The 138,914-nt window shown below is 53.6% G+C and overlaps 3 protein-coding genes across 6 annotated transcripts; 2 read left to right on the top strand and 1 right to left on the bottom strand.

Annotated features, from left to right (window-relative positions):
• Positions 1 to 28,425: 28,425 nt before the first annotated feature.
• SH3TC2 (SH3 domain and tetratricopeptide repeats 2) lies at positions 28,426 to 44,881 on the bottom strand. The gene is given in 21 exon segments (XM_064162247.1): positions 28,426 to 29,102; positions 29,465 to 29,661; positions 30,253 to 30,403; positions 30,947 to 31,069; positions 31,658 to 31,808; positions 33,133 to 33,313; positions 33,428 to 35,131; positions 35,235 to 35,276; positions 36,184 to 36,320; positions 37,340 to 37,535; positions 38,238 to 38,308; positions 38,958 to 39,156; positions 39,283 to 39,426; positions 39,772 to 39,877; positions 40,810 to 40,937; positions 41,192 to 41,296; positions 42,407 to 42,526; positions 43,466 to 43,571; positions 43,574 to 43,654; positions 43,656 to 43,704; positions 44,859 to 44,881. Coding segments are annotated over 21 exon segments (4,188 nt in total). The 3' UTR covers positions 28,426 to 28,928.
• Positions 44,882 to 60,216: 15,335 nt separating this feature from the next.
• Positions 60,217 to 113,704, top strand: ABLIM3 (actin binding LIM protein family member 3). Of its 3 annotated transcripts, XM_064161815.1 has the most exons (23): positions 60,223 to 60,621; positions 91,609 to 91,749; positions 93,591 to 93,774; positions 94,171 to 94,283; positions 96,175 to 96,301; positions 96,456 to 96,549; positions 101,102 to 101,189; positions 102,563 to 102,621; positions 103,110 to 103,181; positions 103,534 to 103,689; positions 104,798 to 104,827; positions 105,373 to 105,502; positions 106,392 to 106,490; positions 107,907 to 107,957; positions 109,664 to 109,798; positions 110,026 to 110,090; positions 110,413 to 110,560; positions 111,233 to 111,262; positions 111,682 to 111,740; positions 112,230 to 112,290; positions 112,516 to 112,523; positions 113,023 to 113,103; positions 113,540 to 113,704. In XM_064161815.1, the coding sequence occupies exons 1-23, from the start codon at positions 60,609 to 60,611 to the stop codon at positions 113,651 to 113,653; spliced, it is 2,058 nt and encodes a 685-aa protein (XP_064017885.1). In that variant the 5' UTR covers positions 60,223 to 60,608; the 3' UTR covers positions 113,654 to 113,704. The 3 variants fall into 3 exon arrangements, with proteins under 3 accessions (XP_064017883.1, XP_064017884.1, XP_064017885.1); XM_064161813.1 differs by lacking the exons at positions 111,233 to 111,262; positions 111,682 to 111,740; positions 112,230 to 112,290; ... (1 more) ...; positions 113,023 to 113,103; positions 113,540 to 113,704 and adding an exon at positions 106,896 to 106,978 and having other exon boundaries at positions 60,217 to 60,621; positions 110,413 to 110,528; XM_064161814.1 differs by lacking the exons at positions 111,233 to 111,262; positions 111,682 to 111,740; positions 112,230 to 112,290; ... (1 more) ...; positions 113,023 to 113,103; positions 113,540 to 113,704 and adding an exon at positions 106,896 to 106,978 and having other exon boundaries at positions 60,219 to 60,621; positions 109,679 to 109,798; positions 110,413 to 110,528.
• A 2,482-nt stretch (positions 113,705 to 116,186) lies between these two features.
• AFAP1L1 (actin filament associated protein 1 like 1) lies at positions 116,187 to 138,278 on the top strand. Of its 2 annotated transcripts, none has more exons than XM_064161812.1 (19): positions 116,187 to 116,261; positions 129,934 to 130,062; positions 130,604 to 130,678; positions 131,028 to 131,128; positions 131,286 to 131,397; positions 131,763 to 131,861; positions 132,496 to 132,707; positions 133,041 to 133,220; positions 133,931 to 134,017; positions 134,270 to 134,363; positions 134,510 to 134,662; positions 135,095 to 135,306; positions 135,712 to 135,857; positions 136,206 to 136,284; positions 136,399 to 136,513; positions 136,725 to 136,889; positions 137,112 to 137,290; positions 137,541 to 137,669; positions 138,064 to 138,278. In XM_064161812.1, exons 1-19 carry the CDS (start codon positions 116,246 to 116,248, stop codon positions 138,085 to 138,087), a joined length of 2,307 nt encoding a protein of 768 aa, XP_064017882.1. In that variant the 5' UTR covers positions 116,187 to 116,245; the 3' UTR covers positions 138,088 to 138,278. The 2 variants fall into 2 exon arrangements, with proteins under 2 accessions (XP_064017882.1, XP_064017881.1); XM_064161811.1 differs by having other exon boundaries at positions 137,109 to 137,290.
• Positions 138,279 to 138,914: the final 636 nt, after the last annotated feature.

The following is a 138,914-nucleotide window of genomic DNA, read 5'->3' as shown; positions in this document are numbered from 1 at the left end:
GTTTAGCTCCTGGTTGCTCAGCTTATGCCCTGTTCATCATCTGAATCACAAGATTTGGTGCTCTATTACAACTTGGCATGATGAGCTTCCTCTTTCTGACCTGGGCTGCCAGCTGCAGTGTGAAAATGAGAGGAGAGGAGAGGAGAGGAGAGGAGAGGAGAGGAGAGGAGAGGAGAGGAGAGGAGAGGAGAGGAGAGGAGAGGAGAGGAGAGGAGAGGAGAGGAGAGGAGAGGAGAGGAGAGGAGAGGAGAGGAGAGGAGAGGAGAGGAGAGGAGAGGAGAGGAGAGGAGAGGAGAGGAGAGGAGAGGAGAGGAGAGGAGAGGAGAGGAGAGGAGAGGAGAGGAGAGGAGAGGAGAGGAGAGGAGAGGAGAGGAGAGGAGAGGAGAGGAGAGGAGAGGAGAGGAGAGGAGAGGAGAGGAGAGGAGAGGAGAGGAGAGGAGAGGAGAGGAGAGGAGAGGAGAGGAGAGGAGAGGAGAGGAGAGGAGAGGAGAGGAGAGGAGAGGAGAGGAGAGGAGAGGAGAGGAGAGGAGAGGAGAGGAGAGGAGAGGAGAGGAGAGGAGAGGAGAGGAGAGGAGAGGAGAGGATCTCTGGAGAAGGAGAGAAAGAAGAGAATTTACACTCTTGGTTACAGAACTGCTCCTACAGCTGAGGGATGTCTAGGACAGCAGGGAGGTGGGACAACAAGGACTTGAGAAGAAAGACTTGCAAGGAGTCCTGGACTTGGAGACGAAACACTAAATAGAGTATTCTTGCTACGTAAAATGCCTGCTGCTGCAGGAACCCAGGCTGCTAATTGGATTGAAAATCCCTTTGATCTTAGATATATGTCTCCTGTCTGATTCATGCTGAGACATCCTTCTGACCTTTTGAATATTCAGCTTTTTGAGGAGAAGCAAACGGGAAGCAGCTTTCTTTTGACAGACTGAGCAATGAGGCAGTCGCTGTAGCAGTCCTCCTCATTTTCTTCAGCATGATGTGTCAATATCTGACTAATGAATGTAGTCAATAGCTTAGTAACTTCACTTGCAAAGACTCTGACCTTACCACCAAGAGCTGGTCCCCCACGGACAGTGCTGCCAATCAGACTAGAGAGCAGGAGCAGGCCTGATGAGAAAAGTGGCAGCTGTTGTTCCAGATTGTCACCAAAGGCAACTCCATAGAGTGGGTGTTGAGATTAGCTCAACTCAAAGCTGGGCACTGTCCATAGCAGCGAGTTGAATAACAAGGTGAGGAGAAGGCAAAAGTGCCAGCATCAGCCCAGACTTGTGGTGCCTCCTGTGGACTCAAAGCCCTGGGTAGAGCATGGCTGCTGTCTCCAGCCCTCTTCCTCATACTGAGAGGTGCATGGCAAGCCATAGCACCTCAGGGGAGAAGTTCTCCTGTACATCCCCTATGTAGATTGATCTCTCAATGGCTTTGTCACATTGTCCCCTGGCATGGCATTTGCAGCATGAAGCACTCTCTCCTGTCTCTAGGAGAGGACCAGGGCACTGGCAGATTTGTCTCTCCTCTCAGCATGTTGCAAAATTATGTTTGTCATAGGAGCTTCTAATGAGCTTCATTAATGTTCCCCTGGGAGAGACTGAGACTAAAGTCTTTAGTAGATAAGTAGAGCTTCTGCCAGGCAGAAGGGATTTTTGCTTGCAGCAGCTATTTTTCCCTCACAGATTTCCCAACTATTATTGCCTAGCTGCTCTTCTTCTGTAGCAAGGAAAGTCTGATGTGGGGACTTCTGCAGCAGCCCCATGGGCTGGAAGCATGCCCCTTTCTAGGAGGCTGTACCCACACACATGTGCTGTCCACTGCCACATCCACACTAGAGCTCACCACATACACACAAGTGTAAATCCAACACCACTCAACACAGCCTCACGTAACCCAGTCCCAAGCTCCTGGAGACCCTTCTCAGGGTGGTATTATCAGAGGGGAGAAAAAGGAGCCTGACTCACCAGATCCTGTACCTGCAGCTGAATTTCCCTCCCTACTCAATAGTATGGAATACAGGTTTGTGTCAGGGCTGGTTTTCCATCCCCTTTTTGGGCTTAATCTCTCCAGGGCAGTGCCTGCTGGAGGAGGCTCCCAGGCTGTCCTGCTGCAGGCAAATGTCTGTCTGAAGTGCCCTTCATGCCTGCCTGTAACCTTCATCTGTCACAACCTGGTCCCTCTTGTACCTGGGACAGGTAGCAGAGGGTTACAGCCCAGAGAGGAGCAGAAGCAGCAGCCTGAGCAAAGGTGCTTAGCCCTTCCTTCCCACCCACCCACAGCTTGTGTGGTGCACACAAAGGGTCAGGAGTCAGTGAAGAGCCCTGCTGCTTTCTGCCAGCAACTGATGGGCAAAGATCAAGCTTCACCCATACAGATCTCCCTGTTGTCTTCCATTTCCTTTCACCTTCAAAAGTTGCAAAACAAAGCAAGGAGAAGCAACAGGATTTCCAAGTGGGAAAGGTCCTCCTATTCCTGGATGCAGAAGGCTGAGAAGTATCTGTATTACCTCTCAGCTACAGGGACAAACTTCAGTGAAAGACAATTTCTCTCTTTAGTGATCAGCACAACTGTCAGCCACATAAAATGCTTCTGCTGGTGCCACAGGATTTATAAGCAAAAGGATCATTTACTACATTAGGAGCTGGACCACAGGTCTTTCAGCTCTCCTCATAACTAAATTGGATTGATGTAAGTGGTCATTCCCCCCACTGACAGGGGCTCCCTGAGGGCTCCTCCACAGCAGCTGAGATGGGGACAGACATCTCAAAGTAGGAATCCCAGGAGGGATTCATTTCTGAAGCCACACCAACCACAAAGATACTCCAATAATTAGGTTGGCATGTGAAGCCAGGAGAAGGGCTCTGCAGCGGGACCTTGACCGCCTGGACAGATGGGCAGAGGCCAATGGGATGGGGTTCAATAGCTCCAAGTGCAGGGTGCTGCACTTTGGCCACAGCAACCCCATGCAGAGATACAGGCTGGGGTCGGAGTGGCTGGAGAGCAGCCAGACAGAGAGGGATCTGGGGGTGCTGATTGATACCTGCCTGAACATGAGCCAGCAGTGTGCCCAGGTGGCCAAGAGAGCCAGTGGCATCCTTGCATCAGGAATGGTGTGGTCAGCAGGAGCAGGGAGGTCATTCTGCCCCTGTACTCTGCACTGGTTAGACCACACCTTGAGTCCTGTGTTCAGTTCTGGGCCCCCCAGTTTAGGAGGGACATTGAGATGCCTGAGCTTGTCCAGAGAAGGGCAACGAGGCTGGGGAGAGGTCTTGAGCACAGGCCTATGAGGAGAGGCTGAGGGAGCTGGGATTGGTTAGCCTGGAGAAGAGGAGGCTCAGGGGAGACCTTATTGCTGTCTACAACTACCTGAGGGGTGGTTGTGGCCAGGAGGAGGTTGCTGTCTTCTCTCAGGTGGCCAGCACCAGAACGAGAGGACACAGCCTCAGGCTGCACCAGGGGAGATTTAGGCTGGAGGTGAGGAGAAAGTTCTTCCCTGAGAGAGTCATTGGACACTGGAATGGGCTGCCTGGGGAGGTGGTGGAGTCACCGTCCCTGGGGCTGTTCAAGGCAGGATTGGACGTGGCACTTGGTGCCATGGTCTAGCCTTGAGCTCTGTGGTAAAGGGTTGGACTTGATGATCTGTGAGGTCTCTTCCAACCCTGATGATACTGTGATACTGTGAGAAGGGGCAGAGGAGAGCCAGCACCTCCAGCTTGGCTGTGTAATTTGCAGAATGGAGTGAGCATCCTAACTCCTGCCTTCAGCCAACCAGCTAGAGAGCATCTCTCCAAGAGCACAAGAGGAGCACGTGGGTGGGTCATCAGGAGAGCCTAGCAGAGAGACAGGCATGAATAGCTCTGACAGAAGATAGAGCAGAACAAACTTCCTCAGCTCACATCAGCCAAGCTGCACTAGAAGCAAACCAAGACCTCACACTTGGGCAGCCAGTGCTGCCAACCCCTCCATTCATGCAGCAGCCACTTGTGCACAGATGAATCTTTGATTTCTCCACAGCTGGGCTGGATCTACAGCTCTAAGTGTCGTGGGTATGTCGTGAGGGAAAGGGGAGCTGGGGCTCTGTTTGCTGAAGTAGCTCTGCAGGTAAGTAAAATAGAAATACTAAAAGGAGAGCTCCTAAATCTGACTCAGAGGCAGAGATAGACTGTTGCAGGTACAGGAAGAACAAAGGCTTTTTGTGTGTTTGGATAAGGGGTAGTATGTGGGTGCATCTACCACTGGTGTTTCGTGGAGCTCATGCTGGCTGTGATGGTTGTTCTGGCATCCCTCGGTCCTTCAGAGGAGGTAAGCTCGGAGAAGGGAGTGACAATAAGGTGGAAGGAAGCCCAAGCAGCTAACTCTTATATTAGCACCAGTAAAGAGAAAAGAAAGAGGTAATTTTGGCCCCGTTGGGAATGTGATGATAGGCAGTGTGTCAGGAGGCTGTATGCTGGCAGTAAGGGGCCTCTTGTTAGGAGCCAGAAGGGTTTTCTAGGTGATTTCATTATCTGTTCTACTCCAGATGCCTTCAGTGAGCCAAAAACCAGGCTCAGTAACACCATGGTGGCTGAAGGTGTGCTTGCTGGCAGGTGGAATGCTATTGGAGCCCTCACCCACTAAGCTGTCTCTGGGAGCAGCTTTGTTCTTGAATCATCAATGCATAACTAGCTACAGACTTGAGTTCCCTATCCAAAAGCACTTGTGGTTCTGAAATCCCCCACTCCTTGGCATACCAAGCTCCCTGGGACATCTTGCCTGTACCTAGTCTGAGAGAAGGAATAAAAGCAACTTGCAATGACGATGATGGAGGCTGAGAGCAAAGAGCAGATGATGTATCCACACCCAGCTCATGGCAGAGTGCTCTGGGTCAGCTGAGCTGGTCAGGCAGCTCCTAAATGAAGCACTAAGTCCTTTCTTTGACCATTTCTTACTTGGCCTCAGTTTCTTCTCTTACCATCTTCGGGTTTGAAGGCTAAGAAAGGAAATGTACCTGGTGGTGTGATGGCCAGGAGGAGCCTTTTCTTCCAGAACTTGTTGCTAGGGAAGCTGGCAGTGTGGTGGTGACTTCTCCTTTGCTGAAAAACAGGATTTTGAGTTCAAAGCCTTGGGGGAGATAATGGGACAAGAACAAAAAAGAGGCTCTGACATTAAATCATTAATTGCAACATAATCATGAGAAGTGTGTTCTTGGCTGCCTGATTCATTGCTCTGATGAGAAACTGTAATCCTACCTTCCTCCAAGAGTTTTTCACACAGTGATCACAGCAGGATCTTTCTTCAGCTGGAAAGATCCCTCCTGCATTTTCCATACAAAGCACTGAACGTGTTTGCCTTGTCTCTGTTTTAAGACACTCTCTATTCCCCTCTTCCATGTCTTCCCCCTGTTATTCTGAGCAGGCAAAGCCTCATCTGCACTGCTTCCAAATGCCACTCTCTTTGCATGGACAGGCTGTGCTGGACCCAAAGCCCAGCTGCCCATGTCAAGGTGTCTGTGGTCAGTTCAGCTCATGCTACTCCAAACGAGGAGAATGGTAATCTATGGCAGCAGTTAAGAAGATACCAAGTAATGTAGCTCCTGAAATAGCTCTCAAGGAAGTTCAGCCCCAGTCATCACTGTCTTTATCCTGGTGTGATGGGTCAGAGCTAGGCTAGACCCCCCCCTAGGCTTAGGGGTTTCAGCCTCTTGGCAGGCTTGAGATCAAGATCCACACCTGAAACTCAAAGTATTGTGCTTTGGCAGGCCAGAACTCAGGTGCTTTGCCTGTTTGTATGTGACCAACACATAAGCTGTTTCACTGCATGTAGGAAAGTCTCCATGTGTAGCCACAACTTGGTTCCCTTCTCCCCCTGGCTGGGTCTCTGTGGGAGAACAGCTCAGCATTGCAAGACAGCTCTCCGGGAGGAACCCTAACCCCACCTCTGTCCCTGGGGATGGGCAAACCTTGAAGTGTGCAACTGGATCCAAAACCTGCAGGTGAAAGTTGCACGGAGGGTGCCAAAAATAAACCCAAAGTCCAGGCTGGAGCTGTGTGTGATGAGGGCTCAGAAAGCCACTTTCTTATCCAGGTTTTCCACTAAATCCACAACTTTCCATGTGCCCTGCTTCAGCAGACCTCATTTGACATGCTGGGAGCTCAGAGGAGAGGGAGGCACCAAGCAAGAGGACTCTGTTTCCTAAAATAGCCCTGACAGGTGCCCTTAATATCCTGGCATGAGTGTGACACTGCCAAGTGAGGGCCATTAGAAATCCCAAAATGGACTTCATCTTGTCGAGTCTAACCCTGGACCTTTGGGTCACTTTCATTTGTCCATCTTTTACCAGGCACAGAGAGCTGAGAGCAGCAATATGCCCACGCTCACATATACACAGCAATCATCTCTCTGCTAATGCAGGTAGCTGTGGGCTGAGGGTCGTGTGCTGTACATCGCCACCCCCCGGCACATTGCCAGGCCCTCCTGATCAGGCAGCCTCAGGAAATGCTGGTCCCTGTGATGATCTTGCTGAGTCACAATCTCTCTTCCCTCTGCTGCTCCTCATGGGGTTTTCATGCTTTGTTAGGTCAGAGATACTCTTCCTGAGTCTCTGATTTCATCTCTTCTTTTTAAACTGTCACTAGCAGCAACTCAGCAATTTCACTGTCGTGTTCTCTCCTTGTTTTTCTCTCCTTTCTCACAAGTTTAAACTTGTGTAGCCAAGCCCTTGTGTGGTCTCACTTAAGATGAGAAATAAATGCAGTGAAGGCTCTGAGTACAGCTACGGCCCAGCTCATCTCTAGCTGTTGCCCAGATCTGTGCAGGAATTGCATCCTGCTGGTCCTGTGTGGCCAGATGTAGACTTTTCCTATGGAGGCTGGGACGCTGTGATGAATGGGCAGCATGTGGATGGACAGACTCCTGACACACTACTGTAAGGCAAAACTGCACAGTGCACAGCGTTTTCCTCCTAGCACTGCCAAGAGGATGTTGGAAACTAAACCACCTTATTCTGCACTTTGTCTTCTGACTTCCTCTATAAACACAAAAAGCTCTCTCCAGGACAAGCAGCAGGTTTTGTAATGATTATTCTGCCTGTCTGGCAGAGCCTTAGGGATGCCATCCACAGATTCCACTTTGGAATAATCTCCCTTTAGCGAGACCCATTCTGGCCCCTGTCCTCCAGCCTGAGGTTTCTAAGCATGGTCAGGTTAGCTTGCAGGAGCTGCTTGGTGTGTGATGGCTCTGGAGGTGATGGTGGGGCATGAAACATACGTGTTCTAATTAAGCAGGAGTATGTGAATCCCCCAGAGACAAAAGTTTGTTGTTTGCTTGGTTTTTATTAAAAGGCAAGAGGGCAAGTCCTCATTTGCAAGCTGACAGAGTGTTCCACAAGGCAAAAAATGACTGAAGAAAAATAGCAGCAATGTTAACTGAACACAGCCCACCCGACCTCAAAACAGTCAATCCAATCAAGCTTTCCTGTGAAATGCAGGCTTTGAAGAACATTGTATTTAATCATTAACAGCCCTGGATCGATAGGAATAATCTGAGGTGAGTCGGAGCAGCAGGGGCAGTTTATGTTTACAAAGAGATGAATATTGATGAAGCCTCTGCAAGGGCAGCCACTCTTGCAGAAGAGGAGGCTCAGGGAAGACCTCATTGCTGTCTACATCTAACTAAAGGGAGGTTGTAGCCAGGTGGAGTTGGTCTCTTCTGCCAGGCAACCAGCAACAGAACAAGGGGACACAGTCTCAAGTTGTGCCAGGGGAGGTATAGACTGGATGTTAGGAGGAAGTTCTTCCCAGAGAGAGTGATTGGCATTGGAATGGGCTGCCCAGGGAGGTGGTGGAGTCATTGTCCCTGGAGGTGTTCAGGAAAAGCCTGGATGAGGCACTTAGTGCCATGGTCTAGTTGATTGGCTAGGGCTGGGTGCTAGGTCAGCTTGGATGATCTTGGAGGTCTCTTCCAAGCTGGTTGATTCTATGGTTCTAGTCTATGAATCTATGATTCTACCATGGCCTGTGCATAGAGGTGGTGGCAGATGACACAGGCCACTGGACAAGGGTCCCCATAACCTACCAGCTGAATGAAGGGAGAAAAAGTGCATTGAACATATGTAGGAGGCTCTTCTCTGCTGAATGCAGACCCAGCCTGTGCTGCTGTGTAGGAAAGCCCTACATGGGTTGTTTCCTCTTCCTGCTGCTGCTGTAGCTGGTAACAGACACCACATTTACACCACCATCCAAAGTCAGACAATGCTTTCCCTATCCTGCTGCAGGTTCAGCTCCTGAAAATCAGGCAGTTGCCTCAACTGCACATGCTGCTCAACCCATGCTGGCAAGGAGATAAGGCTGACTTTGTCACAGTGGAACTGTGCAATGAGCAAGATAACAAGTTTACTAGTGCAATTTAATTAGCAATTGTAGGTTTTGAGCATCCCAGCTACCTTCAGCCTTATCTTTTCAGTGCCAAAATGAAAGTCTCAGGGCGTTAGAGTGATGCTGCCTTGAATCATTTGGTGGGTGGATGTTGGTGTGTGAATCACAGACCTTGTAATTGCAGCCCCCGCTCACCAGGCAGCTGCTGAAGTTTGTTGTTCAGTTCAGTTTGCTGTCCTCTTTGCCTGGCCATTTGGCAGTGGTTAGTCATTAAAGTGGTTTTCATCTGGGCACTTTGAGAGGCCTGTTGCCTTTGGCTCTGGGATGCCAGTAATTTCTTAATGAATTCTCCTGAATTTCCCCTGAGTGGGAAATGAACAAAAGAGTTGTGAGGAGAGAGGATGATTTCCAGATTCTGGGAACGCTTTACAAGCAACTCAGATGATTAAAAAGGCAAGGATGCTCTTTTAGTAGCAGGGTTTGTCAGGATTCAGGCAATTAATTTCAAAGAAAAAGGAGCCATTTAGTTACCTCTCCCCTGAGCAGCTTCTCTTCAGCTTCGCTATACCTTACAGCTTCAAAAGGTTAACACTTATGGGGCTAGTGGAGGGAGCAGAAGAGCCCTCCAATTCCACACAGGCTTTGTGGGGCAACAGCTGTTGTTCCTGCCATGCCACAGCCTGCTGGCTCCTCCTTCCCATGAGGCAGCCTTTGTGAAGGGTTTTTGGGAATGCCTCAACAGAGAGCAGATGTAATGGTCCAGATGAAGAGCTCCCCTTGGTGCTACTGGAAGAAAAGTGTGGCTCAGCACTCCCAGGTGGCAGCCACCACCTGAGCCATGACCACACTGGCACACCACAAGTATTACAATCTTCATCTGGGACAAAGATGCATTTCCACCATCCGAGGGGAGGTGATTGCACCTGCAAAATGTGGTGCTAGCACCATGGCTACATTGGGTAGCATGTGAGCACTTCAGTGCCACTGATGACTTGCAAGAGTTTTCCAGTACAGCTGCCAGATCTCTTCCCTCTCTAGTATCATAGAACCATAGAATCAAGCAGGTTGGAAGAGACCTCCAAGCTCAGCCAGTCCAACCTAGCACCCAGCCCTGTCCAACCAACCAGACCATGGCACTAAGTGCCTCAGCCAGGCTTTGCTTCAACACCTCCAGGGATGGCAACTCCACCACCCCCCTGGGCAGTCCATTCCAATGCCAATCACTCTCTCTGGCAGGAACTTCCTCCTAACATCCAGACTAGACCTCCCCCAGCACAACTTGAGACTCTGTCCCCTTGTTCTATTGCTGGCTGCCTGGCAGAAGAGACCAACCCCACCTGGCTACAGCCTCCCTTCAGGTAGTTGTAGACAGCAATGAGGTCTGCCCTGAGCTTCCTCTTCTTCAGGCTGCACACCCCCAGCTCTGCCAGCCTCTCATCACAGGGCTGTGCTCCAGGCCCCTCACCAGCTTCATTGCCCTTCTCTGGACACGTTCCAGTATCTCAACATCTCTCTTGAATTGAGGAGCCCAGAACTGGACACAGCACTCAAGGTGTGGCCTGAGCAGTGCTGAATACAGGGGAAGAATAACCTCCTTTGTCCTACTGGCCACACTGTTCCTGATGCAGGCCAGGATGCCATTGGCTTTTTTGGCCACCTGGGCACACTGCTGGCTCATGTTCAGCTACTCTCTACCAGCACCCCCAGGTCCCTCTCCAGCCACTTTGTCCCCAGCCTGTAGCACTGCTTGAGGTTGTTGTGGCCAAAGTGCAAAACTCTGCACTTGGCCTTGTTAAATCTCATCCCATTGGCCTCTGCCCACCCATCCAGCCTGTAGTACAGTGCATGGCTGTGGGGTTGCCCTGCTGCCTCACACAGGGACCAGAACCAACTGCTTTCTCTCCTGACTCCTGTGATTTCTTTGATTTCCTTTTCTCTGCACAGTTCCTTCCCCTCAATATTTCAGACATGGGGATGGGAGGGAAACAAAATACAACCCAAAACCCCTATTCCCTGATGAAAAGAGTAAAACAAACAAATAAATAAACAACTTCTACTCAACATCATTAACTTGGCACAGCTTGGGCAATTTAGTTCTCCCACACAGACATCTCCCATCCAGCCACTGTCAGTGATGAGGCTGAAGATAGATTTGCCACCAAAAAAAAGAAAAAAAGAAACCAAAACACAGTTCAGAAAACTTGTTGGGTTATACCTGAGGATTGGAATGGGCTCCCTTTTTAATACTGCTTTTCAAATTCTTTATCCCTAATTTCCCAAATGCCTTGCCACTCCTCATTGGGATGAGATTTAACAAGGCCAAGTGCAGGGTTCTGCACTTTGGCCACAACAACCCCAAGCAGCACTATAGGCTGGGGACTGAGTGGCTGGAGAGCAGCCAGGAGGAAAGGGACCTGGGGGAACTGGTAGATAGTAAGCTGAAGATGAAACAGCAGTGTGCCCAGGTGGCCAAGAGAGCCAATGGCATCCTGGCCTGCATCAGGAACAGTGTGGCCAGTAGGACAAGGGAGGTTATTCTGCCCCTGTACTCAGCACTGCTCAGGCCACACCTTGAGTGCTGTGTCCGGTTCTGGGCCCCTCAATTCAAGAGAGATGTTGAGGTGCTGGAATGTGTCCAGAGAAGGGCAGCAAAGCTGGTGAGGGGCCTGGAGCACAAATCCTATGAGGAGAGGCTGAGGGAGCTGGGCCTGTTTAGCCTGGAGAAGAGGAGGCTCAGGGGTGATCTTATTACTGTCTACAACTACCTGAAGGGACATTGTAGCCAGGTGGGGGTTGGCCTCTTCTCCCAGGCAACCAGCAATAGAACAAGGGGACACAGTCTCAAGTTGTGCCAGGGTAGGTATGGGCTGGATATTAGGAGGAAGTTCTTCACAGAGAGAGTGATTGGCATTGGAATGGGCTGCCCAGGGAGGTGGTGGAGGCACTGTCCCTGGGGGTCTTCAAGAAAAGCCTGGATGAGGCACTTAGTGCCATGGTCTAGTTGATTGGATAGGGCTGGGTGCTAGGTTGGACTGGATGATCTTGGAGGTCTCTTCGAACCTGGTTGATTCTATGTGGATTCTATGTGGATTAACTGGCATGTTACAACACAAGAAGTCAGCTTTGAGTTTAGCACTTCCTGGTGTTTCTGTTCCTGAGAAAAGGTATCAGAAGGCAACCAGCAACAGAACAAGGGGACACAGGCTCAAGTTGTGCCAGGGGAGATATAGGAGGAAGTTCTTCACAGAGAGAGTGACTGGCATTGGAATGGGCTGCCCAGGGAGGTGGTGGAGTTGCTGTCCCTGGAGGTATTCAAGCAAAGCCTGGATGAGGCACTTAGTGCCATGGTCTGGTTGACTGTACAGGGCTGGGTGATAGATTGGACTGGATGATCTTGGAGGTCTCTTCCAACCTGGTTGATTCTATGATTCTATGATTACCATAACAATGCTTGGTGACTTGGAGCTAGTAGTCTAATCATACATCTCCTGTGAAAACAGAATACTTTGATGTCTTTCCTCCAATCTGAAACAGCTAAGAGCAGTATTGATCTGGGAAGACAAAAAACTAACAAAAGCCTAAATGACAATTGACAGCTACTTCCTAGCTCTCTTATCTCACAATCTGCAATCATACAAGCAAGCTTCATTAACTGAGGGGGAAAAAGAAATAGAACAACCATCTTCAAAGAGAGAGTTAATAGAGTAATCAAAGTGGGTGCCTCTGTACTGGTCTCTGGGTTTGTAAAATAGAGGAAAAGGCAAAAGGAGAACATTTACCAAAACTGCGTTTTGCTGCTTTTGGAGAGGTGCTAAAGACTCCTTTTACAGACACAAAAGGAGGTCCTAGCTATTCAGCACAGCAAAAACAATCTTACAGAGGTGGCTTCCATTGCTTGTAGTTATACATTGTGCAACCTTCCCTTTCCTCTGCCTACCTCACTGCATGGGCCCAGTGCAGTCCCACCTGTCAGGGCATTTCCCCACATGCTCTTTATCTTCACAGCTGTCAATGTGGTGTCTCCTGGCCCTCAGTGCCAGGATGCTCTCCTGATTTTTCTGGGGGTGCTGCTCATTCAGGCTCTACATAGCTTCTCAAATGGCTTTAAAGGTTATTTGGATATGGTACTTGGGATATGGTTTAGGGGTGAACCTTGTAGTGTAGGGTTACTAGTTGGACTTGGTGATCCCAAGGGTCTTTTCCAACCTGAATATTTCTGATTCTGTGATGTATCCTCAGCAAGGCAGGCAGCAAAACCTGATGCTTTCCTTGCACGTTCCTCTGCCTGGACAGTGCAGAAGATAAATGTGTGTGAATGATATCTTCAGTGCTAAAAGCCTCTAAATGGTTGTCCACCACATGAAGATGGTTGGCACACCAGGGTGGTCTTCTCTTGCTTGATCTCTCTGGCCATGCTGGCAGTGGTGCCTGGAGTCTCAATACACAGCCAGTGAGGCTGGTAAGAAATCAGAAGAAAGTAATGGAAAGGATGAGAATGGAGAGTAGGAACACACACAGTGAGGAGTAGGGAGCCTGGGTGACATCCCAGAGATAAGGAAATGAGTTTTAGCTTGGTTTCTCTTGGTTCCTGATCAACCACCCACTCTTGCCCCCTCCAGCATTTTGCAGAACCTAGAGAAGTGCCAGGCTGGGAAACAAAAGGGCATCTTGGGCAGTGCCTACCCAGGGAGCTGGAGGTGCCCAGTGAGCAGACAAGCAAGATGCTGCATTCAGTAGGTCCCACCTGAAGATAACACTGGAGGTTAGTTTGCACTGTAATCTGCACCTCCTTTAGAGGCTCTCAGCAGACTGCTGGTCCAACCACCCCCTTCCTGCTGCCCTCCCCTTGCTAGACTTGTTGGTTAAATACATGTCTATTTTTGTGCTCAGCTTCTGCCAGTTCACCAAGTCCTCACAGGGAAATGAAGAGCTGTGTTTATACCAAATGGGTTTATTGGAGTATCAGAAAGCACAAATCAATTTACAAATGAAATTATATGGTACCCCAGGAATCAAACCTGACAAACACAGAGATTTGCTGTTAAATTAATAGCAAGCCAAGATAAAAGGCAATGCAGACCATAAAATCAGTCAGGTACAGAGTACTCCCTAAAATTGAGAGCTCAAAGGGACACTGCTCAACTCCACAACTAAATCCTGGGCTGCACCAGGAGAAGTGTGGCCAGCAGGGCAAGGGAGGTGATTCTCCCCCTCTACTCTGCTCTGGTGAGACACCACCTGGACCACTGCATCCAGTTCTGGAGCCACTATTACAAGGGGGATGTGGAGATGCTGGAGTGTGTCCAGAGAAGGGCCACGAGCATGCTCAGAGGGCTGCAGCAGCTCTGCTATGAGGACAGACTGAAGGAGTTGGGGCTGTTCAGTCTGCAGAAGAGGAAGCTCTGAGGTGACCTTCTTGTGGCCTTCCAGTATCTGAAGGGGCCTTACAAAAAAGCTGGGGAGGGACTTTTTAGGCTCTCAGGGAGTGACAGGACTAGGGGGAATGGAGCAAAGCTGGAGGTGGGGAGATTCAGCCTGGCTGTGAGTAGGAAGTTGTTGAGCATGAGAGTGGTGAGAGGCTGGAATGGGTTGCCCAGAGAGGTGGTTGACGCCCCATCCCTGGAGGTGTTTAAGGCCAGGCTGGCTGAGGCTGTGGGCAGCCTGCTCTAGGGTAGGGTGTCCCTGGCCATGGCAGGGGAGTTGGAAATTGATGATCCTTGTGGTCCCTTCCAACCCTGACTGATTCTGTGAGTCTATGAAATAACCAACAGAGAGCTTTAAAAATCAGCATGGCAGGCCACATGGCAAAGCAGATTCCAGAAAGCTCTGGATGCATTTTGCAGTAGAGGATTTATTCCTGCCTTCCCTTGTCCCTCATGAGCCAGGGACAGCACTGATGCACACAATGGCCATGGCATGGGCTGCAGGAGGAGAGCACAGTTACTTGCACAGTAACTTCTTTTGCTTCTGAAATAGGTCTTGAAAGTGGCAAATTCAGCATTACTTGCTTTGCCTCTTGGACCTCCTCATGTCCTCTGCCACCACCAAGTGACACCAAAAGCTGCTGCTTTGCTGGCTGGTTGTGGTACAGGGCTGAGAGTGTGCAGCAGTTCAGAGCTGGGAAATGCCATTTGTTTGTTAAATAAATTAATGGACCAGGCAGGCCCAGGAGCAGAGTAGTCATCACCCACTGCATGACTAAGAGGCATCTCGGCTTCCTCAGGGCTGGGTAACCCAGCTCCAGTGCTGTAAGGATGATGTAATGCTGGAAATCAGTCTCGAAGGCTGGAGGATAGACCTGGGCAGCCAGGGCGTGCCAGCACAGGACACTCTCTGGAGATGCTCCCTTCACCCTGCTCTGCAGTGAAATAGGTCTTTGCTGAGAGCTGAGGCCATGGCACACTGCTCATGGGCACTCTTGGGCAGGAGGTGCCCTCTGGACACCATGCAGCAGCAAGGCACAGTAATAAGTGGGGTTTTTTTCCTACTAATAGAGCTGTCCCAGCATGGCACAAGCATCCTCCTGTGCTCCCTGTTCATCCTGAATGACAGGAACAAGATGGCCCAAGTGTGACTTTCGTAAAGGGCAGCACCTTGGGCTTTGTTTTCTGAGCTCATCTGACATTTTCAGCACATGTTTTGCAGGGCTTCTCTGACTTCTGCCACTCACTTTGCTGTCCCCTAATTAAATAACACAAGAGACGATGAAGCTGTGACACGCACAGGCAATGACAGGGCCACCGAGTGCTACGTCCCCCTCGGGCACACTGCAAAGCAGCAGGCGTGGAGTGAGCTTTCCAAAATGATGTTGTTATAAGTACCAGGCATAAACTTGCGTTCATGCAAGTTAAGGCTTTAATAGAGTGGCAGGAATCAAGCAATGCACAGGCCTGGGGGCGCAGGGAGGCTCTGCTCTGCCCTGTCACACACCTTTTGTTTTCAGTGTTCCCTTTTTATACTCTATTCTATTACAGATTCATTACTAATTCTAAGAAAAGGTTGGGGTTTGCTTATCAGTTCTAAGAATGGGAGGTGTCTCTTCCACGCATGTCTCTTTTTACTCGGTGGTCCCTCTGGTGGTCTTCAGGGATGAAGTAAGGGGTCTTCAGGGATGAAGTAAGGAGTCTTCTTCAAGTGTGTGCTCCGTGAACTCCAAACTGGTCCTCTGTTTGCTCATGCCAAAGGCTGTCTCTTCCACCTGCCTCACTCCTCCACCAAGCTTTCTAGCTTCTAATTATTTATTGCTGTTATCTTAAGCCAAGTGTATGCTTTTGTGATGGTTGTGCAAGGAGGAGTGCAGCTCCATTCAAACCCCCCCTTCCTCCCTGTCCTGGGCCTCCTGCCACTAATTGATCAGATCAAATATATATTTCTCACAATGTGCTGAAATATGAATACACTGAAATATGAGCACTTTTAAAAGTGAGAACAATGCATTCCTTGGAAGAGATGCAAGGCTCTTTCCCTTGGGGTGCCCCTGCCTCCCCAAGAACCTGGCATGGCTCTGGGAGGGCTGGGAGAAGGCCACTGGCTTCCCTAGGTGTCTGTCTCTATTCAAGGCAGTGTAACATACTTGTATTTTTAAGCCAGCATGGAGTTATGGTGAGCACTTGTATCTCAAGGATGTGAGCTAAAACTCTCCTGGAATGTTCCAGGGTCTGAGCTAATAAAGGTATTAAAAACAAATTAAGTTATAGGTATCTAATGTTAATCTCTTTGGCTTTCATTGCTTTTTGTTTATGAAACTAAATACAGTGATGCATAATGATAATTAAGGATTGGCTGGGTGAGCAGGAAATCAATCCATGTCTCCTGGGCAGTCACTGAATATCAGTCATTCAAAAAAAAACCCTGTTGTTTTTTACCAACATGCAATTATTGTCCTACTAAAACTGAGTTAACAAACTCAGCTGATGTTTGCTGTACGTAAAGCAGCTCTGCTGGGTGGTGGTGGCAGTTTCTGGTGGTGCCCAGGCTGGAAGAGGCCCAGGGCATCCCATCACAGCCCTGCTTGAAGCAGACAGTGCTGCTTGCCATGGTAAGCCCTGTTCTGCCTGGCCATGTGCAGCCTTTCCACCTGCCAGCCCCAGCTCATGTTTTGACCAGGCAGACTCTGAGTTTTAGACACCACCTCTCACAAACCCACCCTCTAGGCCAACACACTGGATGCAGACCAAACTTCCCAGCTTGGGTTTAAAATCTATTTCATGATTTCTTTGGTGGGCTCAAACTGCTGAGAGCTGATGACTCTGCAGGGGTGGGAATTACAGCCACAGCCAGGCTTGTGCACAGCTCACAGAGCAACGGTAATGAGTTTGTGGCCGCTTGGAGCACATCCCTGGTGGCTGTGACTGCAGCCCTACCATCCTGGAGCAGCTGATCTGTCACAGAACAGAAGCAAGAAACTCGTTCATGTCCTGTCTTTCAACCTCCAAACTCATCCCCGTGCACATCCTCAGCAGCAATTCTCTCTCCATATTCTGTTCCTCCTCTGCTGCCATCCTTTGTGCTCCTAGCCTGGCATCCTCAGCCAGCTCTTCCCAGCACACTCAGTAGCACTCCCAACTATAAAGAGCAGCTGAAGGAGGTGCTGGGTTTCTGCCCCAAGAGAGACCCAGGCTGGTTCCTGGTGCTGGGACACAAGCAGCCACACGCTCAGGTTCACCCACTGTGCCCAGACCTGTGTTCCTCCTTGGCTGAATGTGCCTGTGGCTGATGCTTCCCTCCTGTCAGTGCTTATTTCTGTTCTAAAGATGAGAAGTGGCTTTAGCCACGCTTGTAAGCATGAAGCAGATATTTGTACCCAGGTGTTCCTCTTGTCGCTTCCCCTGGTGCTTTTCCATCTGCCCTTGTAAATGGCTTCCCCTGTTGTGCCTTGTCTTAATGAGATTGTAAAAGCTCCAGGACAAGGGCTGAATTTTGCAGGATAAACACATCATCTTGCCTAGCAGTCAGACAAGGGCTGACACACAAGGGTGATGTGTATTCAGCAGTGCCTAAACCTTTCCTAGTGTATGGGGGCAGTAGCAAAACTGGAGAGTGAAATGCCAATCTGAACTGCAAAATCCATCTGGTTTTGGAGAGAAGTTGTCTGTCCTCCCCCCTAAAATGCTCCCTCAACACGTGTATGGCACTGACATTTCTTGCTGAGGTGTACTCTAGGTTGCCAGACCCTTGTCATTGTCTTATGTATAGACTTGTGGTGGCAGGTCAAAGAAACTCAATCTATTATCTTTGAACAAGAAGAGTCAGATGGGTAACTTGATTATAGACTATAAATGCCAGCTCACAAAGAGCTTTGTGATGATAAGGTCTTCAGCTGAGCAGCAGAAGACACAGGCAGACCCAGAGCCTGGAAACTGAAATCAGACACATTTGGAATAGGAAGTAGGATAAGAAATAGCAGAGCAGTATGCACAGGGATGGAGTGATTCACTAGTGCTGGCAGGCTTTGAGAATCACAACTGGATGTCTTTCTAAAAGGCTAAACTAGGAGGGGATCTTAGGAAGAAGCTCTTCAGTATGAGTGTGGTGAGACTCTGGAATGGGTTGCCCAGGGAAGTTGTGGATGCCTCCTCCCTGGAGGTGTTCAAGGCCAGGTTGGATAAGGCCTTGAGCAGCCAAGTCTAGCTGAGAGGTGTCCCTGCCCATGGTGGGGAGGTTGGAGTAGATGAACCCTAAGGTCCCTTCTAACCTAAGCCATTCTGTGATTCTAGGGCCAATAGGGAAACATGAGTTACTGTCCTGGGGAGCTCAGAATGGTAACTTTCATAGCATCATGTTGATTAAAATATTGAATAACAATGAAATATTTGGGATTGTCAAGGGTGGGATAGGGGAAATAGCTGAGGCTGTCACCCAGAGGTTGTTGCAGCATTCCAAGACCACTGAAATCTCCTCCCTGCAGCAAGGAAATGCCATGGATCAGCCACAGTGTGATGGGTTAGTCTGCATGTGCCATACCCACAGCAGATTGGAGCTTGCCAGCCTGAAGGACATCTCCTGAAGCACTGTGTGTTGTTTGTCTGACCCTGCCACTTTCAAGTCCATAACAGAGCTCACCTCTATCAGTATTAGCACACAAATAAGGATAGATCACAGCATGCATCTCAGCACACACTGCAGTCCATCAAGGCTGGCCCTTGCTCGTAGGGTGAAGCTATGAGATGCTTAGCACCTTGAAGGTGCACCCACTGGGAGTGTGGGCAGAGTCCCTCCAACCAGCCCCCTGCCATCAGTCACTGCCAGCTGCTCTCCAGAGAAAGGACATGAATTTCTGGGTTCAGAGGGAGCAGAGGAGCTCCCCAGGCCTCTTTGGATGAGCCTTTTGAGGTCTGGAAGGGTACTGTAAGAGTTTTTGCACTCTTGGTGTCAGAACTTGATAATGATTATAATTTACTGCATTACAATTGTACAAGAACAACCCCTAAACAGTTAGCCCAGACATGTCTTGACTCGAGGTGTCCCTTAGCAGAGTAAATCCAGCTTAATTAATGCTTCTTAGAAGAGAATAGGACAAGGCTGGCTGCATGCCTTGTTCCCAAGTGTTCCCAAGTGAGATGAGTGTTAGCTCATCTCCACATCTACAGGTGTCTGGGGACTGAGATCAGCTAACTCATCCCACTTCAAGAAGCCCAGGGTGATGAGGTAGTCACCTACAGCTCCGTGTCGTGTCCTTCACCATGTCTGCCTCTCCTAGACACCCAGACACAGGGTGTCACTGAGGGCAGCTACCTGCAGCTTTCTGGAAGTGACCTGTTCTGCACCTTCTCTTTGCTGAAGCACCACTGCAGAGCTGACCAAGGGTTCCTCCACCCTAAAGAAGAGCTGCAAAACACCTTCCCACTAAGGATGTTTTACTTTGCTTACACTTGTTTTCAGGGCAGCAGCTCTTCCTCTGCACCTTCTCCTATTCCACTGCTTGTGAGCAAGGTGGGACAGAGCAGGAACATTATCTGCTCCAAAGCCCAGCACAAGCAGGCTGCCAGTGAGCTGCTCAGCTCAGCGTACACTCCCTGGGCAGCTCCCCACAACGACAGGTACAGATGGGCTTGGAAAAGGGATGTCCAGGAAGGGCTGTGGTGGCAGGTGGATGGATGCCAGAGCAATCCTTCCAAATGCCACAGCTCCCAGGAGTGAAGATTGACGCCAGTTCCCCTTCCCTGCTGCTTTCACCCTCTTCCCCTGACACAGATACTACACTTCTCTGCATCAGCCCAGCTGCCAGCTGTTTGGAAAGTGTCACCCAAAGCAAGGCAGGGAAGCCAGAGGCAGGGAGAAGAGCAGGGCTGCCGGGGAAAGGCTGGTGTCAGGGGAGGGAAGGAAAGGCAGCGTTTACAATAGCAGCTGGCCCCGCAGCTCGCCTGTCCCGATCGTGCTTCGTGTTTACTCTTTCGCACCAGCCAAGGCCTCTCTGCCTTGCTCGAAAGGAAGGGAAAGGAAAGGGCTTGTTTCCCTCAGTTACAGGGGAACGGCAGCTGTGGTTTGGCCAGGGATGGGTTCAGGATGCCTGCGAGAGTGGAGCTGTGTCTGTGAGGCTGCTGGAGGTAATGGCCTTAGCCTGGGGAGCGGGAAGTATTAAGGAGCTGTTAATTATTCCTGGCCTTCTCTCTCCATCACATCCATCTTCTGCATGCTCACAGGCACAGGTTTGCTCGAGAGGGTGTTGGCAACAGCTCAGACATCCAAAAAGGTGCAGGTCTTTCTGCTGTTTTCTCTCTCATCTGTGGTCCAAACCTGCCAGACCCATCTCCTGTTGTTTGCCAGATATTCAGCTGCCATCTGAGCATCTTCATCTCCTTGTCCTTTTCAGAGCAGCTACGAATGCTTCCCTTTCCTGGTAGTTCAGATGGTGCAATTGCCTTGGAGAAACACAATGTCCGAGGAATAGGTATTCACAGAGTGTCCTTTGCTGTGGACACCTGTTCCAGAATGCCAGGAGGCTGGTAAGGAATCAGAGCAGCGCTGCCCAAGCCAGGCAGTACTTCAGCCTGTTCTCAGCTGCTGGTATCCAGCCCTGCAGACTCTGAGCCTCCTGTAATCTTGTGAAAAGCCAGACACTAGCCATTTTGGATTGCCAAATCAAGCAGACCCAGACAAGGAGTGAAACATGGATTTGTGCCGTGTGCTGGACCAGGACAAGCTTTCTGTGGCAAGCATCAGACACAGACAGAGACTGTCTTAGCCCAGCAGCCACGACCAAGCAAATAGCTCCTGCCTCTCAGCAGGGCTTAGCAAGTGGGTCAGGAGCCACATGCATGTAGTCATGCCATCCTGAGAGCAGAGCTAGCTAAAAGCATGGAATGGCCACACTCATGGCATGCCACTTTCCTGCTTCTTAGGCTGAAAAACTAACAGGGTTCAGAGACAAGCTGAATCCCACAGGCGTGGGCAGTCAGAGCCAAGAAATCCAGCAAGGCAAACAGAAAACAAACCAGTGGCACCCAGAAAACAATGTGCACAGCAGCACAGCAGCCTCCAGGCCCCAAGGCTTTTGACACAAGAAGGGAAATGTTTAGCAATTGGGCATCCTTCAGAGCACAATGGGGCAGCAGCCAAACTGCAGCAGGGTTGGCTGGGACCAGGAGGGGAAGCCAGAGTAGCAGCGTTTCCTGCAAGCAGCAAGGGGCTAAGGGTGCATGTGCATATATTGCTAGTGGCTCTGGAAGATCTCTTGACATCCCACCTGCAGAAGAAGTAGGTAGACATGGGAAAGGCTTTGTGTCTCCTAGAAAGCAGCATCTGTGAGTGGCATCAACTGTTGTGAACTGGGAAAACAACACCCAGTTGTGAGTCTGGAAAAGAACAGCTTTGTTTATGGCTGAAGCTTACAAAGCATCTGACCTGCAAGATACTTCAGCTTGCAGAGCTATGGGTTTTCCACTACAGAATGGAAAGAGGGAGATTGCCTGAGAAAGGGCACCCAGGCCAGACTTGCTGGGTAACTGAAGCAGGCTCAGCAATATTCCACAGTCCAGCAAAGGAAATGAGAGAAGAAAGTAAAATGCATGCAAGAGAATACACAGAGATAAAAAGCAGAAGAGACAAATAACTGCAAAGAAAGGTCTGTGGGGGGTGCTGAGAAAAACATGACAATGGAAAGTGATGTACATATGGTTCCTGTACACCACAGCAAGAAAAATGGTTATCCCAAAGCTTCCAGAGCAGAAAAAGCAAGGGAAGGAGCCACCCTGACAAAGCCATGACTGAAAGTTTGTGTTAGGCTCATTGGTGGCACTGCAGGCACTGCAAACCTGAAGAGAATTGAGTGCTCAGACAAGCTCAGTCAAAGCAAGGCAGCTACATGCAGATCAAAGTCAAACACAGTGTCAAAAAGGCCCAGGACGTCAGGGGATTTGTGAGTGGATAGAAACCTCTTCATCACTCTGGAAGAGGAGACGGCACAGCACAAACAGGCAAAGCCACACTGCCTTTGGTTAGTGTACTCAGTTCACAAACCCAGCGCCACCAAACCTCAGAGAAGTCATCGTGCAGAGGCAAAACACCAGAAAGCCCCAAAGGAAAGTGACATGCCATGGCTTGCCTCTACTAACACAGAGTGAGGCACCCAGGATGGATTTCCAGCAGGAGGAGCCTTACAGAAGTGATGCCAATAAAAAGAAAGGAACGATTCATGCAGTGCAGGATCTGCCCAGGGAAGATGTGCTGCACTGGAAGTAAAAATAAGAGGGAGAAGAAAGTAAGCTGGATGAGAAGGCCCTACACCAATAAGACAGAACCCATCACCCATCCTCAGTCTTTCATTTGACATTTTCCTTCTCCATCAGCCAGATGCAGACAGACACAAACCTGAGTTAAAATGCAAATGGAAGAACAAGACTGCCAGGAGCATGCCAGGCTGGCAGGACGATACCACAGCAGATGATATTCTGGAGTAAGGCACTGAAACCCTGCACATCACAGTCCTGGCTTAGGTCTTCAAGGAGAAGCAGGAGGCTGTTTCATCTTGGACAAAGGCAAGACGAAATTTTCAACAACCATGGCACCATAGAAGGGACACCTGCTGACATCCCAAGGCAACAGCTTTCCTGCCAAAAAACCCAAATGCAAATCACCAGATGTCATTTCAGAGACTATTAGGATGTGTGAAGTATCTAGCAGACAATCTTGCCTGAGTGCCTCTTTATTCGTTGTATTCTTCCCATGAAAAGACATCAGGAGACAGCCAATCTGAGATGAATACTGAGAGCACAGAGGGACATGGCATCAAAAGGTAGTTATGTGCTAGTTTTCAAGGCAAGTCTGGAAAGCACATGAGAACAAACCATGCTGCCAGTGTCCAGCTCTGCTAGTTTATGAACACAGCATCAAGGAGATTTCAGAAGAAAAAAAAGTCAATCTAGGTTAAGCTGTTCAGAACAGTGAAGGAATGGACTGACAGAAGCCAGAACAGCTTCACAAATCCCTCTCCACAGAAGCAGCCAGGTGCAAAGCAGGCCCTATCATCCCCAAAGACTGGACTTTCTGGAGCAGCAGATAGCTTCTAAAATGCACACAACATGATGCAGGCGCAGAGGACAGAGAAATGGCTCAGAAGGCAATGATGTTGCAGCTGAGTCTGGCTGCCTGGGGATACACAGCATCCCTGCAGGTACCCTGCACCTCAGAGGTGCTCCAGTGTAGCCTGTCCCAGATGTAGCCATCACCACAGCACAGAGTCCATTATTCTGTCAGATCATAAGATGGACAAGATGGGAAAGCCCAGCTGATGGATTAGGTACATCTGGAATAGACTTCAGAAGAACACAAGCCTCATACACGAGAGTCATATTGGAACTTCTGCAAATCCTTCCCAAAACACTGGAGCAAGATGGGGTTTTTTTGAGACAGTTAGTATGGTACTGATGCTGTGGGACCAAGCTTGACTTAAATCGTGGACAGCAGTGAGAAGATGTCATGCTGCAATTTCAAAAGCCAGATGCAAGAAGCTGAAGTGTCCCAGGCAGAACCGAAGCTTACAGTCAGGACAAATGCCACAGCCATTGCTCCCTACACAGTGAGGTACATTTACGTGTTCTTGTGTGGCCCCAACACCACTGCCACAGCAGGTGCAAAAGAAAGGGACAGTAACCAAACCAAAACAGAAAAACAAACCCACCACCCCAGCACCAGAGCACAAAAGGGGATTTGGTTATGTAAGAATTCATTCTTCCTTTCTCAAAAGCCGTCTGGTGCTCAGAGGCTCATTTCTTTGTATTCATCCAAATTCCTGGACTGCATCCCAACAGCCTTCATGGCAGCCAAATACAGAGCCTTTTTTAATCCCCCCCCTCCCCGCGGTGTGACAGGATCTGTTGGCTCTGGTACTGTTTCCTACACTTGTCTCCAGTGCTGCGGGAGCCTCTTGCTGCCAGGTTTCCTGCCTGTGTTTCCAGCTCAGAAGAGCTGTAGCTGTTGGGACAGCATGCAGGAGCTCAGGAGCTCTAAATGGCTTAACTGAGACCCTCAGTGCACCCTGGCACCTTCGTGTTTGTCTTCAGAGCCAAGACAAGACAGGAACATGAAACTCTTTGCCCATCAGCTGGTACCCAGGAGAGCCTGTTGCCCTTCCATGTGTTCCTGCTCCTCACCCTCGTGGTTTCTACCAGCTGTATGCTTGGAAGGGATAATGGGGTTTATGCTTGGAAGGGATAATGGGGTTTGTGGCATGTTTACCAGCTCACTCTCTGCCCTTTCCAGCTCCAGAGAGATATTTTTCCTGGCAAAACCCAGCACAGCATTCAGCACTGGTCTCTCCAGTCCTGCGAAGTGACCACGGGAGAATGAAGTGACTCTGGAGGGTAAATCCTTGGGTGGCTGACCCCTGCCTGATGCTGTCTTGTCTCAGCACAAATGAAATATTTAACCTCAGTTGGGGTTTTGGTTTTGCATCTGGCTCACTATTCCTTGTCCACAAGCCACTTCCCAGCTGCCCTGTCCTTCCTCTCTTGGTTTTGCTTCTCTCCTCCCTGAGTGACACGGCAAACCCTTGGGGCAGGGACAGCAGCAGTGCAGACATGCCCCCACCTCAGCCCAGGGACAGGCTGCACTGCACTGCTGCCTGCCTTAGGGTAGCACAGGGAAGGTTAATTTCAGCACATGCAGTTGCAGCTAGTGACTCTTGGCTGGCTGCTCAGCCTTCCAGCATCACCCTCCGATACGCCTTCTGGCTTACATGTTTATGATCCAAATTATCACTGAACAAAAACCCAGGGTGCTGTGAAAATAAATGGGTTTTAATCTAAATTGCCCAGTTTACAAACTTCACCCACCTCTGCTTAGCAGAACAGCTGGTGTTTACCAACTTCTCATTATTGTGCCAAGCAACATAAGATGCTGGCTGGAGAGGACCAGCCACCTCTGAGAGAAGATGAGCTCAGGTTTATCTCTGCCTGAGGCTCTCTGCTCTTCCACATCACTGATGAGCCTCCAGCAGAGGCAGGCTGGAGGCCAGTCTCTGCCAAAGGCCAAGGCTGATAGAGCTGAATAAATGATGCTACACCCATGGACTCCCAACTACAAAACCTGGGCACTCAACTTCAGAACAGCTCTGTGCAGCCACGGTGTCCTTTTAGCAGGGAGATTAAAGCAGCTGTGGTTGAAACTCTCTGGTGAAGGCTCCCACTCACACCCTGGGTCTGTGGAGCGCACCACGGAAATTCAGGCTCTCCTCCCAGGCAGCAGGCACTTCTTCTTACCCAAGTGCCAGGCTTTGACTCTACTCAGAGAGAGTTTCTCCCCCTCATTTATGTGATAGGTTGTGAGGTATGCAGCAGAAGAAGGCTGGGTTTGGACTGGATGTTACATATGGGAATAGAAAGGTTTCTCTCCAGCTTCCATCCAGCCCCCAGTGAAAATCTGCAATATTGTACAGTGAAGAAGTGATGAAAGATGTCTGCTGATAATAATTATCATTGCTGAGTGCAGCACTTCTGCAGGAAAGAGTAGTTTCCATGCAAACCCAAAGGGATCTGGCTACCTTTACACTCCTGTCCATGTCTGCATTTACAGTTATCAGTGCTTCCTTTTTGCTTATGCCTCTGGAGGTTCATACCACAGCTACGCTGATCCAACAATTATTCTTGTCATGGCATTTCCACTCTCCAAGGATGAGCGTATGTTAAAGAAATCCAGTCCCTCTTTATTCCAGACCTTAAGTGGCTCCCTGAGGCATTAAACAAAACCGGAGTCAGTGTGTCAGTGTTAGCCCTCAGGTGGGCTTATGCCAGGACTGGCAGTGCTGGTGCCTGGAGGGTTGCACTGGTGAAAGATGGGTGTGAGACAGGTCGGCACAAGGTCCAGACACCATCATGCAGAAGCACTGAAGCTGAAGCAAGGATGTTTGTACAGCAGCCTTTTTCCTTTGGAAGCACTTTAAATGAAGGTGCTGCTTTGAGCAGCCATATGAAGGAATGAGCTGCTGCACGTGGTTCCCACCAGTCCTATTTCCAGCTTGGCTGGCTGAGGACTGAGGGAAGGAAAACTCCTGAGCCTGGGCATGGAGCAGATGGTCACATGCAGCTCAGAAATAAGTCACAAGCCACAGCAAGGTAACAACTGGTGCAAGAGATTTGATCCATCCTTTCCCTTTCCTCTATTTTTTCCTCCATCTGCTTGGGCTGGCATTAGTGGACTGAACACTGGTGGACAGTGCCTACCATAGGATAAACACCCTTGATGTTTCCACAGTCCTGCTCTTCCAATTCTCTCTTGGAGCAGTATGAGAGCTCTGGCCGTACTCTGTGCCCTGTAGCACCTTGGGTGAGTACCACTTACATGGTCCCTGTGCTCCTTCCCTGCATATACACCCAGGTGCTCCTTGCTGGATCTAAAAGACACACAGCTCCCAGACACCATGCCCTGGGAATGATGGACAATATCACCCCCACCAAGGAAGGAGTGAAGGACAATTGTCCCCAGCCTGGCTACCCCAGGACCTGAGTCATCACCTGATGACATCCTCTGGCACAAAGTCCCCAGAGCATCTCTGCCCATTAAATTGTGCTGGTGGCTAAAGTGATCCAACATCCTCACTCTGGTACACGACTGACCACTCAAAGTTTCACTTTCTTTCCAGAGATCTCTTCCAACCTCTACCATTCTGTGGTTTTGTATTATTATGGAGCTTAATTAGCCCTAGCCACCCTGAGCTCTTATGCTGCCAGGAAAACAGCCCAGCTTTGTCACAGAGGATAGAGGCAGGCTGGTGGATAAGAGGGAAACAAGATGTTTTATGGAACACTCACAAGGAGAAAGTCTTCCCCCCACTTCCCTGCTGCCCCAGGCACCACAAATTTGTTTGCTGTGATTTAAAGAGGACACATTTGCTTAAAACCATGAGCCAGATCCTCAGTCCCTGCAAATCAGAACATCACTGTTTGACTTCGTGGAGCTTAGCTGATTTAGACCAGCTGAGACACTGACCCTCTGTGTTTAAACAAAGCCCATTTTTTTCTCACTGGTGCTAGGCAGAACAGCCTCGGGTTTGGCTCTGAACAGATATTTTAGTGAGGATACTCTCTGCATGATTCATCCTCCACTGAGGCACAACAGCCACTGGCCACTGGTCCCCAAATGCAGATCCCAGCCAGCCACTACAACCAATGGTATGAAGAACCCTGCTGGGATGCCTGAACCAGCCTCAGCGTGGTCTTGGGCCTCATCTCATAGACCCAAAGCAGGGTCCTCTGCTGAGGATCAGACAGTCTGAGTGCAGCAGCTATGGTTAGGCTGGGCAACATCCCTAAGTAAGGTGCAGAGGATGGCAGGAGAGAAGGCAGGGCAGAGAATTTCTGCACTCTGCAGACCATTAAGTCTTCCAGAGCCATCAAAGCTTCCCTCTATCTCCTCTCTTGATGGCCTTGAAGTCCAGTTGTCAACCTGCCTTCTGGTGTGAAGATGTGGGACTGGTATGAAAATAACAAGAGGAACTGACCTGAGAACTGCTGTAAAGATCCTGCACTAGTGAAGTGAGCACCAGACACCTGGTCTGGGAACAGGCAGCCCCACGGTGTGAGGCAGGAAGGTTTTGGGGAGCGGTTCTCCCTGAGCTTGCTGTACTTCAAACTGGGCAAAGATCTGCCTCCTCTGAGCTTAGGGCTGAGGGTCCCCTGATGGCATTGCAGGAATGCTTGGTACACAAGCAGTAAATTGCTCACCGCCCCCATGATGGAGGCTAGAGAGAGTCTGCAAAGAGTGGCAAGGACAGAAATGTTCCACATTTAGCATTTCCAAGCAGAAAAGTGCATCTAGGAGGTGGAAGAACTTGAAACAGGGTCTCCCTGTGACGCCCCAGCTGGGTCTCTACCACTGACTGTCAAAGAGGTGAGCTGGAAAACCTGTTTATTCCTCGCTCTGAAACAGTCCAGCCTGAGAATGGAGGTCTGCATTAGCTGGGAAGCAGCACTCTCTTGCATGAGACTGCAAACGTGGGCATTTATTGCTCTCTGGTGGTGAGATAGGCTGTGGAGGAGAGCTGTGTCCTGCTCCTGCTGCTGGGAAGCAGCTCACTGGAGAAACTTCCTTGGTACCTCTGCTGCCCCTGCTCAGGAGTATTTGCTTCTCCTCCAGCCATGCAGCTCAGGGCACCAGCAGCTTGCTGCCTGCACAGTGGGCAGCTTCTCCCTACCAAAAGACCCCCTGCACCCTGCCAGCACCACTGCCCATGGGTCTGGCTACATGCTGCAGTGCAGGCCCATGCTCCCAGTCTCAGCAGCCATTCCTCCCCAGCTCTGCAGCCTGGAGAAGAGAAGCTGGACAGGGTGCAGGGCTGCAGAGCCTGGGACAAGTGAGAACTGATGGGTCTTTTCCTGTGCAGGACCCTCAGCATACCCATGCTTTAGATGGTGACAGGATACATAGGCTGTGGGGCAGGAGAGGCCACCCTGGCTCCCATCCAGTGTGAGAACTAAGGCAGGGCTGGGGTTCCTAGCTGCCCCAAGCCTACCTGCACAGGGGCTCATCCCCAGGAGGGGCTTGACCAGCTCCCTTTCATTTCTCTTCCTTTCCCCAGCTCTTCTTCTCAACCAACAAGAGCTTTGGTGGTGCTTTGTACCAAAGAGACCCAAGACTCTCTGGTCAGGAGGTGAGTCACAGACCTCTACAGAGCAGACAGGACAGATGCCAGATAGGAATAAATAAAGAAGTTGCTATTCAAATTAAAACACATTTGGGTGGGGCTGAGTTGCCCAATGGGACCTGAGGTGTGTGTGGCAGCTGGGGGAAGACAGGCAGACTGCAGCACTTTCCTATCCCTCTCCCAGGCTGGTTAGCCACACTCCTGAAATGTCACCTGTCTCTCAGCCTCACTGCTCCACACACTTTGGCACCACTGCCAGTGTCTTGTCTTGCCCAGATGCCCAGCCTCGATGTGCCACCTGGGCTGTGGTGCACAGCCCTGCCCCCAGAAAATGAGGGCAGGGTCCTAGGTGCTTGGTCCCTTGCTTGTCTGGACAAGAAGACCAAATGCTGCCAGCTCCTTAGGATGCAGTGCAGGACCTCCTGGGCCAGTTCTTCCAGAGAGCACAGACCCAGGCCAGCAGCACAGCACATTGCTTGATGGCTTGCACTGTTGCTGCCAGGGTGGCAGGGCAGTCAGACAACGTGGCCACCTTCGCTCAGCCACCTGGGTCGGTATGTGGCACAGCCCGGTGGGGCACCAGGGATGTCACCCAGCTTGGCACGAATGAGTCCTTGCAGCTTCTGGTCTCCCAGCTCAGTTGCTGCGGCAAGGGCCAGGAGGAAGTAGGCTGCAGCATCCTGTTCATCCTAACAGTAAAGAACAGGGCAGGCATTAGGAAGTGGTTTAATTGAAGGTCACAGGGTAGAAGAGAGCTGGAACAGAGCCTGGTGGTTCCAGGCAGAACCCAGTGACACCTGACTTCATTGGAATGGTCTCTATATAGTCAGAGCTAAATGCCAGCACTCCTTTCCAAACTGCCTTTCCTCCTTCAAAGCCTGGTTGTGCCAGCATTGTGTGCATTTATCTGCTGAAGCTGCAGATACGATGGAGAGTCACAGGATGCAGCCACCTACACGTGGGGCTGCTCTGCCAGCAGATGTGATGCTCCACCTCCAGCTCTCCATCAAGACCAGAGTAGCTGACACAGCACCATGGAAAGGTTTCCTACCTTCAGTTTGTGCAGGGTCATGTTGCCGAGGTGGCAGTACACCTTGCAGTAGTACAAGGCCTCTCCAGAGCACTGCAGCAAGGGAGGACGCAAGGCAAGCGTCTTGAGGTAGCAATCTTCTGCCATCTCATACATATGCAGGCAGTAGTAGACTGTAGCCAAGCGGTGGAATGCAACCAGCTCTTGCAGTTGATCTCCTGGAGAAGAGTGGCTGATATGGTCAGCTTGCAGCGTGCTCACAACACCCTCCCAGCCTGACATGCTGAGCTGCTTGGGATGCATTTGCTCAACAGCCTGGAGGCACAGATATCTTCATAGGGAGACAATGAGTCCGAAGACAGCTCAGAGAAAACAGCCACGGGCAGGGGTGCTAATAGCAAGGCTGAACAGAATGCCCAAGGAGCATATCATTCAACCAGAAGACTCCTTGCTTGCCAGAAAGGGCTGTTACAAGACCAGTTCCACCCCAAACACCTATGCTGGCATTTTGGCCATTCAACCTATTTCTGTAACGGGAAGGGATGAGTTTATCACAAGAGGCAAGGGTGGAGAGGAACTGTTCAGACCTGTGCCTCCATCAGACTTCCCATGCTCTGTTGGGTAGCAACAGAGGGCTCCTCTGTGGCTGTCGTGCAGTTTAAAAAGGGAAGTGGCCTTAAAAAGAAGTTACCACTTAGGATAAAAATAGGTGCAGCAGTCTTATGAAAGCAGGAGATTCCCCCTGCATGTGCACATTCTTCTCATCCAGAAAGGCAGCTGCCCATACCCTACAGGCATGCATCACTCACCAACCCTGATGCTCAGCCTTGCTGCCAGCGTGGCAAACTCCAGAGCCTTCTCGTAGCCCTGCAGCCCAATCTGCAGCTCTGCCAGCTTACTGAACAGCCGTAGCTCTGTCTTTGTGGCCTTTAGCTTCCTGGCCAAGGGCACAGCACCTCCCTGAGGAGAGAGAACAGAGCACCCCAGCCGTTACTGGAAGTATCGATACAGCACTGCCCATAGAGAGGTGATAAAGCAGCAGGTGATGGACTAAGCACTTGGCATGGCAGGCAGATAATGGGTGGCTGAGCGGTGCAGGTATAGGTTCTAGCTCCACATTTCTCTTGAAAATGAGGTTCATAGCTCAGAGCATGGTTCTCAAAACTTGAGCCTCATGCCTCTGCCTTTCTTTGGAGCCTGAAATTCTGTGAACATGTCTGCAGCAGCAGCAGCAGCAGCCAGCTCACTCCTAACACTGCCAGGATTTGTAATGTAAGGACCCTGTTCCCACCTCCCACATGACCCCTGGAGTGAGCTGCAGCCACTGCAAAATAAGTCTGTGCCCCAGGCTTGCCCGCTGCAGCAATGTTTGCATTCTGGCACACTCATAACCACCCCATCCATCTCCACTGGCCTGGCCATGCAGCCAGCCCTGCAGCAAAGCTCCCCACAGCCATCACCCAGCAGGGGCACAAGGACAGAAATGCTCGGAGGGAACAGTACCCTATAAAACTCCACCGCTCGACCTCTGTTTCGACTGCCATTAAAAAAGGTATCACCTGCTTTTTCATAAAGATCCATGGCCAAGGAGAGGTTCTCCCATTTCTGAGCAGTCTGAATGGCTGCCTAGAAGGAAGCAGAACTAGAGTGAGACTCAGATAGAGACGTTTGCACAATTGGTTTCAGCAAACAAAACCAGCCTCCGCTGCTTACCCTGGGCACGTGAAAGGATCTCCTATCAGTAGAAACTGTTCCCTGAATGAGGGAGCCCTAAGGTTTTTACAAGCTGCTCTTCTGCTTTGTGGCTTAGATGATTTAATAATGCTAGAGATGGAAAGAAACTTCTACTCCATGAAGTCTTTAAGCACTTCCTTGGTACCTCACCCCTTATCTACAATGGAACTGGTCACCTGGCACATCCAGCTTCCTTTGGCACTCCCACATCACTTTCTTATTCAATAAATTCACTTACATTCACCCAAAAAGCCACTAAGCCCAGTGTATGAAAGAGGTAATTTAGTGCCAGATAGTACATGAATGTAAGGCAACAGCTCCTCCTTCCAGCAGCAGGCTTACACTGGTCATAAGAACTTTTCCTTCTAGATTTTCCAGCACCAAAAGGCTGGAAGGATTTTCAGCACCTACCGAGCAGCTGTGATGGGAATGCAGCTAGCCAGTGTGGGAATGGGATGGTTTGAGCCACCTCCTCCATACCTGAAAGTACATTTCCACCAACTCATCTTCCTGCATTAGATAGTAGAGCTTTCCTGCCTGCAGCCAGGCCTCTGCTGCTTTCACAGTCTCCTCAAGGTCAATGAAGATCCTTAGACTCTGTTTGGTGCAGTCCAGGGACTGTCTCAAAGCCCTGTGATGGTAACAGGCAAAAAGCCACTGCAGAGCAATCACAGGACTGGGGGTAGCAATCATCTGCAAAGCTACCACACCATCTCCCCACTGGCATTTCTGTCTTTTCCTCCTACAGTTGCCAAAGGCTAGAGACAAATGGACAGCCACAAGTCTGAGCAATGTGTCCTGGTAAAATTGTGGAAGTCTCCACATGTGGATCATCTGGCAACCTTAGACCAGCCTGGAACCCCAGTGCTCAGCACAGCCCCAAGCTAACCTGCTCCCAAAGGAACTGTTCCCCATCCCTGCTTGCTTCACCTGATTAAGGGAGTTTTGCCTAGGTCATCTGCAAGCCCCATTTGCTCCCTCTACACTAAGCCCCAGAGTCACACACATGGGAGCATGAGCAGGAAGTGCTTGCACCTTCAGCTTCCAGATAACATCTGGCACCCAAACCCACATCTCTGCCCACTGTTTGGCCCTTGGTGTGGCCAAAAAAGGCTACATGTGCAAGACCTTATAAGCCCCTCTTTAAGCCCCTGGTCTCTAGAGGACAAAGGGATGGACAGCAGGATGAGCCAGCAGGCTGAACAAACTGCCCACAGAAGGCAGCTGTGGCAAAAGGAGCAGCGGGCAGTGCCCAGGGCATGTTTGTTTGCTTGGTGTCTCTCCTGCTGGCAACTGGGCTCCAGCTGTCCTTCGAGTTGAGGGAATGGGGTGTTTTGTGATCTTAAATAGCACCATTCACATGACAGGCATCTGCTTCCTAAATACCTTCCCTCTGAACTCACTGTGACCTTGCATGGGAAGGTTAACATCCAAGTTAATGACAGCCTCTGCTCATTTGTCCTTCTGGGACATGGCAGCCAGCTCTCCACTGTTTGATACATTTGCCTTCCAAGACTGGGGAAAGTCTGTGGTCTGCCCAGGTCTCTTTCTCTCCCCTCTTGCCTGATTTCATGTCACCTGCATGTGTCAAGCAGGATGAGCTGCTACAGGGTCTTAAGTATCTCCCTGGGGAAAATATTCCAGCAGAGATAGGAAGGGCAGACTCAGGAGCTGGAGGCTGAAGCCAGACTTATTCAAGCAACAGATAAAGAACCTATTTTTACTGGTGAGTGGTGATTAATCACTTCAAAGGAAGTGATGAATTCCCTGTCGCTGGGTCCCCTCTGGTCAAGGCTGGATGTCTCTCTGGTAAACTGTTTGGCCAGATCCCAGCTCTGCCCCAGCTAACAGGTCCCCACCTCTGCCCACGGACACCCCAGGAAAGTCACTGCTCTTGCTTTAGGTAAACAGAGACCCCACTCTAACAGCATCTGACAGGCACAGATAGGACTTACTCAGATGTGCCCAAAACCTGGTATAGCTGGCTGAGGGTCTGCTGAACATTGCCCTCCATCTCTCTGTCATGCAGCTGCTGTGCCAGAGACACCCAGTGCTCATGATAGGTGATGCAGGCCTGCAGGCTGGGGGACACTTTGCTGTAGAAACGGCAGAGACACTCAGTGATGTGAAGCTGACCTGCATGGTACAGGGAAGGGAAAAGGACAGGTCAGGGGACTGCATTAGGGACCTGACAGAGTGCTGCATGGAGCCGAACGCCGCCCTGGCTTCCACCAGCAAAGCTGTACTCACTCCTCACGTTATGCCACTTCAGGGCAAAAACCAATGCCAGTTCATAGCAGAGTTTGCTATCTTCGATCCTCTGCCTGTTCACCATGGCCTGTGCTAGCCACAGTAGCACCCACACAAGCTCCATCTCCATGTCTTCAGTGCCCTGGAGCTCTGCATAGAGTTGAGTTGATTGGAGCAGGTAGAGCTCAGACAGCTGGTTCGCCCCACGTGAGAGGCTCAGGTGACCCAGGTTAGCCAGGGCAATAGCCTGGTTCCTCTTGTTCCCAGTCTCCTTGGCTTTGTGCAGAGCCCGCAGGTAGTTCTCTGCAGCCTTTTGCACCTGCCCTTCTCCTTTGAGGGCAATGGCCAGGAGGTTGTGCACAGCTCCGCCCTGAGTCACACTGTCTGTCCTGTGCAGAGAGTGCAGGAGCTGCCACAGGATGTCTGCAGCCAGGCCAGGCTGGCTGTGCAGAAGGTACATCCAGCCCAAAGAGAGGGAAGACTCAAAAGCCTCCTCCTCACCCATCAGTCTGCCAAGGGTTACGGCCGTGGCTGCATAGCAGACTGCCCCGTCCAACACTCCGTGCTGGAGGTACAGCTTAGACAAGATGGCACACAGCGTCCTCTGCATGGGCACAGCTCTGCTCTTGCAGGAGAAGTGAAGTGCTTGCTTGAGATAGAAACAAGCCAGTGCTGGGATGCTGCTCCTCTCCAGATGGCTTCCCAGGAGTTTGGAAGTATTTTGGAGGATGAAGCCAGCTCTCCAAATGGGCGTCGGTGTCCCCTTGACACCAGTGGGGACAAACAACCTGGCAGAGGCCAGTGCAATATTTGGCAAGTACTTCTTGTCATACAGGTAGCTCAAGATGGGCGTGGCATCCAGTGAGACAGAACTAGTGTGTGGGCTTACTAAAGAGGTGGTGAGACATTGAAGATGCTCAGTAAAGGGCAGCACTTCATCGTTTCTGCCCAGCTGTAGGAAGAGCTTGACGATAAGGAAGCAGACCCGTGCCTCCAAGGGAGCATTACCCACAGCAATGGCTTCCCTCAGGATGTACATCATGACTTCTAGCTCATTCTCAGAGCTGAAAGAGTGGCCAGGCAAGCAGACAAGCAAGGCCACCATTTTTCCCAGCAGGGATGAGAACTTGTGCTTCATGTTCTGTTTCAAGTAGATGGAGGCAAGGTTCACGTGCAGTGCAGCCAGCAGAGGCAGGTCCCCAAAACCCCTATGCAGATTGCTCATGGCTTCCTCAAAGTAGACTCGAGCCTGGGAGAACTTGACCTTTTTGATGCAGAGCTTACCCAAGAGGAAACAGAGCCTGACATGAGCCCAAGTTGAATGAGTCCTCTTGGCCCAGTTTCTGGATGTCTCAAGGTACAAGACCAGCTCATCTTCATCAGAGAAACCATAAAAAGTGGAGTTGAGGAAGGAAAAACTGAGATCATAGAGGCTTTGATAACTGGGCACATAACTGTCTTGGTTAAGGAAGGTCAATATGGGATCAAAGACATCAGCATCTTCCATATGTCCAGCATTCAAGTCAATAAAGAACTTGGGATCATCAAAGTCATCCAGCTTCTCCAGGAGAACATCTTCCAGTGTAGCAGAGGCTGACTGACTCCCTGGGCTAGACATCTCGGAGGTGCTAGTTGTAGCCAAGTCATTTATTTCCTCCCAGGACTGGAGCAGCTGAATGTCCTTACAGCCACTGAGAACAGCTTCTGGAAGTGACAGAAAAAACATGGTGGGATGTTTCCCCATGTGAACATTCACCCTCAGAAGTCATCATAGAAGCATCTCATTATGTCCCTTCCACATACTTACCTGATGGCACTTTCAGGAACCTGGCCGTGGGTTCAAACCCATCTACACAAGGACAAAAGGAAAAGGCCAAAAGAGTGTTAATGCACAGAGCAGGGTGCTCAGACCTGCTGCTCAGCTATATCCCCAGACCCCTATGTGGGAGGACAATCTTACTTCTGGCTGCAGACACTACATGGAGCTACAGTTTCAACCCCCTCGTCTGCTGGGGTTTGTCTCTGTGTGAGACCATGGAGAGCAGCAGTGCTGAAGTGGGCATCACTAACATTAGAGTTACCTGGAAACAAGCAGGTCTTATCTTTCACAGATAGAGTTTTATCACCTGTAAGAAGTCTATTGAGATGTCTATTGAGAGATTTGAGGTATGCATCTCTGACAGATCCTACCCTTGGCCCACTGCACATGAGCTGAGCGGTCTGGGGCATCCCATAAACCCCAGGAGACCCCAAGCTCAGTCCTGCATGGATACTTTGTGCTTATAGGTAGTGAAAAAACAAGAAACAAGACAGAAAAATTATCTGTGGTCCAAAAGCCACACACCAAGCACAGAGAAACTGAGAAGGACACCCAGGACCCCCAACCTCCTGGCTCCTGCAATAGGCATGGAGATGGTGTCACTTTAGCTGTGCACCGCCCTCAGTATATACCCAAAGGTCAGCCAGCAGCAGACTGCTGCAGGCAGGAACCTACAGCCATGATCAGCTGAGAGCAGCACCTGCCAGGGTGAACCACAGCTAACAAACTGCCCTGGAAGCAGAGAAGTTACCTTCAACCCGTTGGGTGGCAGAGCCCAACTCTTGAGGGTATCTACAGCCTCCACAACCAAGCTAAGCAGAGGGCCAGAGGTTGTCTGCCCTGTGAAGTCCTGAGCAGGGAGCTCTCTAGGCACTGCCCAGCATTGCTGTCCATGGGGACCCACAGGGCTGGGCACATAAGGAGAGGAGGAACTCACCCAGGCGGTACACAGAGGTGATGTCAGTGTGAGCCAGGTCTCGCAGGAGGGAGCTGAAGTGCTGCTCGCCACCACTGCAGGGGATACGCAGGAGTGAGGACTCTTCCTCTTCGCTCAGAAACACCAAGCCCTTTCCCCTGAGTTGAGGCAGACATGAGGGGCAAACAGTCAGTGTTCCTTAACATTACTGCTGTCCTCTGGGGTGGGGTGGGATGGGATGGGCTTTCCCCTCCCTCCTCTTCCTCTCAACAGAAAAATTCTGCTGCAGATGAATACAGCCCTGGCAGGACTTTCAGATCCAGGTTCTCCACAGGGGAACCAATGGATACCAGAGGGAGGAACCTACTTGTTCTTCCCCCTTCAGAAGCCCTTCTGCAGTCAGGGCATCTTCTGATCTCCTCTTTGTTCTCTGTAGTGGAAGAGCAAAGTGTCTAAGACTTATATTGAGTGAGCCTGATCCAGAAAAGCCCAAGAGACTTAGCAACAGGTTAAGACCTTGTCCTCCCACACACACTGCTGGAGGAGAAGACTGTTAGTTATGGGTATTAAATCAGAGGTATGTTTTTAAACCAGCAGCAAAGACAATTGCCAGGGTCATTAAAGTGGGGTTCTGTCACCCTCCCTTCCCAGATAACTCCTGTCTGTGTCCTCAGGAGAGTGTTTAATTCTGCTCAGTGTGGAACTGTGCCAGTGGGTTGTTCTGCTTTGGCATCCCATGGAAAGCAAAGGGGCAGAAGGAAGCAGAGCAGAGAGCGATTTCTCTCCTCACCCTTGCCAGACTCACAGCCCCTCACAAAAAAGCTACAAAGACAAGAACATTCCTAGGTGGAACTGTGCAGCCAGCTTGTCTGGTGCACAGATGTCCTGGGCTGCCCTAGTATAAAGCCAGGTTTTGCCTAGGGCCAGATGTGTTCCTCTCCAAGAATCACCTGAGACAAGAGAAATATGATTGCTTTCTCTGGGCAGAGACTCCTGAAGCCTGTTGGCAGCAAAGCCTGGCCAAGGACCCTGGCCAGACCTCAAATGGACTCTCTCTTAGGGCCTTGCAAAGAAATTACCTGCCCTGGGCTCTCTCATAGCCCTAAGTTAGGATTTGGAGTCTTCCCTTAATTTTCTCCTGAGCTTATTTTGATCTAGACAGCAGCTCTAGACTTACAGAGGCTCAGAAGCCTGGGGACGTATGCCTCGGGCTGGGACAAAGCCAATGTTGCCACTGCTGAGGGATTTGCCCACAAGCCACGGCAGTCCTGGCATGAAGAAGCCGATGACTTCTATGCTCTCTCCTTTGGAGAAACTCAGTTCATCCCATGCTGCTGCTCTGTGGTCCTCTGTGGCTGTGCATCTACCTTTGACTGGGAAACCAAGGCAAAGAAGAGCATTTCAGTGTTAGCTCTCTCTGTGCCCTGAGATTTACTGTGCTCTTGGGCTCAGATCTATGCTGTTTCTTCTTGAGAAGAGGATTACAGTGACATGAAGGCATGGATAAACACCACACAGTCAAAGACTGAACGCCCTGAGAACTGCAGTGTGGAAGGTGGCTGGAAACATAGAGCTTCACAGAGACTGCACTGTCTTCACTCTGTGCCAGGAGTGAAATCTTTAACAGTGCTATGTCCATCATACTACACACCAGATTTACACCTGCAGTGACCTCCCATGTCCAGAGTGCTCTGAAGAGTGTCCAAGACAGAGCAGAAATGGCCTAAGGCTAATTGGGTGAGTGGGAGGCACAGGTTTCATATACACACAGGTGGAAGCCTGTTTAAAACTCCAGCCCTTAAGAAATTAAAGGGAAGGTCCAGCTGCAGCAGAAAACAAATATCCAGGGGCAGAAGGATGCCACCACCACTGTACTCTGTGTTACTCAGATCATCCTTCTAAGTACCTGCAACATGCAAGCTCTGCTCTCCATTCAAAAGAGTCCAAAGAAGCAATAGTATTTCCTTGGAGCACCTTGCAATGGAGAGAAGAGATGGGCCCTTTGTATCTGTACCCAAACCCAGATTTACAGCAGCCATGTCTCTTCCTAGGAAGTGCAGCTGTGTTACACTCACCAACTGGCTGAGATGTCCCACTAATCTCATGAGAGATGCCAAAATTCATAGCATAGTTCTTCAGGAACCACCTGTAAGATAAAGGTGAACCACACTGGTCCTCCCCGAGCAGTGCTGTCCTGAGGGCAGCACCAAGGGTGGTCTCACACAAACAGGACACATGTTCTGTCCTCTGGGAATGGCAGAAGTGCTATGGAGCCAGCACAGCCAGTCTGGAAATTCCTTGTAATGCTGTCAGTGGGCATGGAGGGCAGTTTGCACCTCACAGCTGCAGCCTCAGACCAAACAGCAAAAGCAAGCTAAATCTGCCAGGCTGCAAGGAGGATGCCACCCTGTGAGTACAAGAGGAGCTGTGGGTGTCTTAGAGGCTCAGTCAGGTGTCCAACGTGAGGCCCCACTTTGACTGGCATTACCTAACTCTTGAGCTATGCTTTTTCTTCCAGTTTGTCACCTTTAGATAACAAATAATCTCATGTAAGACCTAAATCAACATGATACAAGAAAGACAGATGAAGTATGTCATTGCTCCGTCCCATTAGCAGGACCTGAATTGGCTGCAGTGGCTACCTTTATGCATAATGCATATCCTCACAAAACTGCACAGCTCTTGCCCATTGCTAGCGGCAAGAACAGCTTCTCACCCAGGCTAGGTGCCAGCTCATGCATCAGGACCAGGAAAGAATCGTGGCTTGAGTCCTATTAATTGGTCAATCTACTTACTGGTAAAATGGGTGAGGTATTGGCTCTAGAGCTGTCACAGGCACCAGGCCTCGTTGACCTGTCAGTAAGGACACCCCTTCCCACTTGGACTCTCCAACTTTCTTCATGTGGATCAGCTCATTCTTGCAGAGCTGAAGGCCTTCCTTTCCCTCCTGCTCCAGCTGCCAGACACCAGGCACTGCTCTGGAAAAAAAGTTACCTGCAGAGAGAAAGAGTCACACTCAAGTCAGTGACACCCATGCAATGCATAGCCCAGCAAAGGGCTACAGCAGAACTCTGCTGAGATGCTTTTAAGGAAGTCCTTACACAGGCAGCTCTTTCTCACCTTCTTGGAGTAGCAGACCCATATATATGGTGGCCAAGCTATCTTCATCCACAGTAACTCTGATCTCAGTGTCCTCCATCAGAGCACAGTTTAGCCAGTACTCCTGGTCAAAGAGAAGCTGCTCCAGGCAGCTGCCCACGTACCCTGAGAAACCAAGAGGGAAAGCCAGGTTAGCACCCTCTTTCACTGGGCAGGATGAAGAGCTCTCTGGATGTCTCCCAGTCTGCCATCCCAGTCTGCAATGACACAGGAAACAGCTTCTAATTCTGTCTCCATCCCCAAAATATAATCAAGGGACTACCCAAAAGGCATCTTCCTGAATGACTTTCACTGCCCCAGACAGTGGCTTCATAAATCTGTAGATGGACACAGAGGTTCTCATATTCTTCACCTATCCTCCCTGTTATGTTACTGGTTTTTGGTGCTGAAGAATACCTTCTCTACTTCCCACACTCAGTGTTTAGATCTCCCACACCTTGCAAACATTACCTAAAGCCAGATATGTGGAAAACTTCCAGACTTCTTCTAAGGTTTTGAAGGTGAGGAGGAATCGATCCTCCTGTGCTTGCATACAGACCAGCCTGGCTGACAGCTCCTGCACATGGAAAACAAAGCAAGATAAAGAGACAATCCCGAGAATCTGCCTCCTGTGTCAATGTGGGAATATTAGACTTTGGAATGAGGCTAGGTGCTCATTTATTAGCACAGTTGAGATTGAAGCTGGGTGAGTTGATTGCCTGGGATTAAGGAGGATGCTCAGCTAGTTGAGTCCCTCATGCAGGAGGGATGGAGTACCCACAGTAACAGCTCCAATGGTGCAGCAGTGGGAGGGCAAAGGAGCTTCACCTCTTCCTCCAAATCCTTTCCCCTGTGATGCACACCAGAGCCACTGTGCTTTTGAAACCCAAACAACTGAACCATTCCACACATGGGTTAATGTTCAGCCATTCCAGTTGTTCAGGCACAGATTCCAAACTGCAGCTTGGAGGCTGAAAGCAGTAACTCTGCCTTGAGGGAGAAGCTCTTCTTTCACTATGCTGCCACTAATATGCCTACACTGTTCCAGGTCTTCCAGGAAGCAAGACAGGCCAAGGCCTTAGCAACCAGCAGGGAAGGAAAGTCCAGTTCAGGAAACATCTCTATAGCTGTAGTGATTTTTCTCTATGAAGCCCAATACTCTGAGAACCTCTCCACACGTCCAGAGGTGCCACCTGCATGAGGGACCTGAGTCAGGCAGATAGGTGATCCCAGCCCTGTGAAACGTTGGCTATGTGAACTCCCCCCAGGGCTAACTGCATGAACTCTCAGGCAGCTCAGAGCCTCCAATATGAAGCTCCTGCCTTTGTCACTCATTTGTTACCAGTTTCTTTCCACCACCATTCCAGCCTCCTACAGAGTTTCCACGTGCAACACATCCTGCAGTAGCCTTGGAAGCCTTTCTCAGCTGGATTTTGCATCCTGTCACATATTCCACCACACCAAAGGCCTGCCATTACAGGCTTTCCTCTGCCTGTCTGGGGCTCCTACCTTGAAGAGGGCACAGACATCTCTGTCATCACTCTCCAGGGCCCACATTTTCTTTCTGGCTGCTTCCTGGAGCTGGGAATTGAGGCAGCAAGAGGAACGGCTCTCAACAGAGAAGAAGAGTGAAATCTCTGGGAATGGAAACGTGCAGGGTTAAGGGGAAGAAAGAGCTCCATGCTACACAGAGGTGCCTCTGTCACACTGCTTCTCTGAAGCCTGCCACTGCAGTGCCTCCAGCCCTCGCCTGCCTGTGATGCTCAAACACCACAAACCCAGCCCAAAGATGAGAAACTCAAAGAGATGACAGAGGTCAGTTAGCTGCGGTGCCAGGGCTCGCTAGCTTCAATCACTGCAAAGCTAGCTGATGACAAAGGCAGCATCTTACCTGCTGGAAAGCTCTCCTCAGCAGCCAGCAGCACCAAGGAGCTGTCTGGTGAGCCTTCTGCTGCCTCAGTAGTGGGGCTGCTTGGCACTGACACCCCAGCCTTACCTAGCAAAGAGGGGGGACATAAAAAAGCTGCTGTCAAATCTTGTGTCAGAGGTCATGGGTATTCTGCCTGGCCACACCACCTGAAAGCAAAGCCTGCAGCTGCAGACTCTATGAACCAGGTATCATCCTAAAATCAGTCCCAAGGTTGGAGGACAGACTTCTCTCTGGTGGCTTTGAAGTGAGGAGACTTTACATCTTTGCTCCTGGGACAGACCCTCACTAAGCAGATCTGGTAAAAGGATGACCCCATGACACAAAGATTTTGGGGGGGAGGGATACCTCAGAGCAAGAGCACTTCCCCAGCGCAGGAGAGCCAAAGGCTTTTGAGACTCTTTCCTTATCAAACTGACAGACAAAATGATACTTTCTCCTCTGCCTACTCTGGTCAGTATCTGAAACTCAAGCTGCATTCTCTCTGCTTCACACATCATCAGCTATTGCCATAAAAGATTTGGGAACTGAAACTTCAGCTGGTAATTCTGTTAATGAAGACTGAGGCACACTAGAATCCAGCTTGCTCTTCCACAGCTGTATTGGCTGTGGAGGAATAACAAGATTAAACCCCAATTTTTGTCAGTAATCTGATTGGACTTGTAAAACAAACACATACCCAGAGGTCTGGAACTGGAACGTGCAGCAGCTTTTGTAAGTCACTTCTGTGACCATAACTGTACTCCACAGTCCTTTTTGTTAAGCCAGCTTTGCTAGTCAGTCAAACAAACTGTTATTTGCATGCAGAATTATAATCCTTATTTAGAGCTGGCAGTAGAAAAGAATGGCCCAAGGCTGGGCATGTAAAGAATGAGCTTTTCTTTGACAGGAAAGGCTCTACATTTCTCAACAGCTGATCTGAGCACACTTAACGAAAGACTTCATGCAGCAACTCTGTCCCCTTTCTCACATGGGGGAAATGGACATGGGGAAGCAAACTCAGCCAGCGGCAGAGCTAAACCCAAGTTGGCTCTTGCCTGGGCTGAGCTTGCAGCTGGTGGCTTCACTGCTCTCTCCCTTCCTCTCCTCCCTGCATCCCAGCAGACCCCAGTGGGCTCCACTGGGTTTTGCAGGGCCCAGTGGGCAGGGGCTGGGCTCTCCTACCCCATGAACAGGTACCTGATGCCATGGTCTTCTCCTGCCACCATTTTCCCTGGTGCACTGCTGTGGGGTGCTGCAGGTGGTCCCAGCGGGGCAGGAGCACAAGTGAGCGGCGGCAGCAGGAGTCACACTCTTCACCTGGGGAAGAGTGGTGGTGAGGAGAGGTGTTTGGATCCCCAGCAGGACGCTTCCCATCCAAGAGGTCTCCATATGATGTGCCAAAGGAGGTGGGAGGTTGGACACTGGTCATGCCACGTCTGCTGGTGGGTCTCCACAGGGCCAGGCAGAGGCCAGATCTCACTGAGGTGAGAGGAAGAATGGACTTGCTCCCCACAGCACTTGCAAATTCAGTGTTTATTGTAGTTTGGGCCCAGCTCAGAAAGGGAACTGGCAGCTTTTTCAAGAGCCCAATTGAAACTGCTGCCGTGGAGTCATTCCCAGTTACGCCAGTGACTCATTTACCTCTCTGGTGCTGAAGTACTTTGTAAGAGCCCCAACCCAGAGCCAAGCACAGATGCCAATGCTCGGAGCTGCACATCTGGCAGCCAGTGCTGAGGCACTCGTGGCACCCGCTGGCACTGGCTCTCCTGGGGGACATGTGGCCACAGCTGCTGGCCCTGAGCCACCTCCCTCCTCCCTCCTTATAGCACAGCCTGTTAGATATGAGCCTGTTCACTCAGTTGGGAACGTCAGTATGGGAATCACAGATCTAATTCTAGCAGCACCCCCTTGGCTCCACAGGCTTTGCAGTGCTTGAGGTGCTCCTGAGCAGCAGTGGCAGCAGGGCAAGGGTGGCAAGAAGGCTCCTGAAAAGCCAACATCATGCAAGTAAATCAACGCCCCCCTGAGTCACCCTCTCCCATCTCTGTTCCCCATGCACCCAAATCTAGTGACACAGCAAGTGCCCAGCAAGAGCAGGGGACAGCAGTGGCCATCTTGGGAAAGGGAGACAAGCAGCCCAAGGGAGCCAACGCTCAGTGCAGTCTCCTCAGCAGTCTCATCAACAGGGTGAGCTCTGCAGGTCTTGCAGCCCATCTCAGGCAGAGCAGGCCCGTGGCACCCCCATGGGCAGCTTACCTGTACACCCCAGGGACAGGTCCTGGTGCCAGGGGATCCCCAAGCAGCAACCCATGTGTCCAGCAGCAGCGGCAGCCCCGAGCTGTGGGGCTGCTGCTGCAGTGGCAGCGGCAGGGGTGAGTGCGCTGCTCGCTGCCCAGCGGCACCGCGGCTCGGCCCGGGCCACAATGCACAATGTGCCTTTTGACCGGGCACCGTCTGCCAGCGAGGCGGGGGCGATGGGCACGCTCAGAGCACGGCTGGGGTTAGAATCATAGAATCAGGGCACCACTTAGGGCAGAAAAGGCCTTTAAAATCATCAGGTCCAACTGTAAACCTAACACTGCCAAAGTCAGCCACTAACCCATGCTCGTCGGCACCACATCTACACACCTTTGAAACGCTCCCAGGGATGGTGACTCCATCCCTTCTCTGGGGAGTCTTTTCCAGTGCTTGACAACCATTTTGCTGAAGAAATATTTCCTAGTGTCCAACCTAAGCCTCCTTTGGCACAACTTGGGTCGAGTTTCTCTCATCCTTTGGCTTGTCACTTGGGAGAAGAGACTGATCCCTATCTCACTTTAACCTCCTTTCAAGTAGTTGTAGTGAGAGAGGAAGGCCCCCTCGCTGCCACCTTCTTGACTGTTTCCTCCCTGCTGTATTGCATTTTCAGCAGACATTTGGTAAGCTGAAGTCTCCCAAGGAACCTTTCAAGACTTTGTTCCAGCCCCCATGCTGCAGGTAGAAATGTCTTCCACTAGACCAGGTTACTCAATGCAGTGTCCAACCTGACCTTGAACACTTCCAGGGCTGGGATATCCACAGCTTCTCTGGATAACTTCCTCCAAGGTCTCACCACTCCCATAGTAAAAAATGACTTCCTTTTCTTTTATCTTAATCTACTCTCTTTAAGACCAGTGCCCCTTGTCCCATCACTACAAGCCCTAGTAAACAAAAACTCTCACCATTCTTATAAGCACCCTTTAGGGTTGGTGTTGCAATAAGGTCTTCCTAGAGCTCTTTCTTCTCAGCTTTTCTTCCTAGGAGAGGGGTTCCAGCCATCCAATAATTTTCATGGCCCTCCTCTGGATGCTCTCATGGAGGTCTATGCCTTTCTCTGCAGAGGCAGATGCAGCACTCGGGGAGCTCTCACCCGGCTGGCATTGCTGCCTTGCGCTGGTCCTCTTGTTACCCTAGGCACCGCTCTCGCCCCTGTCTTTGGAAGCATGTTGCTCAGCCCACATGGCACATTCCTCTCATTCCTCCCTCCGGCAACAGTACAGGCAGCCCCACGGTCTGCAGAACCCTTCTGAGCTTCTAGCTGGCCCATTCAGAGAGCTTTCAACACTGATCACCTCACACCTCCAACGATGGCCCATTTCCTGACATTGCTGCAAGCAGTGACTCACCTCACTTGTGGGGATGCCACACTGGCATACTCCGTCCAGGGCTGGCTGTGCCACTATTCCTTCCTGGAGCACCTTCCTGCCAGGCCACTGATGTTCTCCCTATCTCACTGTGAGGGCAGCTGGCAGCACTGCTTGCACCACACCAATCTCAGTGGAGCAGAGCCACAGATGAGTTCTCTGCTCACACACACTGTTAGCTCCTGTGAGGAGATCAGACCTATCTGAACCCCAGATGCAAACACCAGGAGGGACCGATTTGGCTGCTGTGGGGGATGTCTTGGGCAGCCCAGGATGGAGTGTCATTCCCTCTTTGCTCACATGCTCTCACCTTCCCAAGGCTCCAGGGCAAGGACTCAGGACTGGCTGTGTGGTCTCACTGCACTAGGGATGGCAGATGTCTGCAGAGCATCTCTGGGTAAGAGCAAGATAAACCCCAAAAGCTTTAGGGAGAGAAGTCACAAATGAAGAAGTCTTTTAGGAATAGACTTTTACTACAGTCACCTGCCACTACCAGTGTCACTGCAGCTGCGATGTTTGCTATGGTGTGCTCCAGGAGCTCTGCTAGCTCTCCCAGACAGCTAAGCTGCATCCCAGTGCATGGCAAGGCCTTGAGCATCTCCTGAGTAGTAAGTAATTGCTCCAGTGAGTAACTTTTCACCAAACAGATTTCTGTGTCATGGCAGGGGAATGCCTAGCACTACTGCAGTATCCCTAAAGCAAAGCATGAGGAGTACATAGCTGTGGGACAAGCTGTGGCAGGATTGAGTCCCTGCTCATGGAGCTGTCTGGGAAACCTCTAACAAAAGTGTAGTCAAATCAAAAGGCTTTGCAGGGAGGCTTGCACCAAGTGATACTCCTGTGCAGTTCTGGCTGGGAACCAGCTTGCAGGTCCAGAAAAAGGCTGGAAGAATTGGGATTTATAGTCTTCCATCAGGAGAAACCAGATGCCAAAATGCTGGGGTTGCCTGGAAAAGGAACCATCCTCCTCATCCTCTTCACTGCAGCATACCACCCTTCTGAGCTCCAGACACTGGGGTGCTAAGGGCTGCAGTTCCCTCCCGGTGTGCTCAAGTCAAGCAGATGTTTCTCATGCAAAGCTATGTGGCTGTGGAGACCTTCATGAAAGTGAGCTGCTGGGACAGGCTGGCACCACTCTCCCTGCAGCAAGGACACTGTCTGTTCGTGTTGCACACTGGCCCTGGAAAAGCTCCACATTTAGAAAACTCCTCAAGTTGACCTAGGAAGTCCCTGAAGGAGCAGGAACCAGGGGAGGAATTCCAATCCAGGCATGGGTTTGAGCCTGCCTGTCCTCAGGACATGTAGCCCAAGTTTCTGTGATGGAGTGGCATGAAAGGTGTTACTGTTGTGGGTCCATGTTGTCAAACCCATCAGTGCTCAAACAGGGCAGGTGTTCTCAGAAAAAGCTTTTTGCTTCACTCAAAATGCTGTTGATTTTAGCAACACTTGCTCACCAATGAGTGTAAAATTCTTCAACCCAGGAGAAAATAGTATTTTTTAATCACCACAATGTTGTTTCACTTTCTGAACAAAAATGTCTGTCTTTGTTTGAAAGTGCAGTTTTATCTGCACAGCTTAGTGACCATACCCACCTCTCTACAAGCAAAGGTATCAGCCTCCTGTTTGACTTGAAATGGAATTTCCCTTTTGGCCAATAACCCAAACCCCTCCTGTTCTACTCCTTACCCCCCTGGATCAGCCTTGATGGCTGCTGCTGAAGCCCTCACCTTGGCCTTCCTGATAAAGCCAAGTCCTAATAAGTAAATAAGCCATTTCTCAGAGGTCTCAGCCCATGCTGGCTGGGGGTCTCTGCCTGTGACAGCTGTCCAGGGTCTCTGCTCCTTTTGTGAAGCTGGTGTGTCATGCCAGCTGAGCAGCCTCTACAGGCAGAGTGCCAACCAGCCATGCTTCCCTCCCCAGGGCACAAGAGAGGAGCCAGCGTGACTGTCCAGGCACCCCCTTGTCTGAATGGCATCGCTGCTGCAGGCAGTGTCACTCTCCAGTGCTGTCACACAGCAGCACCCTTCCCTGGGACCAAATTCACCTTCTCCCATCCAGTATGTCTTCCCTGATTTCTCCTGCCCTTCTCCTATCAGCTGCTGTGTACAAAGGACTCAAACCAAACCTGTCCTTCCCCGGTGCTCTCATCACCACCGTATCTGAACCTCAAATTCAGCCAGGAGCAAAAATGCAAGTTCACTGCCCCAGGCTGTCTTCACGCAGCCGTGTCCCTGCACCGGACTGCTCCAGCCACCTGCAGCCGCCACGTCCCGGCTCCGTTTGCATGTCACCGGCAGGCAGTGAGAGACCCGGCACGGCGGCCGCAAGGGCAGAGCGGTGCCAGCGGCTGTACTGACCTGCTGCTCCGCCAGCACCTGCACGGGGCCCCTGGCTCTGCTCTCCAGCACCGCTTTCCTCCGGAGGAGCTCTTGGCCATGAAGCTCCGACCTCTCCAAGCCAGGTCCCCCAAGGGAACGCTGCCGGCGCCGGGACGCGGTACGCGCCCGTGTGTGTGCCGAGGGCTGTGTACGTGTTTGCGAGGCGGGCGAGCGTGCCCAGCACCGCCACTCCCTCGCACAAGGAAAGGAATTTCTTCCGAGAGTGCCTTATCATCTTGGGAACCTCCGCTTCCCAGCAGAGCCGCCGGCGCGGAGGTCAGTGAGTTCCCCAGAGCCATGCTATAAACAGCGCGGCAGAGCGGCTCCCGACGGCAAGAGTGGGCTGCCAGGCGCTGCCTTCGCCCCGGCGCTGCGGTGAACAGGGGCGCCCAGGCTGCCCGCGGGCTCAGCTCAGCCCCAGCCTGGCCGCCCTGGACGTGCCTCACTCCCGTTGCGAGCGGCTGCTTTGCATAAGCAGCCTCACTCGGACTCACCTGTCCCTTGCTCCTGCCTCCAGTGCTGTGTCCTTGGGGGTCAGGACCTCCTGTCCTCGCTGAGCACTGGCTGTCTTTGCAACAGTAAGGCCCCAGGGAGAGGTTCTACCTGTGCCCAGGGAGGTGACACAGGGACTCGGCTCTGAACCCCTTTCTTCTCTGGCAAAATGCAAATACAGACACATAGAACAAGAGATCTGTGGACCCAGCAGTATTTGTGCACCCCGGCTAAACTCCACAAACACAACTAGCAGGGGAAAACACAGGCTATTTTTTTTTTCTCTTTGAAACAATGAACGAGCTAGTAGCAAGCTTTCCTAATATTCCTGTTTCCTCCTCAGAAGCTGACTGTTCCTTGGCAGGTTCAAAACCAACCTCATTGCTTTTCACTTTGTTCTTTAAAAATGAACCTAAAAGAAAAAAGGAAGTCAACCTAAACCTGACTTCGGTTGGGGGAAAACGCAAACAAACAAGATGAAACATTTTGTTTCAGGTCAAACGAGCTCCTCTTTCATGGATTGGGTCGTTTGATATGCATGGGGGACTTGTTTTGGCATTAGGCGGGGCGCTGCTTTCCTTTCCTCTTCCCCTGAAAGCCCACCCAGTCCAAGCACTGATTTTAGCAGAAGGAGTCATGGGACACTGGCAGGAGCAAGCAGGGTCAGCAGGGCCATTTCCTCATTCTTGCACATTCTGCTTTTGCTTTCACCCTCTGCAACTGGGCACAGAGTGCTGATAAGCACCTGCCTGTGCCATGCTGTCTCTGCAATCCTAAACCCTTCCGGCTACACACCAGTGCCTGCCTGTTTGAGTGGGGAGCAGGAGCATGAGCGAGAGGAGCCAGCACACCATAAACTTCCACTCCTCCCTTTGCATGCCCGAGACTGAGTGGCATTGGGACAGCATCTTTCCTGGTGCGCCGGCAGCCAGGGGCAGCAGGGAAAGGAGACAGTTCCTGCAGGGCTGCAGAAAACGGGAAGTGAAAGGGTTTTGCAACAAAATGAGGGTGGCAGGTCACTGAACTGCAGCCAGAGAGGGCTGGCTTTAATACACTTCTTTTCACTGATGACCCTCACGTAAGTCTTTTCTTCCACTTCCAAGACCATTATTAGTCTCCCTGTCCTGTGGAGCACACAGCGATCCCAAGCTGCTGCCTGCAGTGGGAAGTCTGCTCCATCCGGCACCTAAAGGGTTAAGCAGGCTCCGCTGCTGAACTAAGCTGAACTCAGCGCTTCGTTTTCAGAAATGCTGAGGCCTGCTCCTCTCCATTGTTTTCAGCCAGGGCTGGAGGAAGTAAGTGCTCTTGGAAAACACACCGTGTGTGTCAGCCGTGCCTGGGTGGGTCGGGAGGCTGGGACCACCCTTTGGCACATACCACGGCTGCCCCTCTGCAGGGAGCATCACAGGCTGCTGCTTCGAGGTCTCCTCCCTGGCACTGGGGTGTGAACTCTGAGTATCCTCCCTGCTCCTGCCTGCAGCTCTCCAAACATGACTGCTGAACACGACCACTGAACATGACGTTCAAAGGCGGCGGCGCCCAAGGGAGCCTCCAGACTGTGTGGAGACAGAGCCAGGGAAGCGGAGGCCACAGATAAGGTGTGGGAAGGAAGAAGGAAGAACCAGAGCCAGCCAGCAGAGCTTCAGAGTCTGAAGATTGCTGGAGCTCTTGACTAGCATTGTGTTGCTGAGAGGAGCCTTCTACTTTAGCCCTGTTCAAACATCTTGTTTTTTTTCCTGTTAGGCTTGCAGGAAGGTTTGGAGGTGTCAGGCAAAGCCCCACTGTAATATTCTATCTGCAGGTGTCTCAGAGATTTTGCTCCAGAGAGCTTAATGGTAGAAAAGCAGCAAGGAATAGCAGTTGCAAATGGACAGCCTCACGGTGGTGCCTCTCAAAGTTTGTTTGAGGTTTTTGATGATTGCATCCCTTCCTCAGCCATCCTGCCTGCAGTGGTCCTTGCTCCAGCGCACTTACCTCACTCAGACACCATCACCCAGGCACAGGGAGAGCTTCAGCACCTTGCAGCACCACCACTGCTTTGGCAGTGGTTGCAGAGAGGACAGAAGGAGCATCACAGCAGTTTTGAGACACAAGGGCTGCCAGGGAAAGCCCCTTTCAGCCTCTAGAACAGCTTCTTCCAAGGTTGCAGAGGCAGCCCAGACATTGCATCCTCTGCTAGATCTGAAGTAACAGCTCATGAAACTGCTGCACACCCTCAGGATACTCCTCCCAGCTCCCTCTGACTCCTGTCAGGTCTCTCCTGCTTGCACTAGGACAAGGTTCCAGGGATGAGGGGTGGAGTGCCAGGCTGTCTGCCCCACAGCAATTTCATCCTGCACAAGGACACCTGCACCCCAGCAGAGCGCACAAGGACACCCAAGGAAATATATCATCAGCTTCTGATGCTCCCACCTTGTCCTGTGTCCCCAGGCAGCCCAGCTGCAGGCCTATGACTCTCCCAGGATGGAACAGGGGTTGCTCCCCACATCACTTACAGCAGAGGAGACTTTCCCACCACCTTCTAACCATTGCCTTCCCTCAAGCTGTTGTGCTCCCTCTCCTCATCTCTCTCACTGCCATGAAGCCTAGCCCCACGCTGTATCTAGCCAGGATGGCCACCTACCCCAGCAATCAGCCCCCCAAGGGTGAACTCACAGCTAGTGGACAGATCCACCCAGTCTTCACAGCACTACCCCAGCAATCAGCCCCCCAAGGATGAACTCACAGCTAGTGGACAGATCCACCCAGTCTTCACAGCACTACCCCAGCAATCAGCCCCCCAAGGATGCACTCACAGCTAGTGGACAGATCCACCCAGTCTTCACAGCAGAAAAGGGTCCTCAGGTGATAGAAATGACTCATAGCCACCTGACCTCTCTTGGCCGATGGAAGCACTGCTGCAAAGAGGTCCCCCAAGCTCTACCCTTCCTGCCTCCCTTCCAGTCACTGCTTCTCTCTTTGGCCTCATCCCTACTCTTCTCCCAGTCTGGAAGTATCTCTGTCCAGCACTGGCTAGAACATTAAATGGCCTTAACCTTATCAATAATGCAGGAGGATTGATGGCAGGTAGCTTGTAGGCAGCTGCCAGCCTCTGAGGGGCACTGAGACCTCCCTGAGTATGGCCATGCAGGACCTAGGGTATGGATAAACACTTGCAGCCCACATTGGAATAGTGAGTTTGGGCAGGATCTGACTAGGAGCCCTCCTACCTTGCTGACCTCTCTGGACCTGGAGTGATTTGAAGGAGATCCTCTCTGCTGGCCTTCATGAGGTGGCTCCTCTCCAGAGAGAGGGGCACAGGGAGAGCACTGGCTGGACAAGGCTATGTACATGTGGCTGTCTCAGCCTGTGCCCTATGGCCTTGTATGTGCTGGAAAGGTTTTCCCACAGCCCTAGGTAACCCTCAGCTATCAGGCTGTGCTGGAGACAACAAAGGAAGGTCTCTGATGTGCCTCCTATGTTCTGGGGAGCTGTTGCTGAGCCCAGAGACTGCTGTTCCTGTCCAGTAAACTGAAAAGAGGTGGCACTGTGCCTTTCTTCACATTGCACCAGGGCTGCAAGACCAAGAGGAGTAACTGTGTGCTGGCTTCTTACAAGCTGCAGATTGGTCTAAGAGCCACATGGAGGATGTGCAGGGCCCATATTGGGACACCACAGCTGGCACTGGGCCACCCTTGTAGGCAGAGTGGAGATGTATGAGTGCATTAAGGTTATTCCATCTGGGAACTGGGGATACTCACATGGGAGGCTGGGGTGTGCCCCACAGGGACATGAAGCTCTGGGCACAGGGAGGGTTAGGAGCATAACCCTGCTCTGGGCTTGCTGCATTGACCAGCCATTAGGGCAACCTTCTGAGGGGTGCTCTGGTCTGCTGAGAAACTTCCATCACATCTCCAAAGCTGAGTTTGAGATGCAAATAAATCTTCAGCATGTAAATCTCGCTGCTCCTATAAGTATGCAGGCAGCAGGGTGTGATGGTGCATTCAGCTTCCCCTAGGAAGGGCAGAACTGCTGGGACTAGCAAGCCTCTGATGATCTTGTCCTGTGCCCAGTGTCACCTTGAGGGACGTCGTGCTGCTTTTCAGGCTCAGAGCATCCCCAGCAGCCCGAGAGCCTCACGGAAGAGCTCATTAGCTGAGAGCTACCAAGCCATCAGTGCACAGTGCAGCCAGGCTCTCTCCTCCTGCATATTAATTGCCAGAGCCATTAGATGGCAGCAACCACCACGCCACCAGCGTCCCGCTGCCCAGGCAAACCAGTGTTGATGATGGGGACTGGTGTGACAGGACGAAGAGTAATGACATTAAACTGAAAAACGGCAGATTTACAGTAGATAATAAGGAAGGAAATGTTTACATTGAGGGTGGTGAAACACTGGACCAGAGAAGGGATAATGTTCAAGGTCAGGTTGGAGAGGGCTCTGAGCAACCTGCTATAGTTAAAGATGCCTCTGGTCACTGCAGGGGGATTGGAAGAGATGGCCTTTGAAAATACCTTTCCAATCAAAAATATTCTGTGATGCTATAAACGTTGCAAAAATAGCCTTGAAGCCAAGCCCTAGCCTTGCTGCCTGCAGCACTGGGGCACCAGTAGCCTGCACCTCATCCGCAGGGTAGATCCTGGGATAGGGAAACAAACCTGGGATGAGGTGAGTGCTGTGGGACTGCAGAACTAGAACTGGGCTTGCAAAGAAAAGTGAGAGAAGGCTCCAAAACCAGGGGCTTGGCACCCCAAGCAGCAGTGACAGGCTCAGTGGGAACACAAGTGTGCCCTACCAGGTCTGGACATCTTCAGGAAAGATGACTCCTGCAAATCCATCTGCAGGGGACTGCTGTGAGCACACAGCTGGGAGCTACTCACTGGTTGCTGAGTTGCAAAAGCCAGCTTCCATGCACTGTGCTAATAAGCAGTCAGTGAAGCCACACTCATTTCCTGTGGTGCTTTCATTGTCTCTGCGTTAAAGACACCATGGGTCAGGTAACATGCGGGAAAGCCTGCGTGGGATGTGCAGCCAAGGTTCGTTCCGGTGCTGCACTGGCCAGAGCTGACTGAAAATCTGAAGGAAAAACTGCTCACAAACTGCTCCCCTTGGAGAGGTTTCCCCAGGAAATGTGTTTTATTTGGAAATATCTGGAGAAAATCAAACTTTCAAAATATTTCACCTTAACTTGTCAATTTCCCTGCATTCTTCCCTTCTAGTTTCTATTCCTTTATTACTTTCCCCTGCCTCTGCTTTTACCCTGCTCCTATTTTGCCATTGAAACAGAAATAAACAGGATGAGGAAGGAGAAAGAAAAATGACAAAGTGAGCACAACCTCTCAGATCTCCAATTTTTCATTTTTCAATTTCACTCAGAGCAGGAAAATGGCCACAAAACCACATTTCATTCATCTTTGGACTGCAAAGGTATAAAATCCCAACCGTGTATTACTTTTGCTTCTTGATAGGAGCTGCAAAGGGCTGAATAGCCATTTCCATCACCTAGAGCACCAAAAAGCCAATCCAGTGCTCCTTGCCCACTGCCCACCCAGCAGGTGTTGTTATGAACAGTGCCAACTGTGGAGCCTGAGCAAGGTCATGGTTCTATGAACCATCTAATTCACACAGCTCAAGCTCAAGCTTAACCATACAGTAAAGGAAATTAAAGAATCCTGCACCTAGGTCAAGGCAGTGCCAAGCACCAATCCAGGCTGGGCTGGAGAGAATCCCTGAGGAGAGAGACTTGGGGGTGCTGGCGGATGAGAAGCTCAACATGAGCCAGCAGTGTGCACTTGCAGCCCAGAAAGCCAACCAGAGCCTGGGCTGCATCAGGAGAAGTGTGTCCAGCAGGTCAAGGGAGGTGATTCTGCCCCTCTACTCTGCTCTGGTGAGACCCCACCTGCAGTACTGCATTCAGTTCTGGAGCTCCCATTACAAGAGGGATGTGGAGATGCTGGAGTGTGTCCAGAGAAGGGCCACGAGGATGCTCAGAGGGCTGCAGCAGCTCTGCTATGAGGACAGACTGAAGGAGTTGGGGCTGTTCAGTCTGCAGAAGAGGAGGCTCTGAGGTGACCTTCTTGTGGCCTTCCAGTATCTGAAGGGGCCTTACAAAAAAGCTGGGGAGGGACTTTTTAGGCTCTCAGGGAGTGACAGGACTAGGGGGAATGGAGCAAAACTGGAGGTGGGGAGATTCAGCCTGGCTGTGAGGAGGAAGTTGTTCAGCATGAAGTGGTGAGAGCCTGGAATGGGCTGCCCAGGGAGGTGGTTGAGCCCCCATGGCTGGAGGTGTTTAAGGCCAGGCTGGCTGAGGCTGTGGGCAGCCTGCTCTAGGGTAGGGTGTCCCTGGGCATGGCAGGGAGTTTGGAAGTGGCTGATCCTTGTGGTCCTTTCCAACCCTGACTGATTCTATGATTCTATATTTAAAGAAACCTTTTGATAATCTGGGGGGAAATCCACATTTTTAGCCTTTCTCTGAGAGAAAAAGAGAAAAATCTATTAAGATATTAATTGGTTTTGCTTATCTACATGGTTTCTTTGAAGCTCTTAATGATCCAAGCTGCTTGTAAAGGTGTTGGTCTTGATGCCATTTTCTTTTAGAAAGCAACAAAGCAGCTCAGGGAGGCTAAGCATCTCGTTTTGATATTTTCAGGGTGGAACATTCTGATTTTTTTCAACTTGCAAAGCTTTGCTGCTTTAATTTTTTGTACATGAAGCAGAGGCTGAAATCAGAATGAAAGCTTTCAGTTTAAGCTAATTAATCCAAACACTTTGATTCAGATCCCGTTGTGTTTTCTCAATTTTGTTCTCTGGGAATTTAAGTGTCTGCATTCCATTTTTAGATCAGGGACAAAACAAATCAAAAGCAAGAAACAACCAAATGAGATTTCCAAGAAAAACCATAACCTGCTGCTTACCCAGGGCTAGCCATTCTGTGGTGGTTTGTGTGCTTAGAAGTGTGAAAAAAAAGGAGAAGAAATTATCATTTCTTAATTACATCATTCAGTCTTCTTCTGACCTGCACAGGCAGCATGGTCCAGAGACTTGGCAGGAACTTTGCCACCAGCCCCTGGAGCATGGAGTGCCATGCTCTGGTCCAAAGGTCCCCCTCAGATTTTCCTGGGCTCACCTTGATGCTCAGTTTCCCCATTGAACAATAGCAGGTAATAAAACAAAGCCAAAGAAAACCAACAAAACCCAAGTTGTTGCGACGATGCCACTGCAGCAGTGAGAAAGCAGCAGCATTTGCCAAGGTGAAATAGCTCTTTCTGAGCAAGTGGTGCTGCCTGAGCAGCTCTGGGAAGACAGGAGGTGTGCCATCCAGTTCCCTTGAGCAGTGAGGTCCAAGGGCTGGGCTCCTGACAGGCAGTTTATGATGGGCAAGGCCATCCATTAATAACATCTAGGGATCCCTGACCTAATGGCTGATGGGAGGGAGGATGTTTCTTCCTTCCATCAGTCCTCACTGCTTCAGGGCAACTTAAAAGGGAAAACTAAAAATAAACCCAACTTCCGATGACCTTTAACGGGTTGAAACGTAGTTGGCAATGGGAAAGCAGGTCAGGGACCTCAGGGGCCAGAGCTGCAGCTGGTATATATCTCCCTCTGCATCACTTTGCTGGTGCTGCTCAGCAAGAGCTGCCAGCTGGCCTTTTTGGGGTGACTGTCCCCAGTGGGTCTCCACTTGCCCTGCAGCAGGGTTGGGAGAAGGAGCTGCACCCGTGTGGTGTGCAGAGACTCAGCCGCATGTGCAGAGGGGGAAATGAAGCAGCCCCATGCCTCAGGCAGTAGGTCTTGGTATTGCCCAGAAGCCTCAGCCTTGCTGCATGCCACAACAGTGCTCCTTGGCTTTTCTGGCACGCTGCTGCTGCAGAGGTCTGTGCAGGGACCTCAGCTCTCCTAAAGGGCTGGAGCATAAAAGACTTAGTTTTTAGGACAAAACCTGGATTCTAATGCCCTAGACCCTTTGCCATAGCTGACCCTTCCCTTAGATAGATCATCTTCTCCTGATGTCCTGATCTTTCAGGAGGGCAGGTGAAGGCCCAGCACTCCCAAATGCAGGGCAAGCTCTAGAGCTTCTGTTTTCATTCATCTGCTTTTCATTTGGGAACATTTGTTGCACCTGACCTAGGGAGTCAGTGCCTGCAATGGTAAGATGGATAATGTCAGAGGACCTGTAGCTCCTCCTGTGCACCGCATAGGCATCCCTTCCTGGCTTTCCAGGATGGCTGTGGTGCACACCAGCATTTCCTGGAGCAGATCCAGCTCACAACCATTCTCAACTGTCTGGGTATATTCGTTTCATCAAAACTATTTGCACAGCACTAAAATTAATGGCTGAAAATGTGTGTTTGCTTGGAAGTAATCTATCATTTGATTATCACTTTAATGCAGGCAGCCTGGGGAACATCTGCCTCTGCCCGTCTGCATCTCCTCCTGCCGACGTGGGGGATTGCTGGGAAGGGCTGTTGTGCTGCTCTGTAAACTGGAAGAAAGCCAAACCACTGGCAAATGACTTGGTGGTTGCTGTGACTGAGGAAGGGGAGTGAGGTCCTGTGCTGGATGGGGCACCAACTGTGCTGTCAGGTCCCACCACAGTCGTAGAGGCCCCTCTTAAAGCACCCACTGTTCAGTTTGCTGCCACTGATCCCAGCTGCTGTGTTTCCAAGGGACCCTGGAAAGTACTTCTGTCATCACTAGAAGAGTAAATATGGCTTTGCACTGGGGCACCAGGCAGCAGCATCTGATTGCTCCTGTCTTTGCCTCTGCCAGATCCCACCTTGCAAAGGGAGGCAGGGGACAAGAAAAATGGGTGGGGAACTGCCCAGCGAGGCAGAATTTCCTCCATCCCATGACAGCCCATGGGCTGTCTCCAGACCCCTTCGGCTCCTCTGCTGCCTCTTGGGAAGATTCTAGCCCTGAACTTACAGGCTTTTTTTGGAAAATGTCACCAGCTTCTGAGTCAGAGTCCTGCCTCTCTGCAGCCTGCCCAGCGCTTCATGCGAGGCATCGGGCTCTGCCGGGCTGGGGTCCCCACAGGCATCTCACTGCTCTTGCTTGGACTTAATCTTCTTGCTGAGAAAGGAGAGCTTTTTGGTGCCAGCACACATGCAAGGGGTCTGCCAGGAGCTGAGGCTGTCAGGGAAGTGTTCTGCCAGCTGATGCCTGTGGGACAGGCAAACACATTTGTGTTACAGCACCCCGGAGCAAGGGCTGCAGCTGGGATCTCTAGCCAAGGCACTTCCATTTTACCTGCAGCTGTGATTCACAGAGCCCAGTAGTGAAGGTTGTTCACCAGGATGACTACCAGTTGAAAGGGAAACAAAGTGGGTGGAAAGCCTGGGGCTCCTACACAGAGACCTCTGAGAGCTGTTCCATGTGGAATTCTACGCGTGTGTGCTTCAATCACATACGTATGTGTCTGTACCTAGGTGTGCTGGAATGGATGCCAGAGCTTGAAGTAAGCCAGAAATGCCAGAGCTGGGGCTGTTGATGAATCATCCACCCATACACTTTGGGGACAGAGATGCTAACAAAATCTGCTACCTCCCTGACTTCTCCTAAACCTGTCTCTCCTAGTCTTGAGATCTGCTCTTTGATATTTCCTTTGCATTCTCTTTGCTATTCTTCACATGGTGCTCAAGTCACGCAGGAGGAAAGAGGAATCCCCTTCCCTGGGCTTTTATCCAGGCATCCCACTCTACAGCAGTGGGATGGGGACTACTTTTCTGGCTGTAGGGGCCAACATCCCCTACTAGGGACAGTGATTGCTCACAGCATCATATGGAAACACGAAGCGGGGTGGCTTCCCGTGCCACCCATGGGAGAAGTGGTGAGCCTGATTTATTCTGGTTCCTGGTATTTGTATAGCTCAAGATACCTTCTGAGCCCAGCTCCTGATGATTCCACATGCAGCCACCAACGTCCCTCTCTTCTAGTAATCAGCCAGCCTGTGTTCAAGCCAAGCACTGGCAAAAAAAGAAACACAATTATCAACTGGGTGTAGGAAGTTTGGTTCAGCTGACTCTCTTTGGCATCTTATAAGGGCGCGGAGGCAGGAATAAGAAACCCATTGTCCAGGGAAGTAGTCAGTAAAACTCAGTGAATTTACCCCCACATCCCTTTTCCCTGAGTGATGCAGGGTCCTGCAGGCAGCAGCTTCCTCTGCACAGCCTGAGCTCCGTGGTGGTGCCGGGTACTGAAAGAAGCAGGCGCCTTATGGGAAATACACGCATCTAATAATTGCTGTGAAAGCCTGTGTTGCACTGCACAGATACAAAGGGATGAAAGCAGGCTGTGTGAACATCCTGACATTGCCTCGTTTCTGACTTCTTGTCTCAGGCATCACCCACACCCCTTTATGGCAGCTTTTTCATCCAGTTTCCTCAGCCAGTGGAAAGGAAATGGGATTTCCCAAACACCCTGGGACAGTGCTGATGGTGAGGGGCTCCAAACAGTGCCCTGCACCACGGGCCAGAAGCCAGGTATCAGCGTGGGAGCCACTGGCCAAGGTAGATGAATGCCAGGAATTTGCATAATTTGCTGTCAGCTCACAAGTGCTGAAACACCAAAATCCACGGCAGGGGCACCTAGTGCCCTGCCTACCTACCTTGCTGGCAGTGCCTGCTGCATCTGGCACAGCTCTGTGGTGCTGGGACCGTCTGTCTGAGAGAGAATGAAGGCGAAGACTTTCTGTGCTGGTGCCCTATGAGCTCCACCAAAGCAGCCCATCCTTCTCCACAGCCCTCTGCAATGCCAGCCTGTCTCCACTGGAAATTTCAAGTTGTTCTGAAGGCAGCAAGTTAACAACATTTGGAAACCAGGTCAGCGGAAGAAGCTTAATTAGCTCTCTGAACCGTGGGGACCAGCTCAGATGGTGTCTGCTTTATTGACTCCTTGAATGGGTGATATTGATACGAGAGACATGAGCTCTTGCCATGTCAGGGACCTGCATTGTCTGCCCAAAGAAAGGACACCCCACGTACTTCTCAGACACAAGGGAACTTTCACACAGGAGCATGGGACAGCCTGCACTGTCAGCAACACTGCTTTCCCCTTGCCTGTTCCACCCAGCCACTCAGGGGACCCCCTACCCCACTGGCTGATCCTGACGTTCCCACCTACTGAATGGTTCTTGGGAGGGGACAGAGATGAAGTGGAAGAGGCAGCAGGGCTTGCAGTGAGCTGGCTGTGTCACCCACAGCACGGGCATAGCTCACACGACCTGCTACCTGTACTGTCATGTCACCACAAACATCTGCTGCCACAAATAAAACAGTGAGAGAAAGGGAAAGCAAAAGGCCCTCTCCAGGCGGCATTCCAGCCCCAGGAACGGGAGAGATGCGGCGCCTGTCACATCGCATGAAAAAACCCTTTCATTAGTGGCAGGATCGTCGCTTGCCTCTTTGAATCACAGCTCAGCCTCTCAGGGGCTCTGCAGGCGAGGTGGGCACAGCCTTGTCTCTACTCACGGTCTGAGAGCAGCTCTGCTGGGTAAAAGCTTTATTCTGACAAATTAGCACCTCACGAACAAAACAAGGAGCTGGCGGCTTTGAAGCCCCTCCAGGAATCCTGATGCGCTTCCAGCAGAGGAGGTTCTTGCTGTTCGTGAGGGAAGAGCCCCCTCTTCATTCTGCAGTCAGGTGCCACGCAGACATCCACATCCCCTCCCCGCATGGGACTGTCAGGACAGCCAGGTATGGCCAGCCTGGACAGCTGTTGAAAGAGAACCTCGGCACTAGAGGAAATCCAGGTTTTCAGGATAAATTGTACCCCTCCCTGGCCACCCCTGTCCTGGGACAGTACTTCTTTGCGCACACAGGGCCAGGCTGGAGAGCAGGTGGTGCTGGAGTGGCAGCCGGTCCCACTCAGGGCTGGATGGCAGCAGCGTCAGGCTGGGTGGGAGCCCTGTTGCAAAGAGGGATCAGTCTGGGGATCCTGTTAGCTGCAGGCAGAGACGGAGACAGGGCTGAAAGCAAGGCAGTGAGTAGGTCACCAGGCAGGGCAGGGCTGAATCACTGAATCGTTTTGGTTGGAAAAGACATTTTACACTGTTGAGTCCAACCATTATCCAGAGCTGTTGCCCTGTGAAGACACGGGGCAGCAGGAAGGACGGGATAGTGCAGTGGGCAGGGCTGGACTGTGGGCAAGGCTGCAGGCATGGCAGGGTTGCACCCAGGGCAGTGGGCAGGTAGGGCAGAGTAGAACTGCAGGCAGAGCAGCAGGCAGGGCAAGGGGCAGGCAGGGCAGGGCAGCACAAGGCTGCGGGCAGGGCAGGGCAGCGGGCAGAGCTGCAGGCAGGGCAGCGGGCAGGCGGTGCCCAGCAGATGGCGGCGGTGCCGAGGCGGCGCATCCCGCAGCCTCCCCCGGGGCCGGGCCGCCGCCCCCCGCACTGCCCAGGGCCCTGCCCGGCGCTGCCCCGCACTGTCCGGTGCTGCCCCGCCCGGCGCGGTCCCCGCGGGTGGCCCGGTGGGGCGGGGCGCGGCGCTGCGCGGCCCCCGCCGCGGCTCCACACCCGCTATAAGAGGAGCGGCCGCGGCCGTGCTCCGCAGTGTATGGCCGCGCTGCGCTGGCCGGCTCTGCCGCCCCGCCGGGACCCTCCCCCGGGCCGGCCCCGGGTGTCCCTCCTGCCCGCCTCGCCCCCTCCCAGCCGTCGACACCCTTGACCTTGCCGTTCGGGGGCGAGAGCGGCGGCAGCCGGGGAGAGAGGGAGGAGTGCTGGGTCGCGGAGCTGCCTTGGGATGCGTTAGCCGGAGGATAGCACAGAAATATTTCTGCTAGGAAGGAGAGAGGCAACCTCCTCCCACTGCCGGGAGGCGGAAGAAAAAGAGGATTTAAAGAGCATCTTTGCCCCCATTGTTGAATGAGAAGGGCAGAGGAGGACCAGCAAGATGAGCACTAGCAGTAAGTATGGCTTTCCCTCGCATTCGCTATGGGGACGGGGCTGCTCTTGCACTATTTTAGCAGGGGGGGATTTGGAAAGAGAACATCACAGCAGGGTTGAGAACCAAACAGGATGATTTTTTAAATTTCTGCTATTGTTACTGTGTTGTCTGCCTTTTGCTTTCTGACAGCATCTTGCTTTGCTGGCCTTTTTTTTAATGTGGACTAAGCCATGGTGCTTGTCTCCACCGAGTACTTTTCTTGGCTTGTATTTCTGGGTTTGGAGGGCAGATCATGGACTAAAATGTCGATATGCAACATGGTGAGAGGGAGCCAGGAGCACTCTGACAGGCAGCAGACTCACTTGCTGATTGCACTGCCTGCATATAAATGGACACAGGGGGAACAGCCTGACTGGGAAGAGAGACCCAGAAACCAGTGACCTGAGCAAAGCACAGGTGCAGCACTGAAAAACATCTCCCTTGAGCAGCTAAGGATGTGGGTGTTTCTATTGTGCGTGTGAGACACGGAGCCTTTCATGCACTATGCATGAATTTCTAAAGAAGCAGAGCTTGGAAATGTGCTGCAGATGAGAGCTGGCACCTGGTACTAGTCTGCTTACTTCTGATTTCATGCCCTTGTTGTAAAGTCTGGAAAGATTGGTCGGGTTTGACCAAGTCACAATCAGTTTCTTTTTCCTGGCTGATATGATGTGTGACAGCTGCACCCACCTTGCCAGCACAGCTTTGATCCATTCCTTTAAAGGTGGTGAGCCCCCAGCTGACAGAGTTAATGCTGATGGCCACCTGAGGGTCTTCCTCCTGGGATAACAAGCCCTAGGAAGATGCCCTCCCTCCCGTGGGTCCTGGAGGCTATATGCAGAAAGGACTCCCCCAGACAGAAAACGGCAGGGCAGTGACTTCTCTGTGTGTTGAGGTTTCTCAATCCGAGAGCTTGGGGTGGTTCCCAAGCAAAACACCGTGAAAAATACCTTGGCACGCTGCAAGGCAACAGAACAGGTGATTCCAGCTCGGTTGGGCTGTGTCAGAGGCAAGAAAACTTTCCAGGTGCCCTCTGCATAAGCCACACCTGCAACAGGAGCTAGCCCCCTTCCCAGGGGAGTGGGGCTGGTAGTGCCCAGGTAGGAAACAATAGGGACTGATTCTTTCCGAGCCTGCTGATAACTGATGGCTGATAACAAAGGGTCCTCCCTCTGCCTCTCCGAGCGGTGGATTTGGGTCTGAAGCGGAGGGCTGGGATGGCACACGATGCTCACTGGGGTCAGTGACCAGAGTGGTCAGGTGGGACTGTTAATCTTCCTCTAAGCCGATTTTGACAAATGTGTGTTGGTTCCTTTTGGGATTCCTTGCCAGCTCTTAATAGCCAGCTTGGCTGCTGATAGTGATAAGAGCTGTTTATGGTACTGGTGTGCTATAACTATCTGATTGTGCTGCAAAACTCCTTTACCGAGTCCTCCCCCACACAGAGAGGGGTGCCAGCAAACCCAAACGTGCTGCCTGCCTGTTGCTCTGACATGACTCATGGGAGGAGGCCACTGGGCAGGCAGCAAGCATCGAGATGGAGCTAGGAGCCTCTTGGGAGGTGCTGCTGCCTTACTCTGTGACCTTGGGCACATTGCTCAGCCGTGCCTCAGCTTCTGGATTTGCCAGCAGCAGGCTGCCGCCATGGCTCTTGCCCAGCCCCTTGGATATCTTTACAGTCTTTGCCTAAATATTGCCTGAATATCACTTTCTAAGCAGTTCTGTGTTTTAGCAAAGGTTTGGGAACACTGGCAGTCACTTCCTGTGCTATGGGATGATTACCTATGGTCCCTCTGGGACCACACCTGCCAGAAGGACTGTGCACCCCTGCAAGGCAGAGGGCTCTGCTCTGCAGGGCTGCTAGATCTTTTTTTTTTCCCCAGTAGCCAAGGGGTTCAAAGTAGGTCTTGCTATACTCAAGTGCTGGCTCACATTTGTTCTTAGCCATGGAATGATCCTGTTCCAGCTGGTTTTGTGAGCCAGGCATGGGGTGCAGAGCCATCTCCTCTGTCAGCATGTTCTGTGACTACTGTGAATGCTGCCAAAAGCACTCTGTTCTTCCTGCTGCATCACCCAGCTCTGCACATCCTTACCCAGCCTGTATCTCTCGTGTCCGTGAGACATGCCTGCAAGGCAAAAAAGGAGCTCAGGAGCCTTGTGTCAGTGCCCTTTATTATGCCATCTCTGTTTCACCTCACTGGTGCTACCTGGCAGTGTCCTGCAATGTCTTTTGCAGCCCCTTTGCTAGCAGCCAGTGACCCAGAGGACCATGGTGTTTCTTGTTGGTCAGAGACTCCCCAGCTCTGCTTGCAGCTCTGCCTCCCAGGCATGGCCAGCTCTGCTGCTCTCTGATTATTTTTTTTAATCGTTGCTTGGTGTTGAGTGTTTTGGGTTCTTGCCCAGCCCATGTAGTGACTGAGAGCTCAGATGTGGTGGGATCCAGCCAGCAGGCTCAGCTACACTTCAGCCTCCTCAGCCTGGCCTCTCTTGTGGTACACAAGACTATGCCTGTGCAGATGTGAAGAGACAGGGAGACACAGGAGGAGGACAGATGATGAAGCCAAATTGTTCATGAAGTGATTTACAGATGTACCCGTAGCTGCAGGACCAAAATTTTGGGGCTGGCAAATCAATGAGATGTGCAGCTGAGGATAAAACAGCACCATCTGATCTGTGAATTCCCACCACTCCTTCCGTTTTAGCTGCTTCATTTTGATAGTTCTTCTATCCTGTCTGAAGCTGACGTGAAGCAGGAAACCTGGGGCTGTAGGCTGTGGCTGGCCCCAAGCCATGCTGTTGTACAAAACTCTCCATGAGGCCTCTGGGGAGCTCTGGGCAGGATTTGCTGGGCTGTGAAGGTGTACATCTGAAGATGCTTTGTGCACAGCACACAGGAGTTCTTGCCTGCCCTAGTGAGGGGAGAAGGGTTTGCTTTTCACTCTGTTGTGAGTCACAAGGTTAGAGGCCACTTGACAGAATCAACCAGGTTGGAAGAGACCTCCAAGATCATCCAGTCCAACCTAGCACCCAGCTCTGGCCAATCAACTAGACCATGGCACTAAGTGCCTCATCCAGGCTTTCCTTGAACACCTCCAGTGATGGCAACTCCACCACCTCCCTGGGCAGCCCATTCCAATGCCAATCACTCTCTCTGGGAAGAGCTTCCTCCTAACATTCAGGCTATACCTCCCCTGGAACAACTTGGGACTGTGTCCCTTTGTTCTGTTGCTGGTTGCCTGGGAGAAGAGACCAACCCCACCTGACTACAGCCTCCCTTCAGGTAGATGTAGATAACAATGAGGTCACCCCTGAGCCTCCTCTTCTCCAGGCTAAACAACCCCATGCGAGAGCATGACGCAGAGAAGCAGAAGCCATATGGAAATCTTGCCTTTAAGGTGAAGAGGAAAAGGCCCATGATCTTGGGTGTAAACTCATATCCCAAGGCTGCAGAGCCAACCAAGTGGCCCTGAGGGTGCAAGTGATGTGCTGGCCAGGAAGGTGGCCTCTTCTCCTGGCCTCATCAGGTGTGCAGTGAACATTTGGAGGACACAGTGTTGATATTTACAGTAGCTGTGCTATTTATACCTCCCACTCCAGTTAGCACTACTAATTGGTTGCAAATGGATTCATACATTCATAAACAGGTCTATCAGTGTTGCTCTGCATTTCCATTGTGGCTGGATCCTGTAATGCAAACCCTTACCCAAGAGAGCATCTCTTAAAATCACCCCTGGAAATCTATGTTCTCTGTTCAACCTCTCCCTCAGAAGCTGGCCTGGTGCAGAGATTTGAATGTGACCAATGCTGTGCTTTGTGCTCATTAAAAGGAAAAGGGCTGAGGCTGTCAATTGCTTCAGGAATTAAAGACTCTGAAATGTGTGAGTAATCCCATCAGCATTAAAGGTAGCCATCATTTTGGATGCTGCAGGTCCATGAAGTGAATATGATCTGCAAGTAGGAGTCACCCTGATGGGACCCATGGAGGGTGGTGTTTGCACGTTGTCTCTCTTTGTCCAGCTCTGTTGTGGTGGGAGAGTTGCTGCTGAAAGTCTTGGCACTGACCTTGTCAGGAGCAAGGTGCCCCTTGTTTAATGGACTCTGGTCTGAGCAAAGACATGCACAGCTCTTGGGGGACTCCTGTGCTGAAGCAGGTTTGGCAGGCTTCAGATCAGTGTTACTATGGATCATTGAAACTAGTTCACAAAGCAGAGATCTTCCAGACTCCTTTCTGTCTCCCTCAAGAGAGAGACCAGAATCTGTCCTCATGGCAAATTAATTCAGGGTAGAGGGAAGCAGGACCATCTATTTGCCATCCTCTTTCCTCTGTGCAGCTGACAGCCTGTTGGAGCACAGAGAGCTCTTGCAGAGGGTTTGGTATGTGAAGTGGAAAGTTTTCCCCAGACCACCCAAACCCCTGGCACCTCTCAGATTCCTGCTTGGAGGCTCCCTTAGTCTCAAAGCTGCAGAAGGAGACGTGAGAAGAGGCTGGCATTTGGGCAGAAGGGCTTCATGACAGATACTGATGAATGCAGCATATTTGCTTGGTTATTTCTGTCTTTCCTAAATCATGCTCCCAGTTACAGGATGATCCACTAAGCATAATTACCAGTAATCTCCAGGCACATGTGGTTACAAGGTGTTTACCAGCAAACTCTGTTAAGTCCCTGTGTAATTAAAAAGGAAGCACGTGGTGTTGCACGTCCCTGGGAGCTCCAGCTCTGCTCTGTACAGCTCATCAGGCAGGGTGATTCACAAGGTTTCCCCACCCAGCAGGGTAGGACCTGCTGAGGAGGACACGGTGTTTCTCCTGTGTTCAGAAGTGCAGTGAATCCGAGGAGATTAGCCTGTTGGTGTGATGAGAAGTGTTAGTCTTGCCAGTGAAGAGGCTCCAGTTTTGCAGGAGTGACACCAGCCAGTCCTGGGGGCTTATGGTACAAATGAGCCTTTTCAGTTGTAGCACTTGTAGGGATAAAACATATCCCCAGTGAGGGGGGACCCAGCAGAGTGAGGTGCTGACTAGAGCAGAAGCACTGTTGCATAGTCCCTGGGTGCTTGGTGAGAATGGCTTTGGCCAAATCCTTCTGCTCCTCATCCCTGCTACCCCAAGAGCTGCTGGACAGGCTCTTTGTGTACAGTGAGGAAAGAGGCAGAGCTCTGGCAAGTTATCAAGGAGGAGGTTTTTAGAAGGAAAGGGGATGGGTGCAGGTATGACAGAAGGAAGATGAGACACTGGTGCAAGCAAGACATAAAGCTGCCTCTTAGTGTGTTCTCTCCAAACCCAACTATGAATGTTACCTGGCATCCCTGTGTCCCCAAGGAGGGCTTTAGCACTGTTCTTGCAGAATTTGGGCACCAAGGCTTTCAACTTGGATCTTGGTCCTTTCAATTAAGCCCAAATCTGCTGCCACAGACAACTTGATAAAAATGGTGCCCTCTGTTCTCTGGACAGCCTAGCAAAGGGACAATCATCTGTTGCATTTGCTTCAGTGCTAAGAACGTTCAGAGCCCAGGCAGCTTCTCCCTAGCCTCAGGTTGGTGGATAGATTCTCACCAAGCATTTTTTGGGCTCTCCTGCAAACCATTTTTATTGGCAGCCTGTCCTTTGAAGAGCAGAAGCTGTGGGAAGTGGCCCTGCAGGCCAGTGAAGTGCATGCTGTAAAGTCAGTTGAAGCAATTGAATTATCTCAAGGGCCTACCATGCTCTTATAAATAGCAAATTTTCTAGTGACAAAGTGGTGATTGGTTTTTTAGCCAGATAACCATCAGTGATGCTAGCAGGCTCTGTTATTGACAGACTATCCTGTTAGCAGCAAGCAGCCCATGTGGCTCAGCCTTTGCTCTCTGCAGAGTTGTGGAGGAGTGAAAGTAAACCCACCAAGTTCTTGGCAGACCCATCATGGTGCCATAACAAAGTGGTTGGAACACCTCAATTGGATGTTTTTAGACTAAATACATCAGTGCACCACCTCCTGGGGGGAAACTGGTGATGGCAAGGAGCGAGCTTTGCAGGATGAAAGGGAGCTTGAGTGTGACCAAAGTAGCTATAGGGGAGGCAGAGGTTGAATCCACATGTTTCAGGCACAGAATGCTTGGCTGTGAGCAGTTCAGGACCAGTGTGGCAGGCTGTCTCACAGCCTGCAGCAGGGGAGGTGGTTCTTGCTCAGAGGACACCTAGGCTGTTCCACGTCCTCCTGTGCCCAGCATCTCTGTGTGTGATTGATTGCACTGATGCACAATCCTGATGAATGTGCTTTGCTTTCTAGAAAGGTCTGTCTGAAGCCAAGCAGGACCGAACCAATGTAGTGTGGCAGCAAACTCAGATGCACAGCTCTCATTTATTTGCTGGTGGCTCAGCTTGTTGGTAGGCAACAGTTTATACAGGTATTTTTCAGTTCAGGTGTAGTCTTCTGAATGCTTTATCAGCATCAGCCATGAGCCCTGGCCTGGGAATTGATGTGCCTTCTCTGCTGCCTGAGGCAGAGATTTAAAATAAAGGAGCTGGTACTATAGTTTCCTTTGTGTAATCTGTCTGACCTTCCTTTCTTCTTACCCTTTCTATCCTAGAAAGGTCCTCTGAGCCCCAAGCATCCCTCCTCCTTCTGTTAATAGACATTTCCCTCTGCTTCTATCTTGTTTCTGAGACTTGGAAGACTGGGAAAGTCCTTGAGTGAAGGTTTCTCTGAGGAATGGGACAGAGTAAGTAGGGAGGATGTCCTGGAGTCTGAAACTATCCTGTTTGCTTCTGTATACTTTCTTGGCAACGTGTGGCATGTTTTGGAGAGCACCACACTGCTGTGGGTCAGGAAGGGCTTTGCTGGCACAATGCCAGCCCTGGGAGCTCCTCACCCCAGCTTAGTCCATGGCAGTCTGAATTTGAGTTTTGGGGTTTGACTTGTTCTCATGGCAGTGAGTTACATCTGTTTCTCAGATACATGCAGCCAGCCTGTGGTCTGCTGCTGGACAAGACAAATGTAGCCTGGATCATGCTCCAAAGTGCGAGCTCCCAAAGTGCCAGGCTCCACAGTTCAGTACCCCTCTCAAAGTCACTCATAGCATCTCACTTGTGAAAGCATGTTGCAAGGCCCTGCAGGTTCTTCCCAGCACCTGTGGTTTGTACTAGCTGATCCCCAAAGATCTTGGCTACTGTTCTGCTGACATCCATCTTGCTGCCAGCTCTGGGGACCGTTTTGTGCAGAGGCTTCCTGGGGAGGACTACTCAGCCCAGGGACACTTGCCAGCAAAGGGGAGCTATTTTGAAAGCAGCTGTGGGACTGGGTGGGTTTTTCCCTAGCTCAGAAGCACTTGTTGGGACATGTTGAATGCCCTGGTGGGGATCTCCCAATCACAGCTGCTCCTCTGCCTGGATTTTTAGTGGAGCAAGGGAGAACCCCAGCAGGGTGGCTGGCTAAGGGTGGCTGTTTCACTTACCTGATCAGGGACTTCTCTGCTAAAAGGTTTAGAAGAGGAGGAGGGAAAGGTGCTGTGTTTCACCCCATCTCTGTTGCTCATCAGGAGCTGTAGCCCACCCAAGCCCCAGAGCTGTCTGAGAGGGGCAGCTGCCTCCCCTCAGCAGTCCCTCACAAAAAAGAAGGGGCTTCCTTTCCCTGGCCCCAAGGCAGGCTTGGACCAGGGTTTGTCTGTCAGCCCCTGCTGCCCTGCCTGTCTCATGCTGCACTTCCTGGGTTAAACCTCTGCCTGGCTTTGCTACAGTGGTGCCCAGGTGGAACAGTGGGTGGCTTTTGCAGCAGGCTGGTGTGGCTACAAGGTCTGCATCAGCTGGGGTGCCTGTGTGTGACTGCATGAGCAGATTGGTCTCTGGGCTGCCAGTGAAGACCTACAGCAGGTCCCCGTGGTTTGTGCTTGTTCTGTGAAATGGAGGTCAATGGTCAGGTGCTGAGTACTGCAGAGGCATAGAAAGGCTCTCTTGCATGGCCCAAAGAAACAGGGTCTGGGGCAGACAAAGGTTTCAGAGCCCCTTTGAAGGTGATGCAGACCCCACTTGCTCTCAGCAGCCCAACTCAAATGCAGTCCACGCAGGGCAGCAACCTGGGCAGTGGCCTGGGACCCAAGTCCGGACAGCAGCTCAGCACTGGCTTCTCTGCTATCTGAGCAGGCAGATCTGCTATGGACTTTCCCTCTCTGCTCTGTCACAGCTGTCCTCTGTGTGATGGAGCACAGGCTGCCCTGTCCTCACTCACACAGCATCTCGCCTGCTCTCTGATCACAACACGTTGCTGCTCCCTGCAAACCCATCCTTCTGTGCACCTCAGCAGCCTTGTGCTGTGCCAGGGCCATGAGGTGTCCATCTCTGCCACCCTGCTTCCCCTTTCTGCAGCATCAGCTCGCAGTCCTTTGAGGATGAAGAAGGTGAAGCAAGGTTGAGATGAGCTCCCTCTAACCTTCTACATGCTATAAATAGCTGCATCACCCAAGCATCGTCTGGGAGTGCTGTGACCAAGTTCAGGCTCCTGGCGCTTGGGTGGCAGACGCACCCAGCCCTTGGAGAGGAGGGTTCCCCGCGGGTCCCGCCGGTGACACGTGTCACCGCATTAGCGCTCCGCGGGACACCTCTCAGGTTATGCACAGCTTAATCCCAGCTGGCAACCGCCGAGGCTGGTGTCCTGCGGCTGGGTCAGTGTGCCCCTGCCTGACTGGCAGCGCCAGACAGACAGCTGGCACCAGGGAGCCTGCCCCTGTGGGAGAGCTGTAGCAGCCTGCCTTTGGTTCCTGCCAGGCTGTGCTGGGGTGCAGGTGGCGTGGGTGGGCCAAGGCGAGGGAGTCCAGGCAGACCTTTGGGAGGGAAGGGGAAGGCAGCGCTTCTGTAGGGAATAACCAGATCAAGGAGAAAAATGTGGGCTTTGTGTTGCTGGGGTGCGTTGCCATGAATGCTTCCTCACTCCTGCCATCCAGGCTGGGCTGTGTTGATCAGGAAGACCTTAGTGTTCTCTGTCTATTCTGACTGTCACCAGAGATTTGGTTCTTGGGGCAGGCTGTACCTTTGAAGTGAGTTTTGCTGGCAGCACCAGCATATCCCTCACTTCTTGACTATTAACCAGCATGGGGGCTGAACACTACAGCAGTTTACATGTGCATGGCTATGCAGGGAGAAACACAACCATCTTCTCAGCAAGGAAATTCTCCTTCAGCTGGTAGCAGATGCTAAGGCACGAAGCTGGATGATCCCCAGCTCAGAGCCTTTTATTCAGTGAGCAAACCCATCCCTTCATACTCCCACAGATGCTACTGGAGAGGACTTGCACTGCTACCCCACCATCTGGCCTAACAGCCTTCTTGGGAGAGCACTGGGTTTTGTCTCATCCTTCTCCTCTAAGATGGGACATGCCTCTCAGTGCTGCCCGGGGCGAGCTGGCCAGAGAGAGCTGAGGGACAAAGCGTGGATGTTCTCCCCTCCCCTGCTTTTGAGAAGTCACTGCCTGTGTGGTGAGTTATGCGGTGATGATGGCTCGTGATGGGCTACATATAAACCCCCTCGCATCCCTGAGGATGCTACCAGTTGAGAGCTCTTATGGCATTTTAAAAATAGCCAGAGAGGGGGAGAGGATGAGAAGATGGATAGGTAGGTGGATCCCTAATAAGGAGAGAAGAGGAAACAGCTAAAGGGGGAATGGAAAGACTTTAGTGAACGGCATGCGAGTGATTGCTGAGGGAGGGAGCGGTGTGGTCATGCTGAGCTGCATGCCCAGCAGGAATGGGAAACCCTATAAAAAGCCTGACTGAGAGATATGTTACTTGCACGTGCTGAACGTCATCTTGGGCTGTGACTCCTGTGGGAGCTCACTGTGTTCTAAAAGTAGCCTTTAAAAGTAATCTATGACTTGGATGTCTGGGCTGGGCTGGCTGCTGCAGCTCTTCTGTGATTCCCCCAAGCAGCTCCAGGCTCATCTCTGCTGCTTCCCTGCTCTGAGGTTCAGGCTGATGGATGAGGTTGGTCCTGGCTCTGGCTTTCCCCAAGGTGGCCTTTCCCACCTGGGCTGTGCTCCAAGAAAGATGCTGAGAGCTGTCTCACTGCTCTGTCTTCTGGCTTTCTGCTGCCTGGCAGCTTGCAGACCCCAGAGGCGAGATCTGGTCGGGGGGGGGGGGGGGGGTCTGGGGCACAGTTCTCCAATGCCTGGCTGGAGCAGTGGTCCCAGAGCTAGTGGCAGGATGTCCCTTCAGTGGGACAGCCCTGCTCAGCCTTGCATCCCTGCCACAACAGTGTCTCCTTGTTCGCAGGAAGTGGCTCCAGGCTCTTTCCCGTGCTTGTAGCAGCAATTCCCATCACTCAGGGAAGATTGTACAGAATGTCTCTAAGAAATGCTAATTGCTTTGGCTTGTGCTTGGTACAGCAGAGCCACTGGGCACCCAGAGACCTTAGTCAGTGTAGAGGTCTGCCAGGCCCTTTTCTTTCCCCTAGAGAGTTGCTGGAGCTCTGCTGTGGCTGTTGCTGATCCCCACCTCTCTGGGCCCCGGCTGAGCTGTAGGCTGGCACCCAAGCTGGTCCAGATGTGGTCCCAAATACCCGATGGCACCAGGCATGATGCATTCTCATCGAGGTGTGGCAGTCCTGGGGTGAAGCACCCCAAGTGCAGTGCCCAGCAGGCACAGCATGGGGTCAGGTGCACCACTGGTGCTGGAGGGACAGAAGAGTTTCCCATCCTGGGGGGAGAGGATGAAGCTTGTGCTGTGGCAGAAGCCATCAGCACTGCTCTGCCATCTGTCTTACTGGACCTCTCAGCTGCTGCTGCCCACTCCTGCTCTGCCACTGACTGTTGAAGCTCCACGCAGCTAAGCTCCCTTGGTGTAGGCTGCTGGGGAGCATTCCTTGCCTTTGCCCCTGCTCAAACTGCAGGGGAAAAAGTGCTGCTAACAAGACTCTACTGTCAGACTTGCCAGCCTGTCACATTCAGGCTATCTCCCTCTTGGTTGCTTGCTTGTCTTTTTCTTCCTCATCAGCTAGGCAGATACCCAGGGAAGTAGGAGCTGGTGAGTCCTGCCCAGCTCCAGGCTGGGGAATGGCAAAGCAGGAGAGCATGGGCTGCCTGGTGCTTGCACTGGCCTCTTGAAAAGGGTAGCTGCTCATCTGTGTGCTGATCTGAGGATCTCACTGCATTTCTCAAGCTCACAGCTTTTTTTAGTGCTGTAGCATGGGAACTGCAGTCCAAGCACAGCTAACCTCTGAGTGCTGAGGTCTCTACCCTACCTACTTTCCCAATCCTCAGGCAGCCCCCAGTCTCGGGAGGGTGAAGAGGTGCCTTTGTCAGTGGCTGGCCTCTGCTGACTCTGAAGAGCTTCTTGCCTCGTCCGAAATAACTTCTGGAGGAGCAATGGGTGGTTCTGAGTCAGCAGCACGGATGGTCCTTGCTGACAAGTGCCTGTTGCCCTCCCCAAGGCACAGGTAACCCCAGTCCCTGCTTGCACCTTGCCTGCCCTTTGCTGGGATGTGTGAGAGCATCCTGTGGGCATGTGGCTTGTCCGGAGGTCATCTGCGGCTGCCCCAGCTCCCTGCTTGGCTGGTCAGATGGCATAAAGGGTCTGGTTTGGCAAGTAATTCTGCTCCTTGGCAGGCAGGTTTTGTCTCCTCTAAGCCAAAAGCATGCACAACAAAGCACACGTTCATTTTCCCCTGTTGAAAGAGGACTTGTTCCCTGGAAATTGCCAGCTCTGCCGGGCCTCTTGATTGCCTGTTAATTGTCACTAATGAGGAGCTGGGAGATGTGGCCCTCAAAGGCTATGGGGGACAGACCATCACTTTGGCTGGGAAGGGACATCTCGGCAGTGAAATGAGCAGCGCCCTCGGGACGGCTGAGCTGATCTGCATGACTGGGTTTGTCACCAGAGAATGCCCCAATTCCTGTGCCAACGGCACGGGGCAGCAGTGCTTAGCACCGGCTACAGAACAGAGTGTGGAGGGTTAAGAGGATCTCTGGTGCTTACTGTACACAGATGGATTTATTTAGGTATATATAGCCGGGAGGTGGGATGGGGAGGGCTGAGCCCACCCTGTCCGGGTGGGAGGGTTAAATCTCTGTTCCTGGCCCATGTCGGAAGCACAGGGCTGCAGAGCAGCAGGACCCGATGCCAGGGCTTGGCTGTTCGCCTCTAGGCTGATGGTTGAAGGCTGTTTTTTCCCTGACTCGATGAAAGGCACCAAAGGCTTTTAGCAGGAGACAGCCTTGTCTGCCTGCCCGCCGCTTCCTGCGCTGGCAGCCCCCCTGCGTTTGAAGTCGGGATTCTGGGCATACAGGAGCCAAGGAGCAAGCGAATGTGGGAAGGAGGAGGGGAGTGGATTACGTCTGTGCTGAAGCCCCTGCTCGTGGGCTTTTATTGTTCTAGATATGCCTTGTTCTGCCGAGCCCCTCACTGTCCCCAGTCCAGTTTGTTCTTGCCAAGCACTGAGTCCTGCTTGGCACCTTTTGGCCCTATGGCTGGGCCATTCCACGGCGTGCCTGTGGAGGCTCAAGGTGCGGCTGGAGGAACACTAAGCCCTCTGTAGACCCTGTAATGCTGTATGAGTGGCAGTGCAGAGCTCTGCTGAGCCAGCCCAGAGCCACGTCAGACAGGTACTGCTGCATACAGCAGCAGCTTTCCAGGTGCCCACTGCCTGTTGCCCAGCTCCAGCTGCTCCTGCAGCATCTCCATTGGTTACTTCAGTGGTTTCTCTCATCTCCTCTTTGCTAAAATGGCTGAGTTGCTTCACTCGATGCTCCCAGGAGTTTTTCTCCTGTTCCTGCCAGGCTTTTATGTACAGCTAGCCCCACTGGCCACCTCCTGCTTGTACCACCTAGGTCCCCACTCCATCCCCTTGATCAGTGGGCTGAGACGCTCGCTGCCTGCCTGCCTGCCTGCAAGAGGCTGTTGCTGTGTTGATGGTGGCTCAGCAGAGGGGGAGCTTCCCTTTGGGGTTTGTTATTTCATTAGAATAAACAGCCAAGTGGGATGTTATTTTCCATTCCAGCTGAGAGGGGTTGTAGTTGCTGCTTTTTGACCCAAACCCTGGTATCTGTTTAATACTCTGCCTTTAATGAAGTGGGATGGAGACGTGAGAGTGGAGTGTGCTTTGGCAGCAGACGCAGCTCATCCTTCCAGTGCAAGGGTTTATGTCAGTGTGTTTGTGGTTGCATCTCCACCTCCTGCCCTGACCTTGGATTAGGGGTTCTGGTGAGCCCCAAGGCATACTTTGTGCCCCACTGCCTCCAAGTTTCTTTCACAGCCAGATGTGGAAATGGCCAGCTGTTGTGGGGTTGGGACTGGTTTTTGCTCTGAAGAGTTCTGTGCTTTGCTTGATGTTCATGGTAGTCTCTACAGGCTCCAGAATGCATTCTTAAGGAACATGGGGATCCAGGCAGCCCTGCTTTGCTTAGGAAGTAGCAGAACAAATTGCTGGCACAGCTGGGCTGAGAAGTGGGCCTGGACCCCAAAATCGGGCTCCAGCAGGGAGTGGGAATGTTGTGCTGCATGTGTGCTGACCCAAAAGCTGGCACAATCTATCAGTGCTAGTGGAAAGAGGTGCTGAATAACCTGCCTCAGACAGCCATCACCTTAAGGATCTTTGCAGTTGGGGGGTTGAGGATGTAGGGAGGGCTTTGTGAGCTGGGTCTCTAGCAGGGTGCTGTCTGCCTGTGCCACAGCAGAACATCCTGCAGCACAGCCTTGGGCTGCCCACCTGGGAACATGCCATGTCCTGGAGGAACCCTTTGCTAGGATACTCACAGTGGGTATGACAGGCAGCATCTTGGTGGTGCAATCAGTGCATGTCCTGGGTCACCTTGCTGAAGATTGTTCAAGGTGAGCAGCCTAAAGGCAACTCTTTTCCTTTTGCTCTTTTACACTGCCTGTGTTTTCCACCCCACTGCTGCCCTAGCCTTTGCTCCATGACTTCAGACTGTTCCCCACCTTGCTTTCTCTTCATTCCTTTTTTTTCCTGTTTCTTTCCTGACAGTTTTGTTCACCCTGGCTGTATACTGGGGTTGCCATGGTGACTGTCAGAGCATCTCTGCATCCTCAACTAGCGGACCTGTGCATGCCCTGGCTATGGGGAGTGGCAGGGCACCCTCCTGCCCATTAGAGGGGCCAGCTGCTGCCTCCCCGCTAGGGCTGGAGATCCCTGAGAACATCCCTGCAACACATCCTGGTGTCCAGGGAGAGGACAGGTCAGGGCACTGAGTGACCCTCACCAGCTCAGGATGGGGCTGTACAGCACCTCATGCAGGGGACTGGGGGAGAAAGTGGCAGGGCCTAGCACAGCATTATTTGCCTCTTGCTGCCAGAATTGTTAATCTTCAATAAATGCCCTTTTAACAAGCAAGTGCTGCTGAAGGAAAACAGAGGAGCTGCCACAGAACAGACAGTCTCTTTAGGTTTAACAGGGCACCACCACCTAGCAGCAGAGAGGCGAACTAAGCTATTTAAATATGGAGTTCTACCTAATTGCAAGACTCCCCTTGCTCTTGGGAATAAACTTCCTTTTCCCATCCTAGGAGCCATGCTGGTTTTTCTCTTGTTAGCATCACCTGTCACCATGCAAGTGACTGTGGTGGCTTGACCTTGTCTTGGCTGGGCTCAGGGGTTGTGAACCTCCCTATGACTTTGGCAAAGTGTGAGCTGGGTCCTAGATCTGGTCATTGCCTATGACACATGGAAGAGTAAGGGTGGCAGCAGGGACTTGATTGCATCCCCTGGCCATGGTCTGATGTTGGAGGACACACGTGAAGCTGTGGTCTGGAGGTGGAGTGGAGCTTTTGGCCTTCTGGTGCCGCTGTGCAGACAATATTTCTCTTCTGTATTTGTCAAAGCTTCTGTGCCCCTTTCATGAGATAATGAGGATGGTGTGTTATTAGCTGATTGCTGGGAAAACATACATTTACTGAGGATTTATTTCTGGGAACAACATTAATCTCCTGTATAGTTGCTAAACCTCCATAAATAATCTGATTTTGATAATCAATTGCTATTGCAGCCCTCCCCCCTGTAAATCTCAATTAAATGCACATTTAATTCACATAAACTTGCCAGATTTGCTTGTACGTTTCTGTCCTGCTGTTTGCCTCAGGCAGATGTCTGTGTGTGTGCAAGCTCAAGTTTGTTTACCAGACAGCCTGAAACCAGAATATGGTTTGCCAAGGCAGAGCAGTTCCATTCTGAGCAGCGCTCCTCTTCTGTGGTCCCACATGGAGCACCCACCACACCCCAACTTCCTGCTGCCAGAGATGCTCAAACATGAGTGCTTCACAAACATCACTGGTCACAGCCCTTCCCTGGCCATTGCCTTTGTGCTGGGGTGTGCAACGAGGGCAGCAGGAGGCTGCACCTGCAGCAACCCAAGGCTTGCACTGGCATGGGTGTGCCTGGGGAGAGGCAGAGAGCAGAGATGTAGTTGCCAAAATCCAGGCAATTCAACAGTGCTACCCTGGGATAGAAACTGAGGTCTTCTTGGGCTTGGTTGTGTCCTGACAACCATTGGACCAGCCACAGTGGCTTTTCAAGCCTTAGTGCCAGTGGATGGCTTAAAGGGGGAAGAAGCAGGAGTATGCTGCAGGGAGGAAGCAGCTGGAGGAAGACTCCAGACATCAACACTTCTCTGTCTGTTGGGGCCATGCTGATTTATTTTCTCTTCTTAGCCACATGCATTTGCAAAACCAGCTGCAGTGATGTGCACCCCAGAAAGAGCAGAGAGGGCTGGGCTCATGGTTGCACCAGAGATGCTGGTGATGTGGGCCTGTGCTGGGGGGCCTGACAAGAGTATGGCAAACCTCCTGCTGCCTTTCATGGTGTGGGGTTTCAACCCTCCCCCACTCTGCTTGGCTGCTGGTCCCTGCAACTGTGAGTCTAACGCTCTTTAGACTGCAACCTCCATGCCCCCAGTGCTTGTGCCAGGGCACCAGCAGTGACAGATTGGGCTGTGCTGATTGTGGTGACAAGGACTGCACTAGGGGAGCCATAAAAGAAATGATGAAGCTGTTCAAATTGCCACAAAGACATCTACTAAGATCTCCTCCTGAGCCTGGCTGGAGCCCAGCCTGCTAATTATGGTGGTAGGGGAAATACACAAACATACAGATGGCAGAAGAAGAACAAAAACTGCTGCTTTTTAATATCAAAAGCTCAGTTTCGGGCAACTGAAAGTGACACATGGCAAAAGCTAAGTGCTAACAGCTTTGGGTGAGACTGGAGCACCTCACCAACCTGTGCAGGAGCTTTTGAAGCCCTTGCAGAGCTCAGAGGGAGACCTGCCTCTCCTGGGGCAGTAGGATGGACCCAAGCCTGCAGCAGCTGTCAGGAGAGGAGTGGGGAGGCCAAGATGTGTTTGGAACTTGCTGTGCATGCCTTTGTGTACTAATAGTCAGCTATGGACCCGACCTACAGCTGCAGGCTGCCACAGGTCCCATGCTGGCTCTGCACCAGAGGTGGCCTGGGACCACTCCAGCCTGCTCTGTCCTGGAGACTTCCTAGTGCATCCTTGCATTGAACGGGAGGGAATTTCCTTCTGAATCCATCTTTCATCCCTGCAAGGTGGGTTGGGGCAGTGGCTCACAGAGAGGCCTCAGATGCTGCCATTGGGCACTTGTCATTGCTGCTGTCCAGCCCCTCATCTCTGTGCTCAGAGGTGCTGCTGGTAGGGAAGATGTCCTGCTTGGGGTGTCTTTCTGTTGGCCATTTCCTTGTTGTTCATAGTTTCTAAAAGGTGCCCTGTCCCATGGGATTATACCCTAACCACAGGCACTTGGGATGGAGTGGGTGAGATGGACATCAAGCAGCAAGGAGCTGGTGACATGTGTCTTGTCACTGCCCCAAGGAGCGTGTGGGTCAGTGTGCTTGTCTAGGTGTCTTGTGCTGTCCTGCAGTGGTTGTGTTGCCTGAAATCTGTTGGTGGCCAGGGGGCTTTCTGTGCTGTGGTGCTGTCTCATGCTGCACCTCACCTCCTGCGCATCCCGACTGCCTGCTGTGCTCCCCTTTATACCACCCATATGCATGGCCAGGTGTCCCAAATAACCTCCATGGGGGGTGGGCACAATCTTTTTATGACCACTTAAAGGCTCCATTTGCTACTTTTAACAGAATTAGAACTGGGATCACAGTAGATTAAGAGAAGCAGTAAACACCCTCTGTGCTGCAGGGACCCCACTGGGGCTCTGCTGAGCCCTCCTCTGGGGAGGGCTGCACAGTATCTGTGGGATGCTCTGCATTCATTGACTCTGGCTGTAGGTTTTGTCTCCAGCCCCACAGCTTGTAGGCAGTTTGGTGGTTCACAGGGCTTCAAGGGGATGGGGTAGTGCTCTCCATGCTGGAGCCCCAGGCTGTGTTGCTTCTTCCCAGGAGTACAGTTGATGGGATCCCAGTTGCTTTAGAAAGCACCTTCCCAGGATGTAAGAGTGGATGCAGGAATTTGAAGCCTGCCAGGGAGGCTCTTGATGGTGTTCTGCTGCCAGCCCTGAGCTGTAATTCATTCCCTGGAATGGGAGTGGTTGGAGGGCATCTGATCTTGAGCCTCTATCCCTGCGAGCACGTGCTGGTAGCACTGAGATGGCTCTGTAACATACACCCCTTCCCTGCAGCCTATTTATGGGAGGGATTGTCCCCTCTGTGACGCCAGGGCTTGCTTCGCCAGCTGTCATCTCCAGTCCAAATTCCCATTTCATTGCATTAATATCTGTTCAGTGTCTCTGTATCCAGATTTGATTTCAGCTCCCTCCCTGGACTAGAAGGAGTTAAAAATAGCAAGTCCAATACCCCTCATTCTCTGGCTATGATGCAGTCTCTCAGGTTGGAGTTGCAATGCATGAATATGGTTTAAAATAAAACAAGTGAGTTTACTGCACTCTGCAGAGCAGAACAAGCTCCAGCTTGGAGAAATGACCTGGAGGACTTTCTAGTTTCCTAGCCTATGCCTGCAAAAGGCAAGAATATCTCTTCCTTGCAGTGCTTACATTGGCCAGGTAAATGCTAGGCACAGAGTGATTAGCAGAGAAGTGCAAGAGGTGTTCAGCCCATCAGGGAATCAACTGAGCACTGAAGAAACCAGCTGAGTGCATTATGGCCTGGGATTGTCTTTCTAGAGCATCACGTGCAGACCAGCTTGCCAAATACTGGCTGGGTGCTAAGCAGACCGATAGGGGCAGAGGGGTGCTGGCCTCAGCAGCGCTGTGGTCCCTCTGAAATAGCAGGGTGCAGGCTGGGCTAACTGGGTTGCTGCTCTCCCAGAAGTGGGTACCAGACTATGCAAGCAACAGCGTGCTGCCAAGTGGCAGGTTGCCAGCCTGGCTCTATCTCGTCTAACAGGGCTGCTTCTCTGATCTGTATGGAAAATCCTCAATCCCCACGTTTTTGACTTTCAGACACTGCCCTAGTTTCAAACTGCTGTCTCCTGGCTTACTTTGTAATATTTTAAATATAGCATCCTTTATGTCTTTGATGTATGCACCATATGTTTTGAAAGCTGCAACAAAATCCATTGGGCTTGTGGGTGGAGGTTAAGGGGGGAAAAGCGTTTCCATACGGGAAGCCACAAACACTAAACACAGCAGCAAAGAGAAAATCCCTCCATGCATCAGCCAGAAATAAGCTCCTTTCTGTCCTGGCTGTCTCTGGCGTGTTTGTGTGCGTGTGAGGAACCAGCCTGAATGTTTCCATTGTGCCAGCTCTGTCTCGGACACCCTGGCACTGACTCCACAGCCCCCTCCAAGGCTCAGTGGGAGATGCCACTGTGTCCTTTACCTTCCTTGGAAAGCCTCTTTGCTGCTCTCTAGAGTGGTTTTCTTTCCTTTTTGGCTGGGACACTACCTTCCTGATGAGGGTCACCCAGGCTGCTGCATCCCTGGCTTTGGCAGTAGAGGGGAGAGGCCCTGTGCTCTTTGTGCTCCCACACAGCATGGACAGCCTCCCATCACTGAACACAGGCTCTATTTATCAGCAAACTTGGCCTCAGCAGAATGATGAGCTAAAGGTTTTCATCTTTTGGCCAAGACCTCAAGCTTAGTCTCCTCTGCCACGCACATCTGGTACCCCTTGACTCAAGGACCCAAGGGCATCTTCTCATACAGCCCTCCCAGACCTGTCCAGCCTGGTTAGAGTAGAAAATAGCATAGTGTGGGCTGGGTCCGGCCCCCAGCTGCGGCGTGATCCTCCTGCGTTCTTGCTGGCTGAGGCTGCTGGGTGAGCTGTTTGGCTGGCTGTAGCCCACCCACTTGTCACGCCTCATGAACACAATCTGGGGGTGGAGATGGGCTCTGGCCAGTGCCTGGCTGCCAAGTGGGCTGCCTCCCTCAAGACCACCTTGCCAGATCCTCTCCCTAGGTGAGCAGGAGAGAAGCTGTGGTGGCCAAGGGCAGCATTGGTGCTAGTGGGACCCAGGTGGACATTGAGTGGCCTAGGGCTCCTGCTGTGAGGGCCAGCTTTGGTTTGACCCTCACGTTTGGAGGATGCGTAAGATGTGAAGCAATGGTCCTGTGCAGAGGAAGTGGGATGTTATGGGATGGCCACAGTGGAGGAGGGGACATGATAAAGGCATTTATATTGGTTTTGTTCTGCAGCATCCCAACACACTGGAGATTTGGAGCTGAGACTGTGCATCACGCCATAGGGTGTGCATGCCCTGGGGATGGTAGGGTGCAGCAGCAGGGCAGGAGCAAACTGCTACCAAGAATTTGGCTGTTCACTGCAGCATGGTGTCTTGCAGAGAAGGTGGCTTCAGGTGGTCCTTCTGCGCTGGGATCCACAGAGAGCCACCAAGGGCAGCCATGTGGAGCACTGTAACAGGCTGCCCAGGGTGGGTGTGGAGTCTCCCTCTCTGGAGACAATCAAGACTCACCTGAATGCATTCCTGTGTAATCTGGTATAGGTGACTGCTCTGGCAGGGGAGGGGGTGGACTGGATGATCTTTTGAGGTCTCTTCCAGCCCCTAACATTCTGTGATGCACCTCCATGACCACTTGGGTGGCTTTATGCTCGTGCCACGTCCCTGTCCCAGGGATGTCTTGAGCCCTTTAGACCTCGGCAGAGCTGAAGGCAGGGCTGTGGGCTGTGGCTGTGCGCAGGATGCACTCAGCTGCCTCACGCCCCCTCACTCACGCACAATTTATTTGTATCTAGCAGCTTGGGCAAGATTTTTTTTAAGCTGAAGCAGATGTAAGCACGAAATCCCATCTCCAGCCTCTCAGCAGGGATCCCTCCTGCCTCAACTAAACCTTCCTACAGCCCAAAACGCTGATCTCAGATAGTGCTGCACAGCTGCTGGGGAGGCAGCGGCTGGTGGGAGCCTCAGAGAAGGGTGGCAGCAGCCTTAGCTGCATGTGGTGGGCTTGGGGGGATACCTCTGGTTGTGGGTCAGAGCTGGGAGACCAAAGATGTGTGTGGAGCAGCCTGTTTGTCAGTTCACGCCGTGTCCCTGGCCAGGTTGTCCCTGGTTGTGTGGGTAGAGGGCTACCTGCAGGTGCAGTGGGGCCTCTGGGCCTGGAGGGCTGTGACCGCCTCTGCAGGGCTGCAATGCACAGCACAGGGATGGGGACTCTCAGCAGCTAACCTTTAGCTCTGGTATCTCTGCATAACCCTGGGCTTTGCTCCTGCTGCTTATTGCTTCATCAGACCTCCTAAACTGCAGGTGATCTCTGAATCAAGAGGCAATTCCTCAAGAGGGACCTGTTCTGGGTCTGTGGGTGCAGATCCAACATCTTAGCAGCCTCCTGAGTGAAGAGCTGATGTGTGTGCATGCAGGCATCTGGTCAGGACGTCTGTGTGTGTGTCCTCTGCGGTGGCAGGGCACTTTTATCATCTCTTGCTGGGACAGAAGGAGAGGGAAGAGCTCTGGGCAGCACATGTGCTCTGAATTTGGCCCCTGAGGATGCCTGTTTGCTGTCTGCATCCTCCATCTCTCTTTCAGCTTGTGCACTTCCTCTCACCTGCTCCCCTCCCCACCATGGTTTCACTGCTCTGTTTTTCTTGAAAGCAAAGCAAAGTGATAGTTGTCTGCACTCTGGGGTGGCTCCATGCAGCACCCCCAGCCCTACAGCAGTTTGTGCCCCATGTGCTGCCACGGTGCCCTGCCAGCTTTCCACCAACTTGCTGGCAGTGCCTGCACAGGTTGGTCAGCTCCCAGACTGCAGGTGGCAGTTGAGTTCCTGACCCCAGCTGTGGGAGCTGCAGAGTGCTTTGGAGTGTCTGAATCAATCCTTGCACATCCTGTGACAAATGGCATGTGTCCCATGCGCTCAGGGGAGCATCTTGCTTCCCAGCTCTGCTGGTCCCAAGATGCTGGTAGACTCTTCACACCTCTAAAGTGATCTGGGTAGCAGTTAGATAGGCACATGTGTGAGGCTGCCACAGTCCTGACTGGTGTCCCACTGAATTGGGCCCTGACAACCAAGAACCTCATCCATCTCTGGGCACTGCAGCCAGGTCTGGCTGTACAGGTGGCTGACACACTCCAGCTTCACCACTGGGGCAGCTCCTCCTTCACTGGGCTGTTCTGGGGTTCCTTGATGAGCCTAACCTCTTGTAAGAGTGTGGCATGAGCTCCAGTGCTGTGACATTCCAATGTCCTCGTAAAGATGTTAAGAGGAAGAAGGAAGGTAGCCACCTGGCTTACAGAGGTGTGGAGCATCCTTGCTTCTGCCTGGGAATGCAGTGGTTGAGGCTGCTCCCAGCCATCCTGTCAGAGCCACTGTGGAACAGGACCCAGCTCTCTGGTGCCTGGGGACTGCTGTGCCATCCCCTGCTGTTCAGCAAAGCTCCCTGCTCCAGGCTCACCACAGCTCCTGCCCTGGGCAGCCATGCATTTCAGCTATTATTAATTAAAATGTAATCTGTCTTTTCTCTTCCTCTCCCCAAGATACCAAGAATTGCTAAAATATTCTCAGGAATAATAGGGATGAGAATTAAATAGTTCCTATGAAATTTGAGCTGTGCCTTTTGGAGATTTATTGCCATTCTTAGAGCCTGCAGTTCCCTGTTGGATGCTAAGTCCCCAGCCCCATGCTTGCTGGAAATACAATGTCTGCTGGGAGATTGGGCATGCCATGGAAGATGCCCAGGCAGCTGCAGCAGGTCCAGCCTGAATGCAAAGATGGGGCACCAGGTGCTGGGGGGCTCTCTTTCATGAGCTGTTGAAGGGGCTGAACTCCTCATCTCTCACCTATGTCGTTATCTGCAGCACTCAGTGCCAGTTCTGGGATACAGCCCAGGGTCCTGATGGCATAGGCACTCTAGGTTTGATACTGCTGGTTGGCATGAGAGTATTATTGCTTGTGGAGAGTGGCTCCCATGCAAGCACAGTGCTGAGAGCAGAGAGGTGCAGAAGCCAAAGAGATGGTGCCTGCAGCTCCAAGCACTGTGCCCAGGAGGGTGACCATGGGTGGAGCAGCCTCTGCCACTGCTCTGCCTGCAAGGAAGAGGCTGCAAAGCCTTCAGTTTCCTATGTCCCCCCCGTTCTTCTATTCCTCCTGCAAATTGCTGCTGGGGGTGACAGGTGCAAGATGGGGCTTAGCTGGCCCAGTGCAAGGGGTCTGAGCATCCTACTGACTCTTTTGGTGGGGATGAAATGAGAGGAACTGCCTGGTGCAGTCTGTTAGTCATTGCAAAAAAGTCTCTAAATCCCAATTGTATCCTGGTTTGGCATAGACTGCCCACCCCTCCTCAAGGGTCCCACTCACACCCAGTTTTGGGGGTCTGTGGAGCCCAGAGCTCTGCTGTAAGGGCCTTCTGTGATGCCTGCACCAGGCATCCTGGCTGCAATTGCAGTTCAAGGAGGTCTTGTTGCCATGACAAGCTGGACGGGCATTATCCAGCTGAAAGAGCCCCCAGCAGTGCTTGCTGGAGATGGGAGAAAAGCAGGCAGCACGGAGGGCACAAGCCATGCTCCAGAGTGGCTGGAAGCACGTGTGTTCTGCCACACACGCTCAACTCCTGCTGATGTGTTATCTTCCAGCCACCAAGACCTCCTGCCTTGCTCCAGCCCCTTCCTGATGAGCTCTGTGGTAAAGGGTTGGACTTGATCTGTGAGGTCTCTTCCAACCCTGATGATACTGTGATACTGTGACCCCCAAGCTCCTACACACAAGTGCAACACCATGCTCCTGATCCCTCACCTTTCTCCAGTGCTTGCACACATGTCTTGGCAGGGTCCCTGCTCTGAAGAGACACCAGCCCCATCCTGCAGTACTCACCAGGTGGTGGAGGCTCTCACTCGGCAAGCCTCTCCACTTCTTCATTTGTTTAGCAGCAGAGAACAGTGAGTGACCACTGAAGCAGTGGTTCTCTGCTGAGGAACAAATGCTGTTAAACCTCCCAGTGCCTCTGAGCAGGTGCTGCTGCTGGGGTGAGAGATGCAGCACCAGCAAAAGGTGCAGCCTAGCTCCAGGCACCCACCACCTGTCAGCGGGGAGCTAGGGATGCTCTTTAGCCTGTGGCAGGGTGCTTGTCCTCCTGCTTTGTTTGGTGAGTGGGAATACGACCTTTTCTCATGGATAGAGACTCTTGCCTCAGAAGTGCTCTAGGGTGTGACCGTTGCTGCCAGACTGCAACTGGGGATGCCATACACAGGCTTGTTCCCCACTGCCAGGCTGGGTGGTTGAGGGTGTTGGGACAGCATGGTCCCTGCCTTGCCAGCTCTGGGCAGTACAGGGAGTAGCTGTCAGGCTGGGGAAGCTGGTGAGCACTGCACAAGGCTTCCTGCTGTCATGCTGCTGTGTGCCAAAATCTTCAAACGTCCCTGCAGCTGCAGGAACTAGAAGAGCAACTTCTTGCTCTTTTTCTTGAGAATCTGGAAAAATCAGAGTCACAGGAGCTGGTGCTTTCAGCAGACCAGGGGCATCCTGTGGCCCTGCTGGCACTGGGGTTGAGTGGTGGCAGTGAGATTCTCCAGGAGCTGCAGGTTTCTGCAGGGGAGGAGGTAAGACCTGCCCCATCTGGCAGTGGGGTCTTTGGGTTTCCCTGTCGAGTTGTGAGCCTGCTTGTGCTGCCTATGCTGGGGAGTAAGTGGGCACAGGTTGGCATGGGGTGGCACTGTCTGCTGTGGCACTCGCCTTTGGAGAAGAGTTTCCATCAATGCAGCCAGAAACAAACTGCTGCATGAGCAGGGCCCTCCATGCTCACTACTCCATTTTCTGTTTCCTTCTATCTATTCTTCTCCTTCTGTCCCTCTTCTCTTTCAGAATAGTAGCAGGACCACCCTCCAGACCAGCTGCTGCCCCAGCACATGGTCCTGCTGTGCCCTTGCTGTTAGCAGGAGATTTTGGCACCCATCTGGGTGCCTTCCTATGTCACTGGCCAGCAACAGCAGCTGCCACCATTTGATTCTGTGTGACAGTGCCAGTTTGCTGCCTCCTCCCAGTTCCAGCTTGACATGAGCTCTGAGGAACCCCTCCAGCTCTGGTTGCTTTGCTTGCTGGCATGGAGCTAGGAACTTGGGCAGCAGAGTAAGAGGCTGCTTCTGCCTGCTCTGTCCCTCTGCCCAGCCAGCAGTGTGCAAAGCACAGTGCTGCCAGCCCTCTGGGTTGTGTCCATGCTCCTGGCCCCATCCGTCCCACCTGCCATGCTGCCCTCAAGCATCCTGAGGTTCAAATCCACAGTAAGCCCCAGGGTCAAGAGCTAGAGCAGGACCAGAGCATACATTTGAGCTCATTAGGGGTTCTTGTGGTGGTTTTGCTTGGCTGACAGCCCTCCAGGAGAAGCAATGGGTTGAGGAGGCACAGCTAGCACGTTGGGAGCAGCAAGGGTGCAGCAGGGTGGGACTGCAGGGTTGGCAACTCTGCTCTACATCCCTGACCTACCTCTGCGATGAAAGCACTTGCACAGAGCTTAGCTGCTGTTAGCACCAGTGATACTTGGCGCATCCATTCAGCTCCTTCCCATGATACCCAGGCAAAGAGGATTCCCTCCCCTGTGCAATGCCAGTGCTGGCCCAGAGTCCTCACTCCAGTCTTGTCCTGCTGCTGGCAGGCACTGCCCTTGCTAGCACCTGCCACTTGGGCTCCACAGGCTGGCATCCTCGCAGCACCTATGTCGTTTGTGTCCTGTGTTAACGCTGAGGAAGGTGATGCGGTGTGGAAGTGACAGTGGTGGGGGGCAAGGGGACAGTGTGAGGCAGGTGGAAGCAATAATTGGTGATGATCTAATTAGGGAAGCCTAGGGCTAGATTAGGAGCTGTGACACAGTGGAGGGTTTTTAGCTGTAAGCCGCAGATGGCTCTGCCTGCAAGCTGGGTGAGCAGAGGCTGGCATGAACTGGCCAGGGGTCCGTAATCTTGCCTGCACGATGCCCTGTGCCAAACAGCAGCTCTGCTGCCTGGTGGCTTGGAAATGTCTCAGTGCCTGGTTTGTGTAAGGCAGGTGCTTCCTATTGCTCCCAGCCCACACACCTTACACTGCCCCGTTCCCTGCTGGTGCCCAGCCCACCACTGTGCTACACACATGAGGGTGGCAATAGGTGCAATACAAACACTGGGAGAAGCAGCAGGAGCTACTCCAGGCTCAAACTGACCCACAGCAGGTCCTTGGTATCTGCCCACATTCTGTGCCTTAGTTGGGAGCACCCAGCCTGCCCTAGCTTAAAAATGTGACTATTAAGTAAAGAATCATGTGACAGTTCTGGGTTTTACTTAAAGGAGAGATCAGGAGAGGAAATACTTTGATAAAAAGTAAGTATGAAATTTTCTCCATGATCAAAGTTAACTTTTACCTGCAAAATCCTGCTGGAAAGCAGTGAGCAGCTGCCAGAGCACCAAGATAGCCATGCAGATGTCACTGCAGGTGTCAGATTTGCCACTGGAGCTGAGCAGCCTGACTATGGGCCCTGTCCTTTATTTCAGGGGTAATTCAGCTGATGTTTCGACTGGGCCACTGGCACGGGTTGGCAGGTGTATGTGCCCATGTTGTGCTCTTACCCAGCTGTCTGCTGCCAACAGCACCCAGCACCATTCCCCTTGGTCACCTTCTCAGCAGGGAGCTGGGGTGGGTAATCAGTCACCATAGCTCATCCCTGCCAGGTCAGAGGCAGCCCCACAGGACAGCTGGCTGTAGCCCTCCCCGTGCCTGACCACAGCACCCACATCATTTGGCTCCGGGCTTGGCTTCCCCTTCCTCCCTGAGACATTTTATGGCTGTGGTCAAGCTCTTTGGCTGCTGCTGCTGCAGGACGGCAGGCAGGAGCCCTCAGCCGCACTGCTGATGAGAAACCCGTATGGTGTGGCTGCTGGAGCTCCCACCCTTCCTCCTTGGCTGCCCTTGGGACACAGGTCAGGTCGTGCCTAGAGGGGAAATCCTCCCCCTCACCTCTCCTGGGGCTTGGAGCTGGCTAGGTCGCCCTGCATCCCTGCTGCAGCGAGAGGATCGGGGTCCTGGCTCCTCAGCACTGCCTCTTTCTCCCCAGGAGTTTCTTTTACATCCTTGCTCTCCGTCCCCAGCCCAGCACGCTGCGTCCCATCACCATTGCTTCAGCCCTGCCTCTCCCTCAGCCTCCCGTGCTTCCAGTAAAATTCCTTTCTGGCCAGTCATTGCTGCCCCTCGGCCTCGACGCCTCCGGGCCCGGCGTGCTGGCGGGGCTGGGCTTCCTCTTCCTGAGCTGCCCCAGCCCACGCCACGCTGCCCTCCTCGCCTTCGCCCAGCGCTCTCGCACTGGCCCTTCCCTAAGGACGCAAGGCTCTGCCAGCCAAGCCTGGGTGCCCCTCAAGCATTTCCAGCTTCCCTCACCCACCCCGTGGGAGCCCCATCCTCTGTGCGCCACACACCGCGCTGGTCCCACCGTCCGCGGGGGGTTTGCAAGAGGAAGATTCCCAGCCCCGGTTGGCACGGGCAGCGTGCAGAGGAAGGCTGTGGGGAAGTGCTCACCGCGAAGCAGCGGCTGCTGCTGCTCAGCCCCATGGGGATGGTTGGGTGCCTGAGAGCCTTGTCTGCCCTGATGCAGATCCTCCTCCTCCTCACCTCCCGGCATCCGCCTCAGTTCGGGTCTCACCCAAGCACACTCCCTGCACACCCTGGAGCTGGACCCAGTGCTGTCATGCACAGGAGCCAGCGGGGACACCTGCCCCAAACACAGCCAGCACCTGCATGCTCACACCTCACTGCACAGCCTCAGCAGCACCCCTCCCAGCCTCTGGCACCCACCCACTTAAGCTTCCCACAGTTATTAATTAGAGGGCAAATGCTTTGCTTCTCCACAGTCCCCTTCACCTGTGGCTCTCTTGAGTATTGTACAAATATTAATTACTGGTAATTAATTAAATCAGTCCTCCCCTTCCCCCTGTGGAGATGCTGTCTCATAAACATGCTGACAGCAAACAGTGCATTGAGGCAGGCTCTGTGAGCTGGGTGGGAGCTTCCAATTACCTGTTGCTAATGATATGAACCCCACTTGCAGCAGTTTCTACTTAATTGACCTTCCTGGAAGGTTAATGAGTTGGCAGAGGGAGATAGGTGGGAAATAAGCAGGACCCAGGGTGATCCCAGTAAGTGATGATGGATGGAACTTTTACAAACACCCCTGGCTGTCCTGTTTCTTGCAGCTTGTGCTCCTGCAAACTTGGTCCTGGTTTGCTGCTGGTGGTCCCTAAGGCTGCCTGAGTAGGAAGACGAAGCAACTGGTCAAGCTTGCTTTGTTTCAGCCTCTCACCCTGAGCCACCAGGGGGGATGTACTCTGTTGTTTGCAATGGTTTTGAGCTGCCATCCCTCCAAGGTAGACGGAGATCAGCCCCCTGCTCCTGAAGGGCTCAAAGTGTTTTAGAGGCAGCGTGAGTGTTCAGCATTCCTCTCTCCTGCTGCTCCTTGGCAGAGAGCTAGGATACTGTGCAGGAAGAGGATGGGAAGGCAAACAAGGTTGTTGACCCTTCTGAAGCGGAAGGTGGGTGCTCTGGGAATGAAGGAGGGGGATTGCCCAGGGATACACAGCAGGAACCTGCGGATTGCATACTGCAGCGTTGCTTGGAAGATCTCTTGGACAGGGTCTCTCTGCTCTCCTGGGGGACAAGGCTCCTCTGCACAGTCTTGGGTGTTGTTTCTACCTTCATCAAGGTTGCAAGCTCTCTTGCTTGCATATGGCTGCTGTTGTCTGTCCCTAAGACTGCACAGGGCACCGATTCCTGACCGGAGGTGCCACCTTAATCTGGATCAGTGGGAAATCTGCTGCGTGCCCACGCAGCCCTGTGTTGCAGCTCGCTGCCAGGCTGTGCCCACTGTAGCTCCTTGGGCTCCACATATCAAGTGCCAGCCAGGACAGGTGGGTAGCCCAGCAGGAGCCTGGCTCTGAGCAGCCCTTTGCACTGCGTTGTGGAGCACAACTGCATTAATGGCTGAATGAAGCCAGATTAATTTTGCACTCCGCAAACAAAAAGCAAGAGCAAACTGGAGTGAGATTAAGGCATTCCTTGGGCAGCTCCCACCCTCTGACCCGGGCTGCTGTATCTTGGCCTGCAAGGCCACTAATGCTACTTACATTATTACTGGATTATTTTGGTGTAATGAGCTTTGCCCTGCTCAGCTGTCCCTCTGCTCAGGGGCGTTGTGATGTGTAATACTTCCTGTGCGAGGCCACGAGGCGGGCAGCTGCCTGCTCGAAAACAAGCAGAGCCCCAGCAAAACAATGCACTAATGTTCCCAGAGCAAAATTCCAGCATGGGCTGGAGGTTAATCACAAATCAGGGAGCTTTTGGCTTAGCATGGAACAAAGCTGGCAGGTGGGAGAGTGACGGTGCTCTAAGCTGGGTCCTGACCCATCTCCATGGGTACAAATAGCAGTGACCACATCGGTTTCATCTCTGCCAGGATGTAATGCAGCTATAAGCAGCTCTGCCCTCCTCAGCTCCTTTTCCTCTGCTTTCCCTCCCATCAGATGTGCCATTGCAGGGGCTTGGCAATGTGTTGCTATGGACACCAGGAAGTTTTCCCTAGAGACCAGAAACCCAGAATAAGTGATGTCTGCATTTTTTGACATTGATTTTCATTCTTTTTCCTTCTTTTTTTTTTTAATTATTATTAATGCTTAAGTGCTGATTAATTCCCAGCCTTTCACCCCACCTCCCTCCTGCTTTTCTTTCTGAGCTTTGTGGATTGTCATGGCTGTGTCCCAGGGCTTGGCTTCTGCTTCATTCTCAGCAAGGGTGCAATTGCTGGGTGCGTGGGAGGAGGTTTCAGTGCTGTAACTCTTGCTGTGCTGGAGACCCCTACAGAAGAGATCCCCCCCCCACTTATTCCAGCCTTGGGAGGTCTTGCTGAGATCAGGTCTGGGTTTCCCTAATCTGCAGAGTTCATGAGTGCCCGTCAGTAGCAGCTGTGCCATGAGGTCCTGGCCCCCACTTCCCAGGGCTTGTGCCTCCCTGCAAGCCACGCCTGGAAGAGCACAGGTGGGAAGTACCTTGCTCCCTTTACAGGTGTTTCAGCTTCTCTTGGAAATTTACACCAATACTGCAGCCTGAGCTTTGCTTGGGAACACTCATAGGAAAGCACTTGGGCTGTTTGCAGCCATCACCTTGGAGTTGGCAAGGCTGCCAGTGCCCCATAGCTCCATAGCCCTGAAGGATGGAGCAGTGGTCAGGTAGGGTCAGCCCATTTTCCCAGGAGTGAGCAGTGCTGCACGTTTGTAGAGTGTGGCTCTGCATGCTTGGCTTGTGGGATGGGATTTTACTGTGAGATGGTCTCAGTGTCATTTTGACTTCTTTTTCTTTGCCTTTGAAACCAATAATGGACTATTTCTGTTCCCTGTCACATGAGCTGCCCCACAGTGACCGAGGAGCCTCTCTGACGAGTGATCTCCTCTGTCCTGTGTCTCTTTTTCCCTGCTCTGGAGGGAGTTCACATTCCATGTTTCAATCGTCTGCTTCTCTTGTTCCTGGGAATGCAGTTCAGCACTAGGTCAGAAAGTCTCAGGTCCATTGAAGTCCTGCCCTTCACAGCTCACACTACCCCAGTTGCAATGCGCTCCCTGAAATCTTAAACAAGTCCTTTGCTGCTTGGCCTCTGCCTGCAGTGGGTGGCATGGGGTCAGCCATCCCAGAGCTCCTGGGGATGCACTTAAAAGTGGGGCAGGGAGAGAAGGAGCTGCTCTTTAAGGTTTTTTTTTTTTGATGGTGGGGAGAGGGACAATCTGTGCTGAGGGCTCCCTGCTCTGTGTGGTTCCTCCCTTAGAGCCTGGGGCGAGGCTGCACAGCATCCGCCCTTCCTGGTGGTCTGCAAAGCTGCTGGAGGGAGATGAAGAGTAGAAGTGAGTCTCAGAACCCCCTGCAGCAGGAGGTTGGTTCTTGCACCTAGCTCAGGAGCATGTTGCTCTCCCCTGCTGCCCCCAGCTTGGTGCAGAGCCTTCATGTGCCACAGTGCTGCTCCAAAAGGAGTGGTGAGTCTGGGATGCTGCTCTTTGCTGAGGAGGTGAGAGTCCCACCAGGGCCAAGCACTCAATTGCTGTTATGTTTGAAAGCTCCTTGAAAAATGACTTCTTCATCCAGTTCCTAACCAAACAAGTGCAAGCTGCAAAGAACAACAGTTCCTTCCCATGCTGCTGCCAAACCAGCGCCTGCTGGCACGTTTCTGAGCAGCTCAGCAGCCAGCCAGGGCTGTCTGAGGGCTGAGTGGAGTCAGTGAGTAGTTGATCCCTACATTGTCCTTCTGCGTCTGCAGAGGGGATAGAAGAGCATCCAGGGGGCACTGCAAGGCTCTGGGGCAATGGTGCAGGTGATCTGGCTGTTCGTGCAGGGACAGTGCCCAGTGCCCAGACACTTGCTCTCTACAGCACTTAGATCTGCAGCCTTGTGAGCCTGAGGGGCTGTTTTGTGGGGAAAAATTCCAGATCTAGACAGAGGTGTGCACCCGGCTCAGTCACTGGGTGCTCAGCTGTCCTTTGCCCTGAGCAATGGCCTGATGCCTGCCGCTGTGTCGCAGTCACTGGAGGGTTCTTGTGCAGCTGCCTGCCTGAGGTCAGCACCACAACACCCAGATGCATCCTAAGTGCTAACAGACCCTTCCCCTCTCTCTCTTTCCTCTCCCTCCTTTCTGCCAGCAGTTCCCTACCAGCAAAACCCCTACACCCCTGGGAGCAGCTCCTCTGTCATCCAGTGCTACCGCTGCGGGGACACCTGCAAGGGCGAGGTGGTGCGTGTCCAGAGCAATCACTTCCACATCCGCTGCTTCACCTGCCAAGGTAGGACAGTGGCACCTGAAGAGCTGGTGACCAGGTTGGCCCAGAGCCATGGGTGCAGTCTGGAAAGCAGAAGGCTGGGGACAGGCCTGCCTGGATCATGTAGTCGCAAACCCAGCGGTGGCAGCTTCCCGTAGGTGGGGAGGTGGCACGGTGCAGGCAGGAAGGGGACGACACAGTGCTGGCATGGTGCAGGTAATGCCACACATACTGCTGCCCTGTCCCACATGGTGTGGGCAGCCTTCGATTTCTCAAGGGCATTTAGGCCACAGGTTGCTCTCAGGGCTGACCTGCATGTATGGGGTGCTGAGCCCCCTGCCTCCTCCCAGCTCAGATGTGCAGGAACTGTGCATCCAGACAAAAGGTTCAGATAACCCTTAGCTTCAAAGCATCCAGGAGCCAACAGGGAGAGCTTGGCAGGGCTGATTGCCTGATTTCCAAGTGAAAGGGAATAAATAATGAGAGGAAATCCTCCTGTTTCACCTCCCCTCATAGCTCTTACCCCCTGCCACCTCTGACTGGCTGCTGCCAGCTCCGATGCCAGCCCCATGGCTTGTCTCTGACATGTCCCTGGGAGCCTGGCACAGCTGGTGTGGCCGCTGGGTTTGTGCCATGTGTCCCACAGCAAATAGGTCTCAGACCTGCCTCATTTTTTTTTTTTTTTTTTGCTTCTGCTTCCTGGTGCTGTCCCAGAGCTGGTGGCTTGTGCCTTGTCACTGGCAAGTGAGCTCTGGCAGGCTGTTTTGGAGAGTAGTGGGTGCTGGCCCTGTATCCTCAGCTGTCCACCCACAGCTCCAGGGAGTAGCTTTGCCAGGGGATGATGGCAAAGCTGGTGATGATCCATGGAAGAGGAGCTGCATCCTTGGCAGGTCCATCTGTGCCCTGAGGAGGGTGACTGCTCTGTGGGCTGGCCCACAGGTGCAGGTGAGGTGTATAAGGACAGGACAGATGGCTGTTTGGGAGTGAAGGGTAAAGCAGAGACCAGCAAGTCCTCAGTTGCTCTGTAGTTTCCTTCTCCACCCCATCACCTTGCAGGAGAGGTGATGAGCATCATACAAAAGCCCCAAGTCCCAGTCCCTGTGCCACTCCTGAGGTGTTTTCCAGAGTCTGATGCCCTTGAGGTTTCTTAGTGGATGGAGAAGATGTAGGAGGGGGATGACACCAAGGACCAGGGCTTGTCACGTCTCCCTGGATTACTCTGATGGGCTGTGCACCGCCCACGGTTCCCACAGCAGGGAAGGAAGTGATGTTGGGCTGGACACCTACAGAAAGACAACCAGCGAGAGCAGCAACCCCAGTGTGTCCCAGGCTTCATGTCCGGGTCAGGGAGTGGAGATGGCTCATCATGCAGGAGGCTGTGCCTCAGGACCTGGGGAAAACAACTCCCCTGCCTCCTTAGGGCATGCCCAACTAAACTTTGTCAGTCCTGTTCTCGGCTTCCTGACAGAGAATGTCAAATGAAAGGGCTGAGCCCTCTCCAGGTGCCGTGGCTCAGGAAGGGATGGCATTGCCCTCTCAGGCTGTTCGTGCGTGGTAGGTGGCAGCTGCAGGGCTTCCATTCCCGGTGCTAGGGGTTCCTCTGGGAGCACCCGGCCCTGGCCGCCTGGGCAGCCCCAGCCTGCACCCTGCCACGGCCCAACACTGACATCTTGTGGTGCTGGGGGGAGACCCCAGCGTGTCTAAGGGGGTAGGAGGCCCTCTGAGATACCTGCAGAAAGTTGTGTCTTTAGGCATGCCCTGGGACCACAGCTGCAGAGGCAGCAGAGGTGGACTCTAGGTGCTGGCTAAGCCCTGGGCTGCACTTGCCCACTGCCCCTCGACAGGTGTTTGCTCTTCCCCTGCAGTGTGCGGCTGCGACCTGGCCCAGTCAGGCTTCTTCTTTAAGAACCAGGAGTACATCTGCACCCACGACTACCAGCAGCTCTACGGGACACGCTGTGACAGCTGTGGGGACTTCATCACTGGAGAGGTCATCTCTGCCCTGGGGAGAACCTACCACCCCAAGTGCTTCGTCTGCAGCACCTGCAGGTGAGCCGAAGCCATTGCTGAGTTGTGCAAGCCCCCTGCAGAAGCCCTGTGCAGCCCCTGGCTGTGCACTAGGGAGAGGACTGCTCACCACCCCGCAGACCCTCCTTCCCTGCCTAGCATCACAGCAGCCACCTCCTCTGCATTTTCTTAGTGGAAACCCTTAGGAGGCAATGAAATGGCTCCAACCCTTCCATTTGAAGTTAATGCCTGCCTTGGTCTCCCTGCCCTGGCACGTGTGGACACTCACTGCCTGGCCTTGTATCCTTGGCGTGGAGCTCCTCTGTTCCCTGGCAGCACAGGTCCACTTGTCCCTGAGGAGGGAGCTCATGGGCAGCCTTAAGTACTGTGTGGAGTGGAACAAGCAGCTCACACCTCCCCACCTCTCCTTGACCACAGGAAGCCCTTTCCTATTGGAGACAAGGTCACATTCAGTGGGAAGGATTGTGTCTGCCAAAACTGCTCCCACTCCCTCATCAGCACCAAACCCATCAAGATCCATGGGCCCAGCCGTAAGTTGACTGCTCTTGTGTTACGTGATGGCTCCTGGGAGAAGGACCACGTGCCCCTGGAGGGTGGCACAGGATGGGCTTTGGGCTCAGTGTGCAGCACTGCACAGAGCCATGGGCGTTCACAGAGGTTTCTGAGGAGGAACAGGGTAGTCCACACAGCTCCAGCAGGGATTGTAGGTCAGTGAGGGTTTCAGAAACTCCCTTGGCCTGTGTGTGACCTGGGTGGGTGCTGCCACAGCAAGGAGCTTTTTGAGCTGGGTTTGCTCTGAGGCAATGCCCAGATGTTGATCTGTGTCCAGCTGCACCAAGATCTGTGTCCAAGTGCCAGCTCTGGGATTGTTCTCCTGGCTTTCCCAATGCTGATGTTATTTGCTGCCACTACAAGCACTGGAAGGGGTCTGGGTGGAGGTCCTTGCTGCTGCAGCTCAGCAAGCTCTGGACCATCAGTGTCTGGAGAAGAATCCTACAGGTAGGGCTGGACCCAGGATCATTGTGTACCCATGGTCACTGTCGCCCCGTTACTGTGGTGGTGCTGGTGGTGGCTGTTTGGGTTGATGTGCAGATTCCCCCACCTTCCTCCATTAGCACCCTGAGCTGCCTGTGGCCAGCCTGCAGCACCCTGCTGTCTCCCATGGCCGGGCAGGGGAAGGGCAGATGCACGCTCTGCCTCTCACCTGCCTTCCTCTCCCTTCCCGTCCCACTCCCTGCCAGCTCTCCTGCAGAGCAGGGTTACCTGAGGGCACCATGCTTTATTCATAGGCAGCTGGCAGCCACATGTAGCCTGCTGCCTGCACGTGTCCCTTGCAGCCCCGGTGGCCCTGGCAGTGCCACCCAGAAGGGTTGGCAAGGGAGGTGTGCCTGCTGGAGCCCACACTGACACACTCTGCAGGGAGGACATCCCCAGAAGAAGGACCCTGAGCAGTCCCATCCCTGAGACCAATTTAAATGCCGTGACCTGTGTGAAAAAGGGATCAGACCCTAGCTGGGCTGAGCTGGCCAGCCTGCTTTTGCTGGGGTCAGAAATTCACCCCCCTTAGCCTAGTCCAGTGGGCAGGGACTTGGTGCAGAGCTGCCCAGAGATGGGCTGGGTGAAAAGCCTGCCAGCTCTGGCTGCCTGTGCTGTGCTGCAGCTGGCAAGGTGTTGAGGAGAAACCCCATCTGGTCAAACCTGCTGGCCAGGGGCGAGAAGAGGACAAGGGAGAGTCAAGGTCAGGGGTCTGAAGCCCATGTGCTTCCTGCTCGCAGGCTTGGCAGGAGCCAAGGGAAGCAGGGAAGGAAGGGAGTCTCGTAAATATGGCAGCAGGGCCGGACACGGCTGCCAGAGAGCACAGCCCTTCCTCTGCTCCGCTGGCTGCCGGACGCTCCCTGCAGCGCCCGCCCTGAGGGGAGCCCCTGGGGGCCTGCCAGGGCAGCGGGACCAGGACTGTGTGGCCCCAGGAGCATGGCCCCCACAGCCCACTCAGTCACCCTGGCTCAGGCTCACTGCCTGGCAGGGAGACTTGTCTGTGTGCTGCGGTGGGTGCTTGGCCAGGGTGGCTGGGTGCCAGCAACGCCTCAGATGTCCCAGCTCCGGTAGGAGGCTTTTCTCTTGGCCCCTTGGCTGGGAACAAGCACATGTGGTCTATTCCCATATAGAAATGATCCCTAAGAATCCTAAGAGGCTGATCTTGAAGCAGTCTCAGGAGCAGGTTGTTTTAACAACAGCATCCCCTAGAAAATGGAGTTCTCTGGGGCAGGGCTTCCCTCTGGATGTGAGGGGTGTGCCAGGTTAAATGGCCAGGGTGTCCTGGTGTGGGCCAGTAGGTAGAGGTGTTCCTTCTGCGCTGCCAAGCCCCCCACTGGGGGGCTGCAGTGGTCCCATGCTCCCACTCTGTCCCTTCTGTCCCCTCAGAGTGTGCAGGCTGCAAGGAGGAGATCAAGCAAGGCCAGTCCCTCCTGGCCCTGGAGAAGCAGTGGCATGTCAGCTGCTTCAAGTGCCAAACCTGCGGGATCATCCTCACGGGCGAGTACATCAGCAAGTGAGTGCCACCGTCCCGTCAGCAGGCTTGGCCGTGCTGCCACTGCCAGGCTGGACCCCTGCCTTGCTGGGCTGCACCTCACAGGACTGGGGCTGCAGTGAGGGGGTGCCCAGCCCAGCTCACCCAGCACTCACCCCTTCTTCGTCTCCCAAAGGGATGGCATCCCGTACTGTGAGTCCGACTACCATGCCCAGTTTGGCATTAAATGTGAGACCTGTGACCGGTACATCAGCGGCAGAGTCCTGGAGGTGAGTCCCAGAGCCACAGCCACCCCATCTCAGTCTGTAGTGGGCACTCTGTGTGTTCCCCAGATGTGCATGCCTTGGGCAGTTGTGGGAGTTTGTCATCTTGCACCCTTGCCATACTACCCTTGGTGTCTCAGGGTCATGACTCTTTCTGCAGCAGCAGTGTGTGTGGACACATTCTGGCCACCTTCTCTGGAGGGTGGGAGTGGGAGAAGAAGCACCACCATGCTGCAGACCTTTGGAGGAGTGGCTTGGTACTGGAGGTCCTGAAGCAGTCAGAGCATGTGGCGGCCTGGGTATGCTGGGATGTGTCCCAAGCCCAGGATGTGAGGACGTTAGCCTTAACCAGCTGCTACCATGCCTGGCTCTAGAGTGTCCCCTCCTTCTGAGTGCCCACCTTCTGAGTACATCCTAGTGCAGGCAGCCTGCCTGTTGCCTTGGAAACACATCCAGCACAGCTGCCCATTGCAGAGCCTAAATGAGGTGCTGCAGCACCCTGCCCATGGGCAGCCTTCCCCATGGCATATCCCGTTGCAGGGCAGCAACTGGAGCAGTGAGTCCCCTTCCTTAGGGAATATCTTTAGGGGACTTTGCTGATCACATTGCTGGCCAGCAGGAGCTGCTCTGGCATGGCCACAGAGAGATGCAGGGATCCCATGGGGATCCCACAGCTAGGCATGGGTGCAGGTGGCCATGGAGCATGTTTTGTGTGGTGGTAGAACTGCCCAGCCTACAAGGGGAGTAGGGGCTGTTGTTGGAGGAGGACAGACATCTGTCAGGTCTGGTCCTTCCCAGCAGCAAGGTGTTCATGCTTTGCCTGCGGGCCCTGCTCCTGGAGGTGAGGTGTCCTGTCATGATTTCTGTTTGTACTCCAATATTTGCAGGGGGAAAAGAAAAGATGGAAAATCTAAAAGCTGAGGAGGCACAGAGAAAGATCTCAGAATGAACCCTGTTATGATTTGTAGGTCCCCTGGTGATACCAAGGAGGCAGGCTGTGGTGATGTAGAGAGTCAGCAATGCTGAAAGCATGCTCAGTCACTCCTGAGACCTTCCCTTCTGCATGGCTGAGTGGGGGAGAAGTGCTTCTGGGGGCAACACTAGCACCCACATTTCTGCTATCCCCAGACACAGCAATAGGAAACTGTATCCCAAAATCAGAGATACCATGGCTCCACAGCAAGCTAGACTGTAGGTCCTGTGGCCTGGAGTAGCAGTGGCTGTGTAGATCCAGCCTACTGAGAGCTGTTTCAGGACATCTCCAGCATGTTTCACTCAGACTACAAAGAAGAGATCCATCTGCTCCAGTCCTGCTGGCAGGGCTGGCCTGAAGGCACCAGCCTGGCCAGGGAACCTCTGCTGAATCTGCAGCCAGGAGCTCTCTGACATATTCCCCCTCTTCAGGGAGCTGCCTGTGCCTGAAAAGGATTTCTGCTGACCCCAGGCTTCGGCTACAGTCCCAGAGTGGCTCCTGTGAATGTGTGCTCAGCACTGCATCAGCTGCCATGGGCTGGCTGCCCATTATGAGGCCAACTGATCAGCAAATGTCTGAATGGAGCTGGGCCAGGCCAAGGGCTCCCCTGACATTGAAACCCTGCCACTGCTCCCTGAGCACTCCTGTCCCTGATAACTCTGTGCCAGGACAGCACCTTCAGCCATCCCAGCAGGGCAAGCAGACTGGATGTTACATGGTATGGGATGTGCAGTGTGTGAGAGGAGCCAGAGAAGCTCTGGGACCCCTTCCCCAGGCTCAGAGTCCATGCTATCAGCCTGGCTGGCACCACTGGGCACTGCTGCCCCTGAGCCACTTGTTGCAGTAGTCTCAGGGCTTTTGTGGCGTGGTCCAACACAGCAGTCAGAATGAGTGCTGGATGCTCCTGCTGCTGCACTCCTGAGGGAACAGGCAGAGAGCAGCTCTGCAGGGCATGGCAGGTATGAGGGTAGCTCAGCCTATCTGCAAGGAGGAGGCAGGGTTACAAGGGATGGTTACAAGGAGCCAGCCCTCCTTACTCTCCCTCGCCTCTACCTCCCCTGGCTCTTCTCTTGGCAGTAGCTCTAGTTTTTTCTGCCTTCCCCTGTGCCTTCCATCCTCAGCTCTGCTCCCAGCATCAACTCCTCCTGTCTGGAGAGGCCACCCAGCTGCACCTGCCCATGCCAGGCTGTAGGAAGAAGCTGGCTGAATCCTGTGAGATGCTGTGGGCAGCACTCATCTCACATTAGCACCTCCCGCACCTGGGCATGGGAGACCTCCTTGTGCAATGAGACTCCGTGGGCTGAAAGCAACATATCTTGGCACCAGTGTCCCTGTGGGCAGAGCTGAAGTGCCACCTCCTCGCAGGTGCTGTCATAGAGCCAAGAGAATCATAGGATATAGGTACCAGAGGGCCATGCCAGGCAAGCACCATGGGGCTTGCAGGTGCTGCAGGTGCCTCTTGCCTCCTCATGGCCAGGGCTGAGCCAGTGTTTGCCACCCTCCCCTGAGTTTCATTGTCTTCTCTGGCAAACCATGAAACAGAAAAGTGCCTTTAAATACTGATAGGCCTCAAGAAGCCTTCTCATGCTATCCCAGCAACCTCCAGGCTTTCCCAGCTGCTCTGGGCTGCACAGCCAGGCTTGGGTGATTAATGAGTCTTTAAGGGCCCCCAGGTGATAAAAGAGCAGGTCTCTTCCCTCGCAGCCTTTGCCAGCCTTTTACGAGCTGTAATATTAACCAATATAAAACGAACAAGGTTTGTGCATGGTTTGGGGAGTTGCTTCTCGAGGAGGAGTTGCCTCTCCCACATCTCCCCTGCCTGCCCTAAAACCTTCCACTCTTTTTTGGCATAAACTGGAAGGCAAAAGCCACTGCCTGCCACCTGCACCCCAAGGACATAGAACTCCAGGTTGATTTTTATGGGCAATCAACTGTCAGATTCTCTATTATCCTCAGAGCACTTTTTCCTGTTGATCTTTCCTGTTTCAAACTGCTTCCAGCCCTCTCTGTCATATCCCCCTTCTTTGTCAGTGAGAGCCTCATCTTCTCTCCGTTGCCTTGAATTATCTTTCCTCTTCTCTTGGAGTATATATGGGACTAATATGGGAGTAAAACGCCCTTTGGGGGTCGAGCTCCAACAGCACAGCACAGATTCCTCCTGCCCTGAGCTATCTCCTGCCTCCCAGCCCAGAAAACGAGCCCATAATTGAAATGCCACTTTGAGTGGAAATAAGCCACCAATTAAAGCCTGTTATCCCTGTCAAAGGGTAGAGGGAGCAGCCTAGCGCTGGAGTTTGGCCATGGCCCTACAAAGTCACTGTAGGGCATGGGCTGCCAGCAAGAGGAAGCCTGTGCTTCGCTGCTCTTCTCCTTTCACTGCTTCCCTGCTCTTCTCCCTTCACTGCTTCCCTGCTGTGGCCAGATTTGCTGTTTGTCTTCACAGGTGTATTGGGAGGGAGCTGGTGCAAAGCACGGCTGCTGGCTGGGTGGCGCAGCAGAGGCTCCCTTTTATTTCCAGAGCACAAAGACAAGTCATTGGGGGCAAGGTTTGTGGGGTCTGGAGCCTCCTGTCTCTGCTTTCCTGTGTGTTGGTGTCCTGGTTTGAGCCAGAGTGGAACCAATTCTCTGTCAGTGACTTTTCATCTCTGTACCTTCTGAGGCTAAGGGTGAGGTTTCACAGGTAGTGTCTGCTTCTAGAAGCGATGGTGCTTGATGTTTGTAGGTAACACCAAGGCTCTGGCTTGTACTTGCTCCTATGGAAACCAAGGTCATTGCTAACTCTTGTGTACCACATTGGGGCTACAGTAAGTGAAAGGGTCATAAGTGTAAAGGCCATGTTTACAGGGAGAAGCTGCCAGGGCAGGTGACCCAAACCTGGCCAACAGAGTGTTCTATTCCACGTACATCAGACTCACTATAAAGCTGAGGCATCACAAGAGCCAAGCCCTCTTCTTCTGTGGCCAGCATTCATGAGGACTCTGTCCATCCTTCTGCCTCTGATCTCAGTCTTTGAGTTCCTGAACCCAGTTCTTGTCTGCCACTAAGTCTGGTCCGGACTCTGAATGACCTCACTGTTTTGTATGTGTATATATATACACATATACATATTTGTTGTTGGGGGGTTGGTTTGGGTTTTTTTTGGTGGCTTTTGGTTGATTTTTGGTTTTTTGCTTGTTTGGGAGTTGGTTTGGTTTTATTATTGTTACTGTTTTATTAAAGCTATCCTAGAGATTATTTTTTTTCCCTGAGCCTTTCTCCCTTATTCCCTTCCTCTTCTGGGACAGGAGAGGGGTTAATAGAGAGCATCTGTCATCTGGTTAGTGGTCAGTCTAGCCCTGACCCCTGACAGCTGGACAGTGTGAGGAAAGCAGAAGGTTCCCAGTCTGACTCATAGCCCAGCCTAGGAGCAGCAGTGATTAAGTGGTCTCTGGTTTCCTCTGCATCATGGCAATCTCCAAGGCCACCCTGGGTCGTTTTGCCCTGTTCACCTTATCATTGACTGCTGCAGTGCATGATGCCAGAGCCACTCACCCTCAGGTCACCGAGTCCTGCCTTGCTCAGGGGCTTCTCTGCTCACCCTTGCAGGCAGGAGGGAAGCACTACCACCCCACCTGTGCCAGATGTGTCCGCTGCCACCAGATGTTCACGGAAGGAGAGGAGATGTACCTGACAGGTAGGGATCCCACTGTGGGGAGGAGGGTCTCCTCTGCCCTGTGTTGGGGCATGGACCGCTGTGGCTCTGTGATGCCTGTGGGCATCAGGTGTCCAGGTCCTTACAGAGGTCAGTGGCAGAGGGCTCCTTTCTGCTGCTTCTCAGCCTCTCTGCTCTTCCTGAGCTGTGCAGTGTTAATTTCTCTCCATTAGACCTCCCTTGCCCTTGAGCTGGAGGAGACTTTGCTCCTCATAGGCAGTTTTTTGCTCTACAATTCTCCCAGCACACCTAGGGAGTGCTGCAAGCCATGCCTGGATGTGTCTCTGTCCTGTGCCCAGCAAATAGAGGCTGGGATGGGTGCAGGGTCTCTGGATTCCCACTCCCCCCAGGCCCAGAGGAGGAAAGTCCAGGACCCCTTCCCCACCATCCCCAGCTTCCCTCCTTCAGGCTAGGTTGTGAACAACACCACCGGGGTAAAGTTTGTGCTCAGCACCATCTAGGTGGCTTGAGCTTGGTTTCGGATGAAGCTCACCCCTGCCTGGAGCTGCCTTAGGTGCTATTTCCTGCAGAGGCAGGGGTTTGTTTTCTCTCAGTAGCCTGTGCTTGCCTCTCCCCCTACCTCAGTAATGATCCCATGGGTGGCAAAAGGCAAATTGTGCACTGAGAGAGCTAGAGTGGGAGTCTCAGCAAGTTCCTATTGTGGGCAGCAGGGTAGGTGCGCTCAGCAGCCATCCTAAGGGACACCTGGGCAAAGCTCAATGGCTTTACTGGTTTCAGCTTGGAGAGCATGTGAGGGTCTCTGGATGATGCCCCTGGCTCAGTGTTACCCTGAGGTTAACCATCAGGAGCTGCTGGGCTGACACTAATTGGGCTGTGCTGAAAACACCCCTGGGTTTACTATCAGTTCACTGGCGTCATCCACTGCATCTTGGTGCTTGGGAGCCATTTCAGTTCTATGTACAGACACACAGAACCCACTGCTCTGCAATCTCAAAAGCTGCATGCCTGTGGTCATGCTGTAGTGGAGAAGGCACCCAGGAATGCTGGTGAGACCCAGAAGGTGCCTCACTCTGCATCCTTGGGGCTTACCACCCTGCTCCTGCTCTGCATCCCATGGAGAGCCTTCAGTTCCTACCTCCTGCTCTGCAATGCCTCCCAGGAGCTGCCTTGCTCCAGCATGCAGAGATTGCACTCCTGTAACACCACTTGCTCAATGCAGCTTCTGCTCAGGAGAACACTGACACATCCTTCCAGGGCATCACAGGCTGCTGGTCCCTGCTGGAGGTGGCAGAGACAGGACATGACCTCCCTGTGGCAGGAGGAGCTGGATGATCCCTAGCAGTGGGAATGAGCTGCATGTGAAGCTGAAACACTTTCCCTCTGCTGCATTGCAGGCTCTGAAGTGTGGCATCCCATCTGCAAGCAGGCAGCCAGAGCAGAGAAGAAGCTAAAGGTAGGCAGCAGGGTGAGGAACATCTCCAAGGGTGGCATGTCCCAGGTGATGTTATATCACTGTTGGAGGTGAACTGTTGTGACAGTGTCCAAGCCCAGGATAGCTTCTCAAGGCTGGCACAAACTGTCCCTGCTGCCCAGAGGATGGCAACCGACCATGGCCTGGGACCTGCCTCCTGGTTGGCACTAGCCTGTGGCGCAGCAGTCCCCCCTTCAAGCTGTTGGTCCTTCTCTGTGTCTGACTGGTCCTGGAGACAGCTTCCTGCTGGGTCTTGCCAGGCCACTTGCCTGACTCCAGATCTGGCCCCAGAAGAGGCCAGGGCACAAAGCTGGATGGGAAGGCAGCCTGCAGCAGCCACAAGCACTGGCAGCAAGTGAATGAAAAGGCAAAGTAACTGGATTAGTTTGCTTGCTGCACCCAGCACTGTGCCTGTTTTGGGCCACTCTGTGTTGTGTTCTCACCTGTCTTCTGCTTTTCTGTCTCCACAGCACAGAAGAACATCAGAAACCTCCATCTCCCCCCCAGGTTCCAGCATTGGTTCCCCAAACCGCGTCATCTGCGTAAGTAGAGCTCTGCCCCTCATCCATGCAGGGCAGAACAGAGGCGCCAGCCCCAGAGAGGGGAGCAGCAGCTGCTCTGCACCCCCTGGGGGCAAGTCCAACATTTGGGGACAGCATGGACAAGCCATGCCTCTTGCCCTAAAGGCATGCTATGCCACCAATGCTGGTGGCACCATCCCACCCTCCCAGCTCCTCTGACCCTCAGGCCTCTCCTCTTACTTCTTTCTGCTGGTGCAGTGACAGTGGGCTCTGTCTGCTCTGTGCTGGCTCCACACTGTGTGCTCCAGCCTCCCCTTCCTTCTCTCCTCCTCTTCCTTTCCGTCTCTCTGTCTCTTTCTCTCCCTCTCCCTAGGCTAAAGTGGATAATGAGATCCTTAATTACAAAGACCTGGCAGCTCTTCCCAAGATTAAAGCCATCTATGAAGTGCAGCGTCCTGACCTCATTTCGTACGAACCCTATCACAGATACACGTCGGATGAGACGCTGGAGAGATATAGCTATGGGGAGGTACTGAGTCTTGGTATGCCCACTGCTGGGCTGCACAGGTGCAGTGGGAAAAGCTGCATGTGGGTTTGCTCACTCCACTGGGAATCCTGCAGGGAGGCAGAAGCTGGGGTAGGACCTCTACTGGAGTCTCCCTATCACTAGGAAGAGGGCCTTGGCTGGAAGGGAGATTATGCTGATGATGATGATGATGATGATGTAGACTTAGAGAGCAAACAGTGACCTCAGCTGATGGCAGTGCCCTGCCCACACTGTGCTGCAGACTCAGTGTGCAGGGACAGACAGGGCTGCACGGAAGGAAAGTGACATGGCAGGGAGCTCACCCAGGGCAGCCTGCAGCAGGAGAGAAGGACACACAGCACATGTGCATCCCTCTGGGGTAGAAGGACAGCCAGCCATCAGGCTCAGCCCAGAGCCTGGTCCCTGGCAGGCAATCCTCCTGAACACCCAGCCCCAGCATGGCATCTCTGGAGCACAGCAAGGCTACCCCTGATGGATGCTGTCCCCACAGCTGGGTCAGGGACTCAGTCAGTACTGGTTTGGAGGCATGTGATGAGATGATGCCCAAGCAGAATGTGGCATGGGACTGCCCTGCCCCACTCCCTGAAGCAGGCTGGGGCTGCTTGATGATTTCAGCAAGTTTCTGGAAGAAGAAGGCCTGACCAGCTCACACAAAGATGAAGGACCTGGGGTGCTCCTGAAAGAGAACTTTGTAATGGCCAACAGCAGCACCTCTCATATCCTGGGCCCCAAGGCTTGTCCCAAGTCTGGTTTCCTCCAGGGCACCTGGTGATGGTGCAGCCAGCCTGATAGTGCGTGGCTCGTGGTGAGCACTGAGGGGCCAGCAGCCACCCTACACACTGCAGCTACTCCCCTGAGGTCTCTGAGGAGGGGCGCAGACTGCTGATTCAGGAAGTGCCATTCTCACACCAGCTCCCCTTCTGGCCACTCTGGCTCTGGCTATGTCACCAGTTACCCTCACAGCCTGGCAGATGTGATGAGGCTGTAACCTGGGGAAAACAAAGTGCTGTGGGACCTCAGTCTGCCTTAGTTCCCCTTAACTGTGTGCTGTCTCTCTCTCTCCCCTCTCTTTGCTTCCTGCTGCCTCCAGTCCCTGGGGACCCTCTCCCCATATTCACAGGTAATGGCCCCAGTGGGCACCAGCAGTCTATCACCTGCTGTCACAGGGTGTCCCTGCTCAGGGTCTGCTGGGGCTTTGCTGAACCTCCCTCTGCCTGGGTACTCCCCAAGGTGGAGAAAGACAGAAGGACTCTATCCAGGATGGTCCTGTCCTTCAGGCACCAAGGAGAGCAGTGTGCAAGCCCTCCTTGGCAGAGTAGACCCAGGGTGCAGCTTCTGCCCTGTGGAAGGGGACATCAGCAATTGGGAACGAGCACAAGGGAGGGGGATGATTTCAGCAAGGTGGGGTGAAAGCCTCTGGCTGGACACTGTTACCTGCTTCCAAAACCTTCCTGCACTTCAGCAGCTGGAAGGCAGAGCAACCTGTGGATCCGCTCCTGCTGTGAAGAACATGCACACAGAGCATGCAGCTTCCTGGGTTTACACCAGCATGGGGACCCCTGCCCAAGGGACACCTCCCTGCAGGGCTGCTGGGACACTGACCTGCCTGGTTCCCTATCCCACTGACTTTAACCCCACCTCTCTCCACACCTTTCCTCATCCTAGGACATCTATGAGAGCTTTGATACACGGCAGAGGCGAGCCTCCAGCCCTGGCTACATCGACTCCCCCACCTACAGCCGCCAGGGCATGTCCCCCACCATCCCCAGGTCCCCCCACCACTTCTACCGCTCAGGTGAGGATTCCAGCTGGAGCCCCAGGATGGGCTAAGAGCAGACCCCCAAGTACAGCAGGGATCACCAAACTGTCCCCTGCTTCTGCCATGGGACCTTCATAGTCCCTCCTCTGGCAAGCTCACAGGAGTCCTGGGGAGGTGTGGGGGCGCTGACAGCAACAGAAGCTGTGGAACGATGACCAGCTTTTCTGTGTACATCCTGCTGTTCCCCTGACTCTTGTCTTGTGAGCAGCAACAAGAGGCCGAGGGGACTTTGTCCTGGCTCAGACCTGAGCTGGGGTTCATGGAGAATGGAGGAGGAAAGGAGGTGAGCCCCAGGAGCCCTCAGCTGGCTGAGTAGCTCTGTGAGGGATGTGCACAGGAGTGCTTGTGCCCAGCCAGCGCTGTTAAGGGGTTGGGGGTTCCTTAGACACACTTGTGTGTGCACAGGCTGGAGCATGTTGGGAGGGTGAAGCAGGCTGTCTGTGCAGTCTCTCCTGTCCTTCGGAGCCAGGGAGTAACAACTGGGAAAATCTGAGGTCAGTAAGTCTGGAGGTCCTGCGTTCCACAAGCTGCCTCAGCGCTGTGCTGCCAAGGGCCTGTCTCCGTTCTCCTCCGCAGCACGCTCGGCTTCCCTCCCACAGCCACGGGGCAGGCTGCTGCCCAGCGCCAGCGCCAGCACCCGCACGCAGGGTGTCCTCTGCATCCCGCCTTCCTCCGGAGATGCAGGACATCTCCTTCTGCTCCATCACACCCCATCCTGAACCACAGCCTGGCACATGTCACCGTCACACCTGCCACCTGGGTCACCCCCAGCTCTTCTAACATCGCTGCATTTAACACCCATTTTCTTCTGCCTCTTGTTCTCTCTCTCGGTCACTTATGGCTGCTTCTGCTCGGCACCGCGTAGGCACCGAGAGCGGGCGCAGCTCCCCCTACTATAGCCAGTTAGATGTGAGGTCCTCCACTCCAACCTCATACCAAGCACCCAAGCATTTCCACATCCCAGGTAGGCTCTGGAGCACCCTGGTCCCCAGGGAAGCACCGTGTCTGTGGCATGCCCGCATGTGCCGTCCCCCCTGTGTCGCATGCATAGCTCCACCGCCTGCCTAGAGCCAGCTGGCAGCAGGATCTACCCCTGGTAGAGGCCATCCATAAACAGGACCTGCAGCTTGAACCTCCCTCCCTTTCTGTCACCACCCGGATGTCCCAGAGCCACCTGGAGTCTGCTTGATCCTTGCAACGTCCCTCTTCTCCCTCTCCCCTGACCTTCCTCCACCCCCACACGAAGACAACTCCCCTGCAGAGAGCCTGCCCCCTCCCTGGCCTCCCCCAGGACCATGAGCTGAGACGTGTCTGCCGGAGGCCTTTCAGCACCCACCCGCTACAGATGACTATTTTATACTCCCCATAGGGCCCGCTGCTCCCTCCCCCCAGAGTCTTCTGGGCTTGCCAGATGCTTGCTCCCCTTCTGCAGGGATTGCAGGGGGCCATCAGGTAAGGGCCACCACCCACTCCCAGCCACACAGAGCCCACGGGGATGGGGATGGAGTGGGCAGAGAGGGAAAGTGGGGAGGGAAGCAGTCAGAGCTGCCAATCCATCCTTCAGCACATGTAGGGGGGCCGGAGCCCCAGACCACCCTGCTCGTCTGTAGGTGTCTCCTGCTGCCCTTGCTCTCCTCCGAAGCGTGGACCCCTCCACAGTGTGTAGTTTGTGCCATGAGGACACGCAGAGGCTCTCCACTATGGTCCCCTGCTCTCATCCCCTCCCTGTCAGGGTCTGGCCCCACTGCCTGCCCTGCCCTGCCCTGCCCTCCCGCTGATGGTCAGTGGTTTATGGATGGCCCCCTCCCTGCTCCGCCAGCTCCGCTGCCTGGCCCCTGCATGGGGGCTGTAGCTCTCGGCGCCAGGCTGCAGTTTGCTTTCCCTCCCAGCTCGCTCTTTTCTCTCTCTGCTGTGGAAAGAGGCTTTGGCTGATGTTGTTTCACCCCAGGTAGCTCACAGGTGGTTCTTCCAGGTGCTGACACCCCTGGGAAGCCACAGCAGCGCGAGCCATGGTGCATTGCTGCCGGCTGGCAGGGGCAGCCGGTGGCTCCTGGCTGTGCCATCCGTCCTGGGGCTGGCAGTGCCCACTGCCCTGGCGTGCATGCTGACGCTAGGGTGCTCACTGCATGTCCTCTGTGTTCACTGCTGCCCGAGGGCAGCCCCAGGACCAGTCCTGCTGCCCATCCCAGAGACTGCCTGGCCCTGGCTCAGTGCTGCGCTCCTGTGGGACGCGTGGACCCAGAGGCTGTTGTGTGACGGAAACATGGCATGAGACTAGCATCTCCTGCAGGACCTCTGTCCTGTCTGCTCTTGGCACACCCACACTGACCTCTCCTTCCTCCCTTCTTCTTTCTTCTTTCTTTCTGTCTTCTTCCACCAGCTGCCGGCGAGAGCAACATCTACCGGAAACCTCCCATCTATAAGCGACACGGTAGGGGCTGCTGCTGTGCACCAGGCTCTGCTCCACGGAGGGAGTGGGGCAGGGGACCTGCGTGGAGCTTGGTCTGCCTGAGCCACATTTAGGGGCATGATGGGAGGTAGAATCAATCATAGAATCAGTCAGCGTTGGAAGAGGCCACAAGATCATCTAGTTCCAACCCCCCTGCCATGCCCAGGGACACCCTACCCTAGTGGCCAGAGCCTCATCCAGCCTGGCCTTAAACACCTTCAGGGACGGGGCCCCAACCACCTCCCTGGGCAATCTATTCCAGGGTCTCACAACTCTTATGGTGAAGAACTTCCTTCTCACATCCAGCCTGAACCTACCCATCTCCAGCTTCGCTCCATTCTCCCTAGTCCTGTCACTCCCTGATAGCCTGAAAAGTCCTTCCCCAGCTTTTTTGTAGGCCCCTGTTAGATACTGAAGGTGGGAGCAGGTGTCAAGGCAAGGTGCTGGTGGGCTGATGGTCCTGCATCACTCTAGACAGGAGAGTGCAGGGTTCAGTGTGAGAAAAAGGCAGCTTTGGACCATGTCCTTGTTGTGAGGGGTGGAGGTGAAGCCTGTCAGTGGCATCAGAGCCAGGGGAGCAGAGGAAGGGGGAGTGAGGCCATGGAGAAGTGGCAGAGGGGACAAGGGTGGCTGTTGCTTGCTGATCCCAGGAGACAAAGCAGCCTTAGGAAAGGGATGAAGAAAGTAATTTGTAGGTTCATGTGGAGCCCTGGAGAAAAGTTTCAGCCTATCCTGGATGGATCCTCCAGAGCAAAACAGTCCTAGGGTATGTTGATGGGTAGGTAGGAGTCACAGGGGCATTCGGTGTCTTAGTGAGGCTGGCTTGCACTGTCCCTGCTTGCTCCTGCACGTAGAGGGACAGCAGCTCCCCTTCAAGCAGTAACTGTGTGTCCTCTCTCTCCCTGGGCTCTCCCTTTTCACCTGCCCAACTCCTGCCACCCCGCTGCTGGCTGCACCCACTGCTGTAAGTAGTTGCCTTTGGCAAGGTCCCTTGTGTGCGCTTGAGGAGGTGGTGGTATGACTGCCACAAAACCTGTCCTTGGTGCTCCTTCCCCTGCAAGTCTCCTGACCTCTGGGCAAAATGAGTGAAGCTTGCCCTCGGGTTTGTCATATGTGCCACTGAGGCTCAGTCCCCAGCCTGAGCAGAGCTCCTAGCCTCACCCCTCTTCTCTCCCTGCTGCTGCACAGCCCACTGCCGCCTTCCCCTGGCAGTAACCCAGCCAGACCCCCTTCCCTGCTGCTGCTGATCCTTCCTCCATCCCCTTCTGCCTGTGTGGTTACAGCACTCCCGGTGATGGGACAGCCTGGGGCACAGGAGCAGGGGGAGATTGGTGCCACTGGTGGTACTGGGCTGGGATGAGCAAGAGCTCCAGCTGTGCCGGAGCCAGAGCTTGTCGTGGTGCTGTAGTCTGTGAGCCATTCGAGTCCCTTCCCAGCCACATCAGCAACAGCCCCTCTGCTGTCAGGGTCCTCACTCTCTGCCTGCACCCTTGTCTCCAGGAGATGTCAGCAGTTTGAAAATGGAATGTTGTTCCCAGCTCTGCTCTGTGCTGTCCCAGGCACAAACTGCTGGTGGCCACTGGGGAGAGGGGAGGGAAGAGGATTTGCCTTCATCCCAGGGTGGGCCCTTGCAACTCCTGCAGCTGGACTCAGGATCCCTGTTACAGCTCTGCCTGCTCCTTTTGCAGACAACCTCCCTGCAGCCACGAAAAGCAAAACCAGCGAAGACATCGCGCAGTCATCCAAGTATAGCCCTGCCTACTCCCCAGACCCGTACTACCACTCTGAGTCAGAGTACTGGTCCTTCCAAGGCTCACCCAAAGGTAACAGCCCCTTGTCCTGCCCCCAAACCTAGCCGTTTCCTGGGAGAGAACCCTGTTCTGAGTTGGATCTAAACCCACAGGTGGGGTTGGACCAAGATATCTGCCAAAGTGCCCCAAAATCCTAGCAACCCTTGAGATTCAGCTGTCCCTGTGCAGCTGGGGACTGTCTCTTCCCTGCCTGCCCCCACCTTCATTCCTGCCTGATCCTCACACTTGTCTCCTTGCAGCCCCCCGAGCCCGGAGATTCTCATCAGGAGGCGAGGAGGATGGGTATGACCGGGGCATGCACAAGGTGAGTGATGTCCCTGCAGCAGCCTGGTAGGGCAGAGCCAGCAGCAAGATGCCCCTTTGGTTTTGGGAAAGGTGCCCAGTCCCACTCTGCCATCCAAGAAAGATCCACCACCATCCCTGCTGCCATCTCTCCCACCTTGGCTACCCCCAACACAGGATCTGAAGGAGGCACCACACCCCAGCACCTCTTTCCCAGGGACAGGGAGCGGATGGGAGGTGCCAAGCCCATGCTGGGGCACGCAGTGCTCTGCTGCGAGGTGCCAGTGGTCAGAGGGGTTGAGCGGGGAAAGGAGGAGTGCAAAGTGGCTTTCCCCCCATCCCAGATCCAGAGCGGCATCGGCAGGCTGATCCTGAGGGAGGAGATGAAGGCTCGGTCCCACTCCTACGCAGACCCCTGGACACCCCCTCGCAGCTCGGCCAGCAGCAGAGAAGCTCTACACACAGTGGGCTATGAGGGCTCCCTCAATGGTTGTAAGGACAGCCCTGACTATCTCTCTGTCCCACCTGCATGGCCCTAGCACCTGTGGGAAGTTTCCTGGGAAGAACAAGGGAGTGGGAGGGGGCGGTAGAAGAGGGGCTGGGCACTAGAATTGGACTTGAGAGCCTCTTCTCCTCTCTGGAGGGCTCCATCCCTTCCCTGTGGCCTGGCTGGGTGCTTGCAGTCTGTCCACACAGTCTGGTGAAGTGCCTCATGGGTTGTCTGAAGGGTCCCTTGGGAGTTACACAGCACTGCCACACTGGCCCTGCTTGAGGTTCTCTGCTTGTGCACCTCCTCATTAATGGCACATCTGGGACCTCCTGACACCCCAGACTTGCTTACTGGCCCCAGGGTTCCCTTCCTTGCTTGCATTGTTCACACTGCACTGCACATGGGGCCCTCAGCCCCCCTCCCCCTCGTGCTGCAGAGGTAGCTGGGGATGTTGTGGAGCCTGGCAGGACAGCTGCCCCTGCCCACTCTGTGCTCTTTCCTTGTGGCACAGCTACTGCCCTGAAGCTGGGGCTGTTCAGAGATGCTTAGGGAGTCCCTGGGCCTCCTGGGCTCACAGGAGCCCCAGGGAGGAGCCGTGGGGCTGGCAGCTGGGCAGCTCTGCATTGCCTGGGGCACTTGTTCCTCCCTGACACCCAGCTCTGCTCTCCTTGCAGCTCCCCGGACACACTACCTGGCTGACAGCGGTGAGTGTGAGCCTGCAGCCCTCCACAGCTGTGAGGTTCAGGGCCTGAGCTGGAGGAGGTGCTGGGACTATGGAGGAAAGAAGGGGAGAGAAGATGCCCTTCAAAGACTAGGCCAGAGTAGAGCTGTACCAGGATGGAGCTGGCAGCAGTGCTGGGAGAGGACAAGTCAAAGAAACTGAGAGAGGAGATTGTACTGTGCCAAAGGGTGAGGTGGGAGGGCTGCCATGGGAAAGGGATTTTGAGGAGAGGAATATAGCCAGGCTGGAAGTGCACTGGAGCTGGAAGAAGACAGAGCTGGGTGAATGAGGAGCTGAGTAATAAAGTGGAAGGGCAGGGGTAGGGTGGAGCAGTGGATGCTCTTCTGGGTGCGGGGCTCAGCCTTGCATTTTCCCTTATGCACCTTGATGGCTTCTTTGCAGATCCTCTCATTTCTAAGTCAGCCTCCCTGCCAGCCTACAGGAGGAACGGGCTGCACAGGGTAAGTGCCTCCTGCCTGCCTCCTGGTGCTGACAGGCATTTCTGCACCCTTCAGCCTTCTGCCTAGGCAACTCAAAGTCCCCAGTGCTGCCCTTTCATGACCAGGGTGTCCTGCTCTCCTCTTCTCTGCTCCCCTGCTGTCACTGCTGGTCTGTGCCAATCTAAAATGACCCTTACTGGGGACCAAGTGCCCCACCTAAGCAGTGCAGGACAGACGTGCCTGCTCTGAACCTACTGCAGGGCATGTTTCAGGGGGATGCTGATGTTGCTTCCTAGCACAAGAACTTGGCTTTATCCCCTGGGGCTTGGGAGACCTGGTCCTGCCTGGGCTTGTCACTTCAGTTCCTTTTGCCTCAGCTTGCCCACTACCAGGAAAGGGGAGCAGGCCTTGCTTTGGTGTGAGAGCCTTACCCTCTGGGGGCATGGGAGGTGTTGTACTGAGTAGGAGGGGACCCCCTCTTACTCCTCCCTTCCTGTATCCTTCCCACAGCCTCCCAGTGCAGAGCTTTTCCACTACGACAGCACGAATGCCGTCAACTGGGGGATGCGAGGTAAGGGCCATGGGGCTGGGGGCAGTGTGGGCAGGGGACCCTGTAGGCACAGAGACAGATGCCAGGGGGCTGCTTAACCCATTGCTGGCAGCTCTGGTAAATGAAGTCCAGGCTGGAGGGAGAAGAGAGACCACAGGCAAGAGTCCCCACAGCCCCACGGGAAGATCACGGCAGTGCAGAGGTCAGTGTGACAATGGCTCTCTTGTCTTTTCTCTCTCCCCACAGAGTACAAGGTAAGATGCTCCTGCTCCAAGGAGTGGCTGCCAGTCGGAGGCACAAGTACCACCTGGAGGGAGTCCCAGCGATGTGTCCGTGTGTCCCCAGACCCTTCAGGAGGAAGCTTTGCCCTTTACCCTCAATGTCCTACCAGAGTCCTTGCCCTCCTGCCAGGGCCCTAAGCACTTGGCCAAGCAGAAGTGCCTCTTGGAAGAGAAACAAAGAAAGGTGGTTGTGCTGCTGGCTCCCTACTCACAGTCATCCCTAGGTCACTGCTGGTTTCACAGAGTGGGGAGGCTATTCCAGAGTCCCCAAGATGATTCAAGATTGATTAGGGTCACCCTGAGAGCACGATCCCACTCTTCCTTGTCCCATCCAAGCTCTTGAAGCAGCTGTGCCACTCAAAGCCTTCTAAACACATCAGAAGAAGTCTTTGCCCTGCTGCCCCCCACAACCTCATTCTCAGATATGCCCCAACTGGCTGTGTAAGTATCCCATGGTCTCATCCCTGTGCAGATATACCCCTATGAATTGCTTCTGGTGAAGACAAGGGGAAGGAACCAGCTGCCCAAAGATGTGGACAGGACTCGGTTAGAGGTGAGGAGAACCTTTTTCCAGCAGGGCCAATCTCCCTGGGGTTCAGAGGGACCCTATCCCCTTGGCCCCAGCAGGCAGCATGGGGCTGTGAGGGGCTTGTGGTGTATAAGGAGCATCTCCATGGCCACCCGAGGAGCTCACCTGTGCTGGCACACTGTTGCAGTGGTCCTGCTGCTCTGCTGGCTGGATAGAGCTTTTCCCCATGCCCACAGCATGAGTGTGCTTGGCTGGAGCAGGAGGGGGCCAGGTGCTCTCCCTCTCCCAAGTAAGCACTGCTGGGGGTTTTAGCACCCCGTCGCACCCAGGCAGGAGGTGGCATCAGACAGCCTCACATGTCCTCCCACCCTGCTACAGCCATATGGCCCATGCTGTGGCTACTGGCCCTGGGTGGTAGCCATGGTCCCCAGCCCTGGCCCAGCATCTTGTCTCTCCCCAGCGCCACCTCTCCCAGGAGGAGTTCTACCAGATCTTTGGCATGACCATTGCCGAGTTCGACCGCCTGGCCCTGTGGAAGAGGAATGAGCTGAAGAAGCAGGCTCGGCTGTTCTAAACTCAGTGCACTATAAATGTATACATACCTATAAATATATACATAGAAAGATCTCTATACTTCAGCTCTGTATGATTCTCGGTGCTGTGTGTGACAGAGGCATGCTCTGCACCCCTGAGAGTGAACTGGAGCCTCACAGATTATTTTATGCTCTTTGTTTCCTTTTCTTTTTTCCAAACCTGTTCCTGTACTAATCCTGGGGTTCTTCCAGGGACTAAAGCCATGGTGGTCCCAAGGCACTTGGTGTCTGTCAGTGCTGCCCTGTAGGGGCACAGCAAAGAGGTTTTTCCTGCCACAGCCAATGCACCAGGGCTAGGGGAGAGCAGGGCTCTAGGATGAGGTGGTGGGTTGAGGGTGTCCTGAGTTACCCCATCACTGATCCCTGAGTACCAGCTGAACCCCCTGCAAGCCTCAAGGAGTGACAGCCATGACATTCAGCATTTGTTCCACCACAAACCATCGGGAAGTTAAGGTTTTTTTCTTAAAACCAGCAGGGTAATTTCCAGACAGACATCTTTCCTGGTGCCTGTGATGCTCTGATTTCCCAGTTGCTTCTCTGGCACAGTTTTCAGGCATACCACAGACAGGCCAACAAGCCACAGGGCACCTCTGCAAGAGGTGGGTTAGCAGGGCTCCTCTGAGAGGATAGTGAGGGTCTCACTTTCGCTGTGCCATGGGCCAGCTCTGCTCCTGCTCACTCTGGTCCACTTTGAAACCCTCCTGTGCTGGTATCTCCCACTGGGTGGCTGGAATGGCCTCCCTGTCATTGGCACCGCCACTGTTGCCAAAAAGTCATCACTGGGTTCTTACATGAAGCAGGAGAGATGTGCAGGTCCCCTTGCAGGGGTTTGCTGAGGTGCAGGGTGGTTAGGGTGAGAGATGTCCCACCAGCAGCAGCCTCCATTCTGGGAGCTTTAGACTGGTGTGAAGGGGCTGTGGCCTGAGGGGAGATGGCAATGTCACGCTGGTAACTGCTCCTGTCTGCTGTAGTGCAGCAGTAAAAATGAAGCAATTTTATTTATGGTGATTTTACTCACATAAACTATGGCTTCCTAAATCAAGCTTAACTGTTTGTGCCTATGAGAAAACTTCCATCTCCAGCAGCAGTTTCAGCGATAAAGCCTGGAAGATATTAATAATAACACAGCAGTGAGAGTCTTTTCATTTTCAAAGCATTTTATGGACAGTAACTAACTGTTCCCTGCAGCTATCTGCATGGCAGAGATGGGGAAACTGAGGTAGGGCTCAGTACTAACTCTGAGAGGGAAGGAAGCCTCTCCAGCTCATGCTGTTCAGGGGCAGCAGACACCCACAGGGCCCTGACTGGCTCCCATTGCTCCAGGGTGTGCAAAGAGCAACGCTCTCACCCCGTGAGCAGATCACTGCCTGAGCCTGGGCTTTCTGGCTGATTGGCAAGTCGAAGACACCAATCAACTGGTGCCCGGCGAGGAGTGGCTTTGGTGGCCCTCCCCTGTGAGCACCTTGTGCCCCAACCACATCGCCAGAGGTGATCCTGTGCTGCAAGAGAAAAAAGGGCATGATCCAGAAGGCAGGGACCAGTGTCCAGACAGGAGCTGCCTGGGGAGTGCAGGTCAAATTTGGCTACCAGCTGGGCACAGCCAGGTGCAAGGCGACTTGCTGCTGCTGCCTGCCTGTCCTAGGTGAAGAGTGCCCCAAAGGGGAAAGCCTTCCAGGCCAGTTGCTAATGCGTGTCTAGTATTTCAGTTACTGCCTTCCCAAGCGATAATTGGGTATGTGTGAAACCAAATCACATCTCTGCCACAGCCTGCTGTCCCCTAGGAGGGCTCAGCTGCAGTCTTGAGGCTGGGAGAAATTGTCCTGAGGATGCCAGGAGTCAGTGTCCCTGCTGCCACACACTCTCAGTGCCACACACGAGACACTTGCATACCCCACAAGTCTCCCCTGAGGTCTTTGACGGGGCTGGGCAATGATGGTGGCACAAGCACCATGGTCAGGCAAGGGCTGGGCACATGAGGGACTCCAGTAGAGAATGAATTTGAAGGGGTTTAGGTGGGGAGCAGAGACAGCAGGGAGCGAGGTGGTGGGAGAGAGCTATGCCTGCTCGCTGGGTGTGCGGTTTGGTGGGGAAGGCAGTCCTAGATCTTTGTAAAACTGGAGGTGCCCAAACCAACAACTCCTGCAGACAAGCAGCAGGCGGGCGGAAGTAGCCTGCTCTGGATCCCCACCCTTCACATAAGGACCTCCAGGTGCTGCTGCTCTGGGGGCGCTCAGGTGTGGGGCAGCACCTGGGGAAGACTCCCAGGGCTGGAGGAACCCTGGGACATCCCGGCCGTGGAGGGAGGTGGCTGCTGCAGGGCTGCATACGGTGGCGTCACCAGCCGCAGGGGCAAACTTCCCACCCGTGCTGCCGGCGGGGACACGCTCCGGGAGGTCTCTCGGTGCCGTGCCGAGATGTGCCGGTGCTCGGCGCTGCCGTGCACTGAGGGAGGGGCGGACTAAGCGATTGGCCGCTCGGAAGCCCAGACCCGGCCCCGCCGGGCGGCTGCTGCTGCTGGCACTCGCCCGCCCGCGCCTCCCGGGGCGGCCGGTGCTGCCCGCGGCTCCAGGACCATGGACCGACTGAGCGGTAAGGCGGGACGGGACGGGACGGGACGGGACGGGACGGGACGGGACGGGACGGGACGGGACGGGACGGGGCTGGGACGCACATCCCGCGCGGCAAGGGAGGGGGGATGCGCGTCCCGGGTCTGCGGGTTGCGCCTCCTTTCCCCGCGGAGCGGGTGCAGCTCACCGGTCAGTGTGGGACCCTGTCCACAGGGTGTCTTTGCCCCGCATTTGGGGCACAACTGGTATCGGTTTCGCTTGCTGGTCAGGTGGGTGAAAAGCCAGTGGCTTGTAAGCCAGTCTATGGGATGCAAACACTTGTCAGGGGAAATTACGGCCGCAAAAAGGGAGCTGAGTGGTGTTCCCAGATAGAGCTGCCTGGAGCCAGAAAGTATCCCTAGCTGGGGAAGATGCCGATGGTCTCGTAAAGCCAGGAAGGGCCTGATCCCCACCCCGCCGGGGAGCGACCGTGTTCCCACATGCGTGCGATTCCTGCCTGCAGCTTGTGGCATCAGGCTCACGTAGCTGTTAGGCTTTGATCTGAGATATGAATAAACCTGCCAGGGCTTTGGGCCAACTTCGCAGAGAAGGTCCTGGCTTTCTTCTGGGACTGGTAGGTCCTCGGAGGGAACATGAAAAGGCATTCAGGGGGATTGCTGCTTGCTGCTCCTGAACAGTGGCCCGAGGCTGCAGAGGAGGAGCAGGTGGTGACACGGTGTAGCCAGGACACAGGCGTCCTGGCCTTTGACTGGTCCTTGGAAGTCCTACCAAAGCACCAGTCAGATAACAGGGTGTCCAGGGACATTGCTCTGGCTTTGCAGGCAGAGACTGTACTGAAGTCCCAGGGTGGTTCAGGCAGTGCTGTGTCTGCAGCTCTGGGTCAGCATCAGAAAGACCCAGGGGTCAAGAGTTCCCTTTCCCCATGTAAAAGGATGGGGTGGTGTTTCCGCAGTGGAAACAGTTATGAGGAGTTTGACTCTTGGGCTGCAGCTCACAGTGTCGATGCAAGTGTCCAGGAGTGGACAGGGACAGGCTTGCCACAAAACTGTGGCTGATCCAGACAGACAGGGTGGCTTTGCCAGCTCTGAAGAAGGGGTGCTGTTGTGGAAGTGCTGTCAGGGACATGTGATACCAGAACTGTCCTTCCAGGTTGCAAAGGACCTCACTGTTGAGGAGAGGGGAGGACAGAGGGTCTCAGCTTCCCCATTCATTTGCTGTGGGAGATGGTGGGAGGCTGACCCATTTGCATCTCAGCCCACCCTAAAAATCAAAGCTAGGACTTCACCGCAGGGAAGGGCAGGTGGTGCCCAGCACACTGCAGCAACCAACAGCATAGAGATGCTCCTGGGCCTGTCTCCCTCACTGGTGCCCACTATGGTAGCAACAGCAGAGCCTACCTGCTTTGCTTCAAGTGCATGTAATGAAATGCTGTTGGCACCTGGATGGCTCTTTGCTAATGTAAACGTCCTCCAGACCCTCCTGCTCATCACCCAGAGCCACTGGGTCCCTTTGGGGACTGTGACTTACAAAGGGCACATTTGGATGTTCCTCTCCTTGGCTCAAGGGGTGTGGGTCTCATGGTGGGTAGGAGTTCTGTATGCTGTTCCCAGGTTCTGCCTGCTGTCTGTCTGCCCCTTTCTTCTCCTGAAGTTCCACTCAGGCCCTGGGTGTATTCTGACTTGCCCTTGCGCTATGACCCACAGCTTCTTCATTGCTTTCCATGCTCCAGATGAGCTTTCTGCCTTCCTGGGCAGGCTGGGCAGCACCTGCTGATGAGCTTAGCTCTACACAAGCAGCTAACTGGGAGAATTGGTGCTAAGGGCTTTTTGGAGTTGCTTCGGGTTGTGCTGGTGGAGATGTGCTCATGTGCGTGATTTGAGAGGTGATCCACACTGTGAGCCTTTGCTACAGCTGGGCTGTGCTCACATGTGGCTTCTCCTTATTAGTGACTTTCCTGACCTTTTGTGCCACCAGAATTTAGGTCCTGCACCAAACTTATCTGGGATCTAAATCCAGCAAAGTCGGTGGAGATGTGTCTGGGATAAACTTGGCTCCAGCTTGCCCACAGGAATGGAGAGGCCATGGGGTTGGTGGGAGGGAGCCTGGATCATTCCTGACCTGCTGCCTGCTGGCTGGCAGCAGGAATCTCGCCTGCCCCGTGCATGTAGCCCGGTGGAAAGGGGTGCAGAGTGGGTGAGAAACACAGGCCGGGCCAGCTGTTAGCACGGCAAGCAAGTGCCGAGCTCTCCTCCGCATTGCAGCCATTCCTTTCGCTGGAAACTCAGCTGCCCGGAGCCACTGCCTGTTTATAGCCCAGGACCATGTGGGGAAGGGACTGAGCCCACCCTGGGCTACCCTGGCCCCTCTGTGTGGAGCAAAGTGGAGTGGGATGGCAGCCTCAGGGATGCTGATGCCAAGTGGAGCAGAGAGGCACCAGAGTTATTTGCTCCTCTGCATCTTCCGATCCCCTCCTGTAAGCAATGCTGCCCGTAGCTGGGGAAAAGAGTCTTACTGGAGGTACTGGAGCCCACGTGAAGTCAGCCTGGCTGCTCTGAAGAGCACAGAGCTGGCCTGTCCTGCACATCACAGGTGCCTGCTGCAGCAGGGGCTGCTGGAGAGGAGAAGGAGCTGGTTGTGCCCTTCCCGTCTGCTGAGGGTGTAACATCCTCCAGCCAGGGATCTTGGGCGCTGCCCTATCTGCCTGGGCTCTCTGGAAACCTGCCTCTTTCCAGCACTTGCTCCTGACCTGGAAATGCTGTTTTCCGGTGCAAATGTGCTGAGCTGCAAGGCTGACATGCCCTTTGCAGGGCAGGGCTGAGCCCCCCTGAGCCTGAAATCCTCTGGCCTGCAGCTGGCAGGCAGCTCTTACCCAGCCCAGGGTAACTTTAAACGTTTTAAGTTGTCTCATCTCAAAAGAGTGGGAAGGCCTTTCAGAGGAGGACAGAGAGCAAGAACTGGGCTTGACTCAAGATTTACCTCTTGTTCAGTAGCCAAGTAAGTTGCTGGGGACAGAAATGAAGGCTTGAAGTGGTTTCTGGCACCATAGACTCATATCTTAACCCTTACACTGGCTACTATCTAGTTTGGCACAGCTCAAGCTCTCTCCTGAGAGCACATCTCCTCCTGCATGTAAGAAATCTTAAAACCAACAGCACAACCCTCCGTCCTGCAAAATATCTATTACCTGTCAGTCTTCCAGGGCAGCAGCAGGACAGTTTGGGTTGGAAACCTCCCAGGGACTCTGTATCAGCTCTGCAAGCCCTGCTCTGCTGATGCACAAACAGGGGACTGCCACCCACAGCCAAGGCACCCACAGGACATGCCACCCATAGGGAGTGCACCCATGGCTTTCATCACCCTGTGGCATATGGGGAGCTCAAGTCTCTGTGCAGAGCCTGTGCTGACGATCTGCAGCCTCCACAGTGGGGAAGGATGAAAATAACTTCTTTGGTCCCCCCTCCTCCAGGCTCTCCACCCCCCCCACACACCCATAGCTTCAAAGGCAGACTCTCAGGCAGGCAGGAGAACATTGCCATTTCCTAGCAGTTTGGAACAAAAACAGATCTTTGCTGCAAGGGGTTTCCATGCTCAGAGTGTTTTGCTTTTTTCTTTTTGAAGTGGGTTTCATGTGCCTGTGATCCTGGAAATGATAGGAGGGAGCTCAGGGAGATGCTGGCATGCCCTAATTGCTGGCAGTTAGCAGGAGATGCCTAAGGAGCAGCTTGGAAGAATGGCTTTGGCTTTCTTCTGGGGTATTTTGAACATTAAACCTACCCAGCTTGGTGATGAGGGAACAGCCCTTTTTAAGATCCCTGTCCGGTGGGTTCAGCCTCCTGTTTTACATGGTCCTAGTGTAACCTTAGCTTTGGGAAATAGGTTGTAGAAGACATTGCCAGGAAGAGAATTTATGTAGCAACAGGTTTCATAGCTGGATTTGTCTCCTAGAATTAGAAGCAGGTAGAGTGAACCAGTCCCAGCACTGATGGAGCCATGGGCAATAAGCAGAGCAGTTACATCTTCCCTTGTGTTCAAGTTTATCAGCTTTCCCGCCGGGACAAACTGCCTTTCCTGCCCCTCCAGCCCTGCCCTGCAGGGGTTAAGTGGGTAGGAAATGCTGTCAGTGGTGGCCTTGTTGCTGCACCTGATGCTCCAGGCAGAGCTGGGCAAGGGAAGGAAACGGAAGGGCTGTTCTCAGCTGAGAAAATAACGCTTATCCTTCCCTCCAAGGGTCCTCCGGGGCAGCACGGCTCTGGTCCCCAAACACAGAGACTCTGAACCATGCCCTGCCCGCCCTGGCCTGGGAAAATCACTTTCCTGCAGGGACAGAGCTGAAGTAACCACTGAGAGTCCCTGTGCCCCCACCAGGCAAGAGCACTTGTGCCTGGCACAGCTTCCAAGCTTCTGAGCATTGCCAGGCTCAGGGCAGGAATGCTAACACAGGAGGCTGGGTGATAGTCTCCCTCCCCCCAGTTCCTCAGGGATATTTCCCTCACAGTGTCTGCGGTTTCTCCTCACTCCTCCTCTTAAAACAACTGTAGCTGAGAGCATTTGGGAAAGCAAAACTGGATGCTGGCTAACCCTCCAGCTCCTTCCTGCAGATCCCACACATTCCCTGCCCACACGCTACCTCCCTCTGCTTCCAAAGGTCCAGGCATACCACCTTGTGTGATTCTTCCTCCTAGAAACAAGTATCAGCTCTGCTAGCTTCATCCTATCTTGTTCCTGGGGGTCAGGTATTGCATCTGAGACGTTTTGAATCTTGGTTGTGGGGAAGGTGTACAGGACGTGGAGAGGAGCCTTTTGGGATGCACAGAGCTTTCCATGCCCCTCAGTGGGGCAGGGCTGTCCATTTTGGAGATTTGGAGACTGGAGGACCCACTTGTCTGGATGCAGCCTGCTGGGGAAGACAGGTCCACAGGAGACCCATCATCAACCGCTGGGTGCTGAGTCAGCAGAGTCCCCACCACCCTGCCTGTAATTAGCTGTAATTCCTGCTGTTCTGGAGGCTGAGGTTTGGTGGAGAGGAAGGTACAGAGGTGAGAGCTTCAGGTCCCTCCAGCTCCACGATAGCAGCAGGCAGGAAGGTGTGACCCAGGGCGGATGGCTCCACTTGCCACGGAAGGTGGTCACAGGTCCTGTGGCACCAGTCCTGGGGCCTCTCCCTGTGCTGGAGGAGAGCCCAGGCCAACCTGCTGCTCCCGGCGCTGCACAGTCTGTTTGGAAAAGGCCGACACCAACATTTTGGTTGGAGAAAACAGAGTTTATTCTGCGTTCTGACTAATCCTAACATCTCCCCTCTGCCTGAAGCTTGTTTTTTATACATTACTCAGCAGGTCTCGCCCCTGCCTGACTATTCCTTTAAAGGGCATCTCAGACCTCTCTTTCTCATTCATTATTTACACTCCTTCTCCAGCCCGCAGCCTCTGAGCCCCCCTCCCAGGCTGGCACAGTGGCGTGTCCTGCCTCACATCTACGGAGCCTGGCACTGAGCTTTGAAAAGTAGCCTGGCAGCAGTTCATGTGGCGCATGTGTGTGCAGAGCTAACTGTGCTGACTGGGCTGAGCTTGCATCTGGGGATGAGAGCCCCCGGGGTCATGGGGGTCAGGGGCAGAGCAAGGAGGTGGCTGTGCGCTGCCGGCGGACACCATCAGGGTCACTCAATGCTCTCACCTGGCTGCTTTTGTGTGCCTAATTCCTTGCTGTGCTCAGCAGTTAAGAAAGGGTGAACAACCCCCTCCTCCTCTGGGGCAGGGGTAGCTGCAGCCTCTTCGTGTTAGAGGGATAAGGTTTGCTTTCGGTGAGCTAAAGCAAACCACCACAATCTTCTCCAGGCGGTGCAGAAAGAGCTGCTAAGCCGTCAGCCCCTGAAGAAGGAGACCTGCTGCAGCATGAGGCACTGGAGGGTCGTTATCTGTCTGGGTCACAGGATATTTGTGGGTGATTTAATCAGCCTGTTAATTATTACCAGCACCGCTTTTGAAGCTGCTCTGCTTGGGTGCAAACTGCTTCAAAAGGGAGGGCATACATGCAGCCCGCCAAGGGCTGCCCCAGGGATTCCTTCCAGCAGCGATGCCAGCTCGGAGTGCCTCAGCCCCTCTGGTGCCCCAGAGAGGCTCCCTGGGGAGGTGACACCCCTCCACGAGTCACTGCCAAGGGGGCCGGGGTGCCAAGGGGAGCAGGAGGGGTGAGGGTGCTGCAGCCCTGGGGTAAGGCTGCGGCTGTGGGCTCGCAGTGACTGCTGATGAAAGGAGATTTTCCACCTACAGCCATGCTCTGAGTGTGGGCATTGCCAGGACAGCCTCGACCCAGTTTGAGGCTTCACTGCACGGTAGCAACCCTCCTCTGGAGCCATGCTGTGAGGGGTGTGTTGTAGGCACAGGGTTTGGAGGCAAAGAAACCACCACCATCCTCTTGTTCTCTAACTTCTTTAGCTCGATTACATTTAGCAGAGGCTTGGCTGGTCCCACAGCAGAAGCGATGGTCTCTGCAGTAAGCGAGCTGGCAGTGGGTGATAATCTTTGCCCTTTGTAAACTCTGTCGACTTGTAATTACACCTCTCTCTACTCTGGGCCCCTGTTTTCACGTGTAAGTACGGGGGCAGGACGTGAAATTGTTTCTTCTCCAGAAAAGAGTGCGCTGGGGTGCAGATGTCTGGGGTCCTGCTCCTGAGGCTGATTCCTGTGCGCCTGCTCTCAGAGCTGGCTGGGTGTAGCAGGCAGGGCTCCAGCCCTAAGCATGCACCACAGGCTCCTGTGCGCTTCTCAGCCTTTTTGAGGGTAGCAAGGGCTCTGAGAATTGCTCCAGCGCAGAGGACCAGCGTCATGCAGCAGGGCTTAGGGAGAGCATGGTTGAGAGTGCGGCTCTGCTGCTCTGCCCTGGGTTGGACTTGGTGCTCAGCTGGTCTCTGCTGATGTGAGCTAGTGGCCAGGAGAAAGACCATGAGATAAGGCCTTCTGCAGAGCTATTTATACTGTGGAGACAAGTTGTTGCTGGCAGAGGCACTGGGCCAGGCACAGGACCCTTCGCACAAGCACTGCTGAAGGTGACTGAGTTGACTGTGCCACTGGGGCCATGCTGGGAAAGGTTCCCCCTCGCCAAGCTGCTGTCAGCATTGTGGTGTGTGTTTGGAGGAGATGGGGAGGAAGATGAAGGATACTCAGCAGGCATGGCCAAGACAACCTCCTTGCCATTTAATCCCTCCAGTTAAACATCTCCTCTCCCCCTTTCTGAAGGCTGGAGCAGGGTGGAGGGGCTCTTGTGTAAGGAGAGATGCCAGTGGGTGACGGCACTGAGAGCAAGCTGATGTGGGACCTTCCACCCCCCTCAAGCAAGCAGGTTTCATGTTCATCTCCCAGGATTGATTTTCCAAGGTTATCAGCTATTAGGTACTGTTAGCTGATGATGATGTGATCCCTAGGAGATGCATGTCCTTGCCCTTCCTGCTGCAGTCTGCCTTGGCAGTGTGTGCTGCGGAGTGGTGGCAGGGAGGCACTGGGAGCTTGGGGGAGAGTTAAAAGGTTTGAGCTCACCTTGTGCACAATGCCCGGGGGTGTTGGTGCACCTGTGCTGGGAGCTGCTGGAGGAACTGAGACAGCTGCCAGGATCCTGGAGCTGATGGCAATGGCGTTAATCACAGTGAGGGCTGAGAAGAGACATTGGCTGCAGAAGCTGAGGAGGTTGGTAGGCTTCTGGCCATAAAGGAGCCAGCCCCAAGAGCTCAAGCTCCTGCTGACTTTGTTGGAGGCCGAGTCAGAGGCACTCCCCCATCCGCCCCACTCAAGGGGCCCTTGTTTCCAGGGAGGAGATGATTCATGTGCTTGGAGTGGCCCCTTAGCAAATCTTCCACTGTTACAGGACATTGTCAGAGCTCAAGTGTGACCAGTAATGGTTGTCTTTTATCTAAAGCTCCTCTGGGCTGGAGGTACTTTCCAGGCTGTTGTTCCTGGCCCACCAGCCTGTTCCAGTCATCCCAGTTTGCCCCACGCCCAGCTGGTGACGGCTGGCTGGAAAGCTGAGCCTGTCTGGCAAGGCAGCCCCGCTCAGCCCTGCCACCTCTGGGGCCTAAGCACTGCCCTTCTCCTGCCCGCTTGGCTGGGTGCTCCTGCTGCCCCCAGCAGTGGTCTGCCCTCCGCACAAAGGAACAATTCTGGGAGCGCCACACTCCCCCCGTGGAGGCGCTTCCTTGCGGGCTGTGTGCTTACCTCCTCCCCGTCGGAAAGAAACCTCCTTGGGAAAGGGAATGGGAACAGGAACTGCTTTGAGAGCTCAGCAAAGAGCTCAGGAGGCCGTGGCCTTCCTCAAGGCGCAGTGGTGGGGGAAAGTTGGGTCTGCTGGCGTGGGAAGCAGTTCACTGGGGCTGGAAGGAGATGGCAACACCCACTCCTGGCGTCACCCCTTTGGTGATGCCCATAGCCTGTGCTGGGGCAGGAGGAGGATAGGAGCAGGTGATGTGATATGGAGGCAACTCAACATCGACCTATGGGCAGGACAGAGCAGTTTGGGTACTGCAAGCAACTTCTCCAGCAGCAGCAGGTCCGTGACCCCCTCGCAGGGCTTCTCCTGGGGCTGAGGGGTCTTTGTCACTGAGTGCTGGGGTAGCCCCCAGCTGTGCTCCCTTCCCAGGCCCACACCCCACCTATTTATGGCATTCCCAGGAGCTATAAACGTTTGTTTACTGTCATCGGCAGCTCGAAGCAGCCCTGCAGGGGCAGGCAGAACGCCCCAGGGCCCTGCCCACGCCAACAGGAAGGATTTATTTTTGCTTAGTTTTTATTTTAGCTACAAACAATGGCCGTTACTCCCAGCATCCGATTTCCCTCCGGCCCCCCTCACCCCCAGCCTTCACCTGGTGCAGGAGGAAGCGTGGTTGGAGCAGGAGGAGGACGGGAGAGCTGCACAGAACGGGGGTCCCGGTGCAGCTGCCCCTGCAGCAGCTTCACGGCATTAAGGTGCTGTGAAACAGCCTCGCCTCTGCCCAAGGCTCTCAGGCTACAGACTGGCTTTGCCTGGGGTCACGACTCCACGTGCACTCTTATCTATCCTGCTGCAAAAGCTGGATCTGTACACCAGGAAAACTCTGCTTTGGCGTGGCTACAGCTTCTTCCTCCTCCTCCTCCTCTCCCTTCTTCCTCCTCCCTGCAGATTGCTGGAGCAAAACCTGATTTTTGTTCTTGCGATGCAGCAGAGGCCAGGGAAGGGGAGATGGATTCTGCAGCCTGTGCCTGGACCCTTATCTCCACACTATGGAATCAGGTCCCTGAGTGAGGGAGCACTTTGAGAGTCTAAAAATAGAGCTGGCCTGGGTGTAGGGTAGAGAGAGGTGGAGAAGACACAGGTCCTCTGCCAGCATCATGCTTGGTGCTGTTTCTAGGGCAGGCTTTAGCAGCAGAGGAAATACTGCCCTTTTGTCCTGAACAGCAGCAGTGTCCTGGCTCACCCCATCCCAGCAAACCAACCCATCCATCCCGAGGTAGCTAATGCTAAAGCTGTCTGCTGGCATTTCCCCAGCCCTCCACAACAGGCTGCAAGCGTGGAGAGGAGTGAGCTTCTGGGAGGGGAGGCTGGTGTCCCTGACCTGTCTGTGTCTGAAGCTTAAGCCCAGCAAAGCAGTGCAATCCCACAGGATTTTGGCTGTGAGAGAAGCTCTAGAAAAAGCAGCAGGTGGGAGCCATTTGTCAGCACCAGAGGCAGGTGTGAGGCTGGAGGTGACCCATGAGCCAGGCAGTAGCTTAGGTGAATGGGCAACACAAGGTCTCTTTTTGGCTGTGTCACCTGCTCAGTGCTTGGGGCAACTTGGATGCTGTGTCACCTTCCTCCCAGGCGTTCTCTGATGTCCGGTGGCCACCTCTGTCCCCAGGCTCACCCCAGGTGTCAATCCATGGTCGCCAGAGCTCAGTGCAGGGTTGTGCACCAATGCCAGCTCTTACTCTTGGCACACGAACCCAATCTCCTGCCTGCCTTGGCATGGACACAAGTGCCAGCTGGTGCCAGGCCTGTGCTTGCTCCCACAGCTACTGCAGAATAAGGTGCTGGTCCTTGCTCATCAGGTGGGCTTGGGTCAGTCACATTGTCCCTGCTGCCCTCTACACGGCAACCCTGGAGCTATCTCTGCTGACTTCCTGCAGCCACCTCTTTAACTTTATTGAGGCTGGAAGCCCAGCGAGAGTAAGAAGTGGATTCCTTCCCTTCCTCTGCTCCCCCGGGCAGTGGCTGGGCGCAGCACCCTCCTGGGATCACAGGGCTCTTTGACTGTCCACCCTTCCCCCCCCTCCCTTGTATTTTGGAGGATGTTTAACAAGGGAGATGCAGGGGACAGCTCAGCTGGGGGGAAACAAAGGCGCCTTCAGTGCGTGTCCCATGCTGTGTGCCCTGTTCTCGGCTCATAGCTGCTGCTCGGGGCACTGCTGATGAGCTCAGCCTGCTTGGCCACAAAACTGGCTTATCAGGCACTGGCCTTCCTTGTGCAGTGGGGTCTCCTCACCACCATCCCCCCCCACACACACACCCCTGCCGCCTGCTTTGTCACTATTAATAGAAATCTGCTTGTGCTTTTGCTCTGCACTGGTCCAAAGCCTCGACATAGGAGCTGGTGGCTGTGATGGGAGTCGTCCTACACACATTGGGGAATGGAGACGCTGGTGAGCTCCATGGCCTAGGCTTCAGTGTGCTGTGAGAAGCTGTGTGCATCGACCCCATCTCCTCTGTGGGAGCTGGTGGCCAGCAAAGAGCTTGCTGAGCTGTGTGGCAGAAAAATAGGTGGCTGCTGGTGCTGAGTTGACAGCAGCATTCTGCTTTTTGTCCCAACTGCTTCCTTCCTAGCCCCCATGCCCCCAAGCCATGCAGAAGAGGATGTCTTGCCTGGCCTGAAGATCACAAACACTTTACTGAGCAGGAGCCTGCTGCTGTCCTGTCTGTGCAGCACTCTGCAAACCTCCCAGCGAGGATCTTCCACTTTTCCCTTAGAATCATAGAATGGTAGGGTTGGAAGTGACCTCTGGAGATCATCTAGTCCAACCCCTCTGCTCACAGAGGTTTGCCCAGATGAGATTGCACAGGGATATGTCCAAGTGAGTTTTGAAAGTCTCCAGAGAAGGTGGCTCCACAGCCTCACTGAGGAACTAGTTTCAGTGCTCTGTCATCTTCAAAGTAAAGAAGCTTCTCCTTAAGTTCAACTTGAATCTCCTATGTTGTAGTTGGTACTCTTTGTCCCTTGTCCTCTTACTGTCCACCACTGAAAAGAGCTGGGCAAGAAGAGGGCTGTGAGGCCTGTGCTTACCCTTGCTCATCATATTCATGAGGGTCTCATATGGCCAGATCCCAGGACGTGTATGTGGGAGGGAAGCAGCAAGCAGACCATCAGCAGCACCAGGGTCCCGTGGCTGCCTGTCTGCTGTGGGGTGTTTTTCCAGTTCAAGGAGCAGGAGCTTTGCTCCCTGCTGTGATTGCCCTCTTTGTCTCTGCAGGGTGGAGGATGCTGATAGCCCCTCAGGCTTGCTTGCTCCTTCTGGAGCTCTGCTGAGGCTTCTCCCCCTGTTGTGGGGTACCTATCCTGGTTTGGACTGCCCATGGGAGATGGGTACTGGCAAAGCTGCTCTTGCCAAAAGGGCTGAGGCTGCTGTTTAGCTTGGCGCTGGGGAGGGAGGAGGAAGCAGAAGGTCTGTGAAGATAGAAGCCCATCGGCTGGGGAAGCAGGAAGAGTCTTGTGAGCCGCATCCTGCCTTGCATCCTGGGGAGGTGGTGATCTGGGGCTGGGCATGCTGTCTCCTTGCCCGGGGGTTCATCTTGGCTGGGCACTGATCCACATCAACCCACTCACGTTGGGCTCCCCTTCAGCCAAAAGCCTTTGAAACAGCAGTTGGTTTTACTGCACTGTCCCTGCTTCAGGCAGCAGTGCCAGCCTGCTTCCCTCTAGTCCTGGGAGACTTCCTCTGTGCTCTGGGCCATGGCTCACAGGGGCAGAAATCAAATCTGTAGCAGCCCAGATTTTGATGAGTGGTGTTCTCAGCAGAAGCACATTAAAGAACAGGAGAATCCCATCAGTGGCAACAGCACAGCATCCTGCCCTTCCACTGGGAAATACACCCCATGCCAGCCCTCGCTGCTGCCCAGATCAGTTCTACCAAGCCTCTTCCCCTGGCAGAGCTCAGAGAGGCACTGATAGGGACAGGTACAGGCCAAACAGGTTGTCCTCAATGCTCCATGCTGCAAGGGCGCACACTGGCTCCTTGCAGGCCAACCCCATCAGTCAGCACATCCAAGCTGCCTCTGTGGTCACCTCTGACCTCCCCTCCTGTCCCTTGAGATTCTAAGCCAGCTGCATCCTGCCCCAGCTGTGCTGTGATGAGTTTTGGTTGCTGCCAAGAGAAAGGATTTTGCTCACACTTGCACTGTAGTTTTTTATTCTCTCCTCTGCAGCCTCCAGGGCTGCAGGTTTGCTGGTGTCCCTGAGCTTGAACCCTCCAATGCAGGCATTGGATCCTGCAGGAGCTACCTGAATGCCAGCAGAGCTGTGCAGGTGTGTGGTTCCATGCAAAACAGGAGCTCAGCTTTGGATCCAGCTCAGTTTTGTCTTATCTTGCTTGGAAGAGGTAAGGTAGAGACCTGGGATACGAATGTCAGTGCACATGTAGAGCTCATGAGAGATTTGGAGTCCAGAGCTCGTGTTGCTCAAGTCCTCCCTGTTCATCCCGTCCCTGACCAATGTGTCTTCCCAAAGCCATTGCTCAGCACTGTGCATCCTGCTTCCAGTGCTGCAGTTTTTTGTAGCTGACTAATGTGCAGACACCCAAGTGTTTTCTGGAGCCTAGCTGCACAGCTAACCCCGCAGCTGCAGTGAGGTTTTGCTTCATGAAAACTAGCCTATGAGCTGCCACATCAAAGAGAAGACTCAAGCTTTTATGTGTGGTGCTTGTCATGGTGATTTGTGGTCAATTCTCTTTTTGTGCTTCTTGCTGCACTTTCCCTGTCTCCCCTGCCTTGCTCTGCCATCCAGGCTGACACTGGCTTTAGGTACAGGGGTTGGGTACTGGGATCCCACACGCTGGAAAGCTGATGAATGGTGGCTTCAGGTGCAGTTCCTCTTTGCCAAGATTTCATGGCACAGAGGAGTGACAGGAGGGCAGAAGAGCTGCTGTTGGTGAGCAAGGGGAGGGAGGCTCTAGCTACCCGTGGAGGTGGCACTGGACTGGAAAGTCACTGGTGGTCTGAGCACAGCAGGGGACTATGAATGCCAGCCAGCAGGCAGGAATGGAGGATATGACTCTGGGCAGCACTGCCAGGTGACTCTGGATATGGCATTTGGGTTTCCTTTGTTTTCTTTCCTTCCTTCCTTTTCTCCACCTCCAGCCGGTGCCTGTCACAGCGAGGGGGCAGCAGCGGTGATACACCATTGGGCAGAGAGGTGTAGTTTTATCTGCGTGTGTGTGCTGAGGTCTTTGATAGTGTCCAGTAGCCTGCAGAGCTGGTGTCTGCAGTCACAGGCTCAGCAGGCTGCATCCTGCTGCCTGCGTGCAGGTGAAGAGCCATGCGTGGTGGAGCACGTGTGCCTGGCAAGCGCTGCCTGAGCCATGCTGGGCCAGCTGGGAAAGACACCCAGCCTAGGGTCTGCCACACGGTCCAGCCCTTCTGCTTTGTCTTAACCTCAGCTCTCTGATACCACCCTTGTTGATGGGCTTTTTCCTGCTCTCCCTCTCCAGTGCTAGACCAGCTCCTTCCAGAGCTCAGTGTTTTGCTCAAGCTGCTGGACCACGAGTACCTGAGTGCCACCACGCAGGAGAAGAAGCTGGCTGTCTCCAACATCCTGCAGAAGCTGCAGCCACCCACAGGTCTGTGTCCCACTCCTGCAGTGCTTGGTAACTGTCCTCAGCAGCTGCCCCAGGCCAACATTCCAGTGGGTTAGGGAAAACCATCTGCAGGGCTGAGGGGAACGGCCTCTGTGCCCAGCACCCAGAACCTGCTCAGCCCTCTTGGGGCACTTTGCTCCCCATTTCTCTCCCCACTTTCTCCCTGTCATGGCTGTGGGAGCTGGCATCAACCCTGCCATGGCTGCAGGGGCACTGCTCCCTGCGGAAATGCCGCTTCACAGAGCTCTTCCTGCCACTGCTTTCTGCTGAGCACAGAGGTTTCCGCGGGAAGGCTGGGAGGGATGTGCACCTGGGGCTTCACAGCCTTCCCACCTTCCTGTGCTCCTGGGGGCAGGCAGCAGCGTCCCTGGGGGCTCCTCCACCCCCTGGGCACCTGCTCCTGAGGCACGGTGGAGTGAGCTGGTCTGCGTCCTTGGGTTGGTGTTTGCTGGGGAAGGTGTGCCAGTACTCACCCCAGCCACCCTGCCCACCCTCAGGCTGAGAGCATCCCTCTTGTCCCCAGGGAAGGATGTGTACGTCAACACAGCGTCCCTAAGCAATGGCACCAGCTTCGTGGAGTCTCTCTTTGAGGAGTTTGGTATGTGTGGCCGACCTGGGTCATGCCGGGTGGGTGCAGTGCTGATCCTGGAGTCCATGCTGACAGCAGGGTTACTCAGGGTACCCTGGGGAAGGAGGATGAGAGCTGTATCCTTATGCCCAGCATAGGCTTCATTGCCCTGGGTACTTGCTCCTGCTCCCTCCTAACTGTTTAGTGCTGGACTCAAGATGTTCATGCACCAACTGTGTTCACCAGTGATGCCTGTCTCCCAGCATCTTCTCTGTGAAGGGCAGTGGTGCTGGCACAAGGAGCCCCTGGAGGGCAGGGCTGGGGAGGGCAGCTGTGGAGTTTCCTGCTCCCTTCACTCTCTCTGCTTACCCCATGGCAGACTGTGACCTGCGGGATCTCCAGGACATGCAGGAAGAGGAGGAGGGGGATGCCAGTGATGGTGTTGGCTTGGAGCCAGCAAGGAGTCAGACAGCAAAAACTGTAAGTCCTTGAATGCCCACCTAGGAGGTCAGCTCTGCACCCACATGGAGAGGTAGCAGTGGGCAGGATTCCTTCCTGTCCCTTGCCACCATGCTGCCTTCTGGGACTCATGGCCATCTCCACTGCCTGGCTAATGCTGGTGCTGTTTCTGCTGTAGGTTCCTGTGGATCCTGCACCACCCCTGCCCACCACACCCCCACCTGAGGATTACTATGAAGAAGCCCTTCCCCTGGGCCCTGGCAAGGCCCCTGAGTACATCACTTCCCGCAGTGAGTCCTGCTCCATGCTGGCTGTCAGGAGGGTAGGGGGGAAGCCGTGCAATCTGCCCACTGCATCCCCTCATCTGCCTGCCTGGCAAAGGGAAAACATCCCTGGAAACCTCGCTGCTCCCACCAGCATCTCTTCTGTCCTGCTCCTTTCCTATCATGCTCCTCTCCTGCTACTTTCTCATCTCACTGCACTGTTAATGTAAGGAGCTGTTTGTTCCAGCTCAGCTGGGAAGGGGGTGATGAAGAAAGGTGATGAAGGGACTGATGGGAGGGTGTGGTTTGCCCTGCCTTGGCTCACAGGCTAGCTGCTTACAGCCAGGAAAAGCAGATTTAACAGCCCTAACTGCCCTCTGCTTCCTCCACAGACAGCTCCAGCCCCCCCAACTCTATCGAGGATGGCTATTACGAGGATGCAGACAGCAGCTATCCTGTCACCAGGATGAATGGGGAGCAAAAGAATTCCTGTAGGTATCTGGATGCCCTCAACTGGGAGGGCAGAGCTTCATCAAAGTCCAGCCCTAAGAAGAGGGCTGGAGGCTAGTGGTGTTGAGGCTGGAGGACATCTCCTGTGTCAGAGGCTGCTGGGCAAAACCAAGGAGCATGGAGTGCTGTTTGTCATGCAAGCCAGAGCCCTGGTGCTGAATAAGGGCTTGAACTAGTGCTGGGTCTGTCACCAGCATGGGGAAGGGATGTCTCTGACAATGCAACTCTCATGCCCATGCCTCCTACATGGAGGAGGCCTAGGGCAGGGAGCAAAGCCTTGCTCCTTTGAGCCCTGTGCAAGAGGTGTTGGGCAGAGGGCCAGCATGAGATCCTCTGTTGCAGGGAGAAGTTTTCATCTGGGCTTCCAAAGTCTGAGCCTTGTGAATAAATAAGCCAGCCCAGGGGGTTGGATAGATGCACCTGGGGCTGGTGTTTGGCCCGTGAGCATCCTGCCCAGTTTAGAAGGGAAGTGGAGACAGCTGGGGTCAAACTGCTGCTGTTTTCCAGGCTCTGTGCTGGAGCCCATTGAGCGTGGGGAGTTCTGGCACTGAGTGAGCATGTCCAGAGGCAGGGCCCTGGGGTGCCATTCTGAGTAACTTGCCTGCTTCCTTCTAGACAATGACTCAGATGCAATGAGCAGCTCTTATGAGTCCTACGATGAGGAGGAGGAGGAGGGGAAGGGCCAGCAGCTGACACACCAGTGGCCATCAGAGGAAGCCTCCATGAACCTGGTGAAGGACTGCAGGATCTGTGCTTTCCTGCTGCGCAAGAAGCGCTTCGGGCAGTGGGCCAAACAGCTCACCATCGTACGGGACAGCAAACTGCTGGTGAGCCCAGAGCTGCTGGGCACAAAGCCCCTTGGTGGGTTATGAGGGAGGTTGGGTGCATGGTGAAGAGAAATAGCAATATCCAAGCCAAGACCCAAGGCTGCCACTGCCCCATAGCACACACAGAGGCTGCCCTCAGTTCCCTTTCAAGCAAACCATGTGGAGCCACAGGGCACCCTGCAGTCCTCCTCCACTGAGGCTGTTGCAGAGACTGAGCCATCTCTCTCTGGGCCACCTGTGAGGGACAGTGAAAGAGACCCAGCTCTGCCCAGCACAGCAGCATGACAGGCAGGTTTGACTGAGCCCTGAACAGTTTCCCTTTGCTTCCCCTAGTGCTACAAAAGCTCCAAGGACCGGCAGCCACATATGGAGGTGCCTCTGGCCACCTGCAATGTCATCTATGTCCCCAAGGATGGGCGGCGCAAGAAACATGAGCTGCGGTTCTCACTGCCGGGGGCTGAGGCGCTGGTGTTGGCCGTGCAGAGCAAGGAGCAGGCTGAGGAGTGGCTGAAGGTACCACGGCTGCCCCCTGCTTCACTTGAGGGGCCACAGACTCTCCTTGGCATCCTCAGAATTGTGTAGGGGTGCCACACCTTCTCTGGCTGAGGTGGGAGGAGGCTGCCTTGGGCAAATCTTGCCACCTTGTAAAGGGAAGGGGGCTTTGCTCCTGTCTCTTATCAGCTCTGGGGGAGGCTGGCCAGCTGCTTCCCAGGCCCTGTGCGTCTCCGGTGCTGATAGCCCCCGCAGGGTGGGGATGTTTGCTCTCCCCATCCTCTTCCCCATGGCCCTTTCCTGCCTTTGTTCAGGGGTAGGAGGCAGGGGCCATGGGGAAGGGGCCACGGGTGGGAAAGGAGCCTCTGCAGACACCACAGACTCAGCTGTTACCCCAAATCTGGGACAACAGGGTTATTTCAGTGGCAAAGCAAGCCACATAGTGCCTGCAGGTAAAACGGGGGTCATGAGGTGGGACACCCAAGTCCCTACCTCTGAGGTTTCCAAAATCTCACTCAAAATCTGCAAGAGTGGCTGAAGGGGCCAAGGTGTGTGAAATCCCCACAGGCAGGCTGAGCCCTGAGCAGGGCTTGCTGTCCTGTCTCATGGAGACCAGGACCTCTCCATGGTTCAGCCCAGCTTCTGTGGTGAGACAGGAGCATGCTGAACCAGGAAAAGTAGCCCTTGCCCTCGTGTACATTTTAAGCATCTGCTGGGGCCTATCTCCACAGGTGATAAAGGAAGCCAGCAGTCCAGCAGCGGGTGGGATGGAAGCCCCCACCTCTCCGGTGATGCCATGCAAGATGGACCTCGATAAGGTTTGTAACCACTCTGCAGAGGTGCTGCATGAGGCTGCTGCAGCTAAGTCTGGGGAATGTGGGGCATGGGGAGCAACAAGCTCCTGGTCCTTTCCAGCCTCACAGTAGCTCTGTGGGGTTTATGGGACTCCGTGCCACGGCAGAAGGGACATTTGGCGCTGTGCAGGAGGGACAAAGGGCCTATAGTGGCCACTGCTGAGAGCTGTGCAGAGGGACATTGCTGACAGGGTGCCTGCTCCGCTCCCCCCACAGCGGCTGTCTCAGGAGAAGCACACCTCTGACTCGGATAGTGTGGTGACGGGTGAGACCAGCTCCCCAGCAGCCCGCAGAGAGCCTGGCGAGCATGGTATGGCCTCTGTCCCCAGCCAGGAAGGCTGTCCCTGCAGCTGGCGGGGGGCAGCTGTGTGCATCACAGCTGGAGAGCATCCTCCCAGTGAGGGGTGATGCTGTGAGCTGTGCCAGAGGCACACAGCTACCTTGTTTCCCTTCCAGGGAAAAGCAAAAAGAGTGGCTTGGCTGACCTGAAAGGCTCGATGAGCCGGGCAGCAGGAAAGAAGATCACCAGGATCATCAGCTTCTCCAAGAAGAAGCCTTCCCCTGAGGACACGCAGACTTCCTCCACCGAGGAGGACATCCCCTGCTGTGGTTCGTGTGGGCTGGGGGCAGAGATGGGGCTTGGTTTGGGAATGGTGGAGAGCTGACATCCTTTCCTGCAGCCTGGCCGTGTCAGGGGCAGGTGGGAGCTAAGGGGGCAGCGGGGTACAAACGCAACAAGCTGCTACAAAGCTCTGACACTGCCAAGATTCCCAGTCTCAGCTCTGCAAATTCCTGTAGTGTGTGGGGAAGGGGTTGAGGGTCAGTTGTGTTCCAGAAAACAGGTTCGGGTGACTACGAGGCACTGGGCTGGCACCTGACCTGGGACCAGCTGCCTCTCCGGGGGGGGACACTGAAACACAGCAGGACCAGATGAGTACAGAGCCACGCTGTAATATCTGGGCAGCCATATCTCATCCAAGCCTGCCTGAGGTCTGGCCGAGCAGGCACTGAGACCCTTCCCTTGGCCCTGTCACCCCCCAGGCTACCTCAGCGTCCTGGTTAACCAGTGCTGGAAGGAGCGCTGGTGTCGCCTTAAGGGCAACACCCTCTACTTCCACAAGGACCGCACGGACCTGCGGACCCACGTGAATGCCATCGTGCTCCGGGGCTGTGAGGTGGTCCCAGGGCTGGGCCCCAAGCACCCTTTCGCTTTCCGCATCCTTCGCAATGGGCAGGAAGTGGCTGCACTGGAGGTGAGCAGGCGTGGGGCAGGGTGGGCAGGATGCCCATTGAGGAGGGGGCTTCCAAGCTGTGAAAGCGTCTCCTCTGATGATCAAAATTATCAGTGCTTGCATGAGAGTACTGCTTTGTTTTTCTCTCCCCTGCACAGGGAGGTAGCCTAGGGTATTCTTTGGGTGAGCTGGGGTGGTTGAGGCAGCCTCACAGGTGTTTGCAGGCTGGAGGCAGGGAGGAGGAGGCTGGCAGGGCTGAAGCAGGCAGGCTGGAAGTTTGGGACTGGAACCTCATGTGTGCTTTCTCTTAGACCCTACTAAGTCTTGCACACACACACTTCATGTTAGAGGGTCCTGTTCCACTGTGGGGCTTTGTGTAGGGAGGCAGAAGCGAGGGCATGCAGCTCAGTGCTTTCTCTCCTGCAGGCAAGCTGCTCGGAAGACCTGGGCCGCTGGCTGGGTCTCCTCTTGGTGGAGACAGGCTCACAAACAGCACCAGAGGCTTTGCACTACGACTACGTGGATGTGGAAACAATTGCCAACATAGTGACAGCTGTCAGGCACTCCTACCTGTAAGGCTATTCCCCTGCTGTGCTGCGGGCTGGGAAGGGGCTGCACAAAGCAAAGCGTTGGGCTGGGGATGGCGATCAGCGAAAAGGCAGGGGCTGGGATACAGTTTGTGCTGTGATTTTAGGGATAGCCAGTGTCCCAGGGGTTAATGGCTCGCGGAGCAGGGCAGTTTCCCTTAAGCAGGATGGAAGGTCGTTTATCAGCGCTGATGAAGTACTTGAGGGATTCACATGGTAGGGTGGAGTGCTCATGAATGAAGCTGGGAGAGCAAAACAAGAAGCCCTCTGAGGGCTCACTAATGGGCTGACAAGGATGTCCTGGAAAGGAAGACTCCATCCTTCTTCCTGCAGGTGGGCTAGCTCCTCTCAGGATCACCAGCCAGATTCGCCCCCTGTGGTGTATGATGACGTCCCCTATGAGAAGGTTCAGGTGAGGAGCTCTGTGGTTTGCCCTCTCCCACCACTGTGACCAGGCTAGAAAGGGTGCCCTTTGGCTGGGTTGTGATTGTCTGGTGAGTATTTCAGCATGCTGTCCCTGCCACAGGCTGAGGAGGAGCCAGGGCGGCCAGCAGGAGCCCAGGTGAAGCGCCATGCCTCCTCCTGCAGTGAGAAGTCACGACGGGTGGACCCACAAGTGAAAGTGAAGAGGCACGCATCAAGTGAGTGGGGACCCTCAGCCCCAAGCCTCTGTGGGGCGACCCTGGCCAGTGTGGGTGGAAGCTGTTTCCCCAAGGGGGGCTGCAACCAGGCTGGGGCTGGCCGGCTTTGGCACACAGGTGATGAGTTGTGCCATGCCAGCTCAGCTGGACCACAGGTGGCATTGGTGCAGCCAGGACCAGAGCCTTTGATAGGCTGGTTTTGTGCATGCAGGTGCCAACCAGTACAGGTACGGGAAGAACCGGGCTGAGGAAGATGCCAGGCGATTTCTGACAGAGAAGGAGAAGCTGGAGAAGGAGAAAGCATCGATCCGCAGCGAGCTGGTGCTGCTGCGGAAAGAGAAGCGAGAGCTGCGTGAAGCCATGAAGGGCAGCACGGGTAGGTTGGTGGTGCCTGAGCACTGAGGCTGCTTGAAGGCAGGGGGAAGGCTGCAGAACTGGGGTGGCGGTAGCATTGTGGCTGCGAGACAGGATGGCTACAGCACGCTGCCGGGCTGCCAGCCCCACCTAGTGTCCCCGTCCAGGAAGATGGGTGGCTCCTGCGTCCCTGCGACCTCACCGCTGGGCAAAGGCGCTGAGCTGGCTTTGCTTGTGCAAGCAGGGACGAAGCTGCAGGACCTGGAGCAGCAGGTGGCCGTGCTGGAGGAGCAGTGCCGGCAGAAGGAGGAGCGCCGCGTCGACCTGGAGCTCAAGCTGACCGAAGTGAAGGAGCGGCTGAAGCAGTCGCTGGCAGGAGGGCCAGCGCTGGGGCTGGCTGTGACCAGCAAGGCTGAGAACGGGGTATGCATCCCATCTTCCTCAGGGCTGCAGCTCACTGCTGGAGGTGGTGGGGGCAGCAGCATGTGGGGAAGAAGGGACATCCCTGCTGCTGGGTCCCAGAGGTGGGAGGCTAAACTTCAGTTAGGTTTGGCCACATCAGTTTTATTTCATAACAGTTTGTTCTGGGTTTTTGTTTGTTTATTTTTTCCCATTTGTCCTTCCTCCCTGGGCCTCCTCAATCTTCCTCTTTCATTCTCACCCTTTCCTACAGGAAGCTGCAAATAAACCAAATGGGAACCCCCCTGAACACTTGGTCCCTGTTAACTGTGCAGCTGAACTGAGGAAAAGGAGTCCCTCCATCCTCCCTGCCAACAAGGGAAATGTGCTGCGGAAGGCCAAGGTCCTGCTTTTCTCTCCTTCCCTTTACTGGCCCAATGGCAAATCCCAGCCTTTGTCCTATCCCCTTTCCTTGACCATAAGATCTGGGGACCAGATATAGTTCCTACCCCAAAAGCAAGAGGTGCTGCCAGCATCCCCTGCAGCCAGGCTGACTCAGCTTAGTGGCACCTGCTGATGGCATGAGCCTGGCTTACAGAGAGACTTGGGAGGAAGAGGGTTGGGTAGGCAGGGAGGAAAGCATTGCACAGACAATGCCCAAGGCAGCAGTGACCCAGCTCAGCCTTTGAAGATGCTGGGGTAGTCTAAAGCCCCCAGCAGGGAGCGATGCCCTCAAAGGGCTCAGCAGTCCTCCAGTGATGTTTCCTCATCCCCTCCTTTTTTTCCTTTCTCTGCAGGAATGGGAAAAGAAGCAAACTTAAGTCAGGCTGCAGGAATGCCTGCCAAGCCCCCACTGGACACTGGGGCTCATAGAGGAGCTACAATCCCCCTTTCTCTGAGGCACTGGGAAGGTGCTGGGAAGGCATGGGGGAAGAGATGCCCTCCCATGCCCCACCACTGCAGCACCATCTGCCTCATGGACAACACTATAAACCATGGGAAAGGGGGTGGGAGGGGGATTTGGGAGGCGGGTGGGGAAGGGGAGTCCTTCATGGATCAGGGTCACATACTAAAGGGAAACCCATCTCTGGAGGAAGCTTCCCATGGGGCCAGGAGTTAGAAGCAAGGTGTGCATGCCCGTGGTGGTACATAAAGAAGGAGGGGAGAGCCCAGGAGCTGGCAGTCTGCTATGCCCAGCAGGCACTCTGATTAATCACGATCAGTGTGTGCCACCCTGGGGATGCTGGAGGCTGGGATAACCTTTTCCAAAGCAACCATGGACTCAGTTTTTGGACCCACTGGTGTTGGAGTTCATGAACTGCTCAGGACTGGACACTTCAGAGACACTGATAATTCACCCTGCTCACTGCTCCCAGCTCTGCAGGGTCTCATCTCAGGGTTCATCATGTCTCAAGCTTGCTGTGCTTCAACTAAGTGCCCTTGTCCATATTTTCTTGTCCTCCAGGCAGTAAGGGTGGTGAGGAGGGCACACTGGCTTCCCTTGGGAATGAACTAAGCTCAAGTGTCAGCATTTGAAAGCAAATTAACTGGGGATACTTTTCAACCTTTCTTTGCAGCTAGAAGTTCTGCAAAGCCTGAGGCCAGAGGCAGCCTGGCTGTCTCTGCCCTAGCCCCATGCCAGCTTTTG

The sequence above is a fragment of the Pogoniulus pusillus genome, chromosome 22 (assembly GCF_015220805.1).
Source record: "Pogoniulus pusillus isolate bPogPus1 chromosome 22, bPogPus1.pri, whole genome shotgun sequence".
NCBI lineage: Eukaryota > Metazoa > Chordata > Aves > Piciformes > Lybiidae > Pogoniulus > Pogoniulus pusillus.
The sequence above is the reverse complement of the archived record's forward strand: the minus strand, read 5'-3'. Positions and strand labels throughout refer to the sequence as shown.

Bases quoted from the DNA above. Each gene is read 5' to 3' on its own strand.
- AFAP1L1 (XM_064161811.1), top strand. The intron at 134,364-134,509 runs GTATGGCCTCTG...TTTCCCTTCCAG, and splicing joins CAGAGAGCCTGGCGAGCATG to GGAAAAGCAAAAAGAGTGGC. The intron at 134,663-135,094 runs GTTCGTGTGGGC...GTCACCCCCCAG, and splicing joins GGAGGACATCCCCTGCTGTG to GCTACCTCAGCGTCCTGGTT.
- ABLIM3 (XM_064161815.1), top strand. The intron at 104,828-105,372 runs GTAATGGCCCCA...TCCTCATCCTAG, and splicing joins CCCTCTCCCCATATTCACAG to GACATCTATGAGAGCTTTGA. The intron at 113,104-113,539 runs GTGAGGAGAACC...GTCTCTCCCCAG, and splicing joins TGGACAGGACTCGGTTAGAG to CGCCACCTCTCCCAGGAGGA.